Raw genomic sequence first — 144,179 nt, 5'->3', positions numbered from 1 at the left:
TCTTTCCATGACAACACGAACAACATTGAACGCTGATATTTCAACGTATTGGTAGGTGGCGCGGGCCTTCACGTACGCATTTTCACTCCGTTTATTCATCTTAAAATAATCGGCGCTTGCATCGGCTCTTGGATGCATGCAACCTTTTGCGCCGCAATATCCCAAATCCGCTGGTGCCACCGCATGAATTGGTTGGTTTTTTTTTTTTTTTTCAGGAGGCGAAACGCAAAAGGCGCCCGCGTGCTCTGCGATGTCAGTGCAAGATAAAGATCTCCAGGTGGTCGAAATTTTCCGCATGAATACCCCCCTAATCAAAAATCTAAGTAGGACGTTCTTGCGGGTTAGTTGGTTCATTTCGGAGGAAGGTTCGAAACTACGTAAAAGAACGAGGACAAGAGGTAAAGAAACGAATACGACACAACGGGCGCAGACTGCCAGTTGTTTATTCAAGGAATCGTTGTTTATTCAAGGAAGCTCAGGATAAACCGCAAAATTACCACAGCTCGTTATTCGGTTTGGAGATATGGAGGTAGACACAAGGAAATAGAAAGGGGAAAGGAACAGACTGGCAACTGCCACCAGGTGGTGCCTTCCAAAAAGGAGAAGGAAAATAAAACATAACGAGAGCAGAAAGAGAGAAGAAGGGAGGAAAGAAGTAAGAAAATATAGACGCACTGCGTAGTCTGCGCAGCGGCATTCACATCACGAAAAACACTGCAAACCAAGGCACATCGAGAGGGAAAGTAGGACAAGCTAAACAGAAGCTCCATCACTATGCGTGCAGACGCGAGGCGTCATACAGTCACAGTCGCGCACTTCAACAGCTATCAGTAAAAAAATGAGCTACTTAGATCTGTCTCAGATAAGCACATCCTGGTCTATCTTATCTACAAGCTCTCCTTGAGTTGTCAAGAGCTTTTGCTAGTAATTGGGCAGTTTATTTACCGGACAGAATGAGTACCTCGATCACCCAGATCGTCTGTTTCTCATCTGATGCAGTGTCATACACCAAAAATTTTCTCTACGAAAACTCTTAACTAAAATTTGTAAAGGAGTAAATCATCTAACAAAATTAAGAAATCAGTGTTTTGTATCTACAGGGAAGGAAGAGCCCTGGCCTTCCTTGATGTTCCCTGCTCAACTGATGGGCGAGGTTAAAACATGAAAAAAACTAGGGACAGCCGGGGTGAAAGCAGATTTGTGCCGCTAACGTTAAAAGTGAGCCATTTTGTTTTCCTCGTCTCTATGCGAACTGTCGTGGCCACTGTTCTCTATAAGCTTCCCCTCATCCCCATCTTCTCCAGCTCGCGAAAAGCTCAAGGCGCGTGTATTACGGTGAAGTTAACATCTGATTTAAACCGCCCTGCGGGGACAAACAAAGTTTCTAGGGACCCCTTGAGTTTCGTCAGGGAGTACCGGGCGTCGTGTTGGGGACATTCGGAGACCGCGGACGCACTGCCGCGTGGCTCGCGCGCTCGAGCCGTTGAAGAACGGTGCTCAACGCGCCCTTGAAATCGCTGCCAGCTCCGAACTTACGTCACGGCTTTCAAGTTGCTTTCTCAGTATCAAGACAAGGCGCCATGAATCCGAACTCCGTGGTCACTTACACGAAGAAAAAGTGCAAACGTAAGTGGAGCAACTTTCGGTCATTCGCTTGATTTTCCAGTGGAAAAAAGTGCACGTGTATGTGTATGTTTATGTCCGTACCGCACCTACCACGAACTTGACCCTTCCCCACTTTCCGGACACCGAATGCGGCAAGCTGCTGCGGAAACATTGGCAGCCTATTAGAAATCGTTCGCGATAACACAAAACTTTCGGCAAAAAAAAGAAGAAAAAATATGAGCCGACGCTGACGCAGCGATCGAATATCGAGCGTTAACACGCCTAACAAAGGTCACCGGTTAGAATTCCTGCCACGAGCTAGATTTATTATTATTTTTTTGTAGTCCCACAGGATAGTGTTTGTCCAAAAAGCCCCCATGTCTATTATCACTTTGAATATTGCAGCGTAAAGGTATACGAATAACTAATGCCGCCTGAATCAGAAGTCGGCGTCTCTGATCTGTGTTATGAACAGCTGCGGAACAGTACTCCAATAATACACAATGCCCCAGATTATATGTACCAATGTCTTTAAAAAAAGCCAAGATACTGCAGGGAAATTAGACTAAATTGATTTTGTTAGACTTTATGCATAGTAGCGACTACTATTGCTTTCAATGTGTCCAAGGCAACATCAATTTAACGCTGGCCCAGGTTGCCGAGTATACTGCCGCCAGCGCTCTGTAGTCAGTGAGAGTTGCGGAGAGTCGTATGAACGATAAGATTCATGTGCTTCCTGCTCGACAAAAAATAACGCCAACAGCCGCATATTGTCGGCGAACTGCATGCGGCTGTTGGGCGACAGCATGATGCATCCGCTGCCATTTGAGCCCGCCTCTTTTCAACGAATGATTGTTGAGAGCGGCGATATCGGAACGCCAGGCCCGCTGCTACATGACAATCAGGGAATTTCCCAGGCTTTCTTTCTTCATTTTGGCAAAATAAAAATAAAGCGTTGGGGAGGTAGTCGTCTTTATACTATCTGATACCTGAAACTGCCTAAGCCGGACGTTTCTTGTGATAGGCCAACATCTGTCTAATTTGTCGCCCAATTACACTGAATGGTAACTATAGTCGACACTACACATGACGTTTAACAACACTTCGTTCAATCTCCGTAGCGCGGTTCGCATTTTTCTTAATACCTGATGTACACGTCAGTTGTGCATTTTTCTATACCCTTTCTCATCCTTCCGCTTTCTCGAGCAGGCAGGCAGGCATAGTGCCCCTTGTGGTGGCAGTTGCCAGATCGTATCTTCCCTTGTTCATTTTCCTGTATTTTCCCTTATGGTATGAAATCAAATTGTAACAATAATAATAATTTTAATCGTCACCAACAACATTAAACAGGCCGGCCTAAGCCTTTAGTTGGCTTCTATATGACCGTGCCTTATGAAACACATTGTGGCTGAAATGCATGGGCGCTGGACAAAATTTCTCCGGCCGAAAGCTCACCGCACAAAAGCTCACCAATTCTAAGCTGACCCGAACAAAAGGTCATTTTCTGTCGTGACCCCGAACAATACCTCACATTACTGATGTCGGCGTCTACGACGTGAGTTTATCGCAGTACATCGTAGACATGGTTACCGCTAGTTTTAGATGGAGGCGATAACAATTAATGGTTAACAATTAGCTATCAATTGTGTAATAGAGTTCATGACAGTTTAGCTTATATTTGCGTAGATTTAGGTTTGTTAGGCGTTAACACTTTACGACTATCTGCGTGGTCAAGTTCATGACAGTCTACCTTAGATTTCCTTTGATCTAGGTTAGCAGTTAACAATTAATTTCGTGAGTTCGTAGCACTTTACCGTAGGTGTAGTTAGGGTCAAGGCTAGGTCAGATTTTTAAATATATATATGCGTCAAAATTAATGCCTAACAATTAACGAATAATTGCGTATACGTTATGACAGTTTACTGCAGGTTTGGTTGCGGTTAGCTTGGGTTAGGTTTCATTAGGTTTAGGGTTAGATTAGGGTTTACATGGAGGCGCAAGCAATTGACGGGCCCGTTAACAGACTGCAAGGCTTCGGTGTGACAAGCTTTTGTCCGGGGTCATGAGAAAAAGCGGCGAGCTTTTGATTTGGTCAGTTCGAAATTGATTAGCCTTTGTCCGGGAGTCGAAATGCACACATATTGATACATGAGCATATGAACAAGGGAGAAAAAATACAATAAATGGAGAAAAACAACATGATGGAAATAGGCCTATTCATGTAAGAAGAAAAAACCTTAAACACTTACACAAAATCTCTGAACATTAACCGCCGCTTCACCATTCATTCTTAATTAATTATAACGCAATTAAATAGACTGTCATAATTAATTTAGCCTGCGGCATCATTGTCCATACAACGACGCACTCATGTCCAACGTTCTTGGAGAAAAATTTTGGATATTGGAAAATTGTAAGGTCCTGTTATGGTCCATTTTACCAATGTGTAGCAAAATCTTTCTTTTAAACTTTTTCCATCGCTCGCATGGTGCAGTTAACACTGACGTAGAAAACCAATGGGGAACGCTTTTGACGATAGCAAAAATGTTAATAGGAAAAAAATGCGAGCCTGTGGACGGGAGACCTGCGGATATATTGATGTTGTAGTTAAATCTTACATATGTGAAAAATTGTGTTCATAAACTTTTTCCCGTTCAAAAATTCCTTTGTCCTGAATTGTTGGGTATGAGCAATCAGCTGCTTTCTTGAAACTGAGGCGGCCTGCTATTAGCGCAGTAATGGATAAAATAAACTAATCTTCGATAATTCGTGGAACCGATGACAAATAGCCCGCTTTCAACGAAACGGGCGTGTGGCTTTTTATGAAGCAGTGCTCGATGATAAAGGTATCAACAGCTTTCGCCGGAAGGGCGTTCGATATACTCTCCTGAAATTTCTACCGCGACAATGTAAGTAGATTAAACAGTGAGCTGTCTTGCTTTTTTATTTACGCTAGTCAGCCTTGACTTGGAATGTCGGTCATTCCAGCTCCTATAGGTGGCGCGGCGGCAGCACGACATGGCGGACAAGGCGGTGATGGCGCCGATGCCATAGCGTGCGTGTCTGTTGAAGCAAAGCGGCTTCTTGACGTTGTGGCACTTTTGGTGCAATTTTTAGTCTAGATAAGCAGCAGTACATGATTTTCGGTTATTAATAAGATCCTATGCTTAAGTTTGGCTGCATTACAGGCACGAATTAAATTTTTATCGGTATGAGCATGCAATCGCTAGTTCGCAAGTGCCGCAAAAACTCCGAAACTTGCCAACTCAGCATAGTAAAGGGCGACAAACACTTTGATATGTAATTTTTTGCGCGTTCACATTCTTGTTCTCTCGGCACTCACCCGAAAGCGGAAACTACTTTAACGACCCAAACAGTCTGACGCTATATTCCGTGCCTATATACACGAGCGCGGCCCTTACCCTCATAAATACGGTATGTGTATTTATTACGCGCTGATCTTATAAGGACACAACTGAAAACAGAAAAAATCAGCAGTTGGTAACGCTGACCATGGTCCATGGCGTAATATAACTGCACTTACCAATTACAACAGTGATCAAAATCAACTTTTTAATGTGGCTGTACCAATGAAGCCAGAAAGATCAAAACCCTTGAGCCTACAATTTTGACTCGTGATTGGCTGCTTGTTTAGGTAAACAGAAAAGTTTTACCAGCGGTCTCCATTTTCTCACGGAGGAATTCTGTTCGGTGGTGCTGAATGTGGGTGGAACTTTACTGCAGCCTTAATTGTATCCGACTATAGTCCACGGGCAGCGTACGTTGGTCACATATGCGGTAAAAAAAAAAGAGGCAGCGTAGCTTTTGTTTGAAGCGGCAGCCAGGGGGTCGTTCGAGCTTTACAATACAGTCTAAATTAGCCCTCAAAATGTGTTTTTGACTAGCGGGGGAAAACGCTTTGATCGAGTGAGCAGACGACAGTTGCCAAGAAGCGTTTGCGGTTATTCATCCACTTTACTCATTACATCCGAGAACTGAAGGTACAATTGTGGAGTTCCTGCCATTCATATCGCCATTTAGCAGTCACGTTGTGGCCAGAAAGCCGTGTTTAATACAGACTAGAATGGACTGAAGCGTCTTTGTTTGCTGCAAACGTCCGTCTTAAAATACAACCAATATACTTCATATCAGCTCAGTGTTTATGCCCTGCACTGCTTTCATGCAGCTGTAATACGCTACGCTGGTCGAATGAACAAAACTCCGAACAGGAATACATTGACGACACGGTGTCGTGGCGTCAACAGAGTACGTCGCTGAGAACAGACGGGTCACGGGGCTCAAACACGTTATCAACCTGCAGAATGCACTTAACCACTGCTCTCTGAACTCTTTACGTGTTTGGAGAAACATGTTTGCTGTATAGAATGTTCGCACATCGTAGAATAACAGAATATGCTCATTTCTTACGCGTATCTTACGCTCCTAACCGCTGCGACTGCACGCGCCGCGCAGAGCGATCACCGGCTCGCCGCTTCAGGAAGAGGCCGCGTGGCGCCGCCACCGTCGCTGGAACGACCGAATGCTTGTCTTCTGCTCGGTTTCATTCGCGCACAGACAATCTGCACGAGATCACTTCCCACCACTGATGCTCGCAGGACCCACCCGATCAAGGCCATTAAGCCGATTAAGAGCAAGTGTGCGGAACAGGCAACCAGTGCGGACATGCACAAGCGACGGAATGCTTCTGCACACTTCTGGCCATTCCCGTTCGAGCTTTGATGCCCGGCCGGGCATATCTGTTTAGCTTCGCTCCGCGTATCGTTTTCGGCGCTCGGTGGCCTTCAGAAAGGCGACGAAAGGTCGAGCGGCGGTTCGCCGCATGCCCGCCGCACGGGACTTCGCAGTGGGCGCCAAAAACATTGGCGCGGCCAGCGAACCTCTATGCTGCCAGTGCGGGCGACGCTCTTGACTCGGCCGAGGTCAAAGACCGGCGACTTTGAAAACGCGCCCCACGGTCGTTAGCGCGCCCTGGAAACTCCCCCTCGGGGTAGAGCGAGGGGGGGTGCGCCCCGCTACAGACGGCGCATTGTGTGCACGAGCTCGGCACTGCAGCAAAAGCAGCAGCAGCAGTGCGCCCACCAACCCGGGCGGACGTGAGCGAAAGTTTCTGCGCTGGCCGCTTCTCCTTCCTCGAGCGTTGGGAACAGCGCGACCGGGCCGCTCGCACCGAGCCGCGGGCCTCCGCAGCTTTCGATTTTTTTCTCGCTCATTTCTACGCTGCGGCCCCTCTCGACCCACGCAGAGACAAAGGAGTGCCTTCGTCGTCGTTCTCGTCAATTGGCCCGTCAATCATCGCTCTGGGAACTGCCGTTTCCCGGCCGGCTCCTCAGTCGGGGCGGCGGCGCGTTCTAAACGGGCGCCGGTGATTCGCACTGCCCGCGCTCAGGGACCCAAGTGTAGCGTGGCTCACCGAAGGGAAGGTGCGCAATATTTGGAGTGCCTTTTATACCACCTCCTAGGACAGCCGCGCATCACAGCCGCCAGACATATTCATGTGGGGTCGCCGTTTCTTATGAGTGCCCTTCACTTATTCTTGCCGTGGGCTGTCGCCAATTACAGAAGACCTACCTACACCAGTTCTCTTCATTTCCTCTTTGGTCGTCCCAGTGTCGTCCTTCCATCTCAGCTTCTCCCGACATATTTTTATCCTTCCTCACCTATGACCAAAGCAAAGGAGCAGTAACTCAAGCCTTCCTGGTCACATCCTTACAAGCATAAGCGCTTTTTTGGCTTCCACTAAATGGTTTTAAATGCTTTGCATTCATAGGGCCCACCCTTAACAATTTCCTCATGTGCGGTGTGGCGCAGGTGGGTATGTGGCAATGACCAAGGGCGGAACAAGACAGCCATTACGCAGTGCGTGTCCATCTGTGGCAGTTCCCGTTCTAATGCCCGCATGCGTCCTCCCATACACTTCTCTTCTACGCGCCGTGGTGGCACAGGGGGCTTTGGCGTTCGACTGCCGTTTTCCCAAGTCGCGGGACCGAATCCCGGCGGCCTTCGATGGGCGATGGACGCGAAATACAAAAGCGTCCATGTGTTGAGCGATGTGAGTTTTACATAGGACATACGACGACTTATTTTCTGTACGGTAATGTCCACCGTGCGGTGCCAGTCGAGCAGATCTTGGAAGCCCAGCAAATGTGCCCCGAGAACTCCTATGGAAGATGCCAAAGAGATGGCCACAAGTATAGTAGGCTGGTTGGGCAAACCACTTCGCCATAATGTCTGAATCATGAAAGACAAAGATACAATCGCACTCAGCTTATTTTGCTTTTCCTCATTCCTCATACGAATTAATAAGATTACCAGGACATGGCTGAAATAGAGAGAAAGCGAAAGGAAATGTGCGAAGGGCCTTGATCCTTGTAGCAAAACTCAATGCATTAGTTATGTAAACACCACGCCGTATACAGTCACTCTGCTCTGAATATAAGCGAATCGTGGAGTTATAGCATAGGCTTAGAGACGAGCAGCGCTCTGTGTTCAGGCGAAACGACAATTAGTCGTTCTGCATCATGTGAAACGCGGGTTTATATTACGTTCAATGTGTGTTTATGTGTGAAGTCAACGACCTGCAAATGGCGCAAAATCATACCAGTGTTCAGATGCACTGCGAAGGTATGTTTCGCAGCAGGGACACACCGTTTCCGTGCATAAAGGCGCTATGCATTAAAGCTCAAATGCGGCCGGCGGAAACGTTAGATTGGATGAAAGTGGGCTTTGCAATGCGGTGCAAGACAGATTCAGTCCACGACTTGACTCCTTTGTCCTCCGTGTCAACGTCGGTTTTTTTTTATTCTGCGACGTTTTTCCTTTTTAGATTTTAGGTAGTGAGTAGATGCGACTTTTAACATAACGGGGGCTATTGTGCCATGTGCCTGCCCTTTCTTCTCGGTTACGCCCTTGCTATTAATCTGCCGTAACAGGACGACGATGTAAAACAGGGCGCTAAATTGCCTGCATGCGAATGCAATTCTCTGATCGCTTCCTTTGTCTGGACTGCGATTTTATACAGCCTCCTCGGCTGGTTTCTCTAAGTGAAGTAGAATTCAACCAGATTGAGTCATATTGGTATTCTATACCGCCCTCCAAAAACACTGGTCATAAGCGGTTCAAAGTCAACTACGAACAGTGCGAAACCGTACGGCCAAGGTGTTGCTTGCATGCTGATGCTAAGAAACGTGGCGCACGGGCAGTGATGCACTGCGCTTTGTTTATCCCTTCATGGACGGTGCAGTCCCAGAGAAAAGCACACGTCCACGGCGGAGCCAATCAATTTTTGTGCATGGCGTCATGAATGAACAAATAAAGCTTCCTTCGATTGACTGAAATTAAAGTGATGCGTGAAAACGCAGCTGACAGCTCCATGGGCAGACTGAAGGAAGTGGGGGCAGACGTCTGTTGGCCTCGCATTCTGTTAATTGGACGAAGTGCGGGCTCTTGACGTGCTCGCCGTTTTCTTCCTCGGTTGCTTTTACGTCGTAATTCTTGTGCTGCAGCACGGTCTGTTACCACTTTACCTAAATTACTTATCTTCCTCGCGTACATGTCCGGCCTTAAAAGTACACATAAGGGTATAAAAATAACCTTTGCATTTTGCATTGTTTGTGCTGGGTGAACGAAGCAGCTTCGGATTGCCTCTTTACTGCAGTCTATAATCACGCAACTAAAAATCTGACTGGCGGCTTCCTTCTTTGACCAATGGCAAAAGTGCCACCGGGCGTTTCGCTGCGGCAACCGAAACGCAGTGACTTCACAGTCGCAACAGAAGTGCCGTCCGCTTCTAGCTTTTCGGCCAATCGAGTGTCGACGAAAACGACGCAGAGTTAGATCGCTGTTTTTCCACCGCATCTGGGAGAACGCTACGAGGCCGGTCGGCCAGCACGTGGTGGCGCGAGCCACATGCCCCGCTGTGAAAGGTGAGCGAGCGTAAGCCATCCGATGCCGGCCGAGACAGAGATGTCGCGAAAGGCTGGTGAGAGGTGGAGGTAATGTACCGCTCTGTTTCGACCTCAATGAATAGCGCTGGGTCCAAGCTCGCCAATGAGCGGCTGAAACCTCCCTAACTAAAATACGAAGGCGCGGTGCTATATATTTATGCGCCAGTGTACCGTATGATTAGCCCAGCAGTCAATGTTTATGGCCGCCCTTTTCGGCTAACAAGAAGAGCCGCATTTGGGGCAGCCGTTGAAATGCGAATGCGCCGAGGACTGTAGGCGTCAAGAACGCGAATCCGGAGTCGTGCCTCTTTCCATAGCCCAGGGCCACGCATCGGGATGCGGGTAGACAACAGCTCGCGCCACAGAAGATGCGTTTGAAGTTTATGGCATCCTCCCGTGGCGACCTGCAACGGCCAGTTGGGTTTTATTGCATCTTCATTAAGAGCACGTGGTGCTACGTAATGCCTCACAGACTGTGTCGGAAAGAAGAGCATTCGCACGCCCTCGTCGCGGGACGAGGGAAAACAGAGCATCTGGGCTTGCTCTGGGCCGAGACGGCGGCGCGTCACACCATCATCAGTGAGGAATTGTTACGGCGCGTGGACAGCCGCCGCCGCAGTGGACTCCGCAGAAAACGGGGCCGCGACCGAGCCCCGCACAGCTGCTAAAAATGTCGTCCGCCGCTCCATTCTTCTACGGTCCCGGCCTTGTGCATCGGACGAGAGCGCTTTTTCGCGATCTCAGAAAGCCCGGACGATCTGGACATTATTTCCTCCCCCGTTTCCTTCTCACGACTGCGCCTTCCTGAAGAGCACTTTTCCTTCAGCATCACTTTTTTCAGGTTTCGTGAGTCAATTTGGAAAGCGGGGGCGCGAGAAGGCCGCTGCCAAGAGAGCTGTGCACGCCGTCACAGCGGCGCGACCGCCGCTGAGGCAGCCAGGGCGGTCGGAGACACGATTAAAAAAAGGGCGCGGACAATTGGCGGCTCGATGCAAAAATAATCTTGGCACGAGGGGTTTCGCGATTGCGGAAAACTACAGCGTCCGATGCCGTGGACGAAACGCGGGCGCCTACGCAGCCGACGCAGGCTCGAGTTGTCGCGACGTGCGCAAAACCACTCCGCTGGCGCTCGCAGATTGCTTTTGTTCAGGGTGTAGCCAGTGCCATCGTTTCCTTTCATCGACTCTTTAGGCGGCCATTCCTTGACAGCTCTAACAAAACAACAGCGCTACTTACACCGAAGCGAAATCTTAAGCTCGTTGTAAGCCTGTAGTTACGCTGGGCCCTCCGAAAAAAATGTATTCTTTCCTTTTGCGGGCGCCGCGAGAATACGCCTCCGAAGCAAGACGCTCCGAAGGAGGATGCGAGATGGATGATGACAAGCAGCCGAGCTTCCATCGTCGCGACGCGGTGGCAGCTATCGGCGTCGGCGGTGGAACCTCCAGGGGGAACAGCTCATGACGGGCGCTGCGCCGGACCCTTGTTTGTCGGCGTTTTCTTTTCCATTAGCGGTTTCTAAGGACAAGCGCGACATGAGCAGCACCGTGGCTTAAAGCGGCCAACGAATGAAAAAGGGTCAACGATCGAGGCATGGAGGAACGGATAAATACGCAGCCGGCTCAGAACTGCCATCACGAGTACGGGTGCTTCCCCGCCGAACTTAATAGGCGTTTGAAGACCAGGGGTTTCGCAGGAGTCAGTATTTTCCGCTTCCGCTTGGGCTGGACCTGCTCCACGCCAGTATACAATGGTGCGCCACAAAACGGCGCACGGGCCTGTTGGCCGAATGGCTTCCTAGAGAGCTCCGCCTCAGCAGCCGTTTATAGCCAGCGAGGCACTCGCGCATGGCGCTGCATCCGCTTGTACGACCGTGCATCCCGTATATGTGTTGCGGTATCGACCGAGTGATTTTGTATTTTTTTGTCTGTGGCCTTTGCTCACCATTGTCTATTCCTTCGCAGCGGCCTCTCTACGATAATCGTCTCGCGAATGGATGCCTTTCCGCGCAGACCGCTTTGCCGTCAGGGACAAGCGAGCGCTGAAAAGAATTCGTACCCGTGACATCCATGAGTAGGCCGCATGCTCAAGAACGTGGTGGCAAAATGTGCCGCAGACTGTGGGCTCACCTGCCGCACGCTTGGCGTTGTTAGGTATAGCGGGAATAAGGTGTGACCTGTACTTGTCAGTTTTCAAGGTCACGTACCCGCCACCTTGCATTCTCGCTGTGTGCTGCTGTAATTTCACTTTCTTTAACTACGCGAGATAACCGCGAGGTCACCGCAAGTGAAAAAAGAGCGCAAATTTCAGCCACGGCATTAAATTGTTACGGGGAACCATGAGAGCGTTGCGTCACAACCATCACGGCCGAAGTCAGCACAACGCACTTTATGAGTGAATGGAAGCCAGATGCTGGACATAATTTAGCGGGGGAGAGAAAAACATTTTTGCTGCATTGTTGCAGTCGACGGGGAACGTCGCTGAAGGTGTGCGAAATATGAAAACTATAAATCACTTGGAGCTTGTTGAGTTTTCTGCCAAATGTTGCCACCATAAAAGCGGCATTGGTGTCTTGTGCCAATAGCACTCACTGCTAGGGGAGTTTCTTTCTCAAGACACAGCTCATAATGTTAGCCCATGCCATGCTACGAAGGTAAGAAGTTCGGTGCAGGCTTGACAAAGAGAGAAAAGCTTTTCTGCTACGGGCGAAGCCCCGGAGCAGAATAAAAGCCCCCCTCCCCGCAGTGAAAAATCAAGCTCCGGGGATATCCTAATCGTAGCCACATACCCCCATCCCTACTAGGACTTCCGAAGGATGACCAAGGGATGTCCTTGTTCAAGATGTCCTGACAGGTTATCCGGCGGATATCCCGTTCGGTCTTATTACGAGCACTTATACATGGTACCGTGTGGTGCAGCGAACACTTCCAAAATTTTCAAAAATGGGCCTTTTAGGATATATATGTGCTTTTGCGGAAAAGTATTACCAGTGTTCGCGGACACCCGAAAACCGGCGAGTCGTATTGAATAGTAAGTTGGTTAACTAATTTTTAATAATTAACTTTTGAATCAGTAATGAGTTAGCCGCGTAGTTGGAATTAGAGATTTGTAGCCGGTCGTTAGGAATAGCCATATAGGCTTTTAGAATTTCGAAAACGCGATTACCCTCGCGTGCTGTGGCTCGGCAAAATTTGGCTTTTTCGACAAGTTACTTGCACTGGTGGGGTAGCTTTACCTGCATGCATTAGAAAGCGCATGTATTTTCGAACGATGCAGCCAGATTTAGTCGAGCGACAGCGGCGAGGGTAATCGCGTTCTCGAAATTCTAAAAACTGATATGGATATTACTTACGGCCGGCTACAAGTCTCTATTTACAACCAGCTGCCTAACTCTATTGGTTAAAAGCTGAATATTAAAGATTATTTAGCCAGCTTACTGCTTAAGACGATTCACCGGTTTTCTGGTGTCCACCAACGCTGATGAACGATGGCCTTCACATCGCTGTCTGGTCCCCTGTTGATCGTCAAGGACACGCCGCGGACCTACGTGGGAGACAGAAAAACTGGCCAGAGTGATATGTAGGGGATGTCCCCAGATGATTTCGGGAGCTGCTAGGGATATCCGCACGTCAGTAGTCAAGACATCGCACGAATGTCCGTTGGACGTCAGTGTTGTCACTGGGCCGTAGGGGCGAAGCCCCTTCCATTTTCGATGCCATGAGAAACATCCAAGGCCGTCACTCACTCAAGGCACTCACCCGGATGAAGATTACTGTCCAGAAAGGGAAAGGTGGAATTTTTCCGCCACTACGCCGACGTCGTTTGCACCACAGAAAATCCCCTGTACTAATACAGCTGTCGCTGTCATTTACGTTCGGTCGTCTATACCCGGTCGTCGAAACGCTCTGTGGGAAAGCAAAAAAAGCCTTGAGAATAAGGCAGCAGGCGTGCTTGCTGACAGCATCGTAGGATACCGGAATACATCGCATGAAGTAAGTTCAAAGTAAAGAAGCGGTTTTGTAGGAACGATCGTTCCAACAAAAGCTCGAGCTTTCACTGCAGTCCTCCTCACTTCGAGCTGAAGAGCGGAGTGAGTGAGAGAACACAAGCTAACGAGGCTCGCATAATCTCTGCGTTTTGACAAAAAATGCAAGTCCACAGGCTAGAACGAGGGACTCATCAGCAGGCCCATTCGACGTCCGATGGGCTGTTCCATATATCCATTTTACTCGTCTGTCATTTGTGTCGAAGTTCCACTGGGCAGGCTACAGTAGAATCCTTCAGAAAGAGTAACTCAATAATGGGTTCGAGACTGCCACGGCCATACTTCTCTCATTTTCTATTAAAATTAAATGGCCGCTACTGCGTCCTTGAAAACAATTGCAGGAAAATGTGGCAATAGCCTGGCTCGGCCTGCCTGGCTACAAAAAGAAATTTTTTACTTGAACTCCATAGTGCGTGTGTGCGCGTGCGTGTGTGCGCGTATGTAGCACACCTGTTAGTGCGCATGCCGTGAACTTTCAACATGTAAACATTCCGCTGGCTGTGGTGCGGAATTCATGGTATAGTTTGCTATGTACAGTGCATCGCGTCAAGGCCAGGGCTGCTTCCTCTAGAATTCAGACTTTGTATATATTTTGAGTCGGTGCGAAAGCATGCGCAAAAGCGAGGGTAAGTAACTCTTCTTGCGTCCCTTTGACAGTTTAGTCCGGTTCGTACGCAGTGAATACGGACCGGAACAGCGCTAGCTGCAGACTTCCGAGCGCTTTCGCCCCAGGACAACGGCTGCGTCGTCACGTTGCGTCCAGGAAAGCGCAGTCGGCGTGCCCTCTTCCCCAGCACCGGGCACCCGCGCGGTGGACGCGAGGGCGGCGGCGCGGCTGGAAGAAAGGTGCGAAACCGCAGGGACCGCGCGAGGAAGGGGGTGACCCAGATCCCTCCTCCACCTGTCAGCTCAAAAACACGGTCACGATCCCATCACGGGCGCAGTGTATAAAAGCGGCGCTCGGCGGGTGACGGTCGCAGTGGCACGGTGTTGAAGAAGCGCGCTCAGTGTTCGCGGCACAGCGAAGTCTTTGCCAGGGCGTCTCGCAACGACGACAACGACAGCCGGCCGCCAGCAGCGCCATGAGGCCCGCGGTAGCGCTCGCGCTCCTGCTGGTAGCCTGCCTGCTGCTTGAGGCTGAGGCCACCAAGAAGAAGCTCAAGAAGCTCATCCTTCTCAAGAAGCTCATGAAGAAAGGGAAGATCATCATCCCGCTGCCCATCCCGATACCCAAGTGAGTAAGGCGGAGCAAAGGCAACAACGACCGGCGCCGAGCAGGGCCGTTTCCTCGCGCGGACATGCTCGGTGCGGCGTCGCAGTCGCCTTTGGTCCATCACTTGCCGCCGTGCTGCTCGCATGATGCGCCCACGTCTATAAGGTTCGTGGGTGGCAGTAGTACTAGCAGTACCAATGTGCAGTGCTTTCCAGTGCTCGGGAACGTACGTGGCGAACCTGAGCGATTCATAAAGCTCTTTACATAGGAATCAGTAAGCACTGGTAAATGTTCACAGTCATAAGCATACGACAATTTCTGAAAATTGACATGCTAAATGTCCACGGCCCCCGAATTCAGGGGAAAAAAAGCTGTGATAAAAAGTAATTGACTTGCAAACTGTATTGTTTATGAGTCCATCTATAGAAGTCAGGTAAAAGAGGAAAAAAATGAGGAGGCTGCAGACCTAGTCGTACTCTTATAAAAGTTAAAGTACAAAGGAAGAGAAAGGAAGAGCTAAACTACAAACGCTTCTTCGCTAATGTTTGTGGTAACTAGTGCAAACAGTACGTAAAGCGCTCTACAGCAGCAACCAGACTTTATGAAAGCGCGTCAGAATGCATACTCATAAAGTTTGACAGCAAAATGGCATCCTCTCTGGAGAGAAAGCAACACTGCACATGCAGAAGGCAGTTTTCCTGATGAAAAACCTGCGAGACGGAGTCAGCATGGCATTTACTCCGACTCTGAGAGCGAGCTGGCTTACGTGCCCCAATGACCAGGCTTTTCTTGACTTAAACCACCTGTAGCCTAAGGGGCACTTCGCGTGAGGTGCGTCTGATAACGGTGAGCAAAGTCGCCTCGCATTAGTGATCTGGGCCATCGCAGGAACAGTTAAAAATGACGGCTTGGCGGCCAACCTGGTTTCTTACAGTACCGAGCACTCGCCAGTGCATCACGCAAGGCCTGCTTCTTCTCTCCGTAGCTGACAGGAGTTGCTAAGTAAGACACCTTACGAAATACTTATAGCAAGTACTGGAAAAACAGTATTAGCGTGAGCATTTCGTCCACGCATAAAAAAAACTATGGGGGTGACCACAATTTATATCAGGTGTCAAGCTACGGACGGCAATATATTTTGCTATAGGACCCTTTAGGACGCTCGTGTTCACTTGTTCACAGGAAAGGGGGCGGCGGCGGTGGGGCCATGATGCACCTCAAGTCTCTCCTCGGGAGCCTTGGCGGCGGTGGCGGCGGTGGAGGCCATGGAGGCGGAGGCGGCGGAGGACATGGAGGCGGTGGCGGCGGAGGTCATGGTGGCGGTGGCGGTGGCATGACCGAGGTCTGGAAAGTCGAGCTCATCAGCAGCGGCGGCGGCGGAGGCCACGGAGGCGGTGGAGGTCATGGCGGCGGCGGTGGAGGCCACGGCGGTGGCGGAGGCGGCTGGATGGGCGGCGGTGGGGGTGGAGGCGGCGGATGGGACATGGGAGGCGGCGGAGGAGGCTGGTGAACCAGGAGACCACAACGGAATTCGAAAGAAGGCCGCGACGGTGCCTCACCCAAACAAACTCCATCGTACCGTCGCGGTGGAGACGCCGGGTGCCCGCTCGTCTCGGCAGGAAGACTTGCAATGAACATTGCTGCCGCGTTGCACCGTGCGGCGTGTGTGGAGTTGTGACAGGCCGTCAGGGTCGCGTTTTTACGCACCTCGCGAGTTGCTAGGATGCTGCATTCAGGAGCGCGCCGCAAGGAAGAAGAAAGAGGGAGGTACCGTGAGTATCTATCTGCATTTAGGCGTAAGTTAGGCGGAGCCACTATTCAGCATGTGACCAAAGAAATGCTTGAAAAACCCTACGCTCTAGGAGATGTACTGGGTAGTAAGCTAGGTAAAATACTGGGTAAAAACTCCGAGCAACGGGCAACCCTCGGAGCCTGCAACGGGCTCCGCGCACATCGCTGCCGCCGTGATCGAGGACATCTTGTCAGTGCAGTGTGCGGTGCACGACTGTCGTCGAATTCCAGATTTTCGCACAGGCTGTGGTACTTCACAAGCATGTGCATGGAAACTCATCGGATCCATGTCATTAATTTTGAATTTGATCAGAGGAAGAAATAAAAGAGACGACAGAGTGCGCCGGCGGAAATGGGATTGCCTGTTTTAGGGCAGCTGAAAGCACAAAACGAAGCATACGAGGTTCAGACCACAAAGGCACCATCGAAGCAAATGCATTTGGTCCGCGCATGGCTCGTTCATATAGTCGCGCACAGCTTAAGCATGTGCAGTGATTTGTACAATATTTTTTCCCGTCATAGTCATTACTGTTTCTGTCCTTGCGATTTGTTCACAAATGTGTTTTGTACCACAAGCAATAATGAAAAACTTTTGGTTTCAACAAAGCAAAATGTCTGTGTTTGCTGCACCTTACTTCCGCATGCTTTGTGAGACGTCACTAATCAGTGAACTTACACCCACTGAAAGAGAGTGCCAAAGGATGGTGCGTGCAAGGAACTGCCCGGAACCCAGAAGATACCATTAGTCCAGCCAGCAAGAACCGCTGCACGAGTATTGCAGGAAAGCCTGATTAAATAAAGGATTTGTATCGGAAAGCTCCGACAGAGTGCCTGCTGCGCGGCTGGCATGCAGTTGTGTGCGTAACGGCAGCTGAGCGTCCTCCCTTTCGCCGCGTTTACACTGCGCACTTTGTTATGTGCGGGACCTCGACGATGTCATCTACTATAGTAGAGTCATAGAAGTCATCATATAGTAGAGGAGGTATAGTAGAGGACATGCTGCTGAAATGCTATTAAAGTGTTCGTACGTGCTACAGAAGGCTGCACATAAGCAGCCTTCAGTATCACTTACGAGGGCGATGTCTGTCAGCACCACGTGAAGTTTTAATTGTTCAAAAAACGGTTAATCATATTCGTGGTTTCGTGCAAACAGCGACCGCGGATTGCGGTTTCTTCTTTCTCACTGGGAACGTTTGCGCTCAACAAGAGAATGAACGGGATGAACTTTACACTCTTAACCTGAAGGTCGGGTTTGCTTGCATTTACCTGCACTGAACACGTCACCACATCATTTACAGTTTTCCTACTTTGTATGCCTCTCGGCGTGCTACAAGTAACGAGCCGCAACAGCGAAAAGTGAACGCACTGCCAGTATAGCCAAGATAGCCGCCCTCGAGCGGCACGAGCATCAAGAGGTGACATGTCGACATATCACGTGTCGGACGGAAGCGGCGCAAAAAGAAATCAGCAGCCAGTGTTTAGTCGCGAGCGCAGAACAGAGAGCGTCAAATCGGCATGCATGGGTGCATTTCGCTAACTCGTTGAGGCATTTAGCGTAACTCGCAGGAGTCTTCTACTGCGAAATTGATTTTCGATAGAGATACTGCATTGCCGATACTTCGATATGCCACTGAAATTGCCAATAATAATAAAGCTGGTAATATTACTAGATAAGTTGAGAAAGTTCTCCGTGGTTTCTGAGATTTGTGTGTATATATTATATAGCGCACTGTATCTGAAAGGGTTAATCCGACCGCACGAGTTTCTTTAAGCTCCACAGTGGGCGCAGCTGGTTTCGTTAAAACTATAAGCATTGGAATGAAGCCTTGGTAATGTTGAAACGATCACCTACATAAGCAGCCAAGAAAAGCCTTTTTTAAATCTAATGTTCTTCATGCGAACCGGTCTCTGAGCATTTAACTACATACGAATAAACTTGAAACTGCATCTGATGTTCTTCCTTCGTTACTGCAGTATTTACCAGTCGTCTCTGCCTTTGCCCTCTGCTAAAGGTTGCCAGCTACGTGCGCTTGGGAAAGCCGAATAGTTATTAACGCGATAGCGCTAAGTTCCCGTTGTGCAGAAAATCCGGCGTCGTCGTCGCTGTCGGCGTTGTGAGCGAAAAATCCCCGGAGAAGCAACCTAGGTGGTTGGCCTAGGTCACGTGACCTTGTGGCGTCGTCACACCCTGCCCACCGCGGCAGGTGGCAGTTAAATTAATGACCGGTCGTGAGAGGTTGCCCAGGAGGAGCGACCTGGGTCGCACAAGCTTACTTACGGCAGCACCTGCCATTGCAGGGCCATCGCTTAACCGCTGCACCAGGAGATGTACGAGGACTTCCAGGGATCTATGAATGTTGTGGGGATTTAATTGGGGAAATAATACGCCCCCCCCCCCCCACACTTAATCGTGGCTAACAGTTGAAAACCGCCAGATCCCATTCCGTGATCGCGTACGCTACCGAGCGCACGCCGACCACGGCGGGCCTTGCTCTGCGGGAACAAAGGAACGACACACTGGCTGACCCAAAAAGGCGTTTATTGCTACAGCAACAATAACGCCAGCTAGCAAGAAAACACACTAAGGAATAGGGGTCGTCCGACTCACCAGCAAGGTTACGAGCGAATTCGCCTACGCTAGGGCAAGGAATACTCCGAAACCGGACGGGACAAGATACAGGAGTAAGTCACCCCGCCGCTTCCTCGCCCCGCTGGCGAAGAGCGGAGCCGCGTGCGAAATGTCCGCTCGCGCCGACGATTCCAGCCGAAGACGTGCGCTCTCCCGACGCGCAGCAATCACGCCGCCTGTGGCGCCCTCCCTTGTTAGTTAAGGTACCCAACCAGGGAAAGTGCGTCCCACCTGAGGCGAAGCCGTGAGAGGGTGCACCGCGGGAAAGCAAACCGCAAGGGGAAACTGCGGGGCTGAGTCCCCACAATGTAAAGTGGAGAATGATGAATTCTACACATATGGGTATTATCCCACCAAAGCTATCGCGTACCATACCCTTAATGCAGAGTTTAAGTGTCCCCTCCGATTTTTTACCCAGCACTATGCTTAACAGAATAGTGCGGTGGGAAGCTGGTTGGTGCGACATCGTTCAAACCTAAAAACTGCGCAACGGACAGGACATAGAAAAGCACACAGAACAACCGCAGACTAACAACTGATTTATTGCGCCAGCACCTCCTTTCTTCAAAAACAAAGCGCAAGCGCACCAAGCTCGCAATCAGCTTGACATGCCGAGAAAATCCAGTTCCTTCCTGTACAAGTGGGTGGGAGCTTCACTTACACATTTGCCAGGGCCAAATCTCGCTATCTGCTAGGTTTCAAGCATTTCGCGTTCCTTTCGTTCCCTCTCCCTCGCACCGCCGATAATCTTTGTTTGGCCGAAAAGTGGCGCGCGTGCTTCGTCGCGTGTAGTGTTCCTGTATATGCTATAGTCGCGTGCTTGCAGGACTTGCCATGTTCAAGCAGATGCTGTGCTGCATCTAAGATGTTTGCATGATCGTTTGTTAACGCAGCGGCCCGTCTGGCTTATAATCTTGTGACAGCTGAGCGAAATCAAATAGGTGGCGTTCTTTCTGGAAGGCACAAACTTGTTTCTGCAGTTTGTGCCGCAGCCAAACTTGTTTTGTCTATCTTCCTTGGTCAATGAGCACAAACGGAACAGCTTTCAGGGCGCAGAAAAAAGAACCTCAACATCCAAATTTTCGGCAACAATCTGCAGGCCGTGCGGGACCCTGTGAACTTAAGGTATATCAGCTCGAACTTCCGCCTCTCGTGTCCATCTTTAGAGCCTTTGAATTGGGGCGTAAGGACTTCAACAAGGACTCAGCGACGGCCTGAGTCCTTTGGAGCATTTGGAGGAGGAGGTGTTGGTGGTGGTGGTGGTGGTGGTGGTGGTGGTGGTGGTGGTGTGGTGGTGGTGGTGGTGGTGGTGGTCGTGGTGGGGGTGGTGGTGGTGGTAGCGGTGGTTAAACTATTTCCAACAGATACAAGATATGCGTCAGCCTATCTGCCTAGACGGCGGCCTGGAGTCCTCGGTCCCGGGCGGCGTGCTCGGCCAGTCAGATTAATACTAGTTGTATCTCAGGGTTTGAGCTCAGCAGTAGTCTCCCAAAGGTCCTCCGTTCTAGTTGCTTCACCTATATACTGGATTTTTGGACAAGTCCATACCATATCTATGTAAGAGCATGCGGTAAACCAGCAGACCGAAGGCGACCGACTTGAGCAGCCGTACTAATCAGAACCTTATCAAACAGGATTTGACGACTGAAGACCTTAATCATACAAGTATTCCATTTCTGTACGCAACCACAGCAACTTGAAATAGAGGTGAAGAGGTGTTGTTTCTACCAAAACCGCGAGTCTGTCACCGAGTGTGCAAAACCAGAACATATATGTAGGGCCCCTTCGTTTTCGGGTTTTATTTTTTTCCAGTATTCGGAGGGTAAAATTCGGGGCGATATTTTTGGAGCTCGAATTAGGTACAAAACGGGTCATTCAAAAAAATTATTCCCGTAGTTAAGGTTTTTTCGGGTCATTCTTTGCATTACAAGACAGTTTACTAAAACGGTTCGTTTTTCTGTTATGATGTGCTATTTTTTTTGTTCATTCTTTCATAAACAACACGGAAATTGCGGGGTTCCACTAAAAATTATTGACCAATTAATATTTTTTTCTAGTCAATAAGAAATATTTTTTTTCGCATATGTTACCAACCTCGTACGAAGCACTTCCGCGTCTAAGCAAGATCGGCCTGCCTTTATTTGTACAGTGCGAAAGCATTCATCACCTCCGCAGCCATTTTAAACGCACAGGGTCCTTGAATAAGGGTGTCCTTATAGTGGACAGCGCTTAATACAGTGATTTCGATAAAACGTGAGGTCGGCAGCCATGTTCTCGCTTCTAAATCGCCCTTTTCGAAATTATCAAATTCATTCTCCCTATAAAAACGAGCGTTGAAAGTGGTTTAAGATCCCCTGTTGACCGTAGAGACCTCTCCAAATAACCAGACATCCACAACCATTTTCTGCAGCGGCTTCAGCTTTGTAAACTACAAAGCCAACATCGTCTAGAAGAAGGCTCATGTTCAGGGAGAAATTGGGTTTAATCCGAATTTTGAGAAGCACGTTCAGGGCGCAAGTATTGGGTAAAATCTGGTTTTTCCCGAAAACGAAGGGCCCAGCACATCCGGAGTTCCCGGGTTCGAACCCGACCGGCGGCGGCTGCGTTTTTATGGAGGAAAAACGCTAAGGCGCCCGTGTGCTTTGCGATGTCAGTGCACGTTAAAGATCCCCAGGTGGTCGAAATTATTCCGGAGCCCTCCACTACGGCGCCTATTGCTTTCTTCTTTCACTCCCAGGCGCGGTTCAGGTGTCCAACGATATATGAGACAGATACTGCGCCATTTCCCTTCCCAAAAAAAACCAATTATTATTCTTTCACTCCTCTTTTATCCCTTCCCTTACGGCGCGGTTCAGGTGTCCAACGATATATGAGACAGATACTGCGCCATTTCCTTTCCCCCAAAAACCAATTATAATTATATAGCACTTATGTCGTCTATCTGCCGAACAATGAACGTATGCGAAGAAAACGACTCAGCGGGCCAACGGCATTGGCATCATCTCTTTCTAATCCTTCCCTTTGTTCAGTGTGCTACCACCTGAGCGAGCGCCGCCGGCCAAAGTCTGACTCACAGCAGCCTCAAAATCTGCGACAAATTTCTGTTTTTGAGCTTCCATATCTACAGCGCTAAAGACGGGGCAGAAGGAACACACACAAGTCGCACAAGTTCTGTCCCGTCTTTAGCGCTGTGGAAATGAAAGTTAAAAACCAACTAGCCCAGCATACTGTATTATGTTTTTGAGCATCGAGTATCGTTAAAATACACGATACACCAATAATGTATTTGCGATACCGATACTCCGATACTTTCATTTTTGTTAAGCGATATACATAATACCGATACACAAAATGTATCGAAAGATAGTATCGAACATGCATGTATTTTCGATACTGCCCATGCCTGGTTGTACTGAGACCTGCAGGGATTAGTGCAGTGTTCTGTAATGCAGTTTACTGAGTAATAAACGCTTGTGCTCTTAAATAACTGCGCCTTCCTTCAACGGAACGGGAGCGTAGGCGCGCAGTGAACGCTGGATGTGCTTTCAGCTTGTTCTGGCCCGAAACCGCGTTATGTGGGGCGAATTGCCATTTAACACACGTCAATTCCACACCTTGAAACAGAAAGCAAAAGATTTACAATATATTCTAAAGAAATAGTCAGACGAACCGTTTAAGTTTTACAGGACGGCAAATATAAAACTAAAGGGGATCTTCTTGGACGATTTCAAAGAAAGCATTTTACACCTGAGCGTTTGAGGATGAAATTTTACAGCCAAAAACTTACTGTTGTGCCATGCGAGGCAGAGGAACAACAGATAATATTTTTTTTTTCGAGTACCCTCCAGCCCAAAGCACACAAAGCCATCCAAGAAGTCCGAAGTGCCCTGGGTGTTCAAGACACGGCTGCAGGATGTGGGCACTTTTCAGAAAATGGAAACCAGTCATAGGAAATTTGAGGGGCGCTGAAAAAAGAAATGAAAATTGTTTTTGAGCAGAGGAAAAGGTTAGCGTGTCGCAAATCCCGGTGAACACCTCAACCGCGCCGTTAAAAAAGAGAGGAAGAAAGAAGAGAGAGAGAAAAGCCGTACGTAGTGGAGGGCTCCGGAAAATTTTCGACCGCCTGAGATTTTTTAATGTGCACTTGCGTCGCACAACAGACGGGCGTCTTGAATTTCGCAGTCTTGAATTTTCATGAGCACAGTGGCGAAAAGAAAACATGCCTAAACCCATGAGGGAGCACACAGTTAACACATGAGGAAAACAATTCAGGCAGTCAGAAAAAGTAAGAATAACAGATATAAAGGAAAAAAAGTAAACAAAGCATAACTTATACACAGTTATGCTTATATACTACATACTGCTTACTCCTATTTTTAGCACTTTGTGTTCTATTGCGAAACTGTTTTGTTTGATGAATCCTCCTCTGTAATGCCTGCAAGGGCCCTCATACATACATACATACATACATACATACATACATACATACATACATACATACATACATACATACATACATACATACATACATACATACATACATACATACATACATACATACATACATACGTACGTACGTACGTACGTACGTACGTACGTACATGCATGCATACATACATACATGCATGCATGCATGCATGCATGCATACATACATACATACATACATACATACATACATACATACATACATACATGCATGCATGCATGCATACATACATACATACATACATACATACATACATACATACATACATACATACATACATACATACATACATACATACATACATACATACATACATACATACATACATACATACATACATACATACATACATACATACATACATACATACATACATACATACATACATTTTATTTTTCCAGAAATTGTAAAGGTCTCCTGAGCTAAAAGCTATGAGCTTGACTAGGCCCAGGAAACCCAATACATGGCAATAGTGTGTGTTTGCAAAAATAGATAAATAGACATTCACCCAAAAAGTTCACAGACGAAACTGATCTATACTATTTCCATAGCATACACACAGCATTTAGCATACATAATGCATATCACAAAAAGAGATCTCACACAAAGCAAAACAACAACAAAAGAGTAATAACATCAATGTGCAATTCAATATAAAATATCGCCAACAGAACAAAAATAGCAGTAGAAATCATATATTAGCAAAATAGCAATGCAGCTGCTTTACACTGTATTCATGAATAGAATAGCATTTGTTGAGCGCAACAGGAAGGTTATGGGTCAAGGACTGATGTTTATAGAAAGTGCGAAAGCGCGGGATTACCCATTTGTGTTTCTTGTGTTTATGTTTGAATTTGTAATGCGCTGTTTTAAAGACGCCAACAAAGCTATAGTGCTTTTTAGTTGTGGGTAGGAGTAGCAGGCTGCCTTTAATAAACGAAAGTCGTATGGGTTAACTATGGGAGTAATGTTAAGGGAGGAAAAGGATTCTTTACAAGATGACATAGGTGCAATATTTACGATGCAACGGACAATCTTCTTCTGAATAACTGCAAGCTTGTTTAAATTGGATCTCGTGGTTGTGCTCCAAACTAAAGAACAATATGTTAAGTGAGAGTTAACGAGGGCATTATATATTTGAAGCTTGACTGATAATGGGAGCAACCTACGACAGCGTGATACTACACCAGCGATGGAGGAAAGTTTTATGGAAAGGTTATTTATGTGCACGTCCAAGCTTAATGTTGAAGAAAAATTAACTCCGAGAATATTATGATGATCGACAATATCAACTACCTGACCTTCTAACATAATAACTTCACTCATTAAAACTGGTTTATTTTTAGAATGAAACATAACAGCTTTTGTCTTAAATGGGTTTATCGTTATTCGATTTAGCTTTCACCAAGCAAACAATTGTTCAAGCATCTAATTACATTTTATTATCATATGTTGAATATTGGAACCAGAGATCAGCATTGTGCTGTCGTTGGCATACATAATGAACTGAACTGTATTATTTATGTTTACTATATCGTTCACACATATTAAATTAAATAGAACAGGATATCATACACTGCCTTGTGGAACACCACATGAAATGGGCTAGAATGACAAGTTACCCGTTATATCTACGCACTGCTGCCTTTCATGCAGGTAAGATTTCAGAAGCGCTAAGCAGTTTCCAGGAATTCTTAAGCCTGCAACTTAGTGAGAAGAAAGTTGTGGTTGAGGGAGTCAAAAGCCTTACTGTAATCAATAAATATTGCAAGTGTAAGCATCTGTTTTTCAATATTTTCTAGAATAATTTCTTTTAGAGTCACGAGAGCTGTCTCCGTTGATCTGTCTTTCCGGAAAACAAACTGTGAATTTGTGGTAATGTTTCTATCTTCGAGGAACTTGTTTATGCGAGAGAAAATTATCTTTTATATGCCCTTTGAAAAAACTGGAAGCCTGATATCGGTCGATAATTGTTGGCGGAGTTTCGGTCACCGCCTTTGAAGATGACAGAGACTGTATCTGAATTATCTGAAGTGCATTGTTTCTGAAATACATGTATCTGAAATAAACATTGTAAAAGCTCGTTGTAACGGACTCGCATGATCCCGAACAAAACGTCCCTTGTATCCAGAGTAGCGAGCGGAGGGTTCAAAAATAAATACGCAACTTAGGTAACCTTTGTTTGTTATTTTGTAAAGAACTCAGCAATGAAGGACCGCCACAGTAGTTTAAACGAACCTGTAGTAATTTTGGACTGCATTTCTAGTATAGTTGCAAAACTTAGCAGGTAAGCTAGTTGTCTTGCTGCTTTATAGGATCCCCCGATCGTCTCGATGTACTATGCTGAACAACGTCGTGCGAACTCACTTTCACAAAAACGAGTATTTTGCAACACACCTCTAGTGTAGGAGGACTGTGGCGATCATTTAAGAGAACCTGCGTTGCACTCCATGCATTTCTACTAGCTACGGAACTTCAGCCGAGCAGTCGTCTTGCTTTTGTCCCTAGGGAGCTTCGATCTGCTGAATGACGTCGTGCGAGCTCAGTTTAACATCGGGTTCGCTCTACTCTCGACAGGGAGAAGGAGGAAAAAAACTTTATTTGGGCCATCACAAGGCCCAGTGAAGAAGAGTGCTTCCTCCGCCAAGGCCCGCTGATAATCTGCCCAGCCCGAGTGAAGCCAATCACTCCAGGAAGGAAGGGGAAGGAAATAAGGAGAGGTAATGGCAGCGTTGAATGAGTAGAGAATGCGTTCTGTGTCTGCCTTGATCGCTGGACAGTTAAGACAGCTGTGTCACGCCGCCCGCCATCCGCCAGAGCGTTAGTGGAGTGAGGAGAATGTTTGAACTTTGCCAAGGACGTGCGCTTGTTCCGGGTTCAGTGACGGTTGAAGTTGGGGCAAGATTGTGCGATTTTACCTGGTGTTCAGCTATTTGCTCTCTGTATGTTGCGGCGTCTTCAACTGACGTACGTTGGATTTGGCCAGGGGATGGAAGGCGCCCGGATGTTGATTTCGCGGGCCTGTTGATGAACCAACTCATTTCCCTCCATCCCAGCATGACCAGGTATCCAACGCAGGGTGATTTTAATGTTCGGATTGCTGTTACAGGATTCTACTAGAATTCCATGTAGGTGGGTTGCCAGTGGCCGTTGTTGTATACTGCAGATGGCTTTGCTGGAGTCGGTATAGATGTTGTCGTTAGTGGTTTGGTGTTTAGTGAGTAAAGATGCTTCCTGTATGGCATATGTAATCGTGTGAGTTTCTAGAGTGGTTATATTGGGAGAGTTGAAAATGGCCCAGCTGTGCGGGTGATTGGTTCCGTCTGTCCGAGTCCATATATTGCATAAGCGTATGACCCCAGACCGTGTGGCGTCCGTGTATGTCGTTATGCATGTGCTGTCTCTGCGGTGATGGTATGCATGTGCTTGACGTCGACCGTCATAGAGCTAGCTGTGACGTCGTGTTTTCTGGTAGGTTTGGAAATGCGATGTTGCGCGGTAGCTGAGGGCATTGGATAACTGGTGTCAGGTTGATGGGGGTGATGCCTGCTCAGTGCAGAATCGCATCTTCGCTCCGTACAAGACAAGCGCGCTACTTGCCTGTCTCTACGTTGTTGTGTTAGTTCAGCAAGAGTGAAAAAGAGGCCGGTGCGTTGAAGTCGCTGATTTAAGGTGTACAAGGGTAGACCCAGATTGGCCTCGTGAAGGGTATTGAGTGAAGATTAGAGTTTTCTAGTTTGTGTTAGCGTTGGATACGGGGCGCTGTACAGGAGCCTGCTATAGACGAGTGCAGTGACGAGCTTCGTTGCTTGTTCTTCTCTGAGCCCGTGTTTTTAGGTGCGTGAGATTTCGGAATTTTTTTTAATTGTACAACATCAGAGTTTGCGTTGTTGTCGTGTATTATGAGTCCGCGTATTCTGCACGATGTCACCTATGGTACCTGTTTGCCGAGTAGGATGAGTTGTAACATGGCATTGATTTTCTTTTGGTACATATAGTATTCGATTCATCAGGAGGAGTTCCGACTTTTTTGCTGAAGGTTGGAGTCCGCCTTTGTGCAAGTGATACACTATGGTGCCTACGCCTTCCTGGAGGATCGTTTCAATGTCCCCTGGACATCCGCGGTTTCACACCCGACAGAGAAGAGGCCTCTGCTGTGAAGGCTTGCTGGGCGACGAGATGTAACGCGCCACAGATGCCCTCTGTAAAAGTTGCTCAAGACCAAATTTTACCCCAGATTAAATACGATGTAGCCGATAGTCTGTTGTAACCGGGCCCGTCAAAACCGCAACACGTGGCATTTAAAATGTGTGCGGACCAGCGAAAATTAATGATGCTGTTTGTTATTGTATCTGGGTTTGGATCCGTCGTAACGAGCGTTGACTGTACAAGCGAGGAGCATTAACAATAAATGCTCAGAACGCTGCAGTATAAAAAAAGAATTATCATAATAACGAAATGCAGGATTAAGCAAACCAATCAAAATGTTTCAGTTATAGTCACTTAATATTAAAGGAAAGATTATGTGATCCTGTCATATGGACACCTCAGGATTAACTAATCAGTCTAGCGATAGTTCTTTCTTTCTTTCCAATTATGTGCTTTGAGAACTTTCCATCTCGGGACCCGACCGTGATTAGCACAGTTCACTGAATGTGGTTTACAATGACACCACTGAGAACAAAGTACTTGCGTGCTTCATATCATTTCGTTAGCTCCTAAATAATGGGCTGCAAACTTGTCGCAAAGCTCCAATGTTGCGTTTCATGCGAAAGCGCATTTTCTCAGCTCATTCTACGCTTCAAATAGGAGGAGGAGGAGCTAATGAAAGAAAGAAAGGCGCGGCGAGTCTCACTCTACCTGAACCATGCCTCGAGGGAAGGAACTATCAGGCGTGCGGTGGGGGCATAGAGAATGAATTGCCGGCATATGCGGTCGAGGGTGTGCGTATACATATAGGTGGGTCCAGCCAACTACAAGGCCTGCGCAACACCCGCGTGACGTCACACATTCTGACCAAGCCACGCCCGCCGCCAGGTCACGCTTACCGCAGCAGCACACGCAGCGTACTTAATTTTACGTGCTGTCCCTACCACATTTAGCATACTTTGCGTTTTTGACGCGATTTACTGAAAGGACGTCGGCTACACTCCACAATACGTCGCATCCGTCAATAAACATGGCATGCACGCCAGATCTGTGGGCAAATGATGACAGCAGATTTACTTCCTACCGAAAATTCGGTTCACGTAGAAAGAAAATATTCAGCGCAGTCGGCAACTCCGCAGTGCGATTTTCGGGCAGTGTTTTCACATGCAACGCATACCCAGCGAATTCGGTCGGAGCTTGATGTTTGCATAGGCAACCCATTATTGAACGCGTCAGTAGCCCAAAACGGAATGTGTTGATGTTGTAGCGTCCCCTAATGCCGCAACGCGCGGTGACGCTCAGTTCGGCGCTCCCAGCTGGTGCACTGGTGCCAGCTACGCAATTCGGCAGAAGATGAAAATAAAGTGGAGTGGCGTGCGCCCACGGCGCAAGCCGGGCACGGCCAGTTCGGTCCTCGAAGCCTGCTATATATGTTGCACCTCTAGTTTTGGCGCTCCGCCGCAACCCCGCCACCTCCCGACAGTGGTGACTCCGGACTGAGAAATGACCGACTCCAGCAACGTATACCGCCCTCACGCGATCTCCCGCCTGACGCTACCTCGCGCACACAGGACGCTGCAGCAATTCAGCTCCACCTGCCACCGTTGTGGCGCAAGAACCCGCAGGTGTGGTTCGTCCAGGTGGAAGCCATCTTCCATCTCCACCGTGTCACCTCGAAGACTTTTCGGTTTCACCGCCTATTTTCCAGCTTGTCTTCTGAGGTGGCTCAAGAGGTCGCGGACGTCATCTCTGGACCCTTACGCGATACTCAATACCAGCTCCGAGAGCGCGCGCCTTCTGCACCTGCTCACCGGCGAAGCGCTTGGAGTTCGCCGCCCCTCCCAGCTGCTCATAACATGCGGCAGCTACTGGGAGAAAGCAACGTCGACTTCAACGGTGCGTTGCTGAGGGAACTTTTCCAGTAGCTCTTGCCACAGTCCACCCGCATTGTCTTGGCTGCTGCAGGTGACGCCTCTCGATCGCCTCGTCCAGTTAGCTGACTGAGTCTACGACACGCATTCTCCTTCCGTCGCCGCCCTCACTTCCACAGCAGAGTCCTCCGCCTTGACCCGGTTAGGGGCCCGTATCGACCAGCTCGCCACATCTCTCGACGCCATGCTGACGTCCTCACATGGCCAGCGCGGTTCCTCCCCACGTCCTGACTGCCGTTATTCTCCGAGCGGACCACGCTCGCGCAGGTCTCCCACCTCACCTCTGAGTATCATCGCACTTTCCAGCATCGTGCCCGTCGGTGCACTTCCCCATGCAAATGGTGGGGAAACATCCCTCACGGTGGCACGTGACCTCGCCTGTCAACCCGGCTGCCTTTTCTCAGTCCTGGACCGCATTTCCGGCCTGCGCTTCCTCGTCGACACGGGTGCCGAGGTCAGCGTACTGTCGGCCTCCAAGCCTGACCGTACTTCTAAGTCCACCGGACCTCCTCTCTGTGCGGCTAAATCTTCCTCCATCGCCACGTATGGTCTGCAGTCGATCACTCTAAACATTGGCCAGCGGCGCACTTTCCGATGGGTCTTCATCGTTTTGACATTTTCAGAAGCGCTAAAACACCGAGGACGCAGAGGGAACAGACAGGGACGAGCGCTACTTCCAACTGTTTATTTCGTAAAACCGCAAGTGCTTTAAACAGTTCTCGAACGCTTTTATGACACGGCAGTAAACTACACGTGCGAGAATACACAGTATAGCTACCGAGACTAAAAGAACCAAGGAGATAAGTACACGATTACGTTGATACCCTGAGGAAGGCAAGTTCTTTTTTTGACAATGAAATGGACGGTGAGCTTACACAAGTGCTACCCAGTGATGCTATGTTCTGTGCTTCTATAATCTCTCGGGTTAGTTGATCACGACTACGTCCGATGATGTGGCACTGATTTAACAATGGAGCACAATTGCGGCACTTACTGCAGTGAATGGCTAGGTTGCTTCCGAAGGAATTTTTAACATTGTTGTTGTGCTGGCGTAGCCGGTCATTGAGACAACAGCCCGTTTGCCCAACATACTTTTTGCCACAAGATAGAGGGATGCAGTACACAACACAGTCTACACAGTCCACGTACGCTGTTTGGTGTTTGATACCACATAATTGTTTGACAGAAGAGTAGGGTTTCGTCAGCTTGCAAAGCTTGTTTAGCTTCTTAGGGGCCGTGAAAACAACTCTAACATCTGCTTTCTGCGCTACCTTTTTTAGGTTGTGTGAAACAGTGTGCACGTAAGGGAGCACAGCAACCTTTTTTCTCTCACTAGACTTATTTGCGAATTCGTCGCGACCGTTCAGGTTCCTAAGGACGCGTTCTGCTACCGAGATCTGAAGTGGAACCGGGTAACCAGCGGCGGATATCCGGTTCACTTGTTTATGAAAACTACGGGGCATGCAGTGGTGGCAAGATTTCGTCAATGCATTCCTGAAACAAAGTGCAATCACTCCTCGCTTAACCAGCTTAGAGTGGGCGGAGCGGAAAGCTAAGAGGGGTTTATTGCCGCGAGGTTCGTAGCTCCAGCGTAGCTCTGCTCGCCTTCTACGGGAATACCGGCGCCTGGCTTCTCGAGCTACCGAGGCCATCTGGCAGCAGCAACTGAAGATTCTACGGTTGCAGGTCACCGCCCGAGCACAAGCGAAGGGCACCCTGCATAACCCCGAGGGATTGGCTTTGCCAGAAGACATCAAGAACGTCCTGGCCCTTGGCCCCAAGTTCGCCTACGAAACGAAGAAGTCAGGTCATGAGCTTCTGTCCATGGTACGTCGGGTTTCCAAGTTAGCTCCAGACTCCGACGAGGCCAGCCGTTGCACCTTGGACGGCATTGACGTCCTCAACCACAGCAGACCGAATCCATCCAAACTTCCCCTGAAACGCGTTGCAAATTTTTTGTTGGAACAGTCCATGTGTGTTATACCGGCAGATAAGGAAGGCGGCTTTGCTGTCTTCTCCCACGACAGTTTCAACGCGAAAGCGCTGGAGGCTATCTCCGCCACCTTCAATTTCCCACGGTGAGATCTCGCTCTCTAGGCGGAAAACCGAAGCGAAAAAATTGTGCACCAGGCTCAGCCTAGATAAACTAACCAGGGGCATTCAGAATTGTCCGCGGAACCACCTCGATGTTTTTTTCAGTGCTAAAACGCATAAGATTGACGTGCCCTTAAGGGTGATTATTTCAGAGAATGGGGCGTGGCAGAAGTGTGTGGCCTTGTTTCTTCAAGAAAAGCTAAATCTGCTAAGCATTGACGACCCCTTTGTGGTTAAGAACTCAGAAGAAGTATTAGACTTTGTTTCATCCCATCCCGACAAGAGCCTTCAGGCCTTTTCAATCGATGTTAAAGACTTATACTACTCACTGCCACATGCTTCTTTACTAGAATATGTTCAAGACAGCATCGACCACTTCGGTGTTGTCCCCTTCCAAAATGATGCCGGGGTTTCATGTAGTGGCTTTCTTGAACTTTTGCAGTTTTACCTGAAAAATACTTTTATTTCCTGGAACAACCAACCCTTCCTACAAAAGGAAGGTGTATGTATAGGCTCCTGTATAGCACCGGTGCTCAGCGATCTGTTTTTAAGCTACCATGACAGAGCCCTCCAGCGGTACCTGGAGGGGTCAAAGGTTTTTAAGGTGTTTAGATTTGTGCATGATTTTTTAGTTCTTATTGACTGTGACCAGAAATCCCTTCAACACGAAGCTAGCCAGACTTTAGTAGCCTTCCAGAATAATCTCAGCCCACTAAAACTAACCCATGAACTACCATCTGGCGGGGAAATCCGCTTCCTCGATATAAACTTCTCACTCACCGACAACCACGTTTGCTGGAGCTACGAACCTCGCGGCAATAAACCCCTCTTAGCTTTCCGCTCCGCCCACTCTAAGCTGGTTAAGCGAGGAGTGATTGCACTTTGTTTCAGGAATGCATTGACGAAATCTTGCCACCACTGCATGCCCCGTAGTTTTCATAAACAAGTGAACCGGATATCCGCCGCTGGTTACCCGGTTCCACTTCAGATCTCAGTAGCAGAACGCGTCCTTAGGAACCTGAACGGTCGCGACGAATTCGCAAATAAGTCTAGTGAGAGAAAAAAGGTTGCTGTGCTCCCTTACGTGCACACTGTTTCACACAACCTAAAAAAGGTAGCGCAGAAAGCAGATGTTAGAGTTGTTTTCACGGCCCTTAAGAAGCTAAACAAGCTTTGCAAGCTGACGAAACCCTACTCTTCTGTCAAACAATTATGTGGTATCAAACACCAAACAGCCTACGTGGACTGTGTAGACTGTGTTGTGTACTGCATCCCTCTATCTTGTGGCAAAAAGTATGTTGGGCAAACGGGCTGTTGTCTCAATGGCCGGCTACGCCAGCACAACAACAATGTTAAAAATTCCTTCGGAAGCAACCTAGCCATTCACTGCAGTAAGTGCCGCAATTGTGCTCCATTGTTAAATCAGTGCCACATCATCGGACGTAGTCGTGATCAACTAACCCGAGAGATTATAGAAGCACAGAACATAGCATCACTGGGTAGCACTTGTGTAAGCTCACCGTCCATTTCATTGTCAAAAAAAGAACTTGCCTTCCTCAGGGTATCAACGTAATCGTGTACTTATCTCCTTGGTTCTTTTAGTCTCGGTAGCTATACTGTGTATTCTCGCACGTGTAGTTTACTGCCGTGTCATAAAAGCGTTCGAGAACTGTTTAAAGCACTTGCGGTTTTACGAAATAAACATTTGGAAGTAGCGCTCGTCCCTGTCTGTTCCCTCTGCGTCCTCGGAGTTTTAGCGCTTCTGAAAATGTCAAATCTGCACCAACTAGCCCGATCCGCTACCCTTCTGTCTTCATCGTAGCCGACGACTATCCGCCCATCCTCGGCTCCGACTTTCTGACCTATTTCAACCTGGACGTCAGCATGCGCCGCCATCGCCTCATCAACAGCATGAGGCGCGTTTCCATCGCTGGCGTTATGCCGGCTGTCACTCCAACTGACATCCGCTCTCTGATTCCGATATGCCTGTATGCTAAAGTCCTGGAAGACCTTCCTGAGGTCACGAAGCCATGCGGTCTAAACCGGCCTTCCAGGCACAGCGTAACCCACCACATTGTTACGCGCGGTCCACCCGTCGCAGCACGCCCACGCCGTCTCTTCGGTGAGCGTCTGGCGATTAATTGCTAGAAGGGAATTCGAGCGCATGCTCCAGCTGGGTTTAATACAGCCTTCATCCAGCACTTGGGCCTCACCCCTCCATCTGATGCCCAAGAAAGAACCAGGAGGCTGGCGACCGTGCGCAGACTACCGGGCGCTCAACGCTTACACGGTCCACGATAGTTATCCCCTTCTCCACATCCAAGATTCCAACACCAACTTAGAAGGGTGCAAGATCTTCGGCAAAGTGGCCTTTGTAAAGGCACATCACCAAATCCCCGTCGAGCCTGCCGATATACCGAAGACGGCCGTCACTACATCCTTCGGCCTGTTTTGAGTACGTGCGCATGCCTTTTGGGCTCCGCAATGCAGCTCAGACTTTCCGACGTTTATTGAAGAGGTTATGCGCAGACTCCCGGCTGTATTTGCCTACATTGATGACAACCTCGTCGCGAGTCGCACATCGCAAGACCATGAGCGTCACCTTCGGAAACTCTTTCACCGCTTTCAAGAAGTTGGGCTGGTAGTCAGTGCCCAGAAATCTGTCTTCGGGGCTCCCGAGCTCGAGTTTCTGGGCCACCGCATCTCGGCGCTGGGACTGGTCCGTTGCCTTCCCACGACAAGGCCGTGAAAGACTTCCCAGTATCCACTACCCTGCGCAAGTTCCTAGGCCTCGTGAATTTCTCACGGCGCTTTATTCTGCACTACACCGAGCTTCTGCACCCCCCGACCGACCTTCGCGCAACCAAGCGCTCCTCATCCGCAGTTTCCTGGCCACCCGAGGCTCAATATGTTTTCCCGGCTGCTGATCCGGTCCTTCTCATTCACCCGAGGACTGAAGTGACCACTCCCATCATGGTGGATGCTTCCAGCGTGGCCATCGGCGCTGTTCTCCAGCAGCAAATCGACTCCGAGTGGCACCCATTGGGTTTCTTCTCTTGGAAGCTCCAACCTGCTGAGGCCCGCTACAGCGTTTTTGGCTATGAGCTGCTGGACATCTACTCACCATACAGCACTTCCGACATTCCTTGGAGGGCCAGCAATTTCACGTTCTGACGAACTCTTCCAAGTACACCCCCCGTCAAAAGTATACAGCCCAAGGGGAATAATTGCTTGCGAGGCCTTCAGCGTGCCATGGTTATGCATACTCAAGCGACCGTAATCTATCGAATGATAAATGGCTTCGAGTCCTCAAACCTCCCAAGCTTTGGATTGCTGGGTGTTATAGGATGCCCCGCTAAACAGCTTTGAAGCAAATCCCTTGGGCGGTATACTTTTGATGGGGACCGCACGTAGCACGAGAACTCCGTCAGCTGGCCTATATATCGAGATTAACAACGGCTATCCGGCACGTAAAAGGCACCGACAACGAGGCAGCTCCCCCCCCCCCCCCCCTCCCGCTGGCACTTCTCCATCCGCTGTGGGCTGGGAGCGATTGGCCCAGGCGCAGATAGAGGACCCCGAGCTGCAAGCCCTGCGTGACCACCCCTTTCCCTCCGTTTGCAGCTGGTGCCTCATCCATTTGTCCCCGCATCGCTCCGGCGCGACACGTCAACGCCCTACCTCGCCCTTTCATACCAGCTGCCTTTCGTCGAGCGGTTTCATTCGAGCCACGCAGCGCCTGGTTACCCAGAGGTATGTCTGGCCGAGATTTAAAAGTGATGTTCGCCAGTGGGCTAGCTCGTGTCTTGCTTGCCAGACCACCAAGGTGACCCGTCACACGACTCTCATCTCTTTCCTGCCACCTGGCTGTCGTTTTGACCATGTACAACTTGACTTGGTTGGACCGCTTCCTCCCTCACACGAGTGTCGGTACATGAGCGAACTCTGGGGGCGCATGCAGACCAACACTTTGTTGTGTCCTGCAATAGCGAAATATTTTGACCCCAAATTTATTGGCGCTGCTCTCACTGTGGGGAAGTTTCCGATAACTTCCACATGGTTTGGGCCTGTCAGGAGAATCCTTCCCTTCTCCCAAACCCTCTGCCTTCCCGAGAGGCATGAGGCAGCTCTGCTCAACTGCTCGGGGCTGGAGTCTCAAAGGACTCTAGTCCAACAGGCATGAGTAGCGGCCTCGTCCAGCGGGGTCTCAGACTAAGGACTCCACCTATGTAAAGGGCCACTTTTGGCCTGCGAACTCTCCTTTCACTGAATAAAAAGTTTACACCCCCACCACAATTCTGACGTTTGACCGCTTCACCTGTTGTCCCGAAGCCGTGCCCCGTCTGGACATCACTGCAGAAACGGTTGCCAAAGCCTTTGTTTCAGCATCGGTTTGACTGTACCCTATTTACTTCTCACAACCAGCCCAACAGCAAGTACTTCTACAACCATCTGATCGGCACTAAGCACTGCCGTACCACAACATACCATCCCTGTGCCAACGGCATGGTCGAACGGCTTTGTCGCCAGCATAAGGTTGTCCTCAATGCGCACCTGAACTCCATCGTCGCGGCCTTGGCTGTTCAGCAGCCGAACTCGTCTTCGGAGCATCCCTGCGGCTTTCCGGGGACTTTTGTTCCTTCTGCTCCCTCGCCGCCATCCGTGCAGCACCTCAAACGCTTACAGGACTGCATTCGACATCTGCGCCCGGCCCCGACTCTGTATTCTGATAATCGCATCTTCGTGTGCCCAGACCTTGCGTCTTCGACGCACGTTTTCCTCCGCCGAGAAGCTGGCCTCTTACACTCCTATGACGGGCCGTACCGTGCCCACCACAAGACGCCCAAGTCTGCGAACATTCTCCTGAACGGTCGCGAGGAGGTGGTCTCGTTGGACCGTCTCAAACCGGCCTGCATCGAGACACCTACCACGGAGCTCCCCTCGGAAGTCGTCGCTATATCCGCTGATCGTCTCGCCAAGACGACCCCATCTCTCCCTCGTCGGCGCATCCATTTCGCCGTTCCACCTAGATGGGGAGCCCTGTAGCGCCCACCGACGCCGCAACGAGTTGACGCTCAGTTCAGCGCTCCCAGCTGGTGCCTTGGTGTCAGCTACGCAATTCGGCAGAAGATAAAAAAAAAAGAAAAAAGTGGAGCGGCGCGTGTCCGAGGCGCAAGCCGGGCACGGGCAGTTCGGTCCTAGAAGCCTGCTATGTTGGAACCCCAGTTTTGGAGCTCCGCTGCAACCCCGCAGTTTTCCGACAATATTGTTACATTCAGCATACCTTTAGATGCAAGACTACACAAATGGCAGGGTTTCACGAAAGATGGCACTTTCGTCGACGAACTGCACATCACTGCGCCATAACGCGTGGAAACTAAAATGGATGCTACTCTGTATTAAAAAGTGGCAAGGTTTTAGCGTAGTTAAACAGAATAATGTGCAAAAGAATAGGTTCATTCTTCGCTTCTTTTTTCTGGCATCTGCATGTGCACCAACCACGTTTCTTGCTCTTCACCTTCACACCCTCTCTCCACTCGGCGGTAGCTGGCGCGATGGACTCCTTCCTTTGGCTACAGCTGATACGATGCTCCTCTGAACTTACCCGACCTTCCTCCCATTGGCTGCAGCTTGCTCGACACTCCTCCGAACTAACCCGAGCTTACCCGAGTTACTCCGAGGCTTCACACGATTCTTGGTTCGGCTTGACCTCGTTTAGTGTTTTTGCACTAAAATGTCTAATTACTGTCCGGGGGTTGAGGTTTACATTAGTCTTTGGTAAAACTTGTCAACATGGAATCGCCATCGCTTTCGTGGATCAAAATTCTTGGTAAAAATCGTCTGCAGCGTTTCTAACAAAACTGCTGCGGATTTCAAGCAACTTAGACAACAAGCTTTGCGTTGCACGGAAAAAAATTGTGTGCTTAAAATTCAGAGTTCTGTTGCTTCAAAAGTATTTTTTCATTCCATACACATTTTGTGTTCGTTCCGCACTACGTTAGCAAAGTCACCGAGGAAGGCGCGCACACACTGTGTGCTAAAAGCAGGCAGTAAAGGGAAAAAAGGGAAATGGCGCGGGGTTGGAATTGGTCAGTCATCTTTCTTGTCATACTTAGAACAAAGCAAAGTCATGCCTGTGAACATTAGGCAGCAGTCTCCACCACCTGGCACTTGCCGCAGCTGGAATAAAATTTTGGTGCAGCATTGGTGCAATTACATCAAAAACTGCCTATCTGTACCAGCAATGGCACAGGTTGACGCAAAGGGCACAGCATTCCCACCCCTGGATTTGGGATAACTTGGAGTGTTGTCAACCAATCAAGTACTCTAGCTATTAGCCTGTTCTATTCTAGATAGCTGCTGCTGGCCGTCGTACCAAGAAGGATTCACTGCAACCATGCTAATTCATCATAAAATGCGGGTTGTCGGATAAACGGGGGACACATAATCAGGGTTTTCCTGCACCTTGCCAACCCTTGTCCTACAATAAAAACAGAAGATGTTCTACTGGGACTGGACATCAGACAGCCACAAGAGCATTGCTGGGAGTCTTTCACAAGATAAACCACCTGGAAAAGTTTTAGAAAGCAGCATAAGTTTGAGCTTGTACTTTTTATTTGGACCATGCCAAATTTTGCAGTGTATCACGAAGAAAAGCTCAAGAAAAACATCAGTGAAAGGTTGGTGCTTAGCACTTCACAAAAACGCACACAACTTTCAAGGAACGTCGTCAGCCAGTAGCCTGGCCTGGTATTCTCACTTCCATCACCCTGAGGGTCACAGAGGCCGTGCTAAGTGGTACCTAAACTGTCGCATGGAAAGTCAAGGGACACAGTGCAAAGCTGCTGGCAACAGATAGGAAGAGATCCCAGAGTGACTGACTTCGAGCACACGTCCTAACATAAAACATGCAATAGAAATCATCCCTGTATATTTACTCATTTCATGCATGTTTGGTCCACCACGTCAACTTCACTGTAGACAACAACACAGTGCTCAATATACAAAGAAGTTTAGTAATTAGTCTGTGAGGAACAAATGCCACTTTCCACTAGGAGCAGAAGCCTACAATGATATAACGCCACTAGTGTTCACTTGTTGCCAATTAGGCGAGTATGTGTGGAATTACAAACTCCATCCCACTTTTCACATTAGAAAAACCTTCAGCATAATCAGCATCACCAAGAAAATATTTCAAAATTAGCCACCTCACGCAATGAATAAACTACACTGGTATTTAATGATAAATACTATGTGCAACAATAAATATGGCTGTAGCCTTTGTGGGCAAAACTGAAGAAAGTTGTTTACACTGAAACACAGTTAAAATCTAGCATTGATATATGTTTAAGTTCACATACTTCAGGCGAGCTGTTAGGAGGCAGTGTCAAATTCATAAAGAAACAGGCAAGGACCGCTTTACCACCTAGTTCAGTCATGTTGTAAATCCTAGGCTGAATCCTGCTCCTGAGAAAACATAAAACCAGGAGTGTAAAAATAGTGAAACATTTCAGTTCAAGTTGAATTTGAACACTGAAATCATACACAGAGCGCTCAAAAATGAGCAAAAGAAAGCAGTTCCTTTTATGAGAGATGCTTAGCCACTTCCTTCAAAACTGTGCATTAGTTACATCAATCAGAGTATTCTATGATATTTATCCAGTGTTTGAGGATGCAAAGGATAGCTAATGGCTGAAGTCAGAATTTAAACAAAAAAAAAAAATGTGCATGATATTTCACTTGTTTGTAGTCTTCTGCTATCTGGACCTAGCAGTTTTTTTCTGCACCAGAGCTCTCTAGAGATTTGCGTCCAGTAACATAGCCTGTTCTGTAATTTTGTCAGTGTGACACACGACTTAGCTGCCTGCTCTGAATTAAGTATGTGCACTGCCACAGCTTAATGGGAGAAATAACACAAAGCAGCTACTACATTTTCAGGATAAAAAGTCACCTCACATTCTGTGCTGTATTCAAAAGGGTCTGCTGTCCCAGAAACCACTTCATTCAAGTACCCTTTGTGCAGTCTGCAAGCTGGGAGCATGATGCTGATTTACTAGGGAAGATCTGCATTGCATAAATGTTCTTTTCGGCACGTGCTGATAGCTTGCTTAATGCAAACTATGGAAACACAGAAAAGAAGCAAGCCTTTGATGAAATGGCAATAAAACCGCCATGAAAAACTAGCCCACAATAACACAGGCTATGCAGTGAACTGCACAAGTATTAAGCCAACTTTCAAGTCCCCCCCCCCCCCCCTTTTCCTTGTCGTGAAATCATTGCTGTTGGTACTGCACAATGGCAGAGAGCCAATGGGTGAACTGAGGCAGAGAAAGCAAGTCCAACAAACCTAGTGAGCTGTGCATTTAGGCTGACAGTAAGACAGTAATCAGATTAGGTGTGTAAGAAAAATACACGTATAAGGTGCTGCCACCGGATGGGAGGTTCAGCAGCCTTCAGCACAGTAGTAATGACAAGAGAAGAGAGCAAGTCCTGGAAGTGCTGAGCGGAAGTTTCATATCACTTGAAACTCCAGTGAAGCAGACTGAATTTGAAAAGTTCTTGTACTAGACGATTCCGCAAGGGCAAGGGGTGAGCCTTCCTAGTGCCCATATCCTGGAACCTTGATAAAATGTGGTTCAGGGCCCCTTGCTTGTACTTGCAAATACTATTACCACGGCATACTTATGTGACCAGAGAACTAGCATTGGCACAGTTAAACCTTTGCACCCACTGTTTAATGAAACTATCTGCTTCTGTGTCAACACACACACACACACAAAAAAAATAAATGCCTGTCAAAAGTGACAGACTGATAAGCATGCTTCATCATGCACAGGAGTTTTGTGGGACACAATGCACTCCATAGCCATCTTGCCCTGCTTTTATATGGCATAGCATTGGTCCACTTTTCCCCGTTAGCTCTGACACACGGTGCAAATGACAGCTATCTGCAAAATTTACACAAATATTGCAGGTTGTTTCAACATCTACACTTTTAAACTTTAAGCAGGGCAAGCATGCTTCGAAGATGCCAACCATGATACGCTGGGCTGGCAGGCTTGGCATACGTCATAGTCTGATGCCGCATAGCCAATAGTTATGCGAGGCAGCTTTTCACAGGAAAGAGCGACAGAGAAGGGCAAAAAATAGCCTGATTTCATAAAAGTTGGCATCGGCTTAGTGCCACAGCCTTCCAGATTTGCCACATGGTCAACGATAAGCTCCCCGAAGCTATGTTGGTACAAATAAATATCGATATGTGCAAGTCAGCATACAATACATCTGAAGGTAGAATCAAATTATTCAACTGGTTATTATTGCCTTTGAATTTTAAGCTCAAATATTCACACATTCCCAATAAAACTTAATTCTCGCCTCTAGCGACGCACGTTTTCACTGTTTTTGCTCTCAGGGAAGTCACAAGTGTCTGTCGTACAAGTGCAAACATCCAAAACATTCCAGAAGATGCTTACAATGGCTCAATACAACAAGCGCAATTATTTTCAAGTAATGCAAGCATAAAATGCTAGACTTTACGTGAAGGATCAATGCTTAACGTGTGCTAGCCAATAGCAAATGCTAGCCAAACACATCGAAGAGGCAACTCCCATGTCTGTCAGAACAGGTCATTGTAAGCCATACATAGCATTATGCAAACCTGATTTTCTTAGTAAAATTTGTTCTGATATACCAGCTACATATGTACATATGTATAGATACTGTACATGCCACGTGTCAGCTGCACATGCAGCAATAAAGCAATTGCACAAAAGAAACAGGCAAATCTCCAGAATGTTGCAAGAGGCGGTCAGTCCTCGCCAACTTCATCTTCACTGAGCAGGTCAGCTGCCTGCCCGCCTCGGCTGCTCAGGTGGTGCAGGCTGTGAAGCTTGTGCGGCACACTGTTCTTCAGCCTGTGAAATGCATGAACAAGCTATGCTGAACAACCAGTCTCAACACTGCAGCTTGAACAGTTCAGGTCGCAGTAACAACAGCTGCTGACCTGGGCCTGCACACGTTCAAGGAGGAGAAAAACACTTTGCTGTACACCAGGATCCTGTGTTAGCGCATTCCTTAAAGAAGCAAGCAGTCCCTCAACAAGCTGGTTGTTAGGAAAAGTCAAGCATGGGTGGCCAAATCTGTTTCCCGGAAAGTGTGAAAAGCATTATGAGAAATAGCGCATGAGAAGCTGCACTATTTTTAACAAAATGCAGACTTGCAAGAATTAACTGTCCAGTCAGAAGCACTACTAAGTTCATTGCTATCACACACACACACACACACCTATAAAGAAGAATCACTTATGGCTCAAAACACGCCAACTAATCTAGACTTTGCGCTCGACCATGCTCGATTTCTATGGCTTGTTGCGTTACTATGTTACCATGACAAACAGCGTGACAGCTTGTTTTTGTCTAAAAAAAATCTTTTTGTGCCATGGCTGCCATCTTGAGGGAGGATGCAGGTTTCGGAGGTGAAACTTTTTTCGCATAGAGCAATAAAATTTGGCATGCTTACTGGAAAGTCCACTGAACGTTGAAATACAAACATTCACTGAAATATCCTAAATAGTTTTGACATTCTCAATTTTTATACACTCCACTGCTATACCAAAGGTGCAGAAAGCTGTTGTGTGTTATGTGTTGGGTTTAGTGCTGCATAAGCATCTAAGGCTATCATGCGCCAAGCTCAAGGTACAGAAAAATTGTTTTCTAGAGATTTTTACAAAAAGTGAAAAAACATCGATGGTGTAGAAGGCTTAAAGAGTTAGTTATTGCTACCTAGTAATGACAAAGGAAAGAAATTTTAAAAATGGCTAATAGTGCAAGCTTTAAAGAAGGTCGAGTAACCTCAGCAACCATCCTTGGCTGGGCAAGGATCTCGAGATTCCCAAAAAATAATTAAAGACCTCAGCCTTCTTCTCAGGAATAAGAAAGTGGCTGAGGTGTATCAAAAAATCAATTGAAGCCGTGGGTCAGAATTTAGAGTTCAAGTAAATCTGTCTCTCTTTAAAAGCTAAAAACACAAGGCATGTCAACAATTGCATTATCACCTAAGATATTATCACCTAAGAATTGCATTATTACATGAACTAGTCTCCACATCTTTAACAAAGAGGTCTGTCCTGTTCCGTCAGTAAGAAGTTATGTGTCAGGTGTGTGTGTCCCAAGCGAAGACGACATAAGATTACTTCAATGAAACACTCCTTGTGTCTGCATGACTTCCGTTCCCCCAAGGTGGGCTTTACGAAGTGTAGTTTGTTGTTAATTATCCCACTCCTGCTATTCGTTCAATTTAATATGCATCAACTTCATGCAGTCTTTATGAGGTATGTTCATATTCCTGATTACACCACCCCGATCTCATGCAGAACATGAGTCGGCTCTTTTGTTACCATCTATGCTGACGTGTTGTGCCTTTTTCTTTGTTGCGTGTGACGCTTCCTACCAAGGGTTCAACTGCATTTCTTGACTGTAGCGCTGAGAATAGGCTTAGGGAATCAGTGTAGGTTATATTGTTTTTGATGTTTTCATCTACTATTCTGCTCAAAACCATACACACTGCATAACATTTGGCAGTGTAGATACATAACCTGGCAGTCTTTTTTCCCCATTTCCCCTGTACTAATGCACATCCGACGTGTGCTGCTGTTTTTGAGCGATCTATGTAAAATTCCATGGAACTGGCATATTTTTCTTTGCATGTGTTTATGTGGTGTTTGTTTGTGGCCAGTCAGCTAAGTGCAGTTTCTAATAGCACAGTTTGCTATGGAAGATGAAGGGCGAGGATGGTAAGGTGATTACCACAGGAGGGTGATCACCTCCGTAGGGATCGTCAAAAACATCCCACTTAAAATCAGTAAAAACAGAAGGTGAACTAAAAGACAAATCTAAAGAGCTCATTTACCTGAGTTTGGGAAGCAGTAAGTGTGTTTGTTCGACAACAGACATGGTTGGACAAAATAAAATCTTCTATAATACGGCCCCCTAGTATTTATTTATTTTATTTATTTTCAACGCTAAAGGCCCAATGCGGGCATTACATAGGGGGGGATTCATCAAAGAAAACTTGACAAATACACAACACAGCATATAAATGGCTCAAGACAGAAATAAACAAGAAGCCAGGTACAAGTAAATAAGCAGGGGGGGGGAATGGCTAGGAACAGGTACCGAAAAAATCCACCTGTAGCAAATCCCACAAAACAAAACAAAAATCGCACCTTCAGAAGTTACAAATCTGTATCTGTCCCCTTCCCCAAAATGAGGAATGCGCATTAAAATCCCCTACTACTTGGTGACTGAGTTAAAAGTGCTTCCAGATCATGGAGTGCTATAGTGAGGTGTGGCTGAAGATATATTGAGCATATTGTAATTGCTTTAAAATAAAGAACAGTGACTGGAATTGCTTCACATTTTTTTTGTAGCTTGATTTCGAGGGTTGCAACACCGCTCTGGACTACAACAGCAATGCATCCAGAGAGCCTACTCGCCTGCTCACGGTCATGACGAAAAACTTTATATTTTCTAAAAATATTTTTACGTAGCGGTCCCAAGTTAGTCTCCTGTAGACACAAAGCTACAGGCGACAGAATTTAAGAGGTCTGTTATGTTGCTATAGTTTTTTAGTATTCCACGGCAGATGCAGTGGATTAGGAACACCATGGTAACTTTTGGGGAACGTATTGAGAAACTTAGGTCCCTGATTAATTGGAGCCTGTTATTGGGTTTTAAAAAATTTTTTTTTCACTCAAGACAGCTCTGCTGCTGCTGTAGTGCAGGCGAGCTCTGATTTGTGTCCATCACCTCACTGGAGGCGCTGGAGTTCCATAGAGACAACGTGGGCAGAGGGATTGAGGGCTTGTCCTGAAGGGGGAAAGGGCTGCAGACTTGGTAGAAAAAACTGAAAATTGGTTTTTGGGGAAAGGAAATGACCCAGTAACTGTCTCACTTATCTCGGTGGACACCCGAACTGTGCCTAAGGGAAGGGATAAAGGAGGGAGTGAAACAAGAAAGGAAAAAAGAGTAGTGGATGTCTCCGGAATATTTTCGACCACTCAGGGATCTTTAACGTGAACTGACATTGCACAGCACACGGGAAGGTGCGTTTCACTTCCAACGAAACGTGGCTGCCGTGGCTGTGTTCGGACCCAGGTACTCCGGCTCGGTCACTTAACCGCTGAGCCACTGTGGCGGGTAGACTTGGTTTCCGGCGGGAACTTTTTTGGGGGGTGGCATAGCAGCTTTCACTGCGTGTCAGAAGCGCGGATAGCCCTGCCTCAGTCTCACTGTGTGTGAGCTGAGCAGGTGCCAGAGACTGGTGTGGTGTGCAGCACCCACACACCACATCAGCGAAGTATGTATGGGCGGTGAAAGAGACAGTGCCCTGTGTCATTGTGTAACGCCTTCTTCCCTCTTTAAATGTTATATTCTCTTTTGTCTTCATGGTAATTATTTCCTTTTCTTTCTTCCATGCAGGACACAACTTTGAATAAGCGGTGTGGTCCCCCTCGCAGTTTGTAAATAAGTGGCGTGGTTACCTTCGCAGTTTGCTCAGCATGGCTCAGCATTGCAGCCTTTGGATTGGTGATCATTTTCGGCACATTTCGCACAAGTATCGTGGCCGCGGCAGCTTTGGGAGCCGTGGCCAAAAACCACTGGCATTTGAAGCAGTGTCGAAGATTAGGTATATATGGATGGACGGTGATTTTTATGTGCTACTTCGACTAACTCGGGCAGGGTGCAGGAAGCGAGGGTTAGGACCAGGTGTTTTGTCGGAACTTTTTTTTTTTCGCAGATTTTATTTTATACACATTAGTTACATTCTGATCAGATAGTCCTTTCTTGCTCTGTCAGGTGCAGAAAGTCACTGTCTGAGATGACACCTCGTGCTATATTCAACGATCTGTATGGTGTCACGGAGAAAGGGAGACCACCAAAGGATTTAATATTTGCAAGCTTCAATTGCTGAGTAATATCGAGCAGTTCGAGCAAGAGGTCACCACTAGCCAATTTTGTCACGTTTGTCACGGAGGTATTAATCTGGCTGGCTTTTCTTTTTGTTCACTATGAACAATGTGGTACTTTGGGAGAGTTGGTCTCTTTTTAGTGAAGAACTGAGAGGTCACATCAGTCCACCCTATTTTCAGATGGTGATCATTGGAAAGCAAGAAGGCAGCCGAACAAATATGTGTTGTTGGGCCATGATGCCAGCCGGCCACCATGAAACAGAACTAGAGGACGGGACAGGAATTTAAAAAAAAGATACCCTGCCCACACAAGCTGTACACAAGGTTAACCCTAGCCACCAGGAAAAAAGGAACGACCAAGAAGGAAGGAGAGGGCAGGAAATTTGCAAAAAAGGGATAGGAAAGTGAAAGATGGAGGGAAGGACAGGAAAAGGCGACTGCCGATTTCCCCAGGTCCGGTCAGGCCGAACGTGCAATCTACAGGAAGCTGGGGCCAAAGTTGTGCATTGCCTCCCCAGGGGGCCTTAAAGGTCGAAACACTCTGCGTCAGCTCAACCACCAGGATCCTAATTTCCCCGAACACGGCACTGCCAAGCACGGCTAAGCTTGAGTGCTCGGGTCCATGTTGGCGCACCGCTCACCGACATCCCCCACCGGGGATGCCTCTACAGATGCTTGTGAAGCCATGGTGTTGCCGCTAACCACCATCTGCTTGTTGCTTTCACCATCATCTGTTGTTTCCCCCTGTGGGGAAACTTGTAGAAAGCCTGGTTTGACAATAATACATGGTAGGATTCTGCAGTCACTTTTTAAGTTTTACCCAAAGAAATGGTTGATGCAACGAAATCTTTTAAATATTTTTAGCAGCTTCATATTTTTCTACACAGAATGTTAAATCCATGCTTGTGTAATGCACTCGTTATTGTCATGTAAAATTAGTGATGGTATAAAAAAATGAGAAAATATTTTTAAAATATAGGCACATCACTGCATAAACATTTATATCAAGGAACATTATGCAGGAAAATTGCATTGTCGTGCTACGCTTTCTGCAAGCAGGGCAGTCACATCAAATAACACTTCAGAGAAAACTGGCATTTTGACGGAGGTTTCAGCCAGTTTTTTGCCAACTACAGCGACAAAAACATTTTTAAATCACTCCTGGGCTTTTTTTTTGGTGAAAAGTTTTTGGGATATAATTAGAAAGTATTTGTAGATACGAAATCTGGTTTTTTCTAAAATTCAATTTTTTTAAAAGATTTCAATGATTTGAAAGCTGCAACCCCCTTAAGTTGTTTGCAAGCAGTAGCAAAACCTAGTCTTACAAAAAAATTTGTAAAAAATAAACTTTTTACGCATGACCATGAAACTTTTTTCATACAAAATAAAGGCACTGTGCTTTCATATGCAGTAAATTTAACTAAATTTGCTTCATTTTTTAAATATACAACATGGAAGAAAGTACAGAAATACTGAATTTTGAAATTTTTATCATACCTTGTTCTCACAGTAGTCATTCCAACTATTTTTCTAAGTTGTCCAGAAGGCAGAAGGCAAAGAAGCCAAAAAAGCCAAAAAAATGTTTCGGAGATCAAAAAACATAAGGCATGCCAGTAAAGAGTTCTAAATTTGAGAAAATTTGCTTTTTGATGCATATTCAGCATTCGCTTGCATAGTGAGGTGGTCCTAGTAAAAATATGAAAGCTAGTAAATTGCACAGTACCATTCAATAGTATTTATTTCTGAAAGTTTAATCAGAACATTTTTCATTTAAGCGAGAAAAAAATTCTGCAGTTGAGTCCTCGTGTTAAACCCTGGTGTTGCTCGGTGCTTGCTCTGCACTGCAGTGCATGCTAGAGGTGACGTCAAGGAGACACATAGAATAGCAAGCTCATTCACCTTGACTTGTTTCCGCCATGGACATGACGCATTCTCTCGGAGAGGTTTTAACTCTGATTGGTCAGATTGCAAAACTGCGCTTCCCGGCTGAAGGTCAGCTCTACTGTTTACGTTGAGGAACAATAGCCGTTCTGCTTGAGCTCAGGCTGAAAGCGGCACCAGCATTTGATAGCGCTCCTCGCAGCTGCGGGATGAGCAGCATGGCTGCAGCAGTCTTGGTCCGCACCTCCAGTTACTGTGCGGGTTATCCTGACTCTCCAGCAATGCGGCCGCTCGATTTTCATTTTTTGTAACCATGCCCTTCAGCAGACTTCTGTATTGCCGAAGCTGGCAGTGTCTAAGTCCAGTGCACCACTGTATTCGAGCAGTGCAGTGCTGGTTCTGTGTATATTTGCAACTGATGGCCAAGTGTGCTGCTGTGAAGAGCAAGCACAGAGCAACACCAAGGTTGAATGCAAGGACTCAACTTGCAAAATTATTTTCTCGCTTAAAACAAAAGATGTTTTGATCAAACTTCTAAAAATAAATGCCAGTGAATGGTACTGTGCAACTTACTTTCTTTCATATTCTTATTAGGACCACCTCCCTATGCAACTGAAGGCTGAATATGCCTCAAAAAACAAATTTTCTCAAATTTAGAATTTTCTTTGCTGACACAGCTTATGCCTTTCGATCTCCTAAACATTTTTATTGGCTCCTTTGCCATCTGGACAACTTAGAAAAATAGTTGGATTGACTACTGTGAGAACATAAGTGCCGATAAAAATTTAAAGATCTCATATTTCTATAGCTTTTCCATGCTTTTAATGAATACAAATAAAACAAATTAATTTTAATTGTACCTTAGGAGGGCATAGTAGGTACCACCTTGTATTGTCGCCTGCCTCTGTCCCGACTCTTTTTGAGATTTTTGTTCTTCATTTCAAATTATTGTACATAAAAGTGCAATGTCGTTTATTTTTAATTTAAATTTTTTAAAGCCTAGGTTCTGCTACTGCTTGCCAAGTTAAGATGGCGGTTACTTCACGCAAAAAATTTTTTTTGCCAAAAACAAGTTGGGATAATGTTTGTCATAGTAACACAATAAACCATGATTTCTTAAAAAGAAATTGAAGATGGTCAAGCACAAGTCTGGTGAGTTGGTGTGGAATGACCCTTATAGAGTGGAACCTTGTTCATTCATTCTCGGCTCATACAATTCCCTGGGCCATAAGCTTGAAATCGCCAGCAAAAAAAAATCCCTAAAGAGTTACGCCCCTTCCCTTCTGATTAATATGTTCCCTAATAGTGCAATTTCCTGGTAAGCACGTAACATCAGCAGAAGCACAACAGCAGTCAGTCGCCAGGGTGGCTTCCCTGCGGTGCATAACTACAATGAGCTGAAGCATCCAAAGAACTGACATGGCACGCGAACATACGACCGTGCGGGCACGCTAAACGACAAATGTGCAGCGACAAGCTGCAAGTGACTTCCCTGCAGCGCTAAGTGCAATGGGGCAAAGCATCCAAAAACGACGACGGTGACAACAAAGAGATTCCAGCTATTTGCAACTGTCATGAACGGTGGCGACCCGGAACCCGCAATGAGGGGATAGCACAGTGACGACAAAGAGCAGCCAAGTGTTATTTTGTTAGCGTGCGCTGTACCTTTCATTTCTAACATGTTCTTTTTGCACACAGCAAACTTGCAAGAAGAAATTGACATTTGTAAGATGCACTAGCATGCAAATCGTGCTCTGTAGAGCACCACAAGCCTGCACACATTTGCTTCGGGAGAACGGCTGAAGCAAGAACCGATGATAGAATTGCAAATTAGCAGGCCAGTAATAAAGCCTATAGAAGAGCGCTGTGAGTACTCTCTTCTGCTGGAGTGTCTCCCGTGGGATACAAAGTGTGCTCATTTCGCAGTTCTGCTGTATCTTGATGATGTTAGGGTATGGACACATGTGCACTGCTCTTGCCTCTGTAGGATAAATTGTTGCTTCATTCACTGGAGATTCTGATTGGTCTATTTTTCTTTCTTTTTTTTGTGCGAAAGGAAAGTGAAGTCAAACGGGCTGGTAATAAAATTTTATTCATCGTCTACGCTGAATGGGCTGCTAGTACGGTGACCAGTGTTGTTTTTCGTGCCCAATAATTGTGTCGACAAACAAGCTTGTCAGATAAAAACATATCTTTGTTCAGATCTGCTAATTGCACAATTTACTTCATGTGTCTGAACACGCTTCCAAGCTTAAAATGCATGACCAAAATAAATGTTAAAGATGCTAATGCATGTCGAGCAGTGTTGTAAGTCCTTCTATAGCCCTGGGTAATAGTTTCAGCATTGCCTGCTCATGCTAGATGCAGTCTGGACAGCGAAAGGGGTTTGTGTCGTGAAGTGCCTTGAAAGTATGAAAAAATGAGCGTATGTCACTAGGAAGTACTTGTGGCGCTTCATGCCTCGGATAATGTGTTGACAAACAAAGCAAAAATTTTCCATAAATTTAAGTATAAATACAAGCACACCGAGTTTTAAAGTATGTGCTAGCAGTGTGTTGTAAACAAATCCTTTCTTTCCTTTGTTCACTTCCATGTCTGGCATCACACTTTTTTTTACATTTCGACAAAACAAACATTAGCATCCTGGCCACTGCCGGTGACCTGGATAGGGGTCAGGAGCTCGAACTCTAAAATCTGCGCCTGGCAGAGGATATGCTGCACCTAACCGACAGCGTAATGAGCAAATTTGTTTTTTCAAGACCGGTGCACTTGGAAATTCTAGAGGAGGGGTGCATCACGCGTTGCTGTTGCCGAATGCATGCTTCTTTATCAAGGCTAAACAGTCGCCAGATAGGCACAACTGTGCTTCACCTCCTGTAGAGATGTCGAAGTGTGGCAGTTGTGTTGCACCTACCAAGCTGTGGCTTGGGAGAGCTACGCTTAATCTCTTAATCGCAATGGCAACACAATGCAGCAGCGTCCAGGAAAGACTGGTGGTATTTCCCTGACTGGAGAGGTCTCCAGTGCTTTACCAAATTTATACCCCTCAAAATCGGTCCGGCAGCCGCGGTGAAGAGGTTTTCCTGTGTATGAAAGTTGACTTCCAGATTTCTGCAACCCGTCCATTAAGAGTGTATATAGTTTTTGCCGCTTTTTTGATACCTGAATGCACAGCTCTTGCACTGTGCATGACAACGTTGTCCCTACAAAGCTTGTTGTGTGGCCAGTCTTTATCATTTTTCCAAGTTCTATAGAAGACAATGAATTTGCGACTCATTCCATCAAATTGAGCCAACCATAGGGCGGTTCCTGAGCTGCGCTAGATTGTGAACACAAGGATCCAAAGCAGAGCCAAAATAGAGACTGACAACGCGGCCCTACAGTAGCGGCTGCCCAATCCCCTCCAGGAAGTCATATTGGATTACCAGTACTGTTCCCTATAGTCCACGAAAGGTGCGAAAAATTTTGCCCCTGCCGTCACCGGGCTTGAAATATTGCACTGTTTTTCATTCTAAGGACAATGCAAATTCTAAAAGAAATTTACATGCAACAGGAGAGCTTTCCTACTTTAGTGCCAATGTGCTGACAGGGCTTTATAAAAAGTAAGAGCGACAATAAATGCCTTTGCACTGCCTTTGCACTCATTCTACAAGCATCAGGATAGCTCTTCTAATCTTGCGCTAATGTGCTGGCAGGGCTTTGTAGTTGGTAAAAGCGTCAATAAAGACCTTTGTACTCAAGAAATTCTTGAGTCACATTTTGCAAATCTTAGCGGTTTTTGATCACAAGTTTTCCCGGATCATATGCTTTCCCCTTTAATTTTTGGAAAACATATCAACACTGTTTTCCTGTATATACTGTTTAGAAATTAAACCCAAATGGTAACTGATAGTTAGCCATCTAGAGAAAATAGCATGCAAGTTAAAGGAGTTAGGCATAAATATGTGTAAAAAAGAAAAGAATGGAGGAAGTGCTGAGATATCAGTGCCATTACCTTGACAGTGTCCAAGTGAACCGATGCAACCAAGCATTCCTCTTGGCTTTGTAAGTAAAAGGAGAGAGAAAAGTGGAACTAGGAAAACCATGTGCTAAACTTCATAAATCCTAACACATAGTATAAGCATTACTCTTTCTTGTTAGACATGAATCAAATGATCCCACAAACATGCACACCTGTATAAAGAATCAAGAAACCTGACACCATCCCTCGATTCTTAGGAAAAACTTCATTGCACACGTCAGAGCAGACAGTTTTGTTCATTAAGAATAACAACAGCTGTTACACTTCCACCTAAATAGGCAAAGTAGTGACTGTAATATGCACCTCTGCAAAGTGTAGGCTGCCATCTAGGCGGCAGTATTAAATGTGGTGCAAGCTGGTACGGACCATAGTTTTAGAAGCAGACAGCACGGCACAACAAGGACAATGAATGAAAGAGTAGTGCTGTTGTTCTCTACAGCAACTTTTTTAAAAGAGTATAGGCACCAAATTTTTGGTTGCAGGTTTTCTTCTTTGTAACAATGCGCAAGGCATTCCTATACATGGATCACCACATGTCATTCACCCATGACAGTCTAAATAATTCATAATTGAATTTCTTCTCTCATGCTGTTTGTGTTTTGGTTTCAGCAGCCAAATGATGGCTGTGATGCCAAAGGTGAGTATAGGTCATGTGAGGCATGAAAAAATTGTGATATAATTGCTGTCTCATCACTTTAACTCACAGCAATGCTAAAGCCAGCATGCCCCAAGAGCCAGAATGACAAAAAATGAAGCAGTGGATAAACAGTCGAGACCGCTTATAATTAACCTGTTGGTCACGCCGATTATGCTTGCTGTATCCAAGGTTCGTAGTAAGTGGACTTTCCATTTTAAAGCCAGAAATACGAAGTCCGATGAAAATGGCGCTTGTTTCTTAGAAAAGTTCATTATGCGCATCTGCTTCTTCAAAGGCGACCATATCATGGTTCTTTCCAACCTCTGCAGAGCAGTTATATGCACAGTAGACTCGTGATAATTCAAGCTCTGATTAATCGTAGTTTTAGTTAATTCAAAGAAATGTCAGAATTTTGACTGGCTGGCTATATTTTAAAGGAATTTTAAAGCCACTTAATTCGTACTGCGATTTCTCTTAAATTCAGTCAATTAAAAGTTTTTGTCTAGCTCCAATGCTCCCGGAACGCGAAGGAGCGGCGACCAAAGTCAGACATGCCAAGTTTGAGGGGCCACGTGAGCTGAAAATTCGGTCCCTCAATCAATCATTTAACTCAATCAAGGTCTGAAGGGAGAGCTATGTCAAGGTACAATCGGCACTCCAAGCGATCGGAGACACCCTGTTGCTGCATAGTTTAGTTTTCTGAGCTTTGCTACCAGCCCGCGGCAATTGTGGCTATCGGCCGCGCTTCAGCAAGCTGAGTCCAGCTGCGCACCAGTTCGGACACTGATTAGCGTGTCACTAGTCTTTTTTTCTTTTTATAGATGTCTTGCCATTCTGGCACAAATGTGTGTGTGTGTTCTGCTTGCTTCTGTCCACATGGTCCTGCGCATCAATAGTGCACGCCCATCACGAGCTGCTCGCTGTGCAGCTCCACCGCTACCGCGTCGCACCTGTGAAGGAGGCCGCAGAGGGCCTTACTATTTTGGAACAGTTCTGCTTTGATACTCCCGACAGTACACATACAGTACACAATGACGAAATTGAGAAAAAATGTTGGCGCCGTGCAGTTTTCAATGAAAAGCTGATGGCCATTACCTATTTTTTCACTAATTAAATTTGCTGCAGTGTGAATCAGTTTTTTTTTTGCAGCTATTCAATAATTCAACCTTCGGATAATTTGGGTGTTTCTTAGTGACTTGAGGTCCCAGCTAACATGGTTTTACTCCATTAGGAAACCAATGCATTACTGATTACTCTTTTTTAACCACACAATCGGCTGAAGACTACTGGTTGAGTAAACATACCACTGCCTTTCACCAATATTTTATGTTGTGCTAAAGTTTTTAGCTACATATTTAAAAAGCAATGATCCAGAAAAGTCTTTATGCACAAATATCCATAAAGCAAGTGACATTTAGTTTTCAATTATATTAAGGTACCCTTCTGACAATTCAAACAAAAACCTCTGGTCTGTTCAAGTTTTATAACTAATCGCGGTTAAAGCATTGCGGGCAAATGGTGGCAGGTTGGTCTTCTCATCATCAGATTCTTGGCAGTCGGGACATGCTTGTACTACTGTGCATACAGTGGCTTCGTCAGTGTATCACTCTGCAATGCCAGAGTCATGATCCGCACCTCATGATGTCATCCCACGCAAAATCATGTTCAGCCACCTGTGTATCAACGTGTTATTAGAAATCCACAGGTGTCTAATCACGCTGATGTTCAACAGTGTCTTCAGTCGTTTCTTGGCCTATAAACCATGCTTTACAGAAGCAATTTCCCATGCACTCCGCCATCAGTCCCAACCACATGGCCTTAATCATTTCCACAACGGCAAACAAAGATATCCAAACTGGAACGTCACCACCTGGTGTGTCATTTGCTATCAGCATGCGCTGTATGTAGCGCCAATGTTAGGACATCTTGAGCGCATGAATGATGCCCATGTCCGGAGGCTGAATTTCACTTTACACTTGGTGTGAGAAGAGCATTGTCACCACATCAGAGAAGGCAACATGTGGTGCATCGCAAAGTTATCAAGCATGAGCAGGAACTTCTGTTTGTTTCATTTATGTGATGGTTGAACTCAACAAGCTCCTTGACAAGAAAATCGTGCATCGTTGTTATGAAACTTATGTCCGGTAGCATGGTCCTCGAATAACATCAAAAAGTAATGCATTATGCTGGCCTTTTTGTTCGGCCTGTAGTGTACAAAAGCATACCTTCCAAATTATTAGTTTGCCAGACTTTCCGACAACAAAGGAAAGCTGCCAGTCACAGCCATTCATCCTCGTGCACATAAGCATGTTAACATGATAGTTTGTGGTACCTTCTACCAGCACAGGGGTTGCCTTTCAAAGCATACGCTTTTGACAGCACCATTTGATTAAACTGTGTCGTTTTGTTGGCAGTGTTTCGCCTTTCCTAATGCATATTTAGGGTCTCCACATTCTTTCCGAGGGCAGGTGTCATGAGGGCTCGGAAGCGCTCTTCCAACTCCAGGCTTACTGGATGCATAGGTTTTTCGACTCCAGGACCGAATTTATGGCACCTTTAGTTCCTTCTAACCAAGTTATGACGCCACACTTGTTTACTGCATGTGAGATGCAGCCCCATTGCCTAATGCATACTTTGACAGTAGCATTGCCCTCATTTATAATATGCGAGCGTTCGTTACAACTGTGGCCATTATTAGTGAGGTCGACTCTATTGCAGTTTTTTCATGTCTCACGTGACCTATACTGACCTTTGACATTACAGTTATCATTCAGCTGTTGAAACTGAAACAGCATGAGAGAAGCAATTCATTTATAATTTATTAAGAGGTTGTAAGCGACTACCATGTAGTCATCCATGTTTAGGCATCAGTACAAAAAAAGACAAAATGCGACCAAAATCTGATGTGTATATTCCGTTAAGCATGCAATGTGCATGGACATATCCGACAAGGTTTCAGCCAAAGTCTTAGACTGCGTGAAAAGTTTCACTAAGACACATGAAGTGTTCAACTACTCGCAGCAGTGCCTCAATGGCTTTGGTGTTCAGCTGCTGATCCAATGGTCATGTGGCATCAAGTGGCCGAGATTCGATGGAGGCGAAATGCAAATTCACCCGTTTGCTGCGCAATGTCAACACGCGTAGAAGAACCCCAAATAGTCTAAATTAATCTGGAGCCCTCCACTACGACATCCCTCATAGCTCATGTGTCGCTTTGGGAAATTAAACACCGCACATCACCACCGCATGCAGTACTACTAATAGATAGCCTCACAGAGCCTTGAGGTTCATGCAGTCTTGGTAAACAACCTATAGGTGATCGTCAATAAATCAAGCAAAAAAAACCCCCGCAAAGCTGGTTCAGCTGAGAATCAAACAGTTGAGTTCTTGATTCCAAAACATGCATGCTATTGATAAAGCTATGGGCTCATAAGTGCCAGTGTGCACATGGAAGGCCTAATGGTGCTGGCATATAATACACCATGCATGCTGAAGGAGGAAAAAATTATCAGGCAAAGCAGTGAGAAGATGAGGATGATGGCAGCAAACATGCAGCAGCCCTAGATGACAGTGATTAACTAGCTATTCACTGGCTTCTAACCATTTCACATCTATTCACTCTTGTGGCAAAACTACTATAATATGCTGTATATCTATTGAAAAATTCACTACTATTAATAGAACTAATTCAGTGTCGTTTACCACATCCCACAATTTTTAGGTAAAAGCTATGAAGGCTAAAAATAAAATAGCAAAATAAACAAATGGCAGCGCCTCCTAGTCAGCATATCTAGTACTGTGGCATCGAACAGAACACGTCATGCAGTTAATGTGTGACAAAGGTGCTATGTAAATAAAACACACTTTGAAAGTGCAGCAATTAATAAATATTTACAGCCTTTTTGACTAAGTAATTTTTTAAGTAACTTTAGGCAATTTTTTTCTAAAAATATAACAGATGTGCTGTTTCTTGCAACCCCTTGTCACTACGTAACACCCCAACTTGCAGAGTAAACTTTCCTTTATATAAGCTATTTCTTTTCTTTGAGCCATTACTAGTATCAAAATCCTTTAAAGGGACTGACCACTGATCAAAATGTGTCATAAGATTATGGTGGAAATGAAAAGGATTGTGCCTCATATTGTAAGAACTGAGAACTGCAATATCAAAGAAATGGGGATTTATAATTTTATTTTGATGCTGAAAACAGCATAAAAAGCAATCTTACGGTGCAAACTGCCATGATCAGTGTAGCCCATCACATGACCATATCTCAGTAAAATATCACTTATTTGTTTTAAGTGCACAGTGGTTTTTATTTTTTTTTCAGGAGTGTTCGTCATGTTTTATTATAGTTCACACTCTCTCCAGTGCGCTCTTTGATGAAAAGCAGCTTCCTTTGCATCGTCGACCACGTGCTTTTAGCTTTTGTCACTTAACGGCGCCATAGCATTTTGAGTTTCTTGGATGGAACGGCAACCATGGTCCACTAAAATTTCGTTGATGGCGTACATCACTGTGCCTTAACAGCTTTGAGTGTGGAAACTAAAACTGACGCTACTGTATACTAAAAATATCTCATTATACTGTCTGCCGGGTGAAATTTGTATTAGTTTTTGGCACAGCACTTTTGCCAACATGTAATCACCACCGCTCTTGCTGATCATGGTTTCCAGCACTGGGATACATAAAAACGGGTGCATGCACTGATCTAAAGATTCTCAGTAAATATCTTCCACAGACTTTTCAACAATCCTGCAGCGGAATCGAGCACCGTAGGCCGCAATCTTTCCATTATGCAAAAAAAAAAAAAAAAAGATTTGGTGCTTAAAATTCAGTATTCAGTCCCTTTAAGGGCCTGGTCTTGAAAAGAAATTTTTATTGACGTAGTTACAATCATGAAATCTTCAGGGAACACGTATTTTGTGTGCAGATTCTGAATATGTTAGTTAACTTCATGTAAAAAAATTCCTTCAACACTTATGTAATTGATATGCAAGATTTTGTGCAGAGCTTTCAAGAAAGGCTGCCGCACGGAACTTGCTGAAATGTATGCCATTGGGTTCTCTTGGCACCAAGGAATCCAATAAGGGTAAAATTGTCATCCTGGTTACCACAGAATTTGAGTTGTAGGGTGTTGAAGCTGCCACTTCAGGAACGAGAAGCGACTGCACTTCTGAAGCGACAACTTCAAAACCCTATAACTGAAGTTCTATAATAGCCAGGAAGGCAATTTTACCCTTATTGTATTCCTTTATGTCAAGAGCCCATAACATACACTTCAGCAAATTTTCTTGAAAGCTCTTCACAAAAAACTTGCATAACAATTACATAACAGGAAATTGTTTTAAATAAAATTAAATGACATAATTAGAACCAGCACACAAAAATACATGTTCCCTGAAGATTTCTTACCTGTGACTACATTAATAAATTTTTTTTTGAGGAACCAACTCGCCCTTTAAGACTGTTAATTTATTTTCAGTGTTTGTGGACTAACAACATACTTTTTGGACACTAACATTAGTTAACAAGGTAGCTTGGAGTTTCACTCGTTTAGATGACACCAACTGTCATTAGTGTCAGATGCTGCAACATGCAGGCTGGGTGCTCAGAAAGAGCAGCAGGAGAAACATAAGACCATAAAGGACTAGGATGAGATCTGCAACAGCATGCCTACTCACTCACCTCGTCTGCAAGTGTTCCAGCTGAACCTGCAGTGTTTCTATTTGTTCCTGAAGTTCATCATTGCAGCGCTGAAGCTTGCGAATGCTGTTGGTTGCACTATCAGCCTACATAAAAGTGGGAGGAAAGAATAACAAGAGCACATTAAATGCAATAAATGCAAGGAATACATCACAGTTTCCAAAAACATCTTATCAATGACACACAGACTCACATCCAACATTCTGTACAGTCGAGCCCGCTTATAACAAATATGAGCGTCACGCGGCGTCCGTTTGTTATATCCCGAAGTTCGTAGTAAGTGGAACACAGCTTTAAAGACAGCTGCTTGTCAAAACACAATTTTTTCTTTGCGGAAAAGCCCGTGATCGACATCTGTTTCTGCAGCGCAGATCCGATATGGGAGGTTTCCAGTTTATTTAAAGCAGAAGTGTGCTCTTCGCCGCGGCCCTTGGCATAGACAAGTTGTCTGAGGCTCTCTATGTAGCCCATTGCTAAAGGCGCGCTTATGGGTGCTGGCTTCGAAGTTTCATCCTCATCCGATTCCTCTGCGTGACTCGTCCCGCACTTCAGAAACGATGCCCTCGTCCGTGCACGGTTCCACGGTGTCGGCGTCGTCACTGACAGAATAAAGTCATTTCAACCAATGTCATGACCCCCCATGTCGGAGTCGACGACACGCTGCCACAAATCGCCGCCGGGCTGGTCATCTTCCAAAGCATCAGGCCCGGCATCAGACACTCGACGAAGCCGGCATTGCGGAAGCAGTTCCACTCGCCAGTGGCCATCACCTCCGCCCAGGCCGCTTTCATCATCTCTACCACTGAATACAATGGAAATGGGCACGGTGTTCCCGTCCGCCATCCCGAATTACAACCAGAGCCCGAGATTTGAACGAAGCCAACGAAACGTCCGCAACGCAACAAAAGTGACAAAAGCGTGCGATGGGGAGAGTCACAGTACACGGGCCTCTAGAATTTCGCCTCCATCAAAATTCGATCGCCGTGGCCGGGATCGAACCTGCGTCTTTCGGGCCAGCAGCCGAGCGCCATAACCACTCAGCCACCACGGCGGCTCTCTGCTGAAGTGGATAGGGTGGCTAGGTCCTGTGAATCAGCCAGCCAGGCCATCTGACATGGCGCCCCTTGACTACTTTTTGAGGGGTTACATAACTTATATACTGCAAGACCTGAAAGACAAAATAAGGGAACAGTGCATGACCATACCTGAGGCGGTCATAAGAAAATCAATGGTGCATGTGCAAACAAGACGCCAGAACTCTATTGCTGCAGAAGGTGATCTTTTCGAGCTCAGGTTTATCGACAGAGCCACCCAAAATGAAAGGAGTTAAGGACAGCCACGGCTTCTATTGCTGCACAGCCAAGTCACAACATGCGACTTATTGTTTTGTTTCAAAGTGACATAGTATAAAGCTCCTCTCATTTGTATCCTTCCAGCTGAGTAGTCTTTATTGCCACTTCAAAGCGCTGTGTGCTCAATGCATCTTGAACCGTCATATGCACAAGTTGGCTGACATGAGCACAGAAACCTCTGACAACATACCGGCCTACCACTTCAACGGGGCTATGGAGCCACGATAGCAGCCGATTTTGTTTTCCCAAACCACAAATGAGAGCAGCATTATTATGGTGCACGAATGTGCTAGTCACGTTGTTTTATGGATTATGTGGGCTTTTTTTGGAGCTGGAAAAAAAAACACACACACACACACACGAGGCTTTCCTTTTCACAAATAATGGCATGGAGGTTTCTGAAGGTGCTCTCCAACTTTGTAAATCACATTTATTGTATAAAGTAAATAATTAATAATTTAGGTTAAAAATCTTAATCAACCACAAAACAAAAAATGCCTGAGGTGCTCAAGGTTGGTTCCAACAATATGCAATAAATTTTGCTCACCTGTTGCTATTATTTTATATTTTAGCCCATAGCTCAGGTTAGCTAGGGCATCCAGTATAGTCTGCCACGCTGCCAAAGCCAGCGCACCTATTTACGCTGGCTACATCAGCACCCCAAAAGCAGGTCATCACACATCCAGAGTAAAGAAATGCATCTTTCACTGTGATAAAGCTCACGTAACGACTGGCTTGACCTGCACTTTATTTCACATCTTAACACATTTTCCATCTGTCCTTTAGTAATTACCCCGATAAGTTAGAGTGAAATGCTACAGAGTGATGCACCACTGGCACTTCTATTTGCTCTCATCAATGAAAATTATAGTCAGAAGGTTCTTAACTGAACGTCTACTGACTTAACCACAATTTGCACTCCTAGCATGTCGTTTTATACCACTCCACAATTTAGTCTGAATCCTCACCGAGGCTTAAGAAAAGTACAAGTGATATGCGGTGGAGCAATATGCCTTTGCGGGTGCACTACTTCCACATTTTCCACAACGTTGCATGACAAGCGTGCAACACAGAATAAAATTCAAAAACAGCTGATAATAACGATGACACATGGTATTTAATGACGAACGGGGAAAGTCTGACCAAAGAGCATGTGTGGAAAACTAAATGACTTCAAAAATGAGAAAAGGGTGAAATTAAAATAAAGTCCAACCATTCCCATTTTAATTAGCATGGGTGAACAAATATTAACTGCATTTTTGCCCACAACTTCTTTCTATACAGCCACAGTTACCCCCACCTGGCTTGTCACTAAGAGCTGCTGATCACAAATAATAAACTAAAGCATCTCCAGAATCTTTACCAAAGCTATCACAGGTGTCCAAAGGAACAAAATAATTTTCTGCAGCTTGAGCTACCTTAATTACACAAACTGTTGGTTTAACTGAGGATCCTTTCTTTTGAAATTTCCTTGCCTTCTTGCTGCCTCTGTCTAGACGTTTTCTGATAAGCTCCATACAACTTCCCTCTTAAATATGCTGCAGTTACGAGTACTTCCTTCAATATTGGCACATTAAGTGGATATTGATACAAAATTGCAGGTAAGCTGATAAAAAATGCATTTTTGGGAAAACCTGCTTGTTAGCACTTGATCTTTGAAATAAAAAGCAAATTGGCTGTTTGCCATAACCTGTAAAAAGAAGGGTAAAAATCTCACCAGTGCATGAAAACATTAAAACACCACCTCTGCAATCACGAACAATAAGCTATAGTAAGCTAAGAATATACAGTAATCCCTAGTTATAATGAAATCAGCGGATATGAAAAAATTCATTATAAGCGGTAATTCGATACAAGCGACCACCCGGAAAATCTAAAGCAGTCAAGCTTTAATTGCGCTGCAACTGCGAGGAAGTCAAAATACAATGTATTCAGTGAAGCAAAACTTTATTCAGGTGCAAAAAAGGCAGTGAGCTTTGGCTGTTCCAAGTTCTTACCAGGCGCATGCAAACTACAAGAGTATCACGCTGGAAAGCGCCACAAATGCCGAGGCTCGAGTCTGAGGTTGTGTTTGTTTTGCTCAAAAAAACGATTAGCTGCTCATTGTGGATAAGCAGCGTGATCGTGAAAATTTAACGGTTTTGCTGTAGGGGCTTTGCATGATTACTGGGCAATTTTTTCCTGAGGTGTGCAGCCGTGAAGTTTGCAAAACGAGAGTTTTTCGGTGCACCGTTGTCAACGACAATGTGTTAATTCTCCGGTATGAGTGCCGGTATTCGCGCAGCGTCATGTCCGCACTGTTGACAAATGTCTAGGAACAAAATTCAATGACCCTACCACACACTTAGACCAGTTGTCTAGTCATATGGCGCGAATTGAGCATGACCGGCTTGAGAAAATTGCCGGGGAAACACCATGGTTGCATTGACCCGCCATGTTGACAGCTTGACTCACCACTTGCAACGCTCGGATTTTTCGTATTTTCAGCAAGTTATCAGTCGATTTGCACCGTCAAAAGTGCAACGAAGCTAGGAGCGGTATTTTATTGCAATGCAAGCCGATTATGGCGAGCGGGGAGAGAGAGAGAGAGAGAAACTTTATTTGGTCCATTAAGGGTTTAGCGTTCAGTCTTCGTCTTCATCGCTGCAGGCTGTTTTGAATTTTTTTCGCATCTGCTGATTTCATTATAACAAGGGATTACTGTATATTCTTAGCTTACTAGAGCTTATTGTTCGTGATTGCAGAGGTGGTGTTTTAAAGTTTTCATGCACTGGTGAGATTTTTACCCTTCTTTTTAGAAGTTACGGCTGCGGGGAGCAAATTTCTAGACCGGCTTCCCCAAAGCCGTCTTCCCGATTTGTTAATGTAGCTCCTCGTCAACACTGCTGTTCACACTTGCGAGCGCAACCTGCGGGTCGCCTTTTCATTTGAAGCGAAAACTGTCAGGAATGATGTTGTTTGCGCGCTTTCAAGAGTTTCATCTGCTTTGGCCGATTTGAAACTGTTAGGCTTTGCGACGACTACGGCAGCCAGCGACAGCTCAGTTCGTTGCCCGGCGCGTCTGCGGTCGGTGTCGTTGCCGAAAGCTCAGCTCGCTCGCTGACTGGTTCAGCGGTTTGCGACTCCCAGTCGCAATAATGAAAAATCGAGCAGCAAACGACTGGCCTGCGACTGTCGCTTTTCGACCAATGTGACCGTTTGTGACTGTCGCTTTTAGACCAAAACAGCTGCACAACCTGTGTGACTCGCAAGTATGAATGAGCACATAAATGAAGGGACACTTCTTTCGTCTTTTTTGGGACATTTCTGCACCAGAAGTGCTCTTTAGAGCGGTAAAACTTTGCTCATCGAGCGCACCCCATGGAATGCTATGGCGCAAGTCTGCCCCCGCAGTCTTTTGACCACATTTCGGCATTCAAGAGACCGCTGTTTTCTAACATCGCAAAGCGTCAGGAAAACTTTAGTTTTGTGTGGATTCCATCACGGGGGACACCAGCGATGCGACTGTGACCGAGATTAACGGTTCGGGTGCGCTGCACCATAGAATTTGACAGCTTCCGTTCGCTCTGCTGTAAACAGCTGGGGGCACTCGGCACTCGCTTGGTACCCATTACTAGGCAGGCCATCGGTCGTGGGTTTGGTATTTTTGTGGCCTGTTCTTTGCCTGCATGAGACTAATTCGTCGGCGGTATTAATTTGGCACTGTATGCGCAAAAGGGTCGCCACCACTCGGTGGCGGCGATGCCTCCGCTCTTCGTGCACTTCGAGTAATGCGGCTTAAAATGGATGCGTTTGTGTCGGGAGTGGAAAAAACTTTGAATAAAGCGATATTTCAAGTAAAGTGATTTCGACATAACGAGGGAATACTGTAGTATTTTAGGCTCTGTCTGCCATTCTTTAATGTTTCGACAGCCTTAGATGCAGTGACTCCTTTCTTAAGCTTCTTGTAGTTGCCATGGTATTCTGTGGCAGTCAACGTATGAAGCTTCAGTAATAAGAGAGTAATCAAGAGAACGTACAGTCTTGGTCAGAAGTCTGAAGCCAGAAGGTTTGCTCCCCTAAGCATTTGACCAACAGTTTGCTTTTGAGCGGCACAGTAGAACACTCATGGAACCCTTAAAGACCAAAAGGCCCTGAAAGGCTAGTGCAATGGTTCGTCTTGCCCTATACAAGTTTACAGCTTGACAGGTGCCTTGAATGCTTCACAGCTGAAAACAAACCCTATGGCCTGAAGACTTATGAGGGGGGATGTACTTCTTTGAGGGACAAAGTAGAAGCATCAGTTGAAAAACATGAGCATTTTCCAAGTGCAGTAGCTCTGAGAGTATGGTACCTTCCATCACGCAAAGCCTCAGCTGTTGCAAAAAGGTGACACAAGAAGGTAACAAGCCTTTGCCATTACTGTTCTATATATACCCTCAGATAAATATCATGAAGAGTATGCAGGAATTTGCATTTTCCACTGCTAAGCCAGAGCAGAAGACAAAAACCACGATGAAAAAAAAGTTAACAAATATGGCAGTACCAGTACCAAGTCTGCCCCAGCAGGGCTTGATCATGACTTTACTAAAGGCATGTGCAAGCTCTAATGAAGGCAATATTGAAAATGCCCAGAACAGTCCTCTCTGCCACAGATCATGAAATGGTCTTTTTTGTAACCACTGTTAATAAAAACCAGCTCCACCATAAGCACAAGGACCTGCAAGGCGTACATCTACATTTCAGGATGTCCAAAAGAACTAATTGCTGTGGAGAACACTCAAGGTTTTCAGACAGTCATACAATGCAGGATAGCTACAGGTAGCAAAAATGTACATAACACGTACGCTTGAATTGAGATTTTACCAGGCTTAGCATTATACTGACAAAGGATGAGTTGAGCTTAGATCTCAATGAAACAGAAGCCTAAATAAACAGAGAAAGCAAGCACCAGCTAATCATAGTTAAGTGCTGCAACCTAGAAAAAACAGAGTACTTTTTTTTTTTTTGTGAGGAGCAGAAAGCCTGCACTTGGAGAAAAAGTTAAAACCCTGCACACTGTGCCAACAGCTCTCAAACTAAGACTTCAAATACAATGTGCAGAATGGATGACAATGTTTAATACATACTGATGCCTTTTACCAAATGACTCACCTCATCCTCAGCTGTTGCAAGTTCTTTCTTGAGTTCATCAATCCGCCCCCTAAGCTTCTTCACCTCTGCTTCATATTGCTCAGAACGCCGCAGTGCATGGGACAACTCTGTGCTTTTCTCTTGGAGAACTTTCTTCAACTTGCTGTGAGCATGTTTAAGGTCAAGCAGCTCCTGCAAAAAGTATGAGTTCAGCCATAGAAAGCTGCAGGCAGAAGTGATCTGACGTCAAGACATGCTAAATAAAAAATACTAAACATCCCTCACACCAACCTAACATTAACCACTGTGCATCCTTTCAAGTCATTTACATTTCCTTTCTAGTTTCCAAGATATACCATGCAAACTCCCGATACAGTCAACCACTGTATCAGGGAGGTTCACAAAAAAGCTTAAAATACCAGTAATTTGATGCATGACAATGCCATTTTTCCTTGCATCAGCAAGATTTATTCCATGCCCTTTCGCACATTTGACATTTTCCTGTGACTGCCACAGGCAGCAGATATCCAGTTATGACATTCGAGCCTGTAAAGTAATATCAAGCGCATTATGCACACACCTGTTGCTCTGTCCAAAGTGTACAGAGAGATTATATGCACCTCCATGCAATGTGAAGTATGACACCAATGCATGAAACTGCACTGTGCAAAGGGGAGTCCCTTACAGAGCCCCCGAACTCTTCCTCGTCTAAAAATCTGTCACACTCTGCCAATTACCATGCAAGCAACGTGCCGCAACAAGATTCATTTTATGAACTTGGTGCCACAAGTAGCTGCAACGCAGCAAATGGTATTACAAGCTACCATATAATCTTGTGTAGGGGCTGCACTCGTGTATGAGCTGCATCCCCTGTTTTGGACTAGATAATTGAGAAAAAAAAAACACGGTTACATATATATATTTTTTAATTCGTGCATGGGCCACACCCTGAAAATTCACATCTGAATTTTTTTTTTTTAAACGGGCAGCCCTTATGTGAGTTTATGCGACATTTCGTGCGAGTTTATGCGCCGTTTCACCATACTCTTTGCAGCTGTGCCCTCCTGCTAGATCATATACAGTGAAACCCCGTTTTATTAATAGAAGAATTTTGCAGCACGAACAAGACGGGGACTAAGTTAGTAAACAATAATGACAGGACGAGCGCTGCTGCGAAATTCTTCTATTATGTATCAACACCAACTGGTCTAAACATCGACGCTTCTGCAGATGTTTTTTTTTTTTTAAATAGCAGGGGAAAAAACGTACTATCCGGGAAAACATATGATCCAAACCACCTAATTTTTAAAAATCTAGCTGCTGAATGAGGTACAAGGTCAGGTATTGACAATTTAACCTCATAAAAATGTCGACTAGCATTTCTTTGCACAAGATCCAAACAGATCATTTTCTAGTGCTCGCACAATTCAGTCCGCATTTGCGATGTCTTAAGCGCAGAAGGAATTTCGCAAAGCATCCGGTCTGCCAACAACAATAGCAAAAGTAACCAAAATCTCTTGACAATTTTTAGATGCTTTGCCCCTCAGTATTGTGGGGAAGCCACCGCGGCGCCTGATTGTCAAAGCGTTTCTTTTTATTCAGAACAGCAGCTTGGGCTTATTTGCACTTTTGTTCTTTTTGTAGCGAGAGCTACACTGGGCTACCAGTCAAGTATTTTTTGGTACATGGGAGAGGCCAGTTGTGCGCATGCGCCATTACCATGGCAACCGAAGAGGAGCAAAGTGCGGCGTGTGCTTCGTCGTCACCGCTGCCGCGCGCCCGCTCCACCGTCAAAGCCGAGCGTGACATCACACGGATGAGCAGTTGTGCGCATGCGCCGATACCATGGTAACCAGAGAGGCCCCACAGCTGCGCCACGTTCTTCGTCGCCGCCTCGCCGCATGCCGCTCTATTACCCGAACCCCGCGACGCAAGCGCAGGATTGCGCATAAAAGGCAGAGATGTAGTGGGCATCTGTATCCCAACGTTTGACATGCATGCAGAGAAGGAGAGTCTAGCCGCTGCTAAACGGCAGTATAAACAAGAGAAGATTAAATCTTCCGATCCTGAGGTTGTCACCTGGCAGTGGCCTTGAACCAAATAAGAACGTTGGCGTCTGTGTGTACGTGAAACAAGGCATCACCGCTGTAGCGAGAGCTACAGCGGGCTACCAGTAGAGCATTTCACGGTACATGGGAGAGGCAAGTTGTGCACATGCACAAGGAAGATGCCTTCGATCGCGGTGAATAATGGTGAAGCCTGCTGTGTTCCGACTTCTGGAGAGCGGCATTATCATCCAAGGAGTCTACATGGCACTGGGAGCATCTGTCAAGCAGACAATTGATGTGGCTGCCACGTGTATACCAGCTTATGGCACGGTTTCACAGTTGTGTGTGACTTCGGGTGATTTCGACAGGAAACAGGACTTTCTTAGTCAGTGTATGAAAAAAAGTTTGACTTTAATATAGCTTCGGACCCTCACGTCCAGACTACACAATGGGGAACTACCATAGAGCTTGTATACTAAAGAGGCTCTACCAAATCGACATACTGCATCGACAAAATTGAGACCGCTGCATGCTAATTCACATATCATTGGGCAGTCTTCATCTCTATCAAGCAAAATGAATAAAAGATGTGTATACCCAATGACTCTCATTGCTAAACATACAGTGACCACAACAAGCTCAGCCAGGGAAACGTACCTCTCGCTACGTATATCCTGGCATAGCCGAGCTAAGCCACTGCCAATTTTTTTATGCTGCATTCTCGAAACCCAGCCCGCTCGTACGTAGCGCATCGCTCTAGTTCATAGATGCTTCACCCCCTTGCCCATGTGCACTGCAAAGAAACCTCAACATTTCTCCCACTGATGTTGCGTGCCTGCAAAAACAGCTGTCTCTAATGCTAGCGTGGCTATTATTTTTGTTGTTGTTATTGGTGGTGGCGATGGTGGTGTTTTGACTCCTTGCACCTAGGCACTGCAGAGAAGCCACCATGGCGGATGACTGGCGCTGCATTCCGGTTCTTCACATCGCAGGCCCTCACGTTCGGCACACTATTAGTATGTTTGCACACATGCGGTTGGTAAATAAATGTATTATGCGACCACAATTTGTCTGACTTTTAAACAAAATAGCCGGGAAATCATGTTATCCGGGAACGTTTTGACGAGGAGAAATATAGTGCAACTCTGTGGGACATTTTTAATGTCTGCAATTTTGAGCGTACGAACCGGGAAATCGTATCAACTGGGAACATAACAACACTGTATCCCCCATAATAATGACTAGCCTTTCAGGTGGCATTCACAGCACTTCTCCATACAGGTGGGACTATATATATACTCAGGGACTTCTTTTGGCAATGCAGCAGAGGCTAGGCAGGAAAGGGAGAGAAACAGGCCTTTGTCCCCGAGCTATGGGGGGGTGGGTTTTTCATTTTCATTATTCGGGCTAGGAGTGCAGAGAAGTGAAAGGGGGGATGTTGGAGAGGAAGCGCACAGTTACTAGGGCTGAGGACCCACTCCCCACGGAACAGGAACAAGGAGCTCGTCTCCTTCCTTATCCTGCCTAATGCCTGTAGCGATGCCAAAAAATTTGTCCCCGAGAACAGCTAAAACTACACCCTCCATGTTGTTTGTTATACATAGTATGAGTCTGCAGATCAAACAACTACAAAGAGCAATGAAATTTTTTTGAAGTAGTCTTTTGAATTAGGACAGGTAATGTGGCTATCAGTACCAGTTGATAATGAAAAATAGCAGAAGAAATGAAGCACATAGAGAAGACATACACAGATGAATGCCGTAAGTACTTGGCATAACTATATTCTAGAACACTATAGCATAACCAAACTGGTTGCCAGACTGCCTACCAAATCAAAGGCAAAAACAACACATACTGTACTTTGAAATCGTTCAGGATATGTAAGACACAATCAGTCTGAAATTAAGAATTTTATGTCACTAGAACAAGTGCGTGCATATCAACTCAATACAGATAAAGTTCAGTATTCTAGATTACTAGCCCTAATCCTTCATCCTGATGTTGCAAAGCTGAGGCGAGATTAATAGAAAAGTATTACAAGAAAGTGATTAAGGAACCTCAGCCAATCGTGGTTTGCAAACAATGTGCGTCAGCGGGTCTCTGTACTCGAATTCAGGTGTAATGTTGCTACTGGTCTGTTATTTACTTTTTTCCTTTTGGCATAGAAAAGCTTCACTCCCCATAAAAGTGACACACTTGTTATCTCAAAACGCCAATCTAGCAATTTTGATGACTTTTTTTTAGTGCCCCGTGAAGAAAAGAAAAAAAGAAGCTGTGTGCCGGATTTGTGACACCATCGTTTGCTTTAGAGGGGGGCGCGCATCTTAAAATATGAAAAAGAATGCGAAAAAGTCTATATGTTTTTACATTCACCTTTCACTGTGAAAAATATTAAAGCCCAACTCAATCTAGAAATAAAAAAAAAAATTATGCGCCTGCGCGGCCAAAAAACGATCGAGAATGGCGAGACGAAGCAGAAGTTTGCGCCGCTCCCTCCGCTCCTGCACGTCTGATCATGGCCATTTTGGTGTCGTTCGAAAGCTCGCTTCCTCTGTTACGTTTCCTCCTTCAGAAAGACCGGTCTGGCGGTCTCCGTCGCCGCCGCTCAACCGCTTGCGTCATTCTGGCGAGCCAACAGTGGGAACATGCGGGAAGAAGCAGGTGCCTCCACGGCCGGTCTGCGGGGCGACCGCGTGCACTCTCCTCTAGCCTGGCCATGTGGCGGTGTTGTGCGAGGTGTATGTCTCTATGTTCATTTCTTATTTTAATGTGCAAGCGTTAAGGAGCTCGTGAGGCGGAAAAGCCGGCGTCGCCGTCGTCGGAGCGAAAAATCCCAGGAGCAGCAGCAGCGGAGGCCTTGCACAGCTTTTGCTCCCGGTATACTACATGCTGCTCCGTCAACGCATGGAACCAGCACTGTCTCCCCGCGCATGGCTGCCGATTAGCGGTGGCAGCCCGATAATGCTATCGCGGTCTATTCTTAAAGGCGAAGCTAGAGCGTCATCCAAGATTTTGGTTTCTGTTGTGTACTGCCATTTTGACTTTTCACGCGAAAACTGCATGCAACAAAAACCTGGATGCAAGGAACAATCGCCGACTTCTTTCAGTTTCGTTATATTCATGTCAAACTGCATTAATAAAGTATTGCCATTGCCTTGGCTAGATTTGAAGTCCACAAATTTTGCTGAATTCCTAATAACACACACTATCTTGACAGGCAGGCTCTGATATTTTGTTTTAGTTGACATGTTCAGAATCCGAAGATGGTTTTGAAAATGGGAAGGACATGTCATTTTTACTGAAAAATATCACAGTGAAACTACTGACTGTTCATCCTATAACATATGGTCATACTTCAAATGCAGTTTTCTCAGTTTCATATTTTTGACTGGTTTCCTCAACATTACGCAGGTTTTTGAAAGCTTCTATTGGTTTCATATAAAAACACTCTTGGTTACTACTTTCTTCAGTGCGAATTGAGGCACTTGATGACATTCTTTGTATAGGTCGCGTATAAATATTATTATTAGTGGTTCCTTATTAATAAAATAACAATGGAAGGAAAAGATTTTGCCAGCTGCGGCACCTGTCATCGAAACTTGAAGCACCTGAGCTGCGGCTAGCGTGAGTAAAAGGACAGGGAGAGCAGAGTGAGAGGAAGGAAAGAGGGGAGTGATAGAGAGAAAGGATAGCATGTGTAAATAATAATTTGCAATTCATTTAATGAGTTGCAGCGTCAAATACTGACACCTTTTATACCTGACAATTTTTCAGGGTGGCATGTCTTTAGAGAAAAAACAAGAATGTCATCAAGAATGGGAAGTCTCTGGCTATCATTTCATGTAATTAAAAGCAACAAAGTGCAATGTAAAAATTCATTAGCTGCATAATAAATTGTCTAATTATGCTCCAGACTTTGTAGGATATCTAAGACCAGCATCTCAAATATGATATATTTGATATCTACAGAGAAAAAAACATTTTTGTACAAAGTTATGCCACATTATAGCCATTAAATGAAAATTTCAATGGAGCCGAAATTCTAGAGGCCTGTGTGCTGCGCGATATCAGTGCACATTAAAGAACCGCAGGCGGTCGAAATTTCCGGAGCCCTTCACTACGGCGTCCCTCGTAGCCTGAGTCGCTTTGGGACGTTAAGCCCCATAAACCAAACCAAACCCCAAATAAAACAAAATTAGTATAAAGCCCTCGTACCACATTTAAAGAAAAGCTGAGGTGCTTTTCCAAACATGGAACGAAGTTGTTATTTGTGTCCTTTTGCTTCTAAACATTAATATCATGCACAAGCTGAGAAAAGCTATACAAAAACAACTTTGACTATCAAAAAATGTGCACACCTGCAGCCTTGCCCTACAGAGTGGCTCTGGCCATTATCTGTGATTGGCCAGGGCTACCACGACGTCAGCGATGGCAGCTGTGCCAGTGTTCCTAGCACTAGCAGGCAACATGCTCTCTACTACGTTGCATTTGTCCTGACAACAAAATCCATGATTGTGGACTGTTTTTGATGTCAGGAGGAACTTGGGATTCCCCTGTCTGCTCTTGACTCTCTTGGCCTCCAAGATGGCGCAGTAAACTCTGGCAAAAGCAGTGGCACAGTGGCGCCAGTTGAAAATGAAAATGCTGATGTAACACTGCTGCACGTCGAAAGTCGACTGGTACGTTTGCATTATTTCCACAGCCTTTTTGTGGGATTAGAGGCAAGAAGTAAGCCTGAGAGTTTCTAGAAAGCAGCTGTACAGTGGCTCCACAATGGGAATGAAAATGCCTTGAGGTCAGGACATGTTTCTGCTCCCGGGTAGGCACAAGCAGATAGTGATGCTGGTCATGTCCCAGACCCCTACTATGAAAGTGTCCATGAAATAGACACATCCAAATGTGCATGGCTTAAACTGGTTGTGTTGTCTTGCTCCAAAAAGTGGCAAAGGCCACCACTGTGAACATTGGCACTGTGCAGTTTTGAGGTGAGATCAAACCAAAACAGTGCATGTGGTGCGGGTAGCAGAAACAGCTGATCTATGAAAGATGATTAATCTTCAATTATTCATGTTTGAAAGCCCTCGTATTGCTTCGGTGCCTTTATGGCTCGTGCAGACACTATTTTGTTGCCTTAGTGCATCTCGTAATTCAGCAGAGTGTGATGTTTAAAGAAACTTTGCGGCACCATCAGGATGACATAACAGAAAAGATGGATCAGCTGTCGCCTTCAGATTTCGGGCTCCAGACAATCAGTGCACACCAAAGTGGACATGTAAACTAAGTGGATACTTCCAGAATACAGCACTGGCCTTCTTTAAAGTTATTTTTTTTCCTTTCAAGCTTTGTATTACCTACAAAACAGAATATTAATTTTAAAGTCCATGTTACAAAGAATATATGATCACTTCCAAGGGCTTCGTGGCTGCATAATTTGGCTTTTTACAACAAGTTTTTTGGTTTTATTCCCAGTCAAAGCTGTATATGCACTCCTCTTCCTTTGTTTATTTCAATTTGCAAAAGCTGCTCTCTGAGGTAGTGACGACCACCCTCTGTGAGTGAGGTTCGACGGTACTGCATCAGGGCATCAGTTGAACTGATCTAAATGACAACTCCAGTGCACACATAACAGACAAACTTTGATGACAAGCACTGTCACAGAAGTGATCTCACTCCTGTTGCTCTCAAGGGCCTGAAATTGAGGTACTAATAAAGGCCATTAGGCATGGTGCTTCTCGAGAGACGGAGGAGGTACTGTCGATGTGTGAAACAAGTGAAAACTATGGTACCGTTAAGTGAGATGTGCAAGGCACAATGAAATTTTAAAACTAATTATTTTATATTTCTTTGAATACTGATACATACTCCACTGAGCCAATTTTCAACTTCGGCCACATCAAGCCATATTACAACATGTACGACAACCATCTGTTGCCACAACAAATAATCTAAAATTTCTTCACCAAAAAATGGTAAGGTTCTAACATTGTTAAACTGAGTACACGTGCGAAAGAGTGCGTTTAGCCTGGTTGGCTCGCGGTTTTGCTTTGCTGAGTCGTCGGCATGTCTGGCGACGATATTAGACTCAGGTTAAGCTCTGACTGAGTTTAAGCTGATCTGAACTGTTCGCACCGCAGATGGAAGTTGATGAAGACGACTATGTGCAATGCACGGTGCAAGAGTGTGTTGCAGTTGAAAACGAGGTGTGACCGGCTGCAGCGATAGCAATAGTCCTCTCGTGCAGTGGCCAGCAAAGCTAATCTCTTCGCACCGCCGCAGGTTTGAAACCCTGTCACGGCAATATTTATTTTATTTCTTCATCCTCATGGTCAGGAACGCCACACGATCCTTGGTTTGGTTTGACCTCATGAACTAGTGCTTTCCCACTAAAACATATGGGCAAAGCTGAACTTTTACATACTACCCCCATTACTGTTGCTCTAACTGCTGCTGCTATTTTTTTGTAGATTTGTTCGTTTCTGCACTCAAACAAATATTAGAGTAACTAGTTTTCCCAGAATGCCATTTAGAAACTTCTGGCAGTCCATTACTAGCACACCCACGGAGGAACTACCTTTGTACGATGCTGTAGCTCAGCCTGAAGTGCCTTTTGGTCAGGACTTGTGGAGGAAGACTGGGCCTTGCGCTGTAGGCATTCTTGCATTTCCTGCAGGGACGCTCGCAGATTCTTGTTGTCCCGCTCCAATGCCAATTTCTCTGTCTCCAGACGCTCCCGCCGACCCCATTCGGCAGCATTCTCCCCTTGCAGTTGCACCAGCTGACAACATAAGGAATGCCTGTATGAATGAAATTTCTCCCACAAACAGCATGGCAAGGAAGCTGCTCCCACTACAGCAAAACCCTGATTACACAGACAGAAAACACTGTGCTCCACAGAAGGCACAGCCCGAAACATGAGAACCATGGGCACAATTCCCAAGTAACACGAAATTTAAAAGATACTTCTGAGCAAACTCCCCTCGCCCCCGTCCTTTACTTTCAGGAACTTACTTCTCTCTGAAAAAACTAAGGCATCAAAAATGTACAGCAGGCTTACTCACTAGTCAGATGCTCAATTAAACAGAAATTGTCAAAACACTGTGTAACGTAACAAAATATGAACTCAAACTTTAAAAGTTTTAGTACCAATTCTAGTCATACAAAAATAAAGATGGCAACAATGAGAAACCATAATAAGGATGGCACTGCAGCCATGACAAGCTCTGGCACTCCACTCTGCAGCCTCCGTCTGAAGTTATGGCTGCAGTTGCAGTGTACAAAATGGCGACAAAGTTCTAAGAGTGATTTAGACTGTTTTTATTGACATGTACAAAAACCAAGGAAATGTCTTCTTTACTTTTACAAGTTAGCAATGCATGCCACTGCTGTGCAGCAACACTACATTTTTGAAGAGACACTAAAGATGATTGTATGCATCATACATTTTCTTTGTAACTCTAGGCCAATATGAGTGCATAATGCACAAATTTTGACACAATTTTTCCTCCTCAAAAGCATTTTACAATAGGCCATTTGCAGTTCCTGCACTCTCAAAGCAGTCAGTGACGTCATTCTTGACATCAGAAAATCAGCACTCCAAGAAGCGAAACTTACTAAAGAAGTGCCAAGGTATAAGTATCTTGGTATTGTAATAAACTCGCAACTAAAATGGAATGACCATATAGACCACATTAAATCCTCAGCTTTACGTAAACTTGGTTTTCTTCGCCATAAACTTAGGGGCGCACCTAGCAGCTGCAAGCTATTAGCCTATAATACGCTTATACCTAAGACCAAAACTTGAATATGCCGCCATCGTTTGGGACCCCCATGCAAAAAAAGACATAGCAGAATTAGAAAAAATACAGAGACGCGCAGTACGTTTCATATTTAATAGATACAAGAGAACTGATTCCCCATCTTCGTTAATGCCAACAAATTATATTAAACCACTCCACGTCCGACGCAAGATAGCCCGCCTATCCTTCCTTCACCAGCTAATCCATGGAAAACTAGGCATTTCTCCAGTCCCCTATGTGCAGTTTTCAGAAACGCGTAGAACTCGTCGTCATCATGATCACACCTTAGCACCATACTTCGCGCATACTAACACTTTTAAATTTTCTTTTTTTCCACAAACAATTGACAAATGGAACGCCCTGCCTCTACAGGTGATATCGGCTGTTGATTTTGACAAGGCACTCTGTGAGCTATTTTAAATATATGTACTACATTGCACAATTTTATTGTTCTGTGTTTTACGATGTAACTATTTTTGTGTTGAGAATTTTTCTGCCCTCCCTGCCTGGACTCAAATGAGGGTCTGCAGTATTGTGGAAATAAATAAGAAATAAATAAAAAAAAACTCTTATTTTTCACGTCCTATTTTTCAAAACATAAAGACACTATGAAGTGAAATATATACGAAAACAATATAAAAATTTGATAATAGAAAATACTGCAAAATACTGCTGTAATAACACCAGGCACAATGAGTAAAAACCATCAGGTGGCCAAACAATACCATGATAGACATGAGAGAAAAACTATTTCACACAATGCCTGGCTTGTGAAGCAACGACATGTGAGGGATTATATATCATAACTCTAGTTCATACAAAGCCCAGCATTATGCCAGACGTCTTTTCTATTTCTGCATTTTATAAAAAGCGTAGAGCACCGCTGGCATAATTCGTTAAGTTGGTTTTGCCTTATTGTGCTTTGCCACGAATGTGGCATCAGCCACATCACTGGTCTTCAGCAAAATATGGACAAAAAGCTAAGCACACATGCCAGTGCTTCACAGGTGCAGTGCACGTGTTGCCATGGTAACCACTTAGATATGTTCCAATTCACAGAACATGCAGACTGCCATCTACATTTTCTATTTTCAAAACTGACAGTTCCACCATTAGAAAGACACGTGACATTAAGGTGAAGCCAGGTAACATTTATGAAAGAGGCCTACAATGAAAATTACTCCACAACTTAGAGCAATAGTGAAGCCCAATTGAGAATGCTGGAGAAGCCCTACCTAGACAAACTTTTCACCTCCTTTTTGGCCCTCCGCCAGCTAAATAGAGTTCCTAGAACTGCTGCTCGTCACACACAAAACCCTGTATATGCAGTAATTACACCGAGCGTTTATTTTTAACCTGCACAGGTGTTGCACATGCTCCATCACCTTCTGAAAGCAGGCTGTCTGTTGTGAATGATGACAGTGTAGTGGCATCAGAATGGATTTTTTGCTTGCCAAGTATGCCCACTGCTGTCTAAGCACCCACACCAAAGCAACTTGTCAAAGGGTGCATGAGCGGCAATGTTCTCACAAGCTGTCATAAGGAACACCTTTTTTATATGCTATTATGGTGTGAAAAAAAGCCTTAGCATACCGTGGAAGAAATGCGCACATTTGTCATGACAATACTTGATATTAGTGCCCCAGGAAATACAGGAAAACCTGAATAATTCGAACTCAATTGATTCAAAATCCCTGATAATTCGAAGAATTTTTGCAGTCCTGGAATTTCTGATGTAAATTTTATGAGATAACATGAACAGGCGACCTGCACCAGCCCGATTAATTCGAAGATCTGGGGTGCTATGCGGGACTACCCAGTCCCAATTTTGCCACGAACCCAGTGAAGTGACAGCCCTTTGAAGCGATGTCGATCCTTGATATGCGATATGCCCCAGCGCCAGTACTTTCAGCACAAAACCAAATAATGGTAAAGCTCGCGGACTGCCAAAGCGCGTGGCTGCAGAGGAAAGGACATGCTTCATTGCAGCGCAGCAGAGAATAATGGTTTCAATGTCACGTGCTCTCGGCAGTTCATCAAGGCAGCATCTGGTGGAGATGCTGGCATCAAAGCACCTCACACCCCTAGCAGCACCGGCAGCGTCAGTGCGTATCCTAAGAAGTGACCATTATTACTCAGTGGCTGCAACAGGTCGACTGCACACCATGCCTGCCTGTGCCGTTTCTTTGTATGGTGTGCCGTGGATTAGAGGGTTAGGTGAACAGCATCCCTGATTACTTTGAGTAATTGCAAAGTTCTTCCAATAAAGGTAGCCCATTTCCACAACGAAATTTTTGCCCAGGTCCCTTTTTTCACTGTGCTCGGCTCATTAGAAAACCCACTTAAATCGAACATTTTTCGTGGTCCCAATGAGTACGAATTAACGAGGTCCTACCGCAATCAGTGTTTTCAACGTTAAGGTGATGGCAAAAGTCAATGGAAGGAAGTTTTTGGCACTCAACCAAAATTAGCCAGAGAGTGAAGCTTGCAACAGAAAAGACACAATGCCATGTAGGATGACTTCTCACTGCAAGCACTCATGTTATGCATCAAGAACTTCATGTGCTGCAGCAAGAATCTGGCCAACCACAAAGAAGGTGACTTAGCAGCTTTAGAAAGACATGAGCCTTCCTTAACTGCGAACGTTGACTGCGTATCGCCTGCTGTACTGGTTTGGTTTCAAGTGAGTGAAGAGGAAATCAGATTGTGTACAGTGAAATTCTACCCAAAGAGATTTTTTTCTTGGACTGTGATATGGAGTTAATTTACTCATTAATTTCCAGCCATGGGTGAAAAAACAATTCATGGATACGCACGGATAACTTCGCTCTTCTTTTACTCTTCTCACCAAATGTACGAGATGCCAGCACATCAAAGCTTACAGACCCAGATATTGCGTGTTGCTTTCTAATAATGCTCAAAGAAAGCCATCGCCAGTGAAAGGCCGTCACACCATGTTTTGAAGCATTCACAGGACATCGAAGCTGTGCATCTGCCGCAGCAACTATGAAATCCATAAGCCCACAACTGCATGTTAAGCTGCAGGAATACAACTCTGGCATTCGCTGGAGTTCTTCACTTCAAAGCACACAGAAAACACACATGAAGTGAACATGGATGATGCAGCTTCACTATGTGCATGCTGCCTGGTATTCATGATAAATGGCATGCACAGGCAGTGCCCACCAAGACGTCGGTGCATGGCGGCATCAGCTAAGGTAATGTGACAACGCTGGCACTCATTGGCATGTTCGTTCTCAGCAACAGTGGTGCAACACTTCTAGTACTAGCTGGCTTTTCCGACTTCGCAACACATGGAACACACAGACATATGACATGAATGTAGACGACTCAGCTTGTAATCGGCATGCTGGCTGGTATTCATGGTAAGTGGTATGAAATGAATTTGGCGAGAGCTTAGCAGAGGCTGTCAATGCATTGGTACACAACACACTCAACTGAAGCAATGGTAGCACTAGCTGGCATTTTCCCTTCACATCACAGCACGCGACTCCTCAACTTCGTCACATCCAGGTTCTGTGTATTCATGATAAATGGGGCAAAATGCACAGAGCAAGCTTGTAATGCCGGTAGCTGAGGCAATGGCACACTGTGGAACATGAGCAGCAATTATAAAAGATGTCCGTCACCATGCCGCAACATCAGATCATGGGGTGCCGCGACTGGTTGGTGAAAGTGTTCCAATTTCAGATGCACTGGGGGACAGCAGGGCTTCTCTTGTATTCTCTAGTTGTAACTTACTCTACAGTGTCCCTTTATAAAACTGCACATAAAAAATGAAATTTCAAGAAAAAAAAGCAGGAACCATGTTATATTACTGCACCTGAATGAGTGCATACAGCCATCGGGTTTCATTAGCAAACTGTACCTTAAGGGCAGGAAGTTTCACTCACAAGTGAGGATTTCACAAACTCTAGAAATGTGTCTGTAGACCCCAGGAAGTATATAGGCCTCTTTTGACAATCACTGTTTTATATAAACTTGTGAACTGAAAGAACTCTCCAGCAAAAACTGACCTGCGCTCTTAGTTCAGTCATTCTCTTGTCCAAACAAGTACGGCCACTTGCTTCATCTTCGAGGTCAATAAGAATACATTCCAGTTCATCTTGATGTTCTGCTCTGATTTGACTGAGCTGCATGAAACAAGAAATTCATTATTTCAGACTGTGCTTTACTCATATCAAAATAAAAAAATGACATCATGAGCACACATGCAAAAAGAAAACACACCAGAAGTTTTTGCCGCACAGTTCTTCCACTTTTTCTTTTTCTCAGTATAGTACATACCATATAATTTCATGTAAAGGATGCATGAGTGTATGAGCTGCTGCCCCCCCCCCCCCCCCCCCATTTTGGACTAGATAATCTAAAAAAAATATCGTTATACGCTCTTTTTTGAATTCGTGTATAGGCCACGCCTTCAAAATTCCCACCTGAATATATAAAAAAAAAAGTGCAGCCCTTACATGAGTTTAAATGCTATGCACACACACACACAAAACCAATAAAAGCTGATAGAGCACTGCACATGGTACAGGAGATCATTAGTTTGGACCCCACTGATGGCATGTGATTGCTGTTTCTACTGTCTCCTATCTAAAATGACTATTGTTTTTTTCTGGTATATTAGCCAAGTTTTTTTTTTTTTTCGGAATTTTTTGTCAGTGCATCTTATACAATGGTATGACCTACACACAGCCAAAAATAATGTGCCATGGTGCGTCAACTTTTACCATGCCCAATAACTATATTAAAATTAAAATCTGTGTAAAAGGCTGCTGCTGTGGCTCAGTGGTTGTGACGCTTGGCTGCTGACCCGAAAGGCGCGGGTTCGATATCGGCCGAAGCAGTCTAATTTCGAAGGAGGCGGAATTCTAGAGGCCCGTGTACTGTGCGATGTCAGTGCACGTTAAAGAACCCCAGGTGGTCGAAATTTCCGGAGCCCTTCACCATGGCATCTCTCATAGCCCAAGTCGCTTTGGGACATTGAACCCCATAAACCAAACCAAACCAAAATTTGTGTAAAAGAAAAAAAATTCAAATTATTTTTAAATGTTATTTCATGGGTAGAATCCTACAATCTCACCACAGCTGGACTGAATGCGGTGGCTGCTGCATTTAGTCCTGCCATCCCATATCCAGTTCAGCCATGCTCTCAAAAGTTTTAATATCGAAGTTAGTTCTGCCAGCATCAGTTTTGTTTGGCTTTGTGTGTGTTGTGCTTTGTTCTTGCTCAACATGGCGCCACTTGTGAGTTGGAGGAGCTACAATGCAAAACTGAAGTTTTATGCCATTGAGTATGCACTGGAGAATGGGAACCAGGCAGCCAGGAGACAGTGAGGGAGTGAGCGAAAAATGATCCTGGAGTAGCGTAAGCCGCAACAGTGCACATTCGATGAAGCCAACAAAACAGATAGACCACTGGAAGAAGGCATGCTACCCAGAGCTTGAGGATTGTCTATGCACAGCAGCTGCCATAAGCAGGTATTTTCTCTGCACTCTCTAATGAAGGATTCCTCAGCGTCTTTTAGTGCCCTAGCATTAAGACCCCAAAGCACCGATTTCGCCGATCTTTGGCTGAACCCTGCTTGGCCTTGAAAACCGAGCCTCGAACTGAAACCGAAGTGAAAACCGTACTGTTTATACCTAATTCTCATTTGGCCTATTGGCCTAGCCACACTAAATCACCCATCATTTTTTTATCGTGCTTACTGAATGAACAGGTGTGTCTTGCATGCAGGTACGAATTATGAGCATTTTTTTCTTTTCAGACCTGACATTTGCTGGGCGGTGCGACTTATGTGCCTTTCATTCAATCATGTCATTCGGTATCTTTCGGAGCTACACAGTTAAAAATAATGTCATTCACAAATGATAGCAATGATGATAAGTGAAAAAAAAAAAAAGATTAGTAAAATTAAGGGACATCAGTGTGCATAAAAAAAACGTGTTTGAAATTGTTGTGTAGTATATTTCTAAAGCGGGTGAAAACATTTCTGTACAATATTATAGGCTTCAAATATATTTCCGGCCATGTTGCACACTTTAGCCATAAAAGGCCAAGCTAAAATGTAAACAAGCAATATGGTTGACACGGCCGAGCGCAGAGGCATGCGAAGCGTGTAATTGACATCCAAAAGGTATCTGCTCAGTGACAGCATTAAATTCTTCCAAGCTAAATGTAAGTGGAACGCCAACAAACAAGAAACACAGGAGCCAGAATGATTGGCAGTTGTGGGCAGGGCCGTGCTTCCCGCTTGGCCGCTGCTGTTGGCCGTTGCTGAGACCGAGAGTATAATAGCTATCCACAACAGCCTCAGTGTGAATAGTTTCACACCAAATTTAACATTTTTTTTTTCCAGAACTGCTACATATACATTCAATTAGGGATCGAATGCGAATGAGCTCCCCAAACTCATTCGATAGTAAACGTCATTCGAACCTAAAGACTTTGAATGTTCCTGTGTAGCAGCCAATGACATTAGATGCTAATGCCATTCAATTCGAATGACATTAAATTTTCTAGTGTGTAGAAAGGGATATTATGGTATATAAAATTAATTTCCTTCTCTAATCAATACTACCATAAAAAAAAGGCAACTTTTCTCGGTTTAACTGACTTGATTTGTTCTGTACATTCACTTATGAGTAAATCTATGCAAGACTGGATAAAACTTAGTTTTGCAACATCACGCTATATGCCATTTTGATAACAAAGAATGGTGCTGGATACTCTCTTTAGCCTGTAGTACTATATGGAGATGCTGAAATTCCTTAATGCCAAGATCCAAGCGTGACAATTCTTATAAAGCACCCAGTCAACATATCTAAAAAAGATGACTGGCCTGGACTAGAAGAGCCCATGTATAAATGTGAAATGACATATGCTAAAAAAACATTGCCTAACACACGACTAATAGGCACATTTCAAGTGCGCAGAGTTTTGTCTTTGTATTGCAGGCCTTATTACGGCATGCGTGTATGCTTTATCCATGGAGGGGTGTTATATAATATCATTCGAATCCCATATCATACTGATTATTTTTGCAATTCGATTACCCAATGCAGTCGTTGTAGCTGGAATCAGTCAGATGAGCGGATGGCAAAAATCAAATAGAATTGAATGAAAATAATGGTATCATTGCAGCCTTATATTCATTATGTGTCTTCTATCCACCGTATAAGAAAAATTCAAGGCACAGAGTGCAGTTAATTGCTCCGAGAAAAGAGCACACAGAAAAAGGCCTCATTGGTTTCACTTCCCACCTGTTCATATGATTAGAAATCTATACTCATTTAATGTAGCATACGGTTAAAATTTATTGGTTAATTAAAACTGCAAAAGAGTGCACCTTTTTCAGTTAAAACCCAAGTCCAAACTTGTCTAGGTAGTTTTGTGAGAAGCTGAATGGCAAACTGACAATCGCTAGGCCTTGTTTACCTCTCCCGATATTGTCATTCACCTGCCATAAAAAAATTCTAGGGGACACTTAAGCTCAGCTTTAAGGATATGATGCGATAGCGTTAATGAGCTAATGCCCATATACGACGAATTGGTCACTCTCAACTTTATTAGATTTATATGTTCCTGGGAGCCCTCATACCACTCTTGGCACAGTGGTGCAGCGGCTAAGCGATGCGGCACTGCCCTGCGATGGCTGCAGGTGCTGCCACCGGGTGGGCCTTGTGCGACCCAGGTTGCTCTTCCTGAGCAACCTCTCGTGATCAACCATTAATTTATCTGCCACCTGCCAGTGTGGTTAGTTTTCTCACAATCTGGTGGGTAGGTTGTGATGACCCCATAAGGCCACATGACACAGGTTGCCCACCCAGGTTTCTTCTCCAGAGGTGGCTGCCTGAGCCACCCTACACCACCCTAATTATCGTTCACAACGTTGACAATGCCGACGCTGGATTTTCTGTGCAAGGGGGCCTTTAACGCTATTGTGCTAAAATTCTTCATCGCTGATGTCACTGATTTTAAATTTCCTCCAAAGCACGCGTCGACCATCCGCCACTCCACCTTCATGCGAGCCGTTTCCGAACGCCAGACAGTGGTTTCTCATTTGTTCCTTTACACCTCCGAGTAAAGAGACTCGACTCATGTAAGGTTGCTTCTATCGACAAACAAGCACGATTTCACATAGGCTGACCCCCAGGAGCAGTCCTCTGTAGCGCCGCCTTATTGGATAAGGACTGTTAACCCCCTTTAAGCCGTGAAAACTGCCAGCAGAATGAAACAGGCCCATCAATCAAAATTGCCGACTGGGAGAATTGGTGGGACATGATTCGAAATGACCAGCATCAGTGTTTTTTCTTCTTGTGTCTTCGTCTGTTTACGCGCTGGTCATTTCGAATCAGGCGCACATGCTAGAACTTAATGGTTTGGTTTATGGGGGGGCTTAATGTCCCAAAGCGACTCAGGCTATGAGAGATGCCATAATGAAGAGCTCTGGAAATTTCTACCACATGGGGCTCTGTAATGTGCACTGACATCGCACAGTACACGGACCGCTAGCATTTCGCCTCCATCGAAATTCGACCGCCGTGGCCGGGATCAAACCCGCGTCTTTCGAGTCAGCAGCCGAGCGCCATAACCACTGAGCCACCACCACGGCAGAAAATAATGCAGTGCATGAGAGTTTGTCCTCGCATAAAACAACATGTACGATTTGAACTAAGTATCAAAATGACAAAAGGGTCACCACAAAAGTGTGAGATGCACACGCCTGAGAAATAAGAGAGCAAGTAAGCCATTCTGGCTGGATAAAACAAGAACTGCATTAGACCCACTTTTATTGCTCCCATTTGATTATAAAAATGAGCACCACCATCATGTGCATGAGCTAACTTGCCAAGAAGGTCTCACCACTAGTTTCTCTTCCTGAAGTGTAATATAAAGGTCTCACATCAAAGCATTACTGCTTTGTGCTTAGTTTATAGTTTAGCAACTGTGAAATGCAGTGAGCAACATACACTGCACTGAATTACAAGCCGGATGGGATCAGCTAGAAACAGCACAATTTATCAAGAAAGAAAAGCTCATAACACTGAGAATCACCTCTTTGAGAGTGTCTTGGCGAGATTTCCGAAGCTCATCATATTTTGCTCGCAGCTGTCCAAGCTCTCCCGTTTGTTTCTCCAGTTGTTTGGCCACCTGGTTCTTCTCCCTGAAAAAAAAAAACATAGCAAATCAGGTTTAATGGTTCCCAACAACTCACAATAAATATTCAGCGCACTTGTCTGTAGATTAAAAAAAAAAAAGCTGCAAGAAACATACACTAAACAGGAATTCTCAGAACAAAGCTTGTGATTATAAGCCCTGGTAGATAGTGCACGAAGACTCTAAGTGCAGCCAGATATGTGCTGTGAGGGAAGAAATGGCTCAGATCTTTGAAGAGCATAGCCTTCAATTCTTATAGAAATACCAGCATGAATTTTTTTTTTCTGCACTAAGAATATTTATGGCAAAGAAATGCACTCAATAACAAATTGCTCTGAGGCAAACCACGAAGCATGTCTTTAAAAAAATAAAGTAACGGTCAGTGCATTTCATTTGAAATTATAACAGTTCTCCAAACTTTAAAAAGTCCTCGTATTCAAACAGCAGGGTTTTCCGCTTGCTCCAAGCAAAGTGGCATGCTGCATTGGTGGGTTTCAGGCTTATTTCAACACCCTGAGTTTCCTGCCATGATTGCCCAGTATACACAGCAATTTTTGCGCTGTAATGTCAAAGTGCTATTGTGCAACCAGAAGTTTACTGCGCAATAAAAATAAGCAAACAGCTTCGTATTATAAGTAAAGTGATTGATGTAAGCTGTTGCCAAAGCACAATGACAAACGAGAATAGCTGAACCTCGTCCTTATGGTTCCATCTGTAAATAACTCCAAAACAAGTTGCTGATGTGTTTCGCTCAAGGCATTTGCACTTACAGTAAATGGTGCAGAAGCACCATTTTAATGTGACTTTTTTAATACTATTTCTACATGGCGAAGTAGTGTAGAATGCCTCGAAAACATTTTTACATTGACATTTTGACTTGAGACATTTTCGTAATTTTTTTCTAGCAACATCACATATCATATAAAAGACCACGAAAAGGCTGTCAACCCCCGGGAGACTTGTACGAGCCAGGCTCGTCATAAGCCAACTGTCATTTCCGGCTCATACTGAGTGCAGCTTGTCGTGCGGTTTCCAGCACTCTGGTTTAGGGTGAGAAGGGCTTGGACACAGCATTTTTGTGATTTGTCAACAGACGACAGCACGGTATACCATTTTCGGAAAAAAAAAAAAGTATCCGTAAGATGGATGAGAGGTCGATTAAAGAGTTTCGTAGATGCATCACTGAAAGTGAAAATCAATCACAAAGAAGCAAAAGATGCTTGCAAGCTGTTTGGTTAGCTAAAATACAGTGAATTAAGGCTATTTGGTTTACCAACCATTACACTCATGCAAGGTGCAAGCCATCTGTATAAACAAATTACTGTATGCTGTCTGTTCTTAAACACTGCAAAACTTTACTCTCAAAATAAACTCTTTTCAGAAAAAGCAACGTAAAAGAGAGATCACAGCACAATTACTTAGTACAGACAACGCATATTTGCTAGGAGCCACTGTGGTCGCATAGTAAGCAGCACCACCTAGCAATTGGCACTAAGGCTACTGCAGAATTCCTTTGGGGCTGCAGACAGAGTAGCATACCGTGCAGCTCGAAGTGTAGCGAAAAAATGTTGGCCGATAATTGTCTGAGCTGCAGTTCGCTGGCCAGAGAATCTGAATACTTTTTTCTGCGAGAAAATTTAAAGATGAGCACGCTCTTGCTAGATACAGGATGCATATATGACGTGAAGGAACTTATGCTGTAAGATGGCTGAGAACTAACACAAAAAATTGGCATTGGCTTAACTTGGCTAAGCCTAGAATTCAGCGAAAAGCAAGGACGCTTGCTAAGCGTCTGAGGCTCGTCCACGGTAGCTCCGATACATGCTCGCAAAACCCGTTCTATATATACCCACACGACCCCATGGCTACGACATGGTATCACATAGTCTTCAGCACCCCCAATCGGATGTCATCACGTGGCTTCACATCACCCCATCGAACGTTCTTAAGGTCAAAGATCAACCCAAAGGTCACCCAATGTCAAAGGTCAACTAAAGGTCATGGGTGCGACACCATAACCTTACCACATATGGTCATACATGGCTAACATGGTTGGACTGAAGGTCATTCAAGGTCATTCTCTGGCCTACGCGACGACTGTTTTACCTAGCATAGTGAAGCTTTTCGCTTCAAAAATGAATGCCAGAGGTAAAAACAAACACACAGCCAGAAAGCATGAAACTGAACATAACTCACTAATATTTAACGCTCGTACTTTGTGGGCTCAAAGTTCTGGCTGTGCTTTCAAACTGAGGCCAGCAGAATACTTGCAGTGTATTGTGACTGCAGTGCCAGTGCTCAGAAAAGTGCAAACATGGCGTAGCTGTTGCACTGTTCATTAAATCTGTGAAGTTTCAAACGACGAACTAGCCAAACATGAGCTTGGGCTATTCAAGCAGAACAGCCTCTGCGGTGGTTCAGTGGTTATGGTGCTCGGCTGCTGGCCCAAAAGACGGAAGTTCAATCCCGGCTGCGGCAGTGGCATTTCGATGGAGGCAAAATACTAGAGACCCATGAACTATGTGATGTCAGTGCACGTTAAAGAACCCCAAGTGGTCAAAATTATCTGGAGCCCTCCACTACGGCACCCCTCATAGCCTGAGTCGCTTTTGGACGTTAAACCCCATAAACCAAACAAAACCTACTCAAATTTAAGAATGTACCTAACCCAATTGATGGTTGGCAAACACAAAAAGGAGAGGGTGAGACATTTTTGCAAGAAGCTGTACAGCTTCAGTAATAAAATTAAATGCATTGTGTTGCGTTGTGCTGGGTTCAATGGCACATAAGCAGCTAAGGCTATCATGTGCCAAGCTCAAGGTATAGGAAAATTGTTTTCTGTAGATTTTTACTAATACTTAAGCAAACATGGTGGTGTAGAGGACTTAAAAAGTTAGCTCATTTTAGTAGTAATAACAGACGAAAAAATTTTATAAATAGCTAAGAGTAAAAGTTTAAAAGAAGGCTGGGTAACCTCAGCAGCCATCCTTGGCTGGGCAAGGATCTTGAGGCTCCCAAGCAATCAAATAAAGACCTCAGCCTTCTTCTCAGGAATGAGAAAATGGCAGCTGTGTAAAATTAACCAAAGCAGTGGATCAAAATTTACAGCTTCTCAAGAACACCTTCTTTTAAAAAGCTAAAACACAAGACATGTTAACAATGGCATTTTCACCTAAGAGCAGTGCTGGGTGTAAAGAAATGTATTCATTATAAAATTTAGTAAAGTGCTTCTTTCTAAGTTTTCCGAGTTCTGAACAAAAGAATAAAATATGGTTTAGTGCCAGCTAGTCTCTACATCTTCCATAAAGAGGTTTGTCTTGTTTCGTCAACAAGAAATTATGTGTAATATGTGTATGTCCAATGCGAAGACGACATAAAATTACTTCTATAAATAGTTCCTGGTGCCTACAAGTCTTCCATTCACCTAGGACGGGCTTTACAAAGTGCAGCTTGTTGTTGATCTCGTTGTCCATGAAGCCTGCCATTTTTATCTCAGTTTTTTTTTTAGCTAACTTGATGCAGTCCTTATGCGGTATGTTTACTGGTTTTACTTTACCACTACGGGCAAGTGTGGCGCATGCATCAGCGCTCTCGTTCCCGCTGATGTCCACATCACCTTATTTTCAGTACATATGCATAGGTAAGCATTGTTCTCTTATTGGTGAGGGGCGATTCATTTGCTTCTACGTGAAGACACTATTTATGGGGGATGTTCTGTAAGCACCAGTTGAAAGGCACAAACAGAGGTTTTGTACTGGATCCAGCCTTTTAAGGTATGATGGCCTCGCAGATCCATACACTATGCATCCCTACTCTAAGGAAGAGTGTATTACTGTGCGATACATGTGCAACAGGCACATCCTATTGGACCCCTAGCGCTTCCGTGAGAGGACTGAGTACATTCAGGGATTGGGTGGCTTTCTTTTTTAGAGTGTTTATGTGCGGTAGGAATGTGAGCTTATTATCAAAAGTTAGGGCTAAAAATTTGTGTTCTTGTTTTACTAGTAGTATGGTTTCATTTAAGTGGAAGGTGGGATCAATCTGCAGTTTTCTTTGGAGCGAGAAAAGAACTGCAACTGTTTTTTGTGGAGAAAACCTAAATCCATTTCTGTCTGCCCAAAGTGCTAATACAACTAGCCCAAAGTGCTAGTTGTATTTGTCTCTCACAAGTTGACAAGCTAGAAGATGTGCATGCAATTTGAAGGTCATCGATGTAGACTGAGTACATAATAGACTGTGGAATTATGCTGGCTAAGGAATTCATTTTTACTATGAACAATGTAGTACTTAAAATGCATCCCTGAGGAACACCATTTGCCTGGGTGAAATTTTTCGAGAGGGTAGCACCGAGACGAGCTTGGAATGAATGGTTGGACAGAAAGTCGCTCAAATATTTCAGTATCCTCCCACGGATGTTAAGCTCTGCCAGGTCACGAAGAATCCTGAACCTCCAGGTCGTGTGATATGCCTTCTCCATATCAAAAAAGACTGCAAGGCAGTGTTGTCTGTGTATAAAGGCCTCACGGACTGTGTTTTCCAGGCGGACGAGATGGTCAACTGTGGAGCATGTTTCTTTAAAACCACATTGGTGAACATAAAGAAGCTCACGGGATCCTAGAATAAACATTAACCTAATATTGATAACACTTTCAAAAGATTTGGCAAGACAGCTTGTAAAGGTTATAGGCCTGTAACTAATAGGGGAGGTTGGTGACTTTCCTGGTTTTAGGAATGGAACAATGATGGCTTTTTTACAAACCGCTGGCATTTTTCCTAGTACCCATATTTTGTTTTAAAATTGTAGCAGAACTTCTACAGAGTGTTCAGATAGATGGGACAGCATTTCATAATGAATTTCATCGGGGCCTGGTGCAGTTTGTTTACCTATAGACAGTACTCTGAATTTCTTGAAGTATAATCAAATTATTGTAAGGCTCATTTGTGCTGCCTGCTGTAGGATGCCTTTGTTTTTCGGAAGTGTTTTTGTGTTTTAAGAATGACTGTGTGTAGTGTGAGGGGCCAGAAACTGTAGAAAAATGCTGACCCGAAATGTCTGCTCGTTCTTTAATACTTGTATGCATACCAGGATCTGTCAGCAGAGGAAATGTGAATGGGGAGTAGCTGCCATTTATTTTTCTGACCTGTTCCCACATCTTTTTTATGTTACTGTGCTGTTTATGGAAGACACATTATTTTGCCTACATGTTTTTTCGGCACTCCGATGTATATATCGGGCTTTAGCTTTTGCCTTTTTGAAAATTATGAGATTCTCGAGAATAGGATACCTACGAAATACACCCCAAGCTTTATTTTGTTGTTTTTTGGCTTCCCTACATTCTCGAGTCTGCCATACCTTGTGGTTCTGGCTCGCCACTCCTGTGGACTGGGGAATAGCTAGGCGTGCAGCGTCGATGATACACTTTGTGAGAATTTCATTGAGTTCATCTATGCTAAGTGTTTCTGAGAATATGCTTTCTAAACCGGCATTTTCTCTAAACAATGCCCAGTCAGCTAAATGGAGCTTCTATCGTCATGGTTTAGTTGGGATCACTGCAGGTGAGGATGATAGGCTGATAAAAACTGGTAGGTGATCACTCCCATATGGGTTGTCTAAAACATCCCATTTAAAATCGCTAAATACAGATGGTGAACAAAAAGACAGGTATAAAGCACATACTGTTCCCAGAGGCTGAGGAACAGTATGTGCCTTTTCCATATTTAAAAGACAAATTATTTGTGAGGATAAAATCTTTGATTATTTGACCCCTAGAGTCACAGCGTTTACTTCCCCAAAAAAGGGAGTGAGCATTAAAATGCCCAACAGATATGGCTCCGGAAGTTCACTGATCACTTCTTGTGGATTGTGTGTTGGTACAGAGCATATTGGTCAGTGTTTTGTAGCTGGCGATGCTGACTGCGACTGCCTCAAGTATTGTTTTCAGTTTGATTTCTTGAGCAGCAACACTGCTTTGAACGACAATAGCGACGCCTCCCAAGAGTCTATTCGCCTGCTCGCGATCGCGCCTAAAAGATTTATAATGTTTCAGAACATGCACATTTTGTGGACCAAGATTGGTTTCTTGAAGACATAAAGCTATGGGTAACTTGACCCTAAAATATGTGCATAATGTGAATATTTTGATGCTCTCAGTCTTCAGCTCACATCATGCGTAGTGCGATAAAACTCTATTTGCAATCATCCTCTCACTGACAGGTCACTTTATTCACTGTCATGGTCATTCAGCATGGTCACATATCTTCTTTAGGAGCACTTAAGACAAACTCCTGATAGGACAAACAAATTTTCTGGTCCTTTTAAGTTAATTTTAAAGGGAGCGAGCTGTATTTTCGTAAGTCAAAAGTGCATAGGGGGTTAGGGTAGACACAAATTAAATTACTGCCCCATTTCAAATCTACTCTAACTTGGGGGATTCCCCTATACACACTGGACTAACACAATTCCCACTTGGAGTAGGAATTGGAATTGGCCTCATCCTGGCATCTGCTAGCAGCCCAGGTCCACTTGGCCAGAGAGGCAGTGGTCCCAGGCTCACTCCGTGGACCAGGATAAATGTTTCTTAAAATATTATATTATGATGTTTCTGTGAAAGTTATATAGCTTTCCTTTGCAGCCATACAGCTCTACTCGGTTGGATGCTGATGAGTGATTGAACTTATTTCAACTTCTGTTGTTGGCCACACACAATCCAACAACCACATCAGTACACTTTTTGTGCCACCGAAAAGCTGGGTAATCATGTTCATAACCAATACATCGTCATGTTAGCCAGGTCAATGGGGGAAGTCAAAATTGGGAAGAAATGGTGGGTCCATGGCAAGTAAGCAAATAAACGAGACAAAATAGTTCAGGAGGACGGCTACAATAAGCCAACATGAGCTCTGCTGAAATTCAGTGATCTAAACCTTTTTCCTTCAGGTGCAATGTTATTACAGAGGGAAACTTTTGCAAAATGTCAGTCAGATGAACAATGCTGAAGTAATGCTTGTTCAACAACAATATTAGTGCATATTAATACTGCTAGGTAATTCAGAGCAAGTAACTTACTGCCTTTCGGCAAAGAGTAGCTTGGCTGTTTCATCCAGGCGGAGCTGCATCAGTGAGGCCTGCTGGTCAGCAGGGTCAGATTCAAGCTGAGGTGGAAGGCCACTGCTTGTCTCCTGGTCAGGATGCTCTTGCTCAGAATGGGATGATGCAGCACTAGATGTTGCTAGCAACTCTGACACCCTACTAGTAGTTCCACTCTCAGCAGTCCTGAGTTTGAACAACACAAAAAACTTTCATAAATGTGTCAGCTGCTCCTAGCAAAACGACATGCAAGACCTTGTTGTTGAAGCAAGAAAATTCCAAGACTTTGCCACACCATGCAAATGAGGTGAATAGCAACAGCTGGCTATACTCAGGGACAACTTTTTGCAGCACAGCAACAGAAGATACGAGTGCGAAGTGACAGCTACCACAAGCGCATTTTTCTCACACGCTCACGAGGCAGAGATAAAAGTCCTGCAAGGTGATGGCTCACGCTCTTAGTCTAGTGCTCGAACTGAGACATCGATACTGCAATTAACTCCTGATAACGGCACACCACACAATGGATTACCTGCAGAGACAAGCATTCTCAATTCAAGAGACATTTGCTGTTTTGACTGGATTACATACCGCAAATAGTCAAACTCCCGACGTAGCTGGTCCACCTCTGCCTCCAGTTCATGCTTTTCTCGCTTGAGAGCTGCAGCCTCCTTTGTTGCTGCATCTACACGGGCTCTCAGCAGACGAGCTTCCTCTCGTGCCTTGTTGCGTTCGGTACGCACCTTGCTCCACTTTTCACGCCAGTTGGCTGTGCAGTCCGACCACCTAAAAACAAACCATCTATGATTATCAAGACCATTCAGCAAAGTCCTCGTTAGCTTTTAATCTGACTACACCCATGATACAATGAATTACTGCAAAAAAATAAAAAATCGGGAAGAAAAGAAAGTGCTCCATGCAAAAAGTGTGGCAATGTAAATGCATCATGCAGAAAAGACCTGAAAGCATTGAGTGAAGTAAAAGTGCAGTTCTTGCTTGACAATCACAAAAATATATTCAGCCAATGCACATGCAACTTGGTGTTATGAAGCAAAACCAATGCTGTCAAAGGCTATGTGGTCAATATCAATGATGATTCTATCGTTTCCTTTTCAACCTAAATACATTTAATGACATCTAGAGTTAAGTTTTTATTCACATCAGCACCGATCACTTGAGTAACACAGGCGTTCTTTGTAGCATGAGATGGAGAAAACCCTAACTATTTTAGCTATAGAACTATCAGCAGAACAATGAGCAAGGTACAACCAGAAACCTGTAATTCCGGTCAAACTAACATTTTTTTGGAATTAAAGAGGCCAGGGAACAATTTTCGTCACAACTAATGCGTTACCATTGTTAAATCACAGCCCAAAAAATTTGACCTTCTTTTGTTCAACACTGCTCTTCATTCAGACATTCTGTGCCACGAGAAGAGCTGTGCCAGTACTGCCTTTATAAGGGGGAACCTCCGATGTATGATGAAACTGCCATCTGCTAATCGAAACGGCGTTCCGTGTTATACATGGCTTTCTCTTCCAGTTAGTCACTGCTCCTATAACTGAACAAAGAGGTAGTGGTTTTGCTTATTTGCCACAAATGTTCAATGTTGTGAAGCCCTAGATTAGGATTTTTCAATCTTTCAATCTCTTTAGCCTCAAGGAACCCCAATGGCTTTCAGAAGGCGTTCAGTAACCTCGTTTGTCTTGGTTTCATTCCTTCCACCCTAATTGGCACGCAAAGGTCACCCAAATGAATGGCCCATCAAACAATGACCAAATTCAATTAATAATTACTGGCTGCATAGTGAAACAGTCTACTACAAGCATGATGATGAATATTTATGGCACAAGGGCTGCTTTGGCCAAAGAGCGCCATGGCATAAGGTATTTTCGTTTACACAAGGTGGGGTATCCACCGGCGATACAATGGGTACAAGCTTTCCCCTGCCTGCTGCTCGGCTTCTTTAGGGTGAAATGCTTAGGAAATGGGTCCACTATAAGCAATTAAAGTATGATCAGTTCTAAAATAAAATTTGAGAGGACACTTAAGCTCCGCCTTAAGGGTATGACACGATAGCGTAGTGGATTAGGCTTTCCATTCTGAGCATTTTGACACCTTTGAATTTTTTTCAATTGTTGCAATTAGTTAATTGATCAATTACACTCTAAATTTTCTTAATTAGCATCATCAAGCATTGGCTTTTCATTCTGAGCATTTTGACACCTTTGAACACCCCTTTTTCCAATTTTTCATTTATTTAATTCATCAATTAATTACAATGATTTCATTAACTCATCTACTATCTCACACCAATCAATCATCAATCACTAAAACCAGAAATTATAACATTCAATTTTTTTTTATGCAGCCTCCAATTATTTCTGACACACAGTGCTGACTACTACTGCGCCGACAGCTTTTCGACTGAACGAGCTATATACGCCGTCACGTAAGAGTAAGCAAGGGGAAGGTGCCCTCCAAAGGACCCAAGAGTTTTATGAAACCAGCTTGTCCCCTTCTTTCTGTCTGTGTCTGCTTGTGCGCTGTTTTCTCACCAGTTTCAAAACCCCTGCCAAAGAAAGTGCCACTTTGGCTATGCTAGGCTGTCGCCGGTTGCCTCGCAATGTTTGAGCAAAAAACAGTGTGGCTTAGGTGGAGAACAAGCCGTTTTCCGTGTCCCTTTCCAAGCAGCTGATATAAATAAGAGACTTGCCATGGCTGCTCAGTGGCTATGGCATTTAGCTGCTCAGCATGGAATTAGTGGATTCAATCCCAGTCACGGCAGCCACACTTCAATGGAGGTAAAACGCAAAAGTGCTAGTGTATTGATATTACAGTGCATGATGAAGAAGCCCGAGAGGTGAAAATCAGTCTGAAGCCCTCCACTACAGCATGCCCGATAACCCAGTGTTGCCCTGAAATGCAGAAACCCATTAACTCAGTGAAGAGCAATGCCTGGTAGCAAGATCAGGACACAATGCTCTACCAATCCACATGTCTGTTTATAATGTTTTGAACCTTCTCCAGGGCTTCTTTAATGACAAGAGAGAGAACCCACTTTAGGCAGCAACTCACCCACAGTTTTGTAAAGCTGCTGAAGTATGACTGCTACTGGATTTGACTGTTATCCATGCATAAACCAATGTATACAAAAGGCAATACTGGGGAAATCCAAAAATTTCACCTCTTCCAAGATTTACATGCAAAAAAATAAGCCACTGGTAGAGGCAAATTAGCTTTGCAAATATTTCTGGAAACATTTTCTGGGCATGTGAGCACCAATTATGCTTTGGGCCACATTACAGATACTTAGAGATTATGTTGGACAGCTGCACTTAGATGGGACAGTTCTAGCAGAAGTTGCAGAATAAAATTATGTATCTATGTACCTTTGGTGCATCTGCTCACTTGTAAGATAGCAATGAACAATACAGAAATAAACCTCCACAGGCTGTGCACTGTCCATGCACCAGCAAGTCAGCAAGCATACCACCACATCATTTCCAACATGCTGATGATCTTGTTCCCTTATATCATCCCCCCTTTTACTTTTCTCACATTTACATGTTAATTTTTGCACCAACAATTAGTGCACTTATATGCCCTATTTTCTCACATATTACCTGCCCTCAAAACTGAAAAAATGTGCTCAAAAAGTATGGGTGCGGGTTTTATGCGAATTTCAGCAGGTAGGAAGGGTCGCCCTCAAGGCAACGTATGGTGTCCCGTACAGTGTCTGCAGTCCCCATCGTCATGGACAAATGTCAAGCCATGTCACTGTGAATGGGCAACCAACATGCCTAGGCTGCTATTCTGGTAGGCCAATGAGTGGCCAACAATGGGATGAGCGCTACATGGATGGCTGATAGAGCTTATGTCCTCACACCAACAATACATGTCCGAAAGTCAGACGTCACACTTTTTTGCCAATGGATCATCGATGTGTGAGAAGCAATCTCAGCTGACATATTGTACAGATGCTTCAGGAAGTACAGAATTAGTAACAGCTAGGATAGATAAAAACATTTCATCTTCAACAACAGTGACGAAGTCTTAAAACATGGCACTGATGATGATAATTACATATGGTAAAGCAAGTGTTGCAGCGAGCTTTACAAAATAAGCTCTTTTCGACAACAAAGTGATCACTGACACAGTATTCAAAAGTTCGGTTTTGGTTTTATGGTGTCTAACATCCCAAAGCAACTCGGGCTATGAGGGACGCCGTAGTGGAGGGCTCCAGATAATTTCGACCACCTGAGGATCTTTAACACGCACCGGCATTGCAGATTACATGAGCCTCTAGCATTTCGCCTCCACTGAAATTCGACCACCGCGGCCAGGATTGAACCCGTGTCTTTCAGGTCAGAGGCCGAGCACCATAACCACTGAGCCACCGCAGAGGCAGTTTCTAAAAGTGCCTAGTTGTACTTCGTACAGGTAAGCGTGTGGATTATACCAGGAGGTATTTTTTTTCTATCGTGGAATCAAAATTAGGGGTGTGGGTTATAAGCAGAGGCAGGTCGTATGGACGAAAATACAGTAGGAACTCTGAATACTTTCAGACCTAGTTTGCTATTTTATAACACAAATATAATCAGCGATTTAATATGCTGAGCACAAAACTACGCACCAACGCATTGTTTTTTCCATTTGGGCTGCCCTAGCACGGGCTTCCTCCAATTCTCGAAGACGCAATTCTTCTTTGGCTTCCCATTCTGAATCATAAGAGCGGTATGATGTGTCCCGCTTCACGTGTGATGACATGGCGGTGCCTTGAACTTGCACTGGCCAGTTCTTGCCTGCATGCACAAGATGTCATGAGATGAGCAAGCATGCCCACTTATGCACAAATGTCAATCACAATTTGCGTCCTGTATTCCAAGTAGCATGTACATTTCAAACAAGATCAACCGAATGGCCCCTGCATTAGTCTTAATAGCTATCCAAAATTTGAGGAGCTGTGCCATATACCCCTTGTGACTGCTACTATTCTGAAATGTTACTAAAGGGTCAAATCAGGAGCTTACTGAAAAGAAAAAAAGTAATGAATCAACTCATGCTTTCAAGGACTTTTAATATCAGTAGTGGAGCATCAAATGATCACAAGAACTCCCTTCGTAAGTACTGCTGCTGTTAGATTTGATATGATTGCGTGAGCACATGGCGTGCAGAATGACCAGTGCTGCGCAGAGTTGGCCACTGGATCCGAGACCGCAGCACGTTCTGCCATGCAGCATCTGTTGACATATATTAGTGTGGGCAGAGAAAAAAGAAAGAAAAATAATGTTGCCCAGTGGATGTAACTTCAACAGCCTGTAAGCCAGAATTAGAGCAATGCTTGCAACAGCAAACGTTCCACTGCATGGGAATTAGCTCAAGCCATGTGTTCATGTCTTCAGGCTGTCTCATGATGGCAGTACACACACATATACCTCAATAATATATACAGGCAGTATCAGCTCATAAAAATGAATTAAAATTAAAATTATACTTGCAAAACTGCACTTATGCAAACAGGTATCACATGTATTTGTGCTGCACATTTTTAAATGGACTGGACAGGGCACATATGGCTAAGAGAAAAAAAATAATGACTGTCATTCTAGTACTTTAAATTCAAGTTTTCCTTCTAACTGTAGCACTTTCTGAAAGATGAACCACATGCAAAAATGCAAGCCATGGCTATGACACACCAATATTTTGAATAGTTTCACAAATGTATAGCAAAGAAGGTTGCAATAGATTGACGTCTTATGCCAACGACAGTAAACAAAAAAAAAGGTTGGCACAGTAATGTTACCTATTAGGAGTGAAACCATCATTTTATCTGCATGCGGTCATAATTTGAAACTAGAATTATGGTAATGAGAAATGAACTGACTAAAAAGAGCGACGGGAGCAGAATGAGGGGTTTACTGCTTTACACTTGGGCTTGATGGCAGAGCTCCTTCCTACTAGCGCAGTGAAGCACTGGGGACAAACGACAGACAGCAAACCTGTGTCATTTTCTTGCTATTTTCCTTTTGTGTTAGAAGAAGAGCGACTTGGGCGAGTTGGCATCAGTCCATTATGAAACAACAGAGCAAACAAGGACGGGGACGGAAGTAAAGACGACACAACACGACACAACCCTCGTTGTCGTCTTTACTTTTGTGCCCGTTTTTACTCGCGCTGTTCTTTCATAATGTTCCTTTTGTCTCTAGTGCTGTGCTACAGAACTGTCAAACATTTTATGATAGCAGGACTGCACAGTAGCATGACTTGGATGCAGAAAGCCTTAGTGGCACACATTTATTCCCTGTAGCAGCAATTCACAACTTGGGCAAAGTGTGAACTGTGGGCACTAAGAAGCTGAAGCACCACTCACAGGTAGTTGGTTTTTTAAACCAGAGAACTAACCACCCTACAACATACTGCAGTGACACCATAACCCGATAACAGAAAACTGAAGTGTTTTAGCAGCACTGAAATGCAAACACGCAACTCAAGCTCAGAAGGCAGTGTTGTAACGTGAATATATTGTTACTGCGACCTATCTGCAAAGTTAAAATTTCATGTGAATAATAATAAGCAGTCCTCTAAATCTTTCGCTTTCCATGAGGAGCTGTTCATGGTAGATAGCTAGCAAAACGCAGATGCATGCTGGCTCAGCATATACAGCGACTAAACTTCAGTAGCCAATCAATCAATCAATCAAGGAATCAATCTTAACAAGCTTCTAAATAGTTTTTCTCAACGGTGAAGAAAAATGCGAGCAACGCTCTGACGTGACTTTACGGTTTGTTATTCGCAGCAACCGAGCTTTTCGCAACACACTGAGAAGATTAAAACCCTTGCTTGCTCAGCAGTAGCACAAAAACATGAAACGTCAGTGATCACTTGCTCGCGTCCAGCAACTCCAAACGCACGATACTGAAAGCTAATGACCCTCTGCCCATTAGTATATAACGATATGGAAGCCTACTAAGGTGAACTAGACAATTTTACCCTGCATGATTCAGAAGAATCTCAGCAATCAGCAATGCTAATGTTGCAATCAAACATGCTCAGTGGTCTCAAAGAGTAGCAGATGTGTTATTTCAGCTAAGGCGTGACGTGCAAACTAATCCCGTCTTTCGTAAACGGCACCTAAGAAGAAAACGTTGCAACTTGCCTCCAGTGTATATATAAAAAAATAAAACGATATCAGCACAACAGTGAACTTCGTGCACCACAGCAGGTCAAACTCAGTTCAATGAACTTTGCGCTCAGGCCCAGGGCGCCCGGACTGACGGAACCTGCAGAACACGGTACCGTAGTGCATTATGACGGTCACGACACGCGGTCTACACAACGCATTATGACGCCAGTCCTCCACAACTACAAAAAAAACGGCGCAGCCATCACAATAGGAAATGCGCAAAGGACATCCATCGGCCAGATCAGCAGAAACGGACAACGCTACACCACAGGGCAACTCGCCGACCTCGCGAACCGGACGGAGCTCGGCTGGCCCGTCCGTCCGTTTTAAGCCGTTCAAATAGCCACCGGAACTGCCAGAACCAAGCCGTAACTAGCCGAGCTTGTCTAGCAATGGCCAGGTGTCATGGCCTCCTACCCAGCTTAGCCGAGCTAGGGTCCCTAGTATTTCTAGGGACCCTAGCCGAGCTGCAGTCCTGCAGAAACTTCTAGTTCACTAGAGCCGAGTCGTTCTCCTTCACGTTAAGCTTGACGTTACCGTGATTACCGCGCTACGCGGTGGGTGCACAAAGCATCCACTCTTCGGTCACAGCTAGGTGTGTCAACCGCTGGTGCGCAGGGTAGATATGTAAAATCGTATGCACGCAGTGAGCGTGAATTTGTAACCCGTGTGGAAAGTTAGCGCATGTGTTGTCTTCGTGTTCGTCCTGGTTCGCAAGCGCTGAATGTCTCATCGTTCGTCCTAGCTTCCTTCGCGGATTCGAATGCCTGCTCGGGGTCAAAATTCATGCATCTAGCCGCCATTTGGACGGGTGGAACCACGACAGGCTTTACGGCTTTATTACAAAGCCGGTCGTGGGTGGAACTTTCCGCAGTGGCAGTCTCGGGGCACGCAACGGCGCCGAAGCGTAAATCGCGTTAGTTACGGTCGCCGCTGGTGTGTAGCTCACATTGAGCCTGGCTGTACGTACGTCTGCATTTGTGAATGTTCCGACTCACTGCGTCGCTACATTCATTGTGACAAGAGATGCACGAAATTTACTGCAAGTATAAATAACGTTTATAGTGATGTCTAGATAAAGCATGCTCAGTACCTGTAATTTCGCAAGCGGCTTGTTTATAACTTAGTAAAAAAAAAAAAAAAACTCATTCACCAACAGCAGAAATTAACTCGGCAAAATGGTGTGTTTGACAAGTAGGCACAGTCTTGGTCAAAAGTCTTAAAGCCAAAGGCTTTTAGCTTAGCCTCATAACAGAGCCATTACGGCACTATTGAATACCGAATGACCTTGAAATGCTAGCAGGTTTCTTCTTGCGGTAGAGAAGCTTCCAGCTTGACTAGTGCCTTGAATGATCCTCTACACTGAGCATTCCAGGAACATTTATTTCGGTGCAGCTGAACACTGTGGCCTTAAGACTTTCGACTAAGACTGTACTTGCATATTAACACATAGTAGAAGAGAGAAGCTAGTGCAGACACCATGCTTTCCGTCTTGGCTGTCCTCTAGAAAACTGCAGTGCCCATCACCCTTTGATGCAAGCATCCCTTCTCAGTCATGTTAATTCGAAACAAAATTTGCCTCCCGCAAGCTCAAAGTAGCCTTCATAAATGTGTGTGCTTACAGAACCAAGCAGTGCATGGTCTGCAACACACACAACTGTGCAGAGTCAAATAAAACAGGCAGTTCATAAACATAATCTATATTTAATGCAGCAAAAAGACACATAATAGGTATTACACACAAGAACAATTTATTTATAGCAGAGATCATACACTAAGACATATGAACTAATGGCGGTACAGTGAATAACGTGAAATGCAATGTTCCCAAATTTAATCAATTTTAGTAGTTAGCTCCATCATATGGTGGACATGAAAGTGTCCAGAGTATGTCAGACTTGCTCTCTTCTGAAGTTATAAATATGCACGGCGAACAACAATGCTTGCAAAATGCAAGTACACAACACACGTTTAAGTACTCCAATGCTTGCACATGGCCAACAAGCATAGTGCACTACGTCTGATGCACCAGAAAAAGAGCAGCAAAGCATCCACCAGTTCATGAAGTGATGTAATGCTACTTGCATTTCTGTTATACAGCGCTGTCCCCACAAAGATATCATTAGATGTGGATTGGCTGTCACTTCTCGTTCTTCATGAAGGGCATGGCGAGTAGCACAGGTGGAATGCATACAGTGTTCTCACCACTTGTTCACAGCCTTTTAAACTTCCACCTTTTAACCTTGTGCACTCAAATGCAAAAAGACCATGTACGCTCCCATTTCAAAATGCCCTGACTGCCTATATGATGTGTATTGGCAGAGAAGCACGAGAAAAAGCAAGTGATGTGATGGCATCCATCAAGTGCACAGCATCAAGCTTTCAGATGGTGGAGAGGAGGGGGATTGCCAAACATTAAATATTTCACCACAATACAAAGCACAAAAATATACTTCCATGAATCAACAGTTCACATGAAGAACCGGTCCTCTTGTTCATGTATGTGAGCCAGTGAGAATCCACACAGGCCAATTGAACTTGTCAGTACATACAGAAGCTCGCAAGGAGACTAAACATCAGAGCGAGCCTTCCATTAAAACAACCACATCAGTGATTCAATTTAGTGGCTTACAAGCATAAAATGAATATGCAGCTCTGTAGTACTACTGAACTACTCTTTTTTTTTTTTCATGGGGGAAAGTTTGACACACGTGACATGCAAGTCACGCTACACATGACAACCAACCCACTAAGCACGAAACTACATACTGAACATTGCCAAGACGTTTGTACATGAGAAGCTAAGCCTGCAAGATGGACAACACTTTGAATTCATAAACATTATAAGTGAAAGTTATAATTTGTACATGTAATCTTTGTGTTAAGTGAGCTAGCACTCAAGAGTTCAGGTTTCCCCCATGATTTGTGCTGTTCAGGTGATAAGTGTTGAACTTGATATCGGAAGGTCAGAAAAGCAGCATAAAGAAAAGGCTTCACATAAATATGTTGCGCAAGGAAATGCTACATTGCAGAGGCCAAGAAAAAGTAAGTAGGCTTACATGAAAGAGTGTAAACATGTGCCAACAGAAACATAGTCTGAAAGCACACACAGATGGTTTGTACGTTGCTTGCTAAGGCAGATCTTTTTTTTTTTTTTTTGACACAACTGCAGCAGACAAGCCTCTGCCCTGTGCTGCTCATTCCTTTTTTTTTTTTTTCGAAACTGACTTTAGTGAGCCAGGCAGGCAACTTCCTTTGGGTGGCACTATATGGGCCCTTGTTTGTTGGCTCATCTGAGCAGCTTTTCACTCCATCATACAATTTCACTGTGCTACCAGAATTCGCCAAAATGAAGAAAGGGAGAATACACCAGCAGCCAAATAGACAGAAGACAGTTTTTGCAGTTTTTGTCATACTCGAGAACCTGTAAGACCAGAAAACCTTTGTACCTTGCACTGTTTGAGGTGCTCCAAAAACCAAATGCCACTATGAAACAAACGATTAATTTGTCTGAAAGGAGGCCCCCCAAACATTCCAGTGTTCACAGAAAATGGGCCCTTGCAGCAGCTTTTTACAGTCAATATATATATGCTCTACTTTGTACTGTTTGAACAACACAGGCTGACACCTGTGTTTCGTCTGACCACTGTTGTCTCATGCAAGCTCAGAGAATGTGGGCACAACCTCAACTAGGGTGAGAAGGGGGTGGGTCATAAGAGAGAAAGGAGGCTGAAAAGGGTCCAGAAAAAGAGAAGCTCGTTACGACCGAGTGCACAGGCTCGGCATGTTGCCCCGCCATGGGCCATGGGATTGCGTCAAGCCTCCACAGCTGGCTAGGGACTTACAACACAGCAGCACAGGCTGCAGGAATTTGCTTGGGGCCTTTTGGTGGCATCTAGACACATGCAGCACCTCACGGTTCAACGATGAAGCATTATACTTGAGAAGCAAAGCTACATAAAATGTACGTTTCTGCTAGTAACACCTTTTTCTTCTAGCAGCGCACTGCACAAGATGTATATACTTATAGGCTATAAGGGCCACTACATAATATAGCATTATCGATAAATTAACACAGCAGTACCCCAAAAAGATTAACTCTTGACACATAATCACCAATACAACACGGCACAGTGCACAATACTCTGAGCAGTAAAGAGTAAATTGATACTTCAACGCTCCACGTGGCCTACAGATTGAACCTGTTGCAGCTGCACATGGCACACCTATGCACTCACACACACTATACTATCCCTGAATGTATCTGATATATATATTTACATACAACACACAATGAGGGTATGTGACATCTCAGAAAAAAGCTCAATCGCCAATGCAATACTAGGCAATCAAACACGTTATGGCAAACCTTGGATGACAAGAAACAAGGACAAAAGAGCAAAACAATGCCTCTCTCCAAAATTGCTGCTTTGTTATCAAATGCAACAGAAGGTGCTCCAGTAATTAGAGCCTAGGGTGGTCTTTGTGGAACTTAAAAGAGCAACTTTTTTGCCTTTTAACAAGCATACTTGAAATCTTAAGGCAAGAAAGTCACTCTAGACCCTGCCATGCAAGAATCTGTTCGTATATCAGCTTGAACAAGTAGTGGGTTACACTGCAAATGGTGCACAATCACAGTTATTATAATGGTATACCATGACAAGACAGACAACTACTCATAAATGGAAGCAAATGCACAAGCACCACAGGGAGGCAAAACAAGAATGCCATTATCACCAACAGCACACAACGTGCGCAGGTAGAACACACTGCAGACTGAAAAAAAAGCACAGCTTTGATACATGTTACGCAATGCAGAAAAATAAAAACTGCGCTATTTTCTATAAACCCTGAATGGTGGAATAAATTAATAAATAACACCAGAACAATTAGCATTACACTGTTCATACCACCAAAACAGGTTCCCGAGCTAATTGGTGGCTTCTTGTGGCATGCCCAATTCTGTGCATAAATGCACACACACAAGGACTTCAAATCACACAAAACAAGTTTGCACATTTGGTCATTACAAAAACCCTGGAAATGCAACAAGCAAGGAATAACCACAACAGCAACTGCAGAACACTAACAGTCAAAGGCCTGTACCAAATGCAGAACTTCAAAAGGAATGTCACACTGCAGATAAGACACCTGCATCAAATGAACCATCACAAAACAACTTTCTGGCCTTTTTAAAAATAGTGCCACAGGGCTATGCAGGTGGAAACTTATTTTTCTTTCTAGATATAGGAACAAGTTCGATGACCACAGAAGACACAAAGCAGGGGTTTCGGGCAGGACGGTGGCAAAAGGAAAACTCAAGGTCCCTTTCAAAATATGGGTAATGTGTTTTCTGGTGTTTTCTGGCACTGATTACCACGCATCTGTGTAGCGCACGTCGCACTCCTGCAGTGCAGGCAGCTTTTCCTGAAACAGAGAGAGAAAAAAAACAAGGCTTATTGGTAGTGTGGTTCTACTGAAACATAAATAGAGTGCAACGCTGCCAAAGCTATAGTGAGCCTTGTACTTTTAAGGCGCCAAAACCACACACGCACAAGAGAAGAGTACGGGACAGAGCGCCAATGATCAATTACCAACTAGCCCAACAAGAAGTTCTCTTAAGCTAGTGAGCATCTTTGTGCTGGCTACATCTACATCAAAAAAGTAGCTTGCCATACGTCCAAAGTATAGACAAGCATCATTCATTGCGACGAAGCTCAAGTATCGTGACTTGCAATGACTTGCACTTCGGTTTACTACTTGGCACGTTTTCGCCCTGTTCTTAGTGAGACCTCAATAACTAAGAGTGACATGTTGCGGAGTGATACACGGCTGGCACTTTTATTCGCTTCGACTCTATCCATGCCAAAAAAGTATACCGTATTTGCTCATGTTTTTTGCACACCCCTAATTTAGTACCTGGGTTTTATTACTCGCACCTTTTGCACTCTCTACCAGACCACCAGCATGCACGCTGATGCACGCAAGCCATGCAAAGTTGGGAAGATCAGCGCGGCCGCATTAACGTGGGTGGCTGTGGGAAGGTGTGAGTGGCAAGGGGAAAAATTTCACGCAGTTTACACGGTTCGCTCATTCTGGCAGCCACTTTCCCGGAAAAACAGTTGCGAGAGCACACTTCTGATAACCTCCGATGTGCGCCGGAATCCGAAACTACCGAAGCATTTGCTGTCCGGTTTGCCACTAGTCAGCCGGGCTGCATGCAGGTGGGCCATTTACTGCCTTTTATCTCAATTTGCCTCATGACTGCAGGCTTTGCGACTGTACCGTTGCACGTTTATTGCTTTGAGTTGTGCATGTGCCATCATGCCATCCCGTGGGGAAATACATAGCGTCAAGAAGGGAAGGAGGGAGAAGGGGTATGAGTCTTATATTTGAAGTCAATTTTTTTTTTGGCCAGCGAGGCGTGCAAGTTGGGAGCTCAATGTATAGGCAGCAATGTACGGTATATATTGTGTGTTATGAACTTTTTAGTTTATTTAGGATGTGTTCACGAAATCTCCGCATAATTTGAGCACCCCCTTTTTAAAGCCTTATTTTAAACAAAAAAATGCACAAATTACACAAATTAAAGGGATACTGCATTAAATTGCGACTTTCTGTCAAATCGCCAAAATTGGATTCTGAAGGTGCGATTATCTAAAGTTGTAGTCTTTACTTCATGTAGTTTTGCGCGGATGGCGTTATTTTGTAGGTTTTATGCACACACGCCAGTTGCAACACGCCCAGGCGGGAGGCATGCGTGACGTCACACATTTTGCAACGGCCTGCTCCCGTCGCACCGTGATGACGGCGGTTCAGCTGTCGCACCTGGAAGCTCAGAGTTGGTGGCATTTAAACTTGAAACAGATCAAAAGTTACAGCCTAGAAAGTGGCAGTGGGCGTTACGATTATATCAATGTATTATCGAAATGACCTTGGACTAGAGACACGGCTACGACCCCGCCGCCTCATCGAGCGACGACGAGTAAAATAAGCCTGGAGAATGACATATCCCACAGGCGCGCGCCCCGCAGTGGTAGCTGCGCATATTATAATCCAGTTTGATATGAACCAGACAAGTTTTCCTGGAACAAGGGAGACGAGAGTGTTTATAATAGGTATTTCTGTTCCACGTCGCATCTGAAATGATTTTCCGTCGGAGGTTGAATCAGTGAAAAAACTGGAACCAGTTTGGTTTGGTTTATAGAGGGATTAATGTCCCAAAGCGACTGAGGCTATGAGGGGCGCTGTAGTGAAGATGTCCGGAAATTTTGACCACCTGGGGTTCTTTAACGTGCACTGACATCACACAGTACACGGGCCTCTAGAATTTCACCTCCATCAAAATTCGACCACCGTGGCCGGAATCGAATCCACGTCCTTCAGGTCAGCAGCCGAGCGCCATAACCACTGAGCCACCGTAGCGGCAAAACTGGAACCAGTGAAAATACTTCCGAACTGTCTCTTGACAAGGAAAACACACCTGTAACAAATGGTTTATAGGGGTTTAACGTCCCAAAGCGACTCAGGCTATGGAGACGCCACAGAGAAGGGCTCCGGAAATTTCAACCACCTGGGGTCCTTTAATGTGCGCTGACATCACACAGTACACGGGTCTCTAGAATTTCGCCTCCATCGAAATTCAACCGCTGCGGCCGGGATCGAACCCGCATCTTTTGGGTCAGCAGCCGAGCACCATAACCACTGAGCCACCGCGGCGGCCGTACCTGTAACAAAATGCTGCCATGTTTTTAAAAAAGCCTTCATAGTCTCTGTAATTATGCGCACCAATATGTGCTACAGAGCGCACATTTTTTGCAGTAAACTGCGCTCTTTATAAGTTACTTGTAATTTTCATGTAGTTTAGGTCCTCTTTTCGCTAAAGCGCGGTTGTCATGCTTTCGGTTTTGCGCTTTCTACAGAATGCTGCCACCGAGTCTTGCGAGGTGGCACACAGCTGACCTGGTAGACGCCGATGTAGCGCTTGACCTATAGCTTATCGACCACCATTACCGCTATATCGAGGACAACAACAACAACCGCTTCCTCCTGCCTGGCTCCAGGTTTTCAAGAACGTCTCCCTCACAAGTATATGTGACATTATGTACAGCAAAGCGTCAGGTTTGAGGCACTGTCATCTTAGCGGCATTTTGAGGATTCACAACAGAGAAAGATTTACATCACAGTCGCTGTAGATTAAATTGCCGCGATAAAAATTTGGACCTAGAAGGTTTATTGCGAAGGCTAGCTGCGCCACATGGACCCATTCTTCAGAGCTTAGCATCTTTTGAAAAGGCATGACATGGTGCGTCCCTTCTCCCGCCGCGCTACTGTTACAACCTTCAGCGGGATAATACTTTGGCATCCCCAACCTTCGCTGGTATGGTAACCGCGAGGATCAAATTCGAGCTAAAACAACTCCGGACACAAGCGGCGGCTCTCGCAGCGCGTCCCCTACAACGTTCCTAGCATCCACGCTATCCACACAGCTACAGCAGGCACACGCATAATGCCAAAGCAGCCGGGCCGGCCAGGCCAGCCGAGCACGGAGGCCGGGAGACGCATGACATCACAGTTTCCAAAGAGCAGTAGTTCGGGGCGCCGCTGCCAGGTGCACCAGTTCAAGAAAAAAATGAGGGGAAAAAGGGCTTTCCACTGGCTTCGTGCAAAAAACGTTATGGTTTTAATCGACTTAGGAACGCCACCTTTCATTCCAGTACAAACTTAGACCACCTAAAATTTAATGCAGTATCTCTTTAATACAGTAGTTCCCCATCAGTGACTGCCTTGTCCATGATTTGCAATGCCAAGCATGTTGTTTTATACCGGGCTCCATGTTTTCGTCAAAACCCTCACCGAGGCTTCAAGAAATACAAGTGCTTTTGTGGGTGCACTACTTGCACAGCCCCCATAACGTCATATGCTAAGTGTGAAACGGAGTATAGTGAAGTACTACTTGAGCACTCTGGAGTGTTAAAGAAAAAAAAAGGCATGGCAGCATTTTTGATAGTTCACAACACTTGGTAACACTTTAAAATAGAAGACATATTTTGAAGAGAATATGAAGGCATTTACCCAGGGCAAATTTTTCTTCTGAAATAGTCTTTTGATGAACAGTAATAAAATTCTGAAAAGCCATGTGGACGGCGACACACAAACTCTTGCCTACTAACACCAAGTACATCACATTTAACTGCTCAACCCCCTCCGTCGTCCCAAGAAAGAAACTGACAAGCCCTGTGCAGCTGCACTGTCTCCTACATGGTCATGCAGGACAACATGCAGCCACTTTAGACACGCGGTTGTTATGCCCTGTCATCAAAAGGTTTGAAAAGGCTCTAACAAAATGAAATTGCATGCCATCAGCATGGCATCTTTGGCTTCAAAAAATGAATAACAGTAATCCCTCGTTATAGCGAAGTCAGCGGGATGGCGAAAAAATTCGTTATAAGTGATAATTCGATATAAGCGACCAGCCGAGAAAATCTAAAGCAGTCGAGCTTTAATTGCGCCGCAACTCGAGGAAGTCAAAATACGAGGTATTCAGTGAAGCAAAACTCCATTCAGGTGCAAAAAAGGCAGTGAGCTTTGGCTATTTCAAGTTCAATTACTGGGCATGTGCAACCCCTCCTCTAATCTCACCAAGCATTGCACGAGGCCCCGGTCGCTGCCTATGCATTCAACGTTTGGGGAATTTCGAATCACGAAGGCAGTGGCCGCTTTCATGGGGGGGGGGGGGGGGGGGGGGGGAGTCACGGAAATGCCGTGGCTCGAGTCTGAGATTGTGTTTGTTGTGCTCAAAAATCGATTAGCCGCTCATTTTGGGCAGGCAGCGCGATAGTGAAAACTCAACGGTTTTGCAGTAGAAGCTTCGCATGATTACTGGGCAGTTTTGTTTTTTTTTCCCCCGAGGTGTGCAGCTGTGAACTTTGCAACTGAGTTTTTCGGCGAGAGTTTTCCGGTGCACCATTGTCGACCAACCACACCCTGCTAATTCTACGGTTCGAGTGTCGGTGTTCGCACAGCGTCGTGTCCACGCCGTTGACAGATGTCTAGGAACAAAATTCAATGACCCTACCGCGCATTTAGACCGTTTGTCTGGTTGGATGGCACAAATCGAACATGACCGGCCTGAGAAAATCGCTGGGGAAAGACCGTGGTTGCGTTGACCCGCCACGTTGACAGCTTGACTCACCGCTGGCGAGGCTCGGATTTTTCGTGTTTTTGGCAAGTTATCGGTCAATTTGCACCGTGAGAAGTGCAATGAAGCTAGGGGCGGTGTTTTACTGCAATGCAGGCCGATAATGTCGAGCGGCAAGCAAATTTCTAGACCGGCTTCTCCAAAGTCGTCGTCCCGATTTGTTAACGTAGCTCCTCACGTCAAACATGGCAAAGGGCGCGCGACCAGGCAGCAGCTTGACAACACCGTTGTTCACGCTTGCAAGCATGACCTGCGGGTCGGGTCACCTCGTTTGAAGCGAACATCCTCGGGAATGATGTTGCTTGCACGCTTTTGAGAGTTTTGTCTGCTTTGGCCGGTGTGAAACAGATGTGACGACTACGGCAGCCAGAAAGCAGCTCAGACCGTTGCCGAAAGCTCACCTCGTTCGCGACTCACAAGCGTGAATGGGCTCATAATTGGAGGGACACTTCTTTTGCAGTTTTTGACACATTTCAGCGCCAGACATATTCTTTAGAGCGGTAAAATTTTGCTCACCGAGCACACCCCATGGAACGCTACGGCGCAAGTCTGCCCGCAGTCTTTTGGCCACTTTTCGGCAAAGATACCGCGATTTTCTGACATCACAAAGCGACACGAAAATTTTATTTTTGTTTGCATTCTATCACGGGGGCCACCAGCGATGCAGTTAATTGCGACTGATTCGGGCGCGCTTCCGTTCGCATTCGCTGTAAACAGATGGGGGCACTCGGCACTCGCTTGGTACTCGTTACTAGGCAGGTCATCGGTCGTAGGTTTGGTACTTTTGTGGCCTGTTCTGTGCCTGCATGAGACTAATTTGTCGGCGGTATTAATTTGACACTGCATGGGCAAAAGGGTCGCCGCGGCAGCAGCGATGCCTCCACTTGCCACTTCGCTCTAAGCGGGTCAAGCTCTTCGCGCAGTTCGAGTAATGCGGCTTAAATTGCATGCGTTTTGGTCGGGAGGTCGGCGGCCGGAAGAAATTTCGAATAAAGCGATATTTCGAGTAAAGCGATTCCGTTATAACGAGGGATTACTGTATCCTGATCTGGGTTCTCCCAAAAGAGAGAGTGAGAGAGAGAGAGAAAAGGCCTGCCTTGAAAGGTGAACAGAGAAGTGTTATTCAAGCCCGTGTTTTACTAGTCTAGAACAAATAGAATGCCCGGTTAAAGCTGTTTGTTTTCCTAGCAATGTAAGCATGTGCATGTGTCAGGCGAAGCGACTCAAAAATATTCAATCCCCTTTTAAGGCAAGTTGAAAAATTTAGGTGCCAGCCAATGCCGGAAAACTGTCTAACCGTACTTGATGAAGATATTATTCAGTTTCTTCAGATTCTCATGTGCCTATTGTCTCGCTTAGCGCTTGCACTGAAAAAATGTAGAAATTCCCAAGCTGGTGCAACCGCTATGCTTACGTAATTCTTTGCAGTGGTAATCAGCCCACCAAACCAATACATTTCTTTGAAACAGGTTAGAGCTAAAAAAAGACTAACACAAGGCGAGAGAACGACAACACAACACAGATGAGTGCCTTGTGTTCGTCTTTTTTAGTGCTAACCTGTTTCAAAGAAATTTTTAACCAACTAGCCCAGCACCAAGTTTTACTAAACCAATACTTCTCTGGCAATGACAGAAAATATAGATTTTTGCACCTTTAACATCCAGATAAATTTTAGAAGTTGTTTTAAGGCCTTCATTCACAGAATGGTGTTGAAACTAGCAGTATGCTTAACAAAATTACATGTAGACACATTTTTACAGTGTAAAATGCATTTTCTAAAAAAATCAATCCTAAACAGAAGGCAAGCAAAATATGGAAATGTTGAAAATGAGTACATTGTTACACAAGTACACGGCCCTCATTCTACATGCAAATTCCACAAATCTACAAAAGTGACTGCCACTTACTTTCAGACACTCAAACGTTTGTGCAGACAAATTGGTGCTGTTCAAGTTCAACTTCCGCAAGCTTTTCATTGCTGCATGCAAAATATGAGAAGAAAATAGCACAAGAGAAGATCACACCTTTGTTACAATGCAGGCACACCAAAGTTATCTCCATAATAACACAAGGACAACAGCAATGCCTTCAGTGCTCATAAAACCTTTGAGCAGTTTCCTAGTTGTAATGGACAGTGCCTTAGCCCTTATGATTTCACACTAGCACAAAGCTATTTTATGTCAAATTGAGCATAAGCGAGATATCCAGCATATATCAAGTTTGCTCTTTAAGAAGTAAGTTTTATAGCCAAAATGAATGAGAAAAGATAAAAAAAATTTCCAATGACTAAAAAAACTTACACACAGCAAAAAATTTCAGGAAAGGTTTCTTGTACCTGTTTCTCTACTACACACAGCAGTTATCTCTCTTAAAGGGAAACTACAGGGAAATACTAAAGCTTGATAGAAAAATTCGTGTCCCAAAATTACAAGCATGTAATCTGCAACAAGAATAGAGCTTGGATAAGGTAAAAAAAATTACTTAAAAGCAAAAGACATGTTGTGACGCCCCTCAAGAATTCTGGAAACTGAGCCTGGTCAAGTCAACTGCTCACTGGCCATGATTGGTACATCACTTTAATAAGCAACACTAGCAACCTACAAAAATGAAAAGCACAGCTCACTTCACATGCCAGTAAGTCATACTGTATGAAGCAGTTGCGCGCCGTAACTTCAGAAGTGCCAACTCTACGGGTCATTCACACATTTCGTTCACACAGCATTAAAGTTGGTAAACATTATGGCAACGCCATATTTTTTGGTAAGCACTATTAGCTCAGAAAATTGCCTATCATAAATATGTTTTAACGCTGCCTGCACTGCGTGGAAGTGTAAATGGGGGAGAAAAACGAGGACTTTATTTTGCAGTTTGGTCACAGTGAGAAAGAAAAACATTTATTTGCTTCGAAATTTTTGTTGCGCATGGGTGGAGCCCTTAGTCCAGGGCCCCCTGTGGCTGCTGCACTGATCTTGGCTTTGTCAACCAGCAACATGGTCACATTACTGCGTAGAATGCCGGTAAAGTTCCCAAAATGAAATCTGTTGTTTTTGTTTCTATTATATTTCCCTTTACTGCCTGTTCAAAGGCGGAATGAAAAGAGACGAAATATGGCTGGTTTTCAGCCTGCTGACACAAAAAAGTGAGACGCAGCAGTATATCATGAGTAAGTGCAATACGCAACCTATTCCAATGCAACATAAAATATTATATTGAGTGGCTACCAACACAATTTAAAAATGAGAAAATTTAATGTCTGCATGTTTAAACACACAGTAAATTTTTTAAACCCATAACAAGCAAAGGCACTGAAGACAATTTTGTTTTTGGGGAAGTTGTGAGCAAACAAATATAACTGCAGATTGTCGAGCAATTTTTTCTACCACCAGAACAAGCAAGCACTGTGAGGCTCCGCAAAATCAGCAAAACACACATGGCTCACAAAGAAAGCTGCTTGCTAGGATTTGGCTGTGCTGGGTGTAAGCAATTTTTTTTTTTAAAGACGTAAATTGCCAAATTCAGACAGCTTTCTACCTGAAGCATGCTTGCATTTGTGAACAATTTTGCAACTGGGTTTATGGATTTATGGGTTTATGGGGGGGGTTTAACGTCCCAAAGCGACTCAGGCAATGAGGGACACCGTAGTGAAGGGCTCCGGAAATTTCGACCACCTGGGGTTCTTCAACGTGCACTGACATCACACAGTACACGGGTCTCTAGAATTGCACCTCCATCGAAATTCGACTGCCGCGGCCGGGATCAAACCCGCGTCTTTCGGGTCAGCAGCCGAGCACTATAACCGCTGAGCCACCGCGGTGGCTCAATTTTGTAATTATGCTAATGCAGACCAAGATCTATTCCAATATATTTGTCCCATTCCACTGGTCTGTGCTGCCGATTTTACATTTGCAGTTCAATAGCACACTTAAGGCCTTGAACAATAAGCAAATCCTTATGTACTGGCACTACTATTCTCAATCTGTTGAAGTCAGCCTCTAGCTGTTATAAAACAGAGGATGCTTTACAGAAAACAACAGCACCAACAAACCTTGGCACCAGCGCAAAACAAATCAGGCCATCCGGCACCCAGTGCAGCAGCCATAGACTTAAAACGTGGCCCACTGTTCTTACCACCACATTGTGACTGCATTTTTTTATATGCTAGCTTATGACAAGAGCAAGTGCAGACAAAGTGATAACGGTAACTCTTTCATCGGCTGCTAATACTTCTACAGGACACACATTATTTAGAAAAAAACTACAACTATGCATTACACTGCAAAACAGAGGAGAAAAAAAGTTAAAACAGTTCAAAACACCTTTCATAAGAAAGGTGATGCTTACATTCAAGTGAAGACAGCCCTTTGTCAGTGACTGGAGTCTCACACAAGTTGAGCACTTGCAGCTTAGGGAGGTGCTCCGAGATGAGTTTCAGCCCAGAATCCCCGAACTGAAAGCAATTAACCAGAATCAGCAGTCAATCGCACGGTTACTTTTAGGCTCCTTGCTCACCTGTGTTGACCACAAGTTCAGATAGCGCAAGGAAGGAAGCTTGATGAGGTGCTCAGCACAAGCACTAGTCACTTGGGTGAAAGCCAAGGACAAACACTCCAGGTTCCCAAATGATCCACAACTTAGCAGTTTCTCCAAGTCAGCATCCTGAAATAATATACAGATACTCTCAGGCTATTTTCTTTTGCAAGTATGCTCATTAGTTGTAAAGCAGATGGTACACATTTGCTAGAGAAAGACTGCTGGGCAAGCAGACCACTTGCCGTGGAGCGTGCGGGCAGTGTGAGCTTGGTGGGGCCACCCTTCTGCTGAAGCTGGCGTGCCTGGCCTTGACGAAGACAGAGGGCACCATAGTGGGGCGAGCTCTGCAGGGCGGCACTGGCCTGTAACCTTGCTTCCTGAGACTCAAGAGCACCCAGCTCCAGCATGGCACACAGCGTCATCTGACAGGCAGTGTCACCAGCAACAGCACGCTCACACAGAGCCTCCAGCCACTTTGCCAAAGGCCCCAGAAAAGCACGCCTCCGGCCACACCCACAGCCCACCAGCGTGCCTAACAGCTGGCTCCACAGGGCACCCCCGTCCTGGCAGGCACCGCTGCCGGGGCTGTACAGCTGCAGCCAGCCATCCTTGCCCTCACGTGCGCCCAACACCACGCTGTGCACCTCACATCGTGGGTCCGTGCCCAGGCACTCCACTATGGGCTCCAGGCCCCTGCACCCAGGACACACCAATCCACTCAGCGTACCACCCACAAAGTGATGCACCAGCATCTTGCACTAGGAGAGAGCAGTCTGATCAAGCTGTTGCAGCCTTATTAACTACTCTGTAGAACAGCAGAACGGCACTGCAGCATGTGGCTCACAATTCAGACATTTTTGCTGAAACAGTAAGTAAAACTGAACAGCTGACACATTCATATGTCAAAGGTTTATGTTCATTCTCATAACCAATAAAAATAAATACAACATTATACTGACTATGTTCCTTATACCAAGTCAGGTCAGCATTGATATATATACTTGAAAAAGTGCACAAAAACCTACTTTTCAGAACATCACAGGCTATCTGCTGTTCCCATGCTTAGCTCAAGAATTCATGCTACACTCTAGGCTGCACGATACTTAGTGCTAATGCTGCATACCAACAACACTCCCAAGTCGACTGCTAATATAAATATCAGGCAGCTGAATGAAACTACAACCTTGAAAAGAGCTGAAAGTAAGATGCCAAAACATTCTATGCACCCCTGACAATTGAAGAGTACTACCCAAAAAATAAATAAATAGAGGAGATGGCTCTTCAATGAAAAACAAATTTTAGCATCAGTAAGATTCCAAAATGCTACTCTGTGGTGAGCCAGTTTAGGAATAATAATAATAATAATAATAACCGAGATTATAATGGGAGGTGTAATGGTGAGGCGGCAGCATAAGAGTGCACAAAATAGTCAAAGAAAAAAATGTTCAAAAAAATTTGAGAAAATTAGGGTGGATAAATTCAAAAATAATTGTAAAGATTTATAATTTTAAGTCTGCTCTCAATGCCAGCAAAATATGCATCACAGTTTCAAAAAGCTGCAAACTATAGTGCAATGAAAATATACATGCAAAGAAGTACAAAACATGATAGACTTCATTTCCAACACAAAAAGAAATATTGCTTTGCATTCATTTTTTTTTCTCCTTTAGCCTAGCAAAGTTTAAAAAACTTTTCATACTCTTCACTTTTTGAAAACTATAAAGACACTTCTGACTAACGTATGGCTTTTCAGACTTACTTTCAGAGGCAAAGGAATAAAATGAAGACCAGAAAGAGCATTTACATTTGCCAGAGGCAAACTATTTGGAGATAGCTGTATAACTAACAAGTAAATCTAGCTCACTTGAGAATCGGATGGAAAATTTAACCATACTACTGGACATGAGTTGATATATGCTTTGTACCGTATTTACTTGCATATTGGTCGATGTGGAGTGTATGGGCTGGCCCTCTAACTTTGGGAACCAGAAAAGAAAAAAAGGCTAGAATGTCATATTGGTTTACCAACGGAAGCTGTGACCAGCCAACGTGTAATTAATGTGACTGGCACAGCTAAACCACAAATCTGAGCTTCGGTGGCACTATGAGAAACTCATTGCCTCAGGCACTCCTATTGCTTTTCCAGCACCCGACGCACTTTTCAGTGACATCGAAATTGCATACTGTTGCTCAGTTTTTTTACGCCTCTGCAAGTGAGATGACAGCTCACTTAAATGCTACACAGAATGGTTAACCACATTCGAGAGGCATGGCTTGCCACGCAACAGGCCTACGAAAAGGCTTCCTTTTTACGACGGTGCCTCTAAGCTGAGCAGTTGACACAGTGAGGCTCTGTGCTCATCTTCGTATCAGCCATATCTGAGAACCTTTTGTAAGGCTTTCTTGAAAAAGAGGGGGCACCGTGAAACCTTTGTGCAGCGATGACAGCAGCAACTACCTTACTTTGTGTAGGCCCAAAAGTAGCCAGAACACGGGACTTTCTGCAATCTCGTTGTTGGCGTGTTCTTCCTTCCTTTTCTGAGTTTGCAGCCAGATTTGTGCCTCGGCCTTGCTGTGACTCACACGATGGTCTACCTAAACCTGAGTAAATATGGTACACTCTTGGATAAAATAAGTGCTCCAGCTTGTCTTTACTTCAAACCCACAATAATTCTCACCACCTAGTGTCAGTTAGGACCACATCTAAACAGTAGTGGCATGAAATTACTGGACCCAATGCCTTCAATAATTCACCAACCACTGCAAGTCTACTCCTATTCAAGAGGAAAAGGCTACACAACAGCATGAACATCAAGACAACACTAACTGAATGCCTAGAAAGAACGATGTTTTTCTTAAAAATAAAATTAAAGTAAAGTAATGCACGTAATACAACTAAAATATGGCATGACCAAAACATTGTCATGTATTTTTGACTGCACTCTGGCCAGCAGGAAGACAGTGAGAAGGGCTTCCAAACGAAACTCTTTATTTGGGCTGACTTACGCCTGCAAAGAACTGAATGACTCTGTGGCCGTCGAACAGAATGCCTGCAGTTCTTGGCCGCGCTCAATTTAAAGCTGGCAAGGAACCTTCGAGATAAGGAACTAAAAGCAACTACAACAATCTGGAAAAATGTGGAAGCAGTTGTTCGTGGCCACAATCAATCAAGATAAGTCTGGTCGCAACTCGCGTCGCAAACAAAATGATAAAGCTGCCTGACAGTGGCTTTGAGCGTGAACGAACCAACTACAAAGATGCGCGGGAATATAAGTGACAGTGGAAGTTATGCATAAATGTCATTATCGTTACAGCACAAAAGACGAGGATATGACGAGTATGCAGCACCGTGTCTGTGTACTCGTCTCGTCCATGTTTTCTGCACTGTAACGATGACACACCAACATGCCCAAGCTTCCACCTTGTCATGCATAAGTGCTTTTGTATACATACATGCATGCATAAAAAACATACTAGCATGTATTTATCGGCAGAGATGTACAGTTGGGACCACTTACAATGGCCCCACTTATAATGAACACTCACTTAGATAAACATGAACAACACGACTGTCACAATTTACATTAGAGCTATGGCGCCAAGTCTCAAATAGACCGAACGTCTGTGGACACAAAGTTCGGTTACAGCGAGACACGCAGGCGCCAAAAACTCGCATGCCAGGACGTACTACATTTTCATTGTGGTCCTACATGAACACTGATAGTACTTACGCTTGTCAAGCAAAGAAAGGGAAAAAAAGGGGCACAGGTTACACGAAGAGATTACAAAAAAGGTCTGCCGCTGGTGTGCAACATCACCTAGGCTTCTGCGCACTCATCTGCGGGGCCCACCTTCTATGAAAAACGTTCTCATGGCAGAAGAGGTACAGCACTCTGCCAAACTTTTACTCCGGGTCATAAAAAGAGGCACCGTAGTGCGCCTGGACAGGGCTACGGGAAGAGACACGACCTGATCCTGCACTGGAGCACGTTCATTAGCTGCACCAGTTACCGCCTGCGCTTCAAGTTCCCACCGACTTCAGCACTGTGACAAATAATGAGAGTGTTCACAGACAGAAAAAGTTTTTAGTGAAATATTTAGTGCCATTGCTGTAACAACACTTCAGGATCAGGGATTTTGGACAGAAAAGTTTGTTGTGCAAGAAAAAAAAAATCCTCGCATACCAGTAGCTGGTGGCATCAAAGCATAATTCTAGGACAAAAAGTATGGTGGAGCTGCCATAAAAAAAAAACGTATACCAATAAGCTCCTGAATATAATTCTAGGACAGTAAGCTGTATTTCTCAAAAGATATGATGAGGATAGAATGAAAGGGAGCGCAGTACTCACAAAGTGAACCGCTGGCAGCCAAGAGCGCTGTTAAAGAGACAAGAATGAGCACTTCACTGTTTGTCCATCAGTAACACTAGGGTCCATAACAAGGCTGTTCAATGTAAGCAGGAAGAAAGGAACACACTGACAAAGCTATCTAGAATAAAAAAAAAACCATACTCACTCATCTGGAAATGGCAGGGGCTGCAAAAGCTGGCCTAGTGGCAGACGCCAATCTTCATAGTTCACACTGCATGTACAAGACGAAGACATTCACAAAGCCTTAATGCCAAGTGGAGAATAAACTCGTGTAAGGGCCACACCTGTGTGGGCCACATCCCCCGTTTTGGACTAGATGATTGAGGAAAAAAAAATTTTCATTCGCGTATAAGACACACCTTCAAAATTCACACCCGAAATTTTAAAAAAATGCCGCCCTTACACAAGTTTATACAATATAATCACATGCTAGCCATAGCAATACCATCAAATCAACCATCTGATTAATAGTTGAGTTCTTGAGATTTTTATTTTTTTTATTCTCACTATTTTGAACTTGTTCCTTTTGTGCTTATATACATGGTGTTTCATGTAACTTGAACCAAGGATTTGAAAAAAGCGGTAAAGCACAGTCCGCTGAAACCAATGATACATTCTTTGCCATCATGTGGTGCTCCTCAAAATATTTTTTTAGATTCTGCTTAATTACTTCATTAACTAAGATGAATTATGCAAATTTTCAAATATTCATTTCAATGTCAAGAGTGTTACGTTAGGTTGTAGAGCAAGTTTATAAACAACCAATCTAGTTTATTATAGCATCGTATCTGCTACAGGGTCCTTTTTTCCAGCATCTAAAGAAAGCCTGCGAAATATGAAAAAACACCACCTGACTGCGCTCGTGCGCTACTATATTGCAGCGCTCTCACTGCGTTTCGAGCAAACGGAGCATGCTCGCTGACTGTGGTGAAGTGAATGGCCTCCGCTCTTAGCAGCGGCTTGACAGTGCACTAGCACTTTCCGCAGCGGCGCATGGTCAAGCCGCTGAAGAGAGCGGCGGCCACTCACTTCGCCACGGTCAGCGAGCATGCTCCGTTTGCTCGAAACGCAGTGAGAGCGCTGCAATAGAGTAGCGCATGAGTGCAGTCCCGTATTTTTTAATATTTCGTGAGCTTTCTTTAGATGCCGGAAAAAAGGACCCCCTGAGGAGACACGATGCTACAATAAATTAGATCGGTAGTTTCTAAACCTGCTCTACAACCTAACTTAACGCTCTTGGCACTGAAATGAATATTTGAAAATTTGCATAATTCATCTTAGTTAACGAATTAAGCGGAAAATAAAAAATATTCTGAGGAGCACCACATGATGGCAAACAATGCGTCATTGGTTTCAGCGCGCTGCGGTTTACCGCTTTTTTTAAATCCTTGGTTCAAGTTACATGAAACACCCTGTATATGCACCAAGCCTGCCACAGACTCAAATGAGGTTAGCAGCACGTTGCAAATAAAATAAATAAAATAAACCAGAGTCTGGCTAAATTATAGCGTGCACCTGAAAAAAGTTACAACTGCAGAATTAAAGAAATTGGTTTTTGAGGAAAGGAAATGGTGCAGTAAATGTCTCACACCACGGTAGACACCCCAATAGCATGTAACAGAAGGGAGGAATGTGGGGTGAAAGAAAAGGAGAGAGAAAGTGATGGCCTAGTGGAGGACTCCAGAATAATTTCAACCAGCTGGACATCTTTAACATGCACTGACATCTCATAGCACATGGGCACCTTTGTGTTTCGCCTCTATCGGAACCTGGCAGCCGGGTTTCAATGGAGGCAGCAGCATACAAAAAAAAAACTGTAAATGGTAAATTATATGGTTTAACATCTCAAAGCGACACATGAGTTATGAGAGAGGCCAAAGCAGAGGGCACTGGATTGGTACACTTGGGGTTCTTTAAAGGGACTATGCAATAAATTATTTGAGATTACGTGAAGCAGACGAGAGATAGGCATTTCATCACTCGTAAGCCCAGAGCAAGAATTTTAGAGCTAGCATCAATAACAACCAAGATATAGACAATTAAAAATTACGCTCCTCCTCTCCCCCCTCAACTCGTACATGCGGGGGACCAGAAAAAAAAATTAAGAAAACAGCTCTGGGACTGGGCCCCGCCCATGAATACGTCATCCGCTGACGTTCCCTTTGCGGCTTCCGGTTGTCGCTCCTAGCAGCTCAGCAGCAGCGTCGGCAGCGTGATTGCGGCGCACGTCGGGTTTCTTTGCATGTCGTCTATTGTAGTTAGCAGTAATGGACCCGGACCTCGAGGCGCGACTACTAGCTCAAGCCCTATGCGTTCACGCCGTACCGGCTGAACGCCAACGCCGACAGTAGCGACTCGGCGAGCCACTGCGAGTGGCTCCGGAACTCCCGACAGGAGGAGGCGGCAGAGGAAAATTAAACCATATGCGCGAAGGCAATGCCCTGGCTCGTGCTTGCCCGAGAGGTCGCGCGGCGGCACGAACAGATGATTTTCACGGCTACCAGAAGTGTGCCCGTGACGTCGTGGCTGCCGTGGCTGCCGTGGCTGCCGTGGCTCCAGCGAATGACAGCGTGTGGTGGCCTGGTGACGTCATGGGTATAGTGACATCTTTTTTTCACGATTTTACTTTCAAAATCGATCACTACGAGCACACCAATCGGCCCGCGAATTTTAAAAAACATGGGTTTTAAAAATTTATAATAAACTGCCAGCTCAGTTCCGAAGACTCATACTTGGTGTGAATGCTTCTTAGCATCATTTCTAAGCATTGAAAACATTTACAAGAGACTTTTTATTCATTGCATAGTCCCTTTAACGTGCACTGACATCGCACAACACAGACGTTTTTGTATTTTGCCTTTATCGAAATGCAGCTGCCGCTACCTTAAGATCAGCAGCTGAACACCTAAGCCACTGAGCCACCACGGCGGGTGAGAGACACAAAAAAGGGAACTTGTTAGTAGTACTATTTCATAAAAGCACAACATTATTTACAAACACTGATAATTTCTCTTTATTTGCCACAAGAAGAGAGTCATAAGTGAAACCTAAGCATGTATGTGCACAAAGCCCATACAAGCCCTACACAGCAATAGCACTGGCACATTCATTCCATACAAGCAAGTCTAAGAGACTTACATTACGTCTAAAACTTTCACAAAGCAGTCATGCTTGGCTTCCCAGTCACTAGTGGAATGTGATGCATCATTGTGCTCCTCAGGGCTGAAATGATGTGAAATTAAATCTTAAAACACTCTTCAAGCCACTTAAGTCATCACCAAAAATGAAATCGAGATAAAAAAGAGTGATATCAATGCTATGAAAGCTCTAGTAAGAGTCACACAAAGAGGCAACAAATCAAGCCTTGTTTACGGAGCTAATTTCACAACTAATATGCCCTACTGTGTGACCAACCACAAGGAAGAAGATGAAAGTGGTAATCAAAGAGGTGTCCTTTTTTTAAACCACATTAAGCATCACTACACTGGGTAGGGTAAACGATGCCAACCTGTGCGATGATAACACACAGACACCCTGTGACTAAACAACCAAGAAATGAAAGAACAGTAATGCTGAATAGCAGCAAGGCATCAAGGGACAATAAACTCAAATATAAATGAGTCTAAATTAATAAATTACCGTTCAACCTGTCAGATATTTTTATTTATTTATTTGAAACACTGCCAGTCTCTAGTTGAGACCTTAGCAGGTGGGCATAGCACGTATCACAGCAGAGGATAACATTTCTAAAAGCGGCTGTGCGAAAGACAGCTATAAATTAGACAGTTCATGGGTGTTTAGACAGATATGGGTGTTTAAACAAAAACAAGGCTTTAAAAAAACAAACAGCGCAAACATCATGCTCCCACAATGGCTCACCATACTTTTTGCATACCATGAGTGATTACACTATCGAGATAAGTTCAGTAGTTGCACCTCATAAATTGCACAGAGAAATAACAGAGGTCAAACTGCAATAAAATGAGATAGTTATGGTCTCTGATAAAAAGTAGTATATGAATAACAGAATGCAACGCACAAAATCTATCCACAAATGCTATCCTACCTATCACAGAATTTGAGCTATGGGGTTTTGAAGTCGCCACTTCAGAAATGGGAAGAAGAGTTTGTATTCCTGTTTCTGGGGTGGCAACTTCCAAACTTCCAAACTCAAGTCCTATGATAGGCAAGATGACAATTTTACCCTCACTGCATTCCTCGATGTAAAGACAAACCAATGGCATGTGTTTCAGCAAGTTCCCTGTAGCAAAATTTCTTTTAAATTTTTCTCCAAAATCTTACGTAAGGTATTGCATAAGTAGCACTATTTCAACATGAAATGAAATGGCATTTTTGGAATCAGCAAGCAAAAACAGATGCTTCCTGAAATTTCCTAGTTGTGACTCCATTACAGTGAAATCTCGTTAGTTCAACCCCGTTAATTCATAAATTCAGATACTAATTTGCACTACGAGTCCAGTCCCAGCTGATGCCCATGTAAGTCTATGACGTGGGACACTCGTTAATTCAGACATCAGACATGGGCAGGCTCACACCAGTTAATTCGGATGGAGGGTCACGCCGAGGAATGACCCGCGCGGCCAGCGATTATCCATAGACCTCCCCAAACCTCAATTGCATGAAAAAGTGGTGCTCACTATGTATGGCAGGCACAACAACAATCGGATGATGCCCACTGCCAAAATTTAGATCAGTCGCGCCACTTCGGTTTCGCTGTTCTTGTCTTCAGGCCATCCTGCAGCTACCACCCGGCAGACACATATCAGCCAGTCACTTCGGACGCTGCTTGGAGCATTATTGGTCTTTTATTTATATTTTGGGGTGGCGTCACACTGTTCTAACCATGGTTCCAACAGCTACGCATATCTCTCTCGCTAGCATCCACGTGCTTCTTCCGTTCTTCCAACATGTCGAAATGCGCTGTTCATAGTCCGTGCAGTGAAGCATCCTCAAAATGCAATGGAGCCATTTGAGAAGAGGCACCACTGCTACTGTGTCGCACTGCGAAAAGGGCTACGGTGGCTTTTATGATTCTGGAGCACGGTTTTGGCAAAGCACTTGCCAAAACCGTAAAAAGTCATCGCTGTCACTTGGTTTCCATCACAAATCTAGACAACCATCGTTCAGGCATTCATTAGATAAAATTACTGTGATGCAAACGGTTTTTGGCAGTTTTATTTAGGGCCATTCGAAAATTCGAACTTTTGGATATTTCTAACATTTTTCTGGTCCCTTGAAGGCCAAATTAACGAGATTTTACTGTAATAAATCTTTTTTCTAAGAGCAGCATCCCCCCTTTATTGTAACCAATGGCATCAGGCCAACAACAGCGAAAACAAGGCAAAAGAACTTGGCAATTACACAAAAACAAACTCTACAGCACCATTAAAGCACTCTTTCCTAGTGCATAAGTTGTAACAAACTAAAAGCTATCATAGTAACATAAACGCCTATTGCCCTTCCTCCTTGCAGGAGTGGCTCTCCGCCTCCCACATCTTCTGTTACAATTGTTTTGGACACCCTGCCATGTCACGTCCCCCAACACCAGTCTGACCTGCAGGATTGCTTTCTATTGATCTCTACTTCCATGCCTTCCCCTTAAGAAAGCCTTGAATTAAGGGCTCTCCCCGTCCTTCACATCACTCACTGAAGAAATTTATTGAAAAAAAAAAACATTCATGCACCGGAAAAATGCCCTCACTGTGCAGCACCCGCTTCTGACACCACTGTCCACCACCTTCTGTGGACATGCCTAGGAACTTCGCTGGTGCACGCCATGTTCTTCAAGACACAGGCCTGTCTTCAAACAATAACTCCAATTTCCACTTGTGGCTAACGAAAAACATTTACGCCCGAAGATTATGTGACTTTTTATACATAACCGGACTTCATGCGTTTTTGTAATGTTTTATAACGTTCATTACTGTCATCACTTTTTACGCCGTGCGGCACATTTAGCGTCACAAATAAATAAATTTTAAAAAAAACACGGACCAAAAGACTAGAGGACAAACAGCGCTATGTTTGTCCTCTAGTCATTTGGTCGGTGTTTTTTGCAGTTTTTTTTTTTTCAATATGAACCTATCCCAATTAGCCCAGTTTTCCATCCTAATTGAAGGAGTGTACAAATATACCCACAAAATGCTGGGTGCAACTGCTATGGGAATTCATTCCTGCCGACAGCATTTTTGAATTATGATGGAGAATTGCACCCTTAAAGGGACAGTAAGAATTCTGTCAATTTTTTTTTTGCTAGCAAAATATGATAGTTCGGCAATTCATGGCTTTGTTGCTGCTTGTCCGGGAGCGAAAGTGCATTTATTTCAAAGAAATTTGTATTCGAAGTTGAAAAAGTTTTTCTAGCCCTCCGATTCAAACTCGGCGCACTCTTATGACGTCACAGGACGGAGTGGCGTGAAACGTGACGTAAACGCAGAATCCGTGATTTCTGGCGCTAGCGGTGCGGTCTAGCAGCAGCCGAAATGAAAGCTACCGCTGCCGCACGTTGAAGGCATCTGTCGGGGGTCGCTTCGTTTACGTTTGCACCGGCATCTTGCCAGCGTTACGATGGATACTGTTCCCGAACCCGCCAACGAAGTTCTCGCAAAAACTCCGGCCTGCATTTCAGCGACCTCAGCCCCACAGAGCGTGTGATGCTTTTGAGGGAGCACGGTTAGGTTAGGCGCCGGCAGGTCGTTTCCCCTTTCCTCAGTGAGCAGCCATTGCTAATTAAATATCTCAACCCCAGTGCGGGAAGTCGTGAGGGGCGAGGACAAGGTCGGCACGTCGCGCCCATCAGAGGCTGGCCGAGGCTTTGGGGCCAATGGATTGTGACCCCTTGAAAGGCACTGTTGCACAGTGCAGCAAGCAGCGTCGAGGAGGCTTCTCACGGTTGCAAGAGCCAGGTTATTTATTTTCTTTGCCACAAAAAATGGGTGGGTGCTCACAGGCGCTCGCGTTTAAAGTTTGCGGCTTTAAAGTAAAACCGATGCACGACGCTTCAATGGGTTCCACGCGTTTCCGGAGGTACGGGGTCCACTGGATCGTGTTCTCTCGCCCACTTGCATGTACCTTTAGATGTGTACTATGAATGGATTAAATTAGCCGAGAGCTCGAACAGAACAGCTCCGCCCATCTGCCGAAGCTATTGAATGCAGCCGCAAACAAAAGAGTTGGAGGAGAGCGGAGTCACGCTCTCTGCAGGTTCCAAATCTCTTTTAAAGCGAAAGCTTTACTGGCCGCGAACTTGCGATTTCGCCGTGGCGGTGCTCCAAGGAGGCCCATGAGGTCACAACGCGCGCCTCATCGCGGAGCCGAACCGGTCTGGCCGGGCCGGCGGCAGCTGGCACACTCGGCGCGAAATTGAGACGTGCTCCAAGCCTCCGCCAGTGCGGTCAGAGTGCGCCGAAGCCGCCAAACGCGTCGGTGGTCAAGTGCAGTTGGAGTATAGAGGGTCTCGCTTTGGCCGACATGACGTCGCCGTGCAGCGCGCGCGCGCGCGTTACGCCGGAGTATAAACGCGCCTTAACAGAGCCTGCGCTTAACCGCTAGCCAACGTATTCGGTGCCGGCATCTATGGGAGCCACTGAAGCCCCCCCGCACACCCACCCAATAAAAAAAAAAAAAAGGAAAACCTGTGGCGAGGCTCGGAATCGAACCAGGGCCTTTGACGCGACCACTCCGCCACTACGGCTCAAGCTTTGAGCATGAATAAAAGTGCATCTGGTGAATGCACTCTTCCGATGCAGAAGTCACCGCTCTTTCGCTACGGATATCCTGGCCTAACAGAGCTAGGCCATCAGCAATTTTTTCTTAAGTGCCTTGTATCTTGACTTCCATCCCTAATAAATGATTCCGGTTAAGTAGTTCGAAGTTGACTGGCACAGCCGGGAACGTTTCGCCGGCAAGCGTAAGAAAACACAAGTGCTCTTTATACTGCTAACTGCCTTGTACGATCACCGACCATCGTACCATCATAGTTTTTCATCGACCGTGGCGATCATCTGACCAGCCTTAACAGGCTCCTTCAAAGGTTAACTAGCACTTGAAGCGACACTTGGATTTGATCTGCTGTTCGGCGCTTGTAAATCAAGACGCGTCAAAAACAAAACAACGGGGCACACAAAGCTCATAGACGCGAAGCGCCATAACAAACTGAAACTCTCCTGGCCGCCTGTGGCGCCACCAAGCATTGGTTTTCTTTGCTTCCAACATTCAGGTTGTCTTTGGTCTGTCTTCCTTGTGTGATAAAAGTGAACTACCGGTTTCAAAACAAAACTTACTTCAATACTGAACCGTGTAACCTTTCTTTGTCAGCCTCAGAGATTCGTGACCCCATGTGGGAGGGAAAATTCCTCCAAGATGGCGTCTCTTGTCCTATGACGTCATCACGCTTGTACTTGCGAGATTGGCCTGTGGCGGCGATACCTGTATCTTGTTCCTTGCTATTTTCTACCTTACAAGAGCTTTGTTTTCAGTAAGAGTGGCATTTTTGTGATCAGGAGCTGGTATTCTAATGATACAAGCCAACTTCAATTTCTCCTCAGTGTCCCTTTAAAATCTGCTCCTCTTTGTTGTCTTCTTTTTCTCACAGGCACTCCCACAGGTGCCCGCGCATTCTACGAAGCTATCTTATCCTGCCAGTGCAATAGCTACGCATGCAACAGGTACGCATGCAATAGCTATGCATGCACTGTATGTGCTCAAAGGCATGGCCAATCTATATATTGTCATCCAAGTGGGTTGGAACCTCCACTGTTATTAAGATGAGCTCCACAGCACATATGTTAGAAAATCTGCCATGCTAGCCCTAGAATGCACTTCTGTAGCCTGTTCCTCAGTGTGAAACCAGGTATAGCAGCTAGTCACCACACAGTGCCAAGTGTTGTCGGGACTCGCCAGGCAACCGTCCCTTGGAGTTGAGCTTCTCCACACAACCCTCCCGTAACACCCCCGTCCTTCTTTGCATAGCTACGCTAGCTAGCAATGAAGGACGTCTGGGCCCATGTATAGTGAGCGCCACATACGGTGTGAGCAACACACTGGCACAGGTTCTTGGGTGGCTCGAAGCATGTAGACTACTGCGTGTGGCTCCACGCTGTGCCAGCGGAATGCAGCCCAGTGGGAGCAACTCTTGTGAGCTCCCTTCGTCAGGCATCGCTGGCACCCCGCCCTGGCCTGTGCAAACGTTTGCCCGTAACTTATAAACTGGCGAGTTGGACGTCCTTAACTCTTTAGCAAAGCCCTTCAGAGGAACATCTCCTCGTTTGTCGTTAGCCAGTGTTTACTGCTTCTGTGCCAATAAATGTTGCTTGTGTCAGCCCATTATTGTATTCCTTTTCTCTCAAGGACACGGACCGCCATGGTTGCCTTGTGCACTGCGGCTTGCAATCATGGGGTGGGGTGGCAACATGACTGTCAGCCACAGACGAGTGGAGAATGCACTTATTTCTAAATTTTAGAATTCCACAGTGTTCAGACGAGTACCTCATTTTCACAAAGCTTAAACCAAGCAGCTCACATGTCTAAGCTCTTGGAGACATTCAACTATAAGCCTGCAATGCACTTCTGTCTCATTTCTCAGTCACCCTGACCAGAAACCATGAGGGTATGAATACTAAACAAGTCCACCTCCCATACTGCAAAATTCTACAATGGATTGAAAATTAACATAATTGAATAAATGCTCACTTGCGACGAGCTTCAAACAAGGCAAACACGCCAGCCAGCACTGTAGCCACCAAGTTTGGCAGGACACGAGGATGTGGACAAGTGCTTCCTTCCCCATGCACACTGTGAAAAAAAAAAGTAATGCAGAATGTCATAACATCCTTGAGGCAATTAAAGGTACCTTAAAATGTAGCATTGCTGCAGGACAATGAGCAACTGCTGTGACAATCACAAGAGCCAAAAAAATGTCATCAATTACACCCAAGAACCATATGCACGCAACTATACTGCACTGCATAGGCTGACCAGTAAGCATGCAAGTGCATGATTCGTAATATTAGTTACACCCTACATTTCAACATAGCGCTACACAGTGCCTGTATCTGTCATTCTGTCTTTTTGTGTATGTTCATGCAACACCTGGTTCAAAAGTTTACATTTACAGTAATGGGCGTTATTATTGTGATGACTTTCAAAAATTTCCCTGCCTCAACCGCTGGCTCATCTGCAGTAAAACTGCACACACAGAGCTTGCGTATTATGGTAACATTTGTATCGCAGCAAGTTTTACAAGTTTTACACCTGTACTTACTTAGAATGGCCTGTAGCGCCTTAGGCGGTGTGGGCTGGGCAACATTATTTTTCTTTCTTTTTCTCTGCCCGCACTAATGTATGTACTTGCTTAGTTGAGTTGTGCACGATGCAAAAATGTAATCGTTTACGAAGAGATCGGCAAACCAAAAGCCGCAAACACCGTTTTTTCGCTGAAGAGCAGCAGTGGCGCCATCTGCTTTCTGCTGTCGCCCTCCGATGCTTTCGGAGAGTCACGAAAGCAGACGAAATGAGCTGAATTGGATAAAGTCAGTCCGCAGAAAAATAGACCAAACATTATTCTTTGAAAGGTAAAGCCTCGTTAAATCAGTTATGTTTATTCCGCTCAGTTAGCCGAAAATGTTGGAAGCGCTTCAGTTGAAGCAGACAAAACCGCCGGAACGGCATATTCAAAGGGCCCACGCTCTTTGCAATGCTCGCCTCAGCGCCTTGTCGTGACGCTTTCCAGTGCAGAAAACAGATGGCGCCACTGCCACCCGTCAGCAAAAAAAAAAAATGGCGTTTGCGGGTTTTGGTTTGCCGATCTCTACGTAGAATAATAACAATAATTGGTTTTTTGGGTGAAAGGAAATGGCGCAGTATCTGTCTCATATATCGTTGGACACCTGAACCGCACCGTAAGGGAAGGGATAAAGGAGGGAGTGAAAGAAGAAAGGAAGAAGAGATGCTGTAGTGGAGGGCTCCAGAATAATTTCGACCACCTGGGGATCTTTAACGTGCACTGACATCGCACAGCACACGGGCGCCTTAGCGTTTTTCCTCCATAAAAACGCAGCCGCCGCGGTCGGGTTCGACGATTACGTTTTCGCATCCTGCACGGCTCAACTAAGTAAGTACCGTTGTAAATCTTGCTACTATACAAAAGTTAACATAATACGCAAGCTCTGTGTGCAGTTTCACCGCAAATGAGCCAGCGGTATAGGCGGGGAAATTTTTTAAAGTCTTCACGATAAAAACACACAACACTTGTCCATAATACCTTGTCCAATTCATACCACAAATAAAGTCACCAAAGAAAACAAGAGGGTGAATGAAAATAATTAACCATAAGCTTTTACTGATTGTGCACATCACCACAAGAAAAAAAAGGAATAGGAAAATGATTGCAGTGCCAGTATTCAGATGAAATGAATACAAAGAAAACGCACAGCAGTACACCGCATACTTATTTTGCTTGAATACAGCCACACAAAAAACGAGCAGAGTGTGAGAAAAGCAAATCTGTGCCAAACTTCACAAGCAATAAAGCCCAAACAAAGCGGTGCCAAGAGCAGCAGCTACATGAGAGTGCAGTGAATTACTGAAAGCAAGAAAAACATAGAGCAAAGTTACTTTTTCCCATGGTGGTGTTGAATATACTCGCGGACAACTTTTTATGGCAATGCAGCAGAGGCTAGGCAGGAAAGGGAAGGAGCCGGTCCTTTGCCCTGTGCCATGGGGAATGGGTTGTTCATTGTTGGGGCCAGGAGTGAGGAGGGGTGGGGAGGAAGTTGGAGAGAGGGTGTGGGGCACCAGTGCTGAGCAGCCTACTCGCCACAGCATGGGGACAAAGGACTGCCTCCTTCCCTTTCCTGCCTCTGCTGCACTGCCACAAAAAGCCGTCTGTATAGAGGAGAAAATCTGCTCCATAATCATTTTAGATAATTTTGCAGAAAGTAGAAAAAGCAACACATGACAGTGGTGGGACCCAAACGAACATTCGACATGGTATCTGCCTCATTCCAGTGGCATTTGCGGTACACAACAGGACGTTCCACATGTGCCACCATGCTCAGGGGTGGTGCTGATAGATGCTGCACGCAACACAAATACATTTGAAAGTAGACAGCTGGAGAGCAGCTGTCACAAATCAGTTGATCAGTTAAGAGCACTGCATGTGAGATGCTGAGGTCATAGGTACAGATCGCACTGGCAGCATGTGGTCGTCTTTTCTTCTACTTTGTGTAAAATTCTCTCTTATCTAAACTGATCACTAATTTTGAACCCTAATTAACACCAACATGAAAAAAGATAGCATTACCCTATGTTTTCCTCAGTTTTATTTCCTGTTGGCTTAATTCGTACACAGTTAATTATCTTAAACCACCTTTCCCAGCCAAGTACTTATAGCCAATGCATGTTTTAAATTTCTTTGCTCAAACGTTATTAAATGAACTTCTAAACAAAGCCAGAATATTCCCAACTGGAGGCATACACCTAGCAATGGGATCGGGGATGTTTGAGACAATGCCAATACATAAGTTACACTAGCTGTCAGTCAAACAATACACCTAGAAAAAATCTAGTGTAACTTATGTGTTGGGCCATCATAGCGAAGCGCACGACTGCTTCGGCACAAAAGGCTGAATGCGTTAATGTGCAAGTGGTTTCTCACAGAATACTGCAGATTCTGTCCTCTCTTTGCGGAAAAAAAATTTCCGCCGCAGAAAATTAGGGGCCTTAATCGTTACATTATACAGACACAGTAGAACCCCACTATAGTAAACACTGTTATAGTAAAAACTCGGGACATAGTAAATTGAAGCTACGGTCCCATTTCGCCTTCCACAGACGATTGTACAATTTTTTTCAATTATAGTTCGTAGAAATGACTATAGTAAAGAGCGTGTGGCCATGGTGATTTACTTCCCGCGGAATGATGACACCGCGGCACGCGCAAAGTCTAGGATCGCCAGGCAAATAGATACTGAATGCGCTCTTTGAGGTGGCTTCACCATCAAGCTCAAGAGCCGCGAGGAGAAGGCAACTTTAACCTTGAGGACGTTAAGCAAAGTGCGCGGCGCGCACGTAAAAAGTAATGCTGGCTCAGAAAGAAGGTGGCACGGGACACTGAGAAAGGAAATCCAGTGAAAGTGCAGAGCAGGATAGAAAAGGGAAGAAAATTGTGTGCACTGGTAGCACGGCAGCGCGAAGCACAGGAAAGTAGCGGCAAGAAGCGGAGTCGCAGCAGGATGTAAGGTATTTCTGAGTGTTTCTTTTATAAACCAACATTTCACACTTAGTAAGCAGCCAGAGAGCATAGTCAGAGACATGCGATCTAAAGATTTTTGCTGGCCCGAGCTACTAAAGAGAGGCTCCACTGTACACATTTTATCATGCTCAGCCAATGTTTGCACTTCCTGCCTACTTATCTGCTCTATTAAATTTCGTAGCATAGCCCAAGACATGTTTTTTGCATGTTTGTTTATGGGGGCTTAACGTCCCAAAGCGACTCAGGCTATGAGGGACGCCATAATGAAGGGCTCCAGAAAGTTCAACCATCTGAGGTTCTTTAATGTGCGCTGACATCGCATAGTACACGGGCCTCTATAATTTCACCTCTATCGAAATTAGACCGCCGGGGCCGGGATCGAACCCGCGCCTTTCGGGTCAGCAGCTGAGCGCCATAACCACTGAGCCACCACAGCGGCCTAATAGCCCAAGACATTAATTCATGTTGCAAAGTTTGCAGGTTTATTTCTTCATTAGTGCTCCTATCTTAAATAAAAAATCTCATGTACTTGTTCTATCTGTTTTTTATCAGCAAAAAGAAACATGTAAATATATTCGCTACGCAGGTTAATTTCATGTGATAATAAATTTATCTGTCAAATGGTACGAAGTGAGCACCACAAAGCAGGATATGAGGACAGAGGAAATAGTCCACGGTGGGGAGGGGTGGGTATACACACCAGGCCACAGCACCGAGTGCTGCTAACCCTAATGACGCTGCTGGTGAGGCCCTAAAAAACAATGGTTGCTCATTTTTAGGTGTAGGAATTCACTGCAAGCAGTAAACACCTGCTTCCATCTGTTTCCTTCACCCAACTTAGCAGCCAGCTGGTAACATCATGCAAAGGGTACAGCACAACTAACCTTCGAACAAATTCCTCCACAGCCTCTAATCCAGAGTTCTGGCAGTTCAAGGACTGAATGTACTCTTGGACAAGCAACCGTGTCATTGGGTACTTGCCAAAATCCTGCAGAGGAAGAACAATGAAAGACTGGCATAATATAACAACATTAAAAATTACTTAATACATAGTGTAATTACATTACATTAGATTATAACTTAACATTACAAAACAAAATGATTAGAACATGCAAATTACCATGTTTCGTTTCAGAATTCGCTGAACCACAGGAGTGTACATCTCGAAAACCAACTTTGATCGAGGACATTCTCTACAATGCTGCGAAGAGAGAAGCAGAAAAAAAAAACACATTTACAGCAGAAATTTCTTTAAAACTTTAACACGACCAGCAACTGCATGCACTGCGCTTCTCACAAACATGTCTACCTATCCCAAAAGTAAGCATAAGATGGTTTATGGTTTTATTGAGTTTAACGTCCCAAAGCAACTAAGGCTATGAGGGATGCTGTAGTGGAGGGCTCCGGAAAATTTTGACCACCTGGGGTTATTTAATGAGCACTGAAATTGCACTATACACGGGCCTCTAGTATTTCACCTCCATTGAAATGTGATCGCCGCAGCCGGGATCAAACTCGTGTCTTTCAGGCCAGCAGCCGTACACCATAACCACCAAGCCACTGCAACAGCTAAGCATAACATGCTCACGCATTGTGATGAATACAACTTCAACGAAATACTTTATTCCGGCAGATACTATCGGGGACAAAAGTCTCCAGGACGCGAGAGCAAGATACAGTCAGATTGACGTACTTTATTCTGGGATAGTCCAATGCACTGTTCATTGGCAGACACCGCAGCTATGCGCCGTAATCACTTTCCGCATGTCCTGGAGACTTTTGTCCCCAATAGTACTTTATGCGGCATTATTGCCCAAACAAAGCATCAATGATGGTGCACCTTTCAGCTGGCTTGATGACCTGCCCTGCTCTAGGCTAACATCTATTTGAGTACACATATTCTGCGGCTATTGCTTAGGCCTGCTGCATGCCCATACTGCTGTAACTAAGCACTAAAACATGTACTAGCACTATCAATAAGTGCTGCGCTCATCATGTATCACACGCATGGAACATGTGGTCAACACGTTATGCTCTTGAGCTACAAGTTAGAGGACCTCAAGTTCCTTACATGCAGTGTTTTAATTTGTAATTTATCTCAGATTAAAAATGATGGACGATTCAGCGTGATTAGGCCAAATGTGAATTAGGTGCACTGGCACTTTGGTTTTCACTTTGGTTTCGGTTTCGGTTCCGAGGCTCAGTCTTCAAGGTCAAGCAGGCTTCAGCCAAATATCACCGAAAGCGGTGATTGGTAGCCTTAGTACTAAGCTAGCACTAAAACTGAAGCAGACACTTAAGCCCCCCTTAAGGGTATGACACGATCATATTATTGGTGGTGATGATGATGGATTTTTATGGCACAAGGGCATCTGTGGCCAAAGAGCACCATGGCACAAGGTATTTTTCTTCTACTCAAGGTGGGGTCAAATTTCCAAGAAATTTCACCCTAAATAGGCCGAGCACCAGACCAGGGGAAAGCTTGTACCCACTGTATCACCAGTGAGTACCCGGCAGCACTGGGGATCGAACCCCGCACCTCCCGCATGCGAATAGCATTAATGGGCTATCATTCGTATCACTAATGGGCTTTACATTCATAGATCACTGGAAGTTTTCATACTGCTCCTGGCGCAGCGGTACAGCGGTTAATCAATGCGCCATTGGCCTGCGATGGCAGGTGCTGCCACCGGTGGGCATTGAGTGACCCAGGTTGCTCTTCCCGAGCAACCGCTCGCGACAAATCATTAAGTGAACTGCCACCTGCCACAGTGGGCAGGTTGTGATGCCGTCACAAAGTCATGTGATCTAGGTGGCGCACTTGATACCTAGGAGGCAGGTGGAGCCAGACGGGCAATGGCGAAATCGTTGAGTGCGAGCTTAAGTACTAACGTACTAAAAAAAAACTGCTAACTTCAGGAAAAGAATTTGCATCAATTAGCTAGTTTTCTTGTGCAGCAGCAAACACAATGATCCCCAGTAAGTTTAAACCTCACGAGCGGCATTAGTTTCTAAAGATGGTGGTATGGTACACACTACAACGCACACTGTATAATGGCTTGGTCAGTGAATAGATGGTTTTTTAAACAGGCTCTGGATATAGATTTGCTGTTGCTTTAAAAATTCCTTCAGGATAGGAGCATTTCATACACATAAATTGTAAAAAAAGAAAGCAAGTATGGCTACCACTACTACCTCTATAACAAAAATAAGAGAAACAGTCTTGTGCTGCATGCAAGACCAAAATGCCTCAAAGATACTCACCTTACAAAAATATTCACATATCTCAGGAGTGGGTGTGGTTCTTTCCAAGAGGGGAAGAATTGCTTTAATGACAGTTTCAACAGCTTTCCCATAAAGCCATTCTTGACTCTACAAGCCAAAAAATGAAAAAAGAACGAATGAATGTCCTTGGCAAAAATAGAGTTTCCATTGCTTACTCTGTGAACAATCACAGAACTTACCAGAACAAGGAACTTAGATATAATTTCTAGAGGACGCTGATAGATGTTTTTGTCTTGCAGAGGGGTTGTCAATGCAAGTTCAACCAAGTTCTAGAATAAAGTAGAAAGCCAATTTTGTTCAGTTAGTAATATTTGTATTTCTGCAGAAATCTCACAGAACACCATTTCTAGTTATTTTAGCTTGTTCCACACAAACTATTATTTTCCTCAGATATAAACTCTGCAGTAACAATGCCTGGACCACTTTTAAAACTGTATGAAAAACACTCAAGAAAAAGCAAAAACATTCATGAGATAGCCTCACGGCAAGCCTAAATGGCAAGTATATATATGCCAGTAAAAAGATGTATAAACCTAAGCAACAACTGTGCTCTGCCACTAACTATAGTTTACAAGAACATTTAGCGACATGTCATTACGAAAAAATGTACTGCCCAGTATTAACATCAAGCAAGTGGAGAAGGCATGAAAAACAGGCAATGCACAAGCCACACATACACACAATTGGAAAATGATGGTGTCGCAAGATACCAGCTTGTTTGAGTATGCTACACAGCAAAAGATCTTCATGTCAAGTGGCCCCATAAATTAGTGCGCAAGTTGCTTGCCTCAATAGTTAACTATACACCCAATGAAATGTGCCCTAAAAGTAATGCAAGCAATGTCTGTCTGCATAGGGACCACCTTTGGTTTCATTCAGTGCTTATTAAAAAAAAAATTATGTGGCAGCACTACAAAACCAAGTAGTATACACACAGGTACCCACAAGGTTATGAGGTTATGATACTTGTGCGATGTGAAGAACACAACATTCACACAAAAAGAACAGTAACTAAACATAAGCCAGTAGCTATTCTTACAAGAGAATGAGCTCACATTATCTTACCTTCAGTTCTTTAGTCACAACTTCTATCCTTCGTGACGTCATGAGAATCTTTTCATGCTTCAGTAGGCTTTTCTGTTTCAAAGACAAATTGCTGTGAATGACTTTTATGAACAAACATTCCAATACTAACTTGTACTTGGCACTTTGAATAGCACAACCTCTAATCTCTCTCTGTAATAAGGCACCCAATCATTTCTTTTGCTCTGACCTCTAGCTACTAAGCGTAGCTTTCAAACATCTCAGACTGAGCCAGTCTATGGACAACAAGCATTAAAAGAAGTTTAAAATCATCATCAGTAAACCAAACAAACCTTCTGGAATAAGTAAAAGACATCCTGCAAAGTCGGATACAACTTCAAGGGACAAAATACTGAATTACAAGCACAAAATTTTTTTTCGGCGCAACGGAAAGCTTGCTGCCTCAGGTGCTAGATTACGCAGAGGTTGTGTTAGAAACACTGTAGCCGATTTTTACCGAGAATTTTTCGATCAGTGCGTGTGCCAGTTTAGTTTTTACATGGGCCAATGCTGGAAACCAAGATTAGCGAAAGCGATGGCAATTGTACAATGGCAGAAGCAATGTAATCGCCCACCGTGGATTCGAATCCACCGTGGTCGGGTTCAAACCCGGGTACTCCGGATCAGTAGCCTAGTGCCATAACTACTGAGCCAACGCGGCGGGTAATTTTAAGTAAAAAATTTAGGACCTAAATCAAAGTACTGCTCCCAACTGTTACTAAAACCTAAATTTCACTTCAAACACAACAAGGTTCATACAGAACAGTTCACAGGCTTCCCAATGGAACATTCAGCATTTCTTGTAATTTTAATAGGAAACCTAACTGTGCCTGTGCTGAAAGTTGCTTCAAGATCAACTACATACAAAACTCAAGAAATGTTGAGAATGCGCAAACATAAGGATTGCAATACTTGTTGAACCTATAGTGAGCAATGTTACTGTTGCGAAAATGTGTACAAACAAGATCCACAGAACAAAGCATGCCCTATCGGAAGAGGAAAAAGATGTCACGAAATTCTCAATGACCTCAATTTTCCACTGTCACGGCACTCTTTGAATGAAGTTTTCAAGCAACTCACATCATGGGTGACCCTAATGCATGCCTGTGAGCCCATTTATCTCTGTGTTCTGAACTGCTGTTTGCCACTCTGGGCCTGAGTGCTCTTTGTTTAGAAAAGCACACGTCAAATTTGCCTTGATGGAGAGCAGCTGTTTGCAAGGGTCCTTCAGAGCCACAAGATGGGAATCTTGCTTATGTGTGTTCAAAGCAAAACTTTATTTTCTGGCAGTTCCACAGGTGGCAGCATAAGCATTTCTGATCCAACTACTACAGACCACATTCTTGCACTTTTTTGCTTGCACATCAACAACACGCAATAAATATGTGACCCTGTGCACATTAATACCTGCTTTGGTTTAAGAGTGGAATCAAATACAAAAACTGCAGTGACTTTATCAGCTTCAGCATAAGTGCTGCAATCCTCAATCACAAACTGCGACCAATAATATCAAGTCATTTCTCTCAGTCATGGTGAGCAGGTGGGTAGCAAAAGTAAATTTTGTGAATTTACTAACACTATGCTAACACAATTAAATCTTCAGTTTCAACACTGCACTGTGCTCAAATTAGTACGAATTTGATACGACGAAACTAAGATGAGGCACCAGGGCACTTACTTTCCAAAGGATAGAGTGGAGCCACTGATCACGGAGATATCCATTGGCCGCCTGGAGCAGAAGGGAGCCCTCAGGAATGACTACACGCAGGCAGAACTTGTGACTAGGGTCCCATCGACACAGGGAATACACATCTTCCATAACACTGTAGCTCACTGGTTGCTCCATGAAGCCACTGGGCTGCAATAGGGTTAAGAAATACTATCAAAATAAATTACCAAAGCACAATTCATTTCTTAAGCATTAGTGCTGAAAAATCCTCGACTGCTGCCGCAATCACTAAACACAACACACCAGAGCATGGACCTAAACTTTATTCAGTGCTCTGATAACATACTTCAGTAACACCACACTTCCAAACTTTCAGAAATGATCACAATTAGTTTACATGGCCATTAAGCCTAAATCACTCATTCTTACGCCATCAGTGTATACTGTATTATCAAATTATGCTTACCTACAGCCAAAGCACTGTGAACAAGTGGACACCTTTAGCAAAATGCATGACTTAGGGCATACACAGGGTGCCTCAGTGAATGAAGAAAGAGTGGTATAGGCAGTGAGAATGAAACTGAAACAGTACTGTCACAGGTTGCCAAGTGCAAAGAGGTACATTTTTTACTTCACACTTTTAAAAATTAATTTGTTCAAACAACTACATAACTTTGGTTTCGTGACTATTTCTGTGACTAAAAATTTTAGGGCGCAGTGGACAGCACCACCGCATGAGGCAGCTGAGTGCATGTATGAGTCGCATCACAAATGAAACACTGTTCTAAATAGTTTCCCTTGCATCCATGGAATTGGATATTTATGGTCTTGCATGTTGATGCACAAATGTGGCACTAAAATACTAACAGACAAGTCCACTTAACTGCACAAAAGCGTGTCTCACAACCCTTTCACCATGTTCTGTTGACTTCTGACACCACAGGTACAGAAACTGGATGCCTATCTGAGGAGGTACAAACAGCATGCGTATTGCAAGTTTCGACAGCACAAGATGATGGCTGCTGCCACTAAGCCTGTAGTCAAATAACTAAGGCTGCTGAACTAGCTCTAATCTGGACCTCATCATACAACAGTTGCAGCTCTTTACTGTTTGTGCAATTTTTCTCAAATGTTCTGAGGCTAGATTTGCTGCTCAGCAGTAGCAGAACAACAGTAGCTTTCCTAACGATTCGAAGCTCTGAAGAAATTAATAGGAAATCTCTCCTTGCCCTAAAGAATTTTGGTGAACGTGATACGCTATATAGGAGCACTGCAGGGCCCAGAAGCAAACTCGGTGACCTGGGAACTTCTGAAAAGGTACACTCCTGCATACTCTTCCACATACCATCTGTCACAGAAGTCCTGCAAGCCCAAGTTCCCAAGAACAGACAGGGTTGCATATGTCTTTTGGAAAAATGCCTGCGCTGATTTGTTCTTGTGACATTAATAGCAATAGTGGAATTCATTACCATCACTTTCAATTATGAAACCTGTAGTAATCGCTACATCACTATTATGCCCTGTGCCCACTCCCAAAATGGAAGCTTTGGCCTGATAACTTTTGCAACTGATGGCTCCCACACACCTCATTACTGATTTCTAAATGCCTTCATTCATTAATTAAGTTACTCATGAAGTTGATGGTGCTCATGAATTTTTCTGGCACAAGGGCATTTCTAGCAAAAGAACACCAATTATATGTTTACTGGTCGACTCAGGTACATCCGCTGTCAAAAGCTTATGGAAAGTGACTCTCTTGAAGACATTTAACTTCATTCCGTCAATAGTGGCTTGCTTGAGGTTTAATGGTGCATTGTGTAATTAGTATGATAAGAATCAGGCTGCATATATCTATTCTGGGATGCATTTTTCATTAATACTACCCTCCATAAGCTTTTGACTGCAGGTGTACATATTCATGAAGTCTCTGAAACATTCATTTCAGGACAGCTTTGCACTGTTTCAAAACAGTGCTTTTCTCCTTCATTGTCTCCGACCCCCTTTTAACTCCAGCTGCACTTAACCAAGCTACAAATGAAACATGTGCTAGGTTTATAATGTTGAGACATGTCTGGAAGTGCATGCTACGTGAAAGTGAAAGGCGTTCCCGACACCGTTGTATAGAAAGTGAGTCAAGTCGCTTGCAAGTATACTGGACTAAAAACCAGCAAAAGTCCTGACTTGAAGGTAATAATGGTTGGCATAGAGACAAACAAATAACCCGAGTTTAGATGCCATTTTTGCCCTCTGCCCATTTTATTTCCTACCATTACAGTCAGGATGTGGCCATCAGTGCTGAAGACAGCATCCCATTTATTTGTCATGCCTAAACTTTGCTTCGTTTCCAGTATGTAGCACCAATAAAAGGCAAATGAAATCTTTTTGTGCGACAAATATAAAAGATATCTGCAGTAAGCGAAACCACAGCTTCCTTCAAGTTCCTCAAGAAGTAAGCTGCGTTTTCACATCACATATTCATGTCAAATACAAAAAATCTGCCCTTATCATTATTTATTTGCCTTCAGTATTAAAAACAGTAAAAAAAATCCAATACTTGCTTGCTACAGGTAGATCTAGCTTTGCAAAGGTGTACCCAAAATCTAAATGACCAGGTGTACATTTTACTGATGCTTTTGTAACACTGACAAAAGCAACTCTATTGTAATGAAAAGCATTCTTGTGTGCATTTCATGGTCTATCAACAGAAGCATAAGAAAATGGGATGAAAGACCTACCTCGGTATGCAAACCTTATGCCTTAATTTAGCTGCATGGTACACAAGTTGGTGTTCTAATTTTTTTCTTTTTAGGGTATGAGCAGGAACCAGTCTTGTAATTCTAAATGAAACAAAATTTGCTTGCTCTCATCCAACAGGAGTTTCTCAAAAAGTATTAGACAATAAAGGGCTTTCATCTGTGTAGACTGCTACCATACACATAAGTAGTCACGTTGCAGCACACTTTAACAAGCTGCATTCACTCCTTCATAGCATAGCAGACAAAGTTGTCATGAAGCAACCGTAACACCAAATGGCTTTATTTTTTTGGCATTACAAAATGCCTCCCGTTAATGACACAAATTAATGGACCATATGAATGTCGATGGTATGAACAATACAAGTAAGCCAAAGGAGGTCAAGGCAGAACAATAAAAAAATATCCACGTTTACCACTTAGCAAATAGCGTGGTATGTGCAAATGAGAAGAAATAAATCATGAACACAACCGTTTTAAGTGATCATGTAAGCCTCATAAGGGTAACTTTTAACTACCTCACAGTCTTGCTTGACATGGCCAGATAGCCAATAACAATAATACAGCAGCATGCTGGATACATTTGTCTTCTTCTGGGATAAGGGAACACAGAAATCTTTGTAAAGGGAAACACATGAAGCCTAACCAAGCTATGAAACAGCACTTTGATGCTTTTCTGGTAAATGTGCACTTTGAAGTTGAGTCAGTAACTACAAATTTGGTGCACAGAGTCGCATCAAAGCATAATAACAACCAGAAAGTCAAGAACTGTCTCAGATGAAAATGTTTCCATTACCTGCTGGATTATGGAACCAGAAATCATGCCCTTTTGCAGCTGGGAAACATTCAATTCCAACTGGAAATTTCCATTTTCAGCTGGATTATGTAACTGGAAATTGAGTCCAGCTGGAATATTTCTTGCTTCCAGCTGGAAAATTTTTTTCCAGCTAGAATTAGAAATGGAACTTCCATTTCCAGTTAATCCAGCTGGAAATTAAACTGGAAAACTGCTTTCCCAGCAGGAAATTAATAGTGTCTCCATTTTCATAAGGGGTATTTTTTTAGTGTTTTGCTTCGTTCTTTTGTAGTGGATTTCAGTTGCAGGTTGAAGCTCACCTCTTGCACAACCATTGCCATGGTTCTATCCCAGGTGCCACTTCAGATATGCCACACCCCACCAGTCAACTAGTGTGAATTAAAGTAGCCGTTACGAAGTGAACTGGGATATAACATGGCACAGCCATTTTTCAAACACTTCTGGAAAACTAGACAAGGGGTGCACAGCAGCAAATGAACTACTAGTCCCTTTGACTCGGATTTTTGGCCTCTTCATTTGATGCAAGGCACAGTGCAGTTAAATACTAACCTCAGTAGCACAGGATATTACAGCACTAATTCTGGCACAGTGCTTTGCTTAAAGATTACCATCACTCTTCTAAAAGAAAAACACTATGTCAACACTATAATTTTTTGTCACTAAATGGAAAAAAGTTGAGACTGGAGAAACATCACATATGCATTGACAGTACAGGACCTCAAAAAGCAGGTTAACATTTCTGCCTGCCTGATATGCAGCTGATACGCAACATTTTCATGACCCTAGTACAGTAGTTGTTATATGCCAAAAGATTTTGGATCAATTTCAACAACTTGGGGTTCTCGAATGTTTTTGCATTACATTTTGTAAAAATCTAGTTTTAATAATGTTTGATCTTCAACTGTAGAGGTGTTTTTTGACAACTCCAAAAAACTTTGAACAAGAAATGAGTGCTCAATATCAAAGCACAAGGTTTTCATTCCACATGTCGTCACAGTACCGTTGTCCCATATGTGTGTACGCCAAACACTCAATGCAGCAAGTATGAAGTATAAACACGAGGGGAAGACCTGGTTTGCGTTTCCTTCTTTTGTGGTCCCATTCTGTTCTGGCACTCTATCTGACAGCTTGACAGGGCAAGAAATTGTGTATGCATAGTGTCATTCAATGAAAAAGAAAATTTTTTCTTTTAATAATTGTAAGGCCTCCAAACCTGCATTCAGGTGGCATAACAGAGCTTGTTACGAAACATAAGCCCTACAGTGATTTAAATGGTTCCAGAAACAGCACTGCACCTTTATGCTAGTATACATAGCACTTATAAAGTTAAAAGCTATGACCATGCAGTAAGTACTTACATGAATTAATTTCAACCAACATGGTGAATTAAATTACATAAGTCATCAGCCAGCCCAAGGTGTGTTACATGCTAATTTTAACATGGTATTTCTCTATCAAACATAGTTCAAATGAGCAACAAAAGCTCAACTGCCTTGATTCGAAGAGAGAGAAGCACAGAATGATAGCATTCATAATTTTCAAAAGCAAATATCATCACAGCACATGTTGTACAGAGCAAAAGCTGTTGCAAAAATGCCACACTCATTCAATTTCTGTGCACTTTCTTCTGGGATTTCTAGAAACAGACAATGTCTCGCAAGAACAGACATCGATCATAAACACCTGCAAAGAGTGAGTTCCTAGCTTTATGAATGGCTGTAGTGGTCTTGCAGTAATAGCAAGCGCACCATAATGCGAAATAAGCCAAAAAGGACAGCGCACAAGAACCTTTGGTGGCGGTTGTTTCTTTTTTCTTTTTCGTTCATTGATATTTCCGAACGTCCGGCTAGTAATAACGGGTTTTCCTTCTTTTCAGAATCTACGTCATCGATTTCATTCGATACACGTTGTAAAAGCGAGAGCTCATAGCACGCCTTGAAGGCAGAGGCACAGCGTTTCGTAACAATAGCAATACGGCAACAAAGGACTACACTTCGCACCGGCTAACATGCAGATATAATTATCAGTCTTCAATGGTTGGTCAAGAAAAACCGAACTCGCACCAGAATATAATAAAAGCACAGAAAACGATATGAGAAAATGTGGCTACGTTGAAAGTAGCCGTGCGAGTCTAATTATGAAGAACAATTAGATTGGCTGCGCGAGGAAAATACCGAAATGTCAAAGGGAGACTGCGACATACCATCTTCGACGACATCTCCGAAGTGCCGAGGAGGACTTTGTGAGTCTCCCAACGTCGAAGAAACTTGGAGCTGAGGATTTTGCTAATGACAGTGCGGCTGTGGTTGAGCCTACAGAGCTGCACGTCGCCTTCGTGCGTTAGTTTGAACTTGGGTCCCTGGGCGCAGCAAGCAGCAGCGGGCGGCGCGGAGGCCGGACCCTGTGGTGATCCCGGCCGCTCCGCGCTAGTTCCCGCAAGGGCTGAGCAGTCACTGCTGTCGCTCGACATAGAGTCGACAGATGTCTGGGCTCCGCCCGTGGAGAACACATTGCGGACGAAGTTGGTCTGAGCACTGCTGCCAGCTACGCTACCGCTGCTCTGTTCGTCCGGTGGCAGTAATCGTCGCGAACCAGGCTCCTGTACGCTGCGGCTGTTGTTCGGCTGCTCCTCCATCGCTGTCGGTATGCGCGGCTTCACTCGCACTGTGGCCGACTAAGCCAGCGCGGAAAGTGCATGCAGCCTAACAGCCGGCATGCGCGCCCGAGGCGATACTTTGCCCATGATGGTACGGCTTCACAATGTAAGACCATAGGAGCATTACCGGACTGCAAACTGCACAAACGACTCGGCACAGCCTGCCCAAACCGACTGTTGCGACTTGCGGCTCGTTAGATCTCTACGTCAGCCGGAGGATCGGTTTCGGCCTAACATTGGAGAGAATTCAGCTTTAAACTTAGCCCGACTGCATTATCCACTATCGCGCTTCCTTCGCTTCTCGTAAAGAAACATGGTTCTGAATGTCGACGCTAGTTAAATCCTTCTGTCGCCATTGTATAACAGGAAGTGCCTTTGCCGCCTTTGCTCCCAGCAATAGCAAATAAGGATATGACGTCCATGTGTTGCCCTTGGCAACAGCCGCGCTAGCCGCGCTATGCAGGCGAAACCGAAACAAACGGTTTACCACGAGTTGCACAAGAGCCGCCTGAGTACCATAGGAGGGTGAGAGCGCCGAGGTGGCACCGGGAGCAATGGCTGCCAGCGGCTGCCGCACAGGGGCGCTGCCGACAGTGAGTGCCAAAATCCAAGCAAACATTAATACAGGTAGTGAATAAAATGATAGTGGATGGGAAAGACCCCGATGAATGGCGATTAAGTAGAATGAACATGATATATAAGGGAAAGGGGGACAAAACTGACGTGACTACCGTCCCATAACAGTGAAATCTGTGGTTTACAGGGTGGTGATGCAGATTATAAAGGACAGATTGCAGGCTTGGGTGAAGAACGAGGGGGTGCTAGGGGAACTACAAAATGGGTTCCGGAAACAAAGGAGGTTGGAGGACAATCTCTTTTCATTAACGCAGTGTAGTGAGATTGCTGAAAATGAACACAGGCCACTATGGCTAGCATTCCTGCATATTATGGGAGCCTATATATACGACAATTAACGTAACGTTATTCAAGAGTATTTATGAGACATACTGGGCACGGTGGATGTGGAAGATGAAGTAATTAATCTTTTAAAAGATATATATATATATATATATATATATATATATATATATATATATATATATATATATATATATATATATATATATATATATATATATATATATATATATATATATATAAAGGTAACAGAGTGCTTATAAAATCTGGAAAAAAAATGTAGCGGGGCCTATAGAGATACAGCGGGGGCTTAGGCAAGGATGTCCTCTGTCTCCTTTGTTGTACATGTTGTACCTGCAAGGGTTGGAGACCAAGCTAGAAAGGAGCGGACTATAGCTTCAACCTTTCTGTTTTCAAGCAAGGAGAATGGATTAAACAGTCATTACCGGGACTAATATACGCGGATGATATGGTGCTAATGGCTGACAATTGGAAGATTTACAGATGCTGATAGACATATATGTGGTACAGAGAGATATAGATTAGGTTTCAAGTTTAGTAAGGAAAAATCTTGTCATGAAAAGGAGTTGACGCTAGAGGTAGTGGATGAGTACAGGTATCTTGGGGTGTGGATAAATAACGGTGCTGAGTATCTGACACAGCATGAAAAATATGTAATGAATAATATTAGGAATGCAGCTGTCATGAAAAATAGAGCACTGCCGAATTACAATAGGTA

The 144,179-nt window shown here is 44.7% G+C and overlaps 3 protein-coding genes across 4 annotated transcripts; 1 reads left to right on the top strand and 2 right to left on the bottom strand.

The window, feature by feature from the left end:
- Window positions 1-14,592: 14,592 nt before the first annotated feature.
- LOC144133925 (uncharacterized) lies at window positions 14,593-16,334 on the top strand. The gene is made up of 2 exons (XM_077666977.1): window positions 14,593-14,845; window positions 16,007-16,334. Exons 1-2 carry the CDS (start codon window positions 14,694-14,696, stop codon window positions 16,332-16,334), a joined length of 480 nt encoding a protein of 159 aa, XP_077523103.1. The 5' UTR covers window positions 14,593-14,693.
- Window positions 16,335-38,898: 22,564 nt separating this feature from the next.
- On the bottom strand, window positions 38,899-98,200 carry LOC144113250 (coiled-coil domain-containing protein 102A). 2 transcript variants are annotated; one of them, XM_077646224.1, is made up of 11 exons: window positions 97,859-98,195; window positions 95,336-95,504; window positions 91,291-91,485; window positions 90,679-90,885; window positions 83,511-83,619; window positions 78,466-78,582; window positions 73,204-73,407; window positions 64,606-64,776; window positions 58,103-58,206; window positions 51,750-51,795; window positions 38,899-41,819 (listed from the first exon to the last, which is right to left on the bottom strand). In XM_077646224.1, the coding sequence occupies exons 2-11, from the start codon at window positions 95,467-95,469 to the stop codon at window positions 41,748-41,750; spliced, it is 1,359 nt and encodes a 452-aa protein (XP_077502350.1). In that variant the 5' UTR covers window positions 95,470-95,504; window positions 97,859-98,195; the 3' UTR covers window positions 38,899-41,747. The 2 variants fall into 2 exon arrangements, with proteins under 2 accessions (XP_077502350.1, XP_077502351.1); XM_077646225.1 differs by lacking the exon at window positions 51,750-51,795 and having other exon boundaries at window positions 97,859-98,200.
- A 1,369-nt stretch (window positions 98,201-99,569) lies between these two features.
- Window positions 99,570-142,902, bottom strand: LOC144113249 (C-Maf-inducing protein-like). Its single transcript, XM_077646223.1, has 16 exons — window positions 142,070-142,902; window positions 136,306-136,485; window positions 134,610-134,681; window positions 133,724-133,813; window positions 133,524-133,631; window positions 131,380-131,460; window positions 131,144-131,247; window positions 126,698-126,799; window positions 120,125-120,208; window positions 117,132-117,197; window positions 116,966-116,992; window positions 112,859-113,309; window positions 112,596-112,742; window positions 112,428-112,533; window positions 109,994-110,064; window positions 99,570-103,312 (listed from the first exon to the last, which is right to left on the bottom strand). The coding sequence occupies exons 1-16, from the start codon at window positions 142,499-142,501 to the stop codon at window positions 103,259-103,261; spliced, it is 2,175 nt and encodes a 724-aa protein (XP_077502349.1). The 5' UTR covers window positions 142,502-142,902; the 3' UTR covers window positions 99,570-103,258.
- Window positions 142,903-144,179: the final 1,277 nt, after the last annotated feature.

Source organism: Amblyomma americanum, chromosome 1 (genome assembly GCF_052857255.1).
Source record: "Amblyomma americanum isolate KBUSLIRL-KWMA chromosome 1, ASM5285725v1, whole genome shotgun sequence".
Lineage (NCBI taxonomy): Eukaryota > Metazoa > Arthropoda > Arachnida > Ixodida > Ixodidae > Amblyomma > Amblyomma americanum.
Note: the sequence above shows the minus strand (reverse complement) of the source record. Positions and strands in the feature narration are given on the sequence as shown.

Coding starts and splice junctions, on each gene's coding strand:
- LOC144113249 (XM_077646223.1), bottom strand. CDS start 142,501: ATGGAGGAGCAGCCGAACAACAGCCGCAGCGTACAGGAGCCTGGTTCG. Junction 117,198..120,124: donor GTGAAAGTTTTAGACGTAAT/GTAAGTCTCTTA, acceptor TTGTACATGCAG/TGTGAACTATGAAGATTGGC. Junction 113,310..116,965: donor GGCTGCCAGCGGTTCACTTT/GTGAGTACTGCG, acceptor TCCTGGGTGCAG/GGGCCTGGAGCCCATAGTGG.
- LOC144113250 (XM_077646224.1), bottom strand. CDS start 95,469: ATGTCATCACACGTGAAGCGGGACACATCATACCGCTCTTATGATTCA. Junction 90,886..91,290: donor CGGGAGTTTGACTATTTGCG/GTATGTAATCCA, acceptor GTTCAAACTCAG/GACTGCTGAGAGTGGAACTA. Junction 58,207..64,605: donor TTGCAACAGCTGAGGATGAG/GTGAGTCATTTG, acceptor ACTTTTATGTAG/GCTGATAGTGCAACCAACAG.
- LOC144133925 (XM_077666977.1), top strand. CDS start 14,694: ATGAGGCCCGCGGTAGCGCTCGCGCTCCTGCTGGTAGCCTGCCTGCTG. Junction 14,846..16,006: donor CTGCCCATCCCGATACCCAA/GTGAGTAAGGCG, acceptor ACTTGTTCACAG/GAAAGGGGGCGGCGGCGGTG.